The following is a 144,179-nucleotide window of genomic DNA, read 5'->3' as shown; positions in this document are numbered from 1 at the left end:
TCATCCTCTCCTTCGGACGATAAAATTAGATTATATCAGATGGCATTTCAAACAACTTTCTTGGCTGGGGAGACTAAACGTAGTCAAAATAAACGCTCTTCTCAAATTGTTTTACCTCCTCCAATCCCTGCCAGTTCATATCCCGGTCTACTGGTTTAGATCCGTTCAATTATTGATACAACAATTAATTTGGTTCTGTAAGAGACCTAACATTAACTGATCAATTCTGCTATGTCCCGTACGATGTGGTGGATTTCAACTCCAAGATATTATAACTTATTACTATGCTATTCTACTCCAGAGCGTTTTGGATTGGACCAGGAGCCGGGAAACTAAGCAATGGGTGGAGTTGGAGAGGGTATCTATTCATCAATATCTCACCCAACTATTTCTCCTACACTTTCATTTTGGAAGGTGGCACGGCGTAGGTCCTTTGTTTCTTCAGAATTTGGCCCTTTGACCTCATTCTTATTCTTGACTTCTCTCCTGGACTAACTCTGTCCCAATTTTCCGGATGGGTGAGAGAGGGGCTCTTCAGGGTCAGCCAGGTGGTGACATCTGGAGGGGTGAAGCAACTTTCTGATATCAGACTTAAATGGAAATCCCACAGAGTGATTTTTGGAAATACCTACAGGTGAGACATTATCTGAATTGAGGTGGTAGACTTTCCCGAGCGACTAGAGAACTAACACCCTTTGAAAGAATGTGTGTTGGACCCAATGACCCTAGACATACATTATCTTCTCTATATAAACTTTTACAAAATACTGCTCACTATCTCTCTCCTCCTTTGCTCAAGCATGGGAAAGAGACTTGGGGTTATCCCTATCAAGGGGAGACTATTTTTCTTAAAGCATATAGCAGCTCAGTGTGTATACAAGTATGGGAAACTCAGTATAAAATCCTGATGAGGTGGTATAGACACACCTCGCTTTACATGTTATGAACCCCACAGTCTCTAATATTTGTTGGAAATGTCACACTGCAGTTGGAACTTTATTACATGGGACTGCCCACTCATTCAAACATACTGGAATGAGGTTATAGAGCTTTCCCAAGATATTCTCAATCCCTATTCCCCTAACTCGAGCCTTTTGGTTATTAAACTATTCTCCCACTACTTTATCACACTATAATACATCTTTACTACGCTACTTAAGTAATGATGCACATGCAGTAATACCCACGTTATGGAGATCTCCTCACTCTCCTTCCCGAAAAGCATGGTTTGCTGGGATCGACTATTATGTCTATGGAAAATATACTCTTGACTTCGGTTGATAAAGTATCTGAGTTTACAGCAACCTGGTTTCTATGGCTTGAATACAAAGCCTCAGCAGTCTACAAAGGTTACATTTCCCTGGTTAATGACTCTAAATGACATAGCTTATTTCAGACAACTTCAACCTTTCTCATTATATTCTGCTTCCCCGGATCAGTGTTTCTCTTCTTTTTCTTTTCCTCTCTTTTTCCTGTCTCTTCCTTATCATACGCTCCCTGATAATATAGATATTATTGTGATTATATTCTTTTCTTGATGGGATTACGATTCACTTTGAAGGTGGAGGTTTACTTGTTGACGTGAAAATGTTTCTTTTGATTTTGCAAGCTTCTCGTATACCAAACAATACTGTTTCTCGGCTCGCTGCGTCGAGACCTCATCTTTGCTGACTGTTTCTGTAATTTGACTATTGTATTGGGAACCCTCCGTCCTTTTACTTCTTTCAATAAAAACAGATTAAACAAAAAAAATGCTCTAATCCACTGCCGTCTTATTGAAAACTTCTATATTTCAACTAATATTAGCAGATGTTTGTACTTATATTAGTTAAGAGTTTAGTAGCAGAGAGATAGGCATTAGCAGTGGTTTGGTTTGGTTTGGTTTGGTTTGGTGAGGAGTTTGGATTTGATGAGTCTAATTTGGGTTTTGATCATTTTGTGTGTGTCATTAACTGTTTAGTCTTGTTCTTTATCTGCTTATTAAATGTTTATTGTCTATTTATTTCTAGTCCATATTGTCTTATTTGTGTGTAAGTTGTATCAGCTTTGTTTTTCCTTTTTAAGACTTCTGAATCTTGTCTGCTTTTTTGTGTTGAGTGTGAGGATGGAGAGTAGATGAGAGGGAATAGGGACAGTGAGGAGGAGCAGGAGGATGCAGTACTCCAACAAGTTGTGGAAGAGAGTGAGAAGGCAGAGAGTCGGCCTGAACAAGGAATGCTAAAAGTGGATGCAATAGCCACTTTAAAGCCATGCTCTGGTGTCAGCCATTGATCATTGTCTGGGAAAACTTCACTGCTCAGGAAGTGGTCTACGTTACAGTTAATGCTGTAGGAGATGTTCCCAGATATGTTGAAAATTGGCAAAAAAGAAATATTTATTTTCAGAAATAAATAACACTGTCTCCACACAGCCCTTCTCCACCTGCAAATCACACTGCCTAAACAAAGCCCCTCTCCCCCATCAGACCACACTGCCTAAACAAAGCCCCTCTCCCTCATCAGACCACACTGCCTAAACAAAGTCCCTCTCCCCCATCAGACCACACTGCCTAAACAAAGCCCCTCTCCCCCATCAGACCACACTGCCTAAACAAAGCCCGTCTCCCCCATCAGACCACACTGCCTCCACACAGTCCTTCTACCCACTTCAGATCACACTGCCTCCACTGCCTCCTCACAGCCAATCTATCCCCATCAGATCACACTGCCTTCATACAGCAATTCTCCCCCATCAGATCACACTTACTCTACACAGCATCTCTCTTTCGTCAGACCACACTGCCTCCACAGAGCTCTCTCTCCATCAGATTACACTGACTCCACACAGCCTCCCCCCACCCAACTCAGATGACACTGTCTCCAACCAGCCCCCTCCCTCCCTCAGACCACACTGTCTCCATACAGCCCCTCCTCCCTCCCTTAGACCATACTGCCTACACACAGCCCCTCTCCCCACTTCAGATCACACTGTCTCCACACAGCCCCTCTCTCCCCATCAGCTCATACTGCCTCCATACAGCCCCTCTCCCCACTTCAGATCACACTGCCCCACTCAGACTCTCTCCCTCAGATCACACTGTTTCAAACAGCCTCCCTTCCTCCCTCAGACCACACAGCCTCCTCCCATACCCAACTCGGATCACACTGCCTCTACACAGCCCCTCTATCCCCATCAGAACACATTGCCTCCACACAGCCTCTCTATCCCCATCAGAACACATTGCCTCCACACAGCCTCTCTATCCCCATCAGATCACACTGCCTCCACACAGCCTCTCTATCCCCATCAGATCACAATGCCTCCACACAGCATCTCTCCTTCATCAGATCACACTGACTTCCTGTTGCATACCTTTGTGTCATCTGCAAAAAGGCATACTTTCCCTTTAATACCATTTGCAATGTCACCAATAAAGATATTAAAAAGCACTGATCCAAGTACAGATCTCTGGTGTACTCCACTGGTAACATTTCCCTCCTGTGAATGCACTCCATTTAACACAACTCTGTGTTTTCTATCCTGCAACCAAGATCTTATCCATTCAACAATCCTAGTATCCAATCCCAAGCTTCCAAGTTTATTTAGCAGTCTGCGATGTGGAACAGTGTCAAAAGCCTTACTAAAGTCTAGATAAGCTATATCCACGGCTCCACCTTTATCACTTTAGTCAAAAAAGTCAAAAAAGTCAAAAGATTTGTTTGACATGATCTCCCCCCAGTGAATCCATGCTGTTTGGGATCCTGTAAATTACTGGATTTGAGATAATCTACAACTCTTCCCTACTACTGATGTAAGACTCACTGGTCTGTAGTTGTTTGCCTCTTCCTTGCTTCCACTTTTGTGCAGTGGGACTATGTTTGCTCTTTTCCAGTCCTCTGGAATTACTCCTGTAGCTAATGACTGGTTGAATAATTCTGTCAATGGTGCTACCAGCACCTCTTTAAGTTCTTTTAGTATCCTTTGATGTATCCCATCTGGCCCCATAGATTTATCCACTTTCAGCTTTGAGAGTTCTGTTAGGACCTTCTCCTCTGTAAATGTACTTGTTTCATTTTCCTGAATATCCCTGCAACTTAACTGTGGCCCCTTCCCCTCTCTTTCAGTAGTGAATACTGAGCAAAAATAATTATTAAGATAATCTGCTATTACATTGTCTCCCTCAACAAGACTCCCAGTCTCTGTCTTTAGTTTTATAATTCCTTTTGTTTTTCTCCTTTCGCTTATATACCTAAAAAAGTTTTGCCTCCTCTACCCACTGACTGGGCCATTTCTCCTCAGCTTGTGCCTTTGCACACCTGATTACCTTCTTAGTCTCCTTCTGTCTAACAAGATATATATCTTTGTCTGAATTAGGCCCTTAGTCGGAGAGGACTGCCCATAGACACAGCTGCGGAGCTTCTGCGTCTACCTCTGAACCAGACACATTATGTTTATTTGAGAGGTAATAACCACACAAAACAAAATAACTATAGTCTTGGTATTTAAAGAGTGGAGTGAACTGAAAAATGTCCATACTTCCAATTTCTATACATTAACAAAGTGAATAATAACTAACACATGAAATGACCATACTTCTGGTGACAAATGACTACAAACATGCTGTTAGTATCCCAGATAGCATGCATGTGAGTCCTTGATGATATGATGTCATTACTATTTTGCTGTTGGTGATGAACAACAGACTTGATAACCAGGTCAGCTTTTCTTCTTAATCTGTCTTCTGCAATTTACACTAGGTCCATCAAGAAGGCATGCATCAGCCATTATGTTTTATTACTAAGATTCTGTATTCTCTGATGCATATTGGAATTCTGTTGAAAAAGGAAACAAAATGTATATTACTTACTATTCCGCCTAGAACTAGATGATCCCTGGCCCAAAACTGAAGACCTGATGCCATTTCTACAAATGAATGACAAAGATATTTTCGTCTTATTATTTTTAAAAGCAAGTAAATAATTATGGCCCATAAACAATTGTAAACATATTTGTCATCCTTAATTATGTAGTGGTAAAGTATTAGTCTGTTGAATGTGCCTCTTTGTTATGTATTGGGTGGATATATACTATAAACTACATGTAATTTCAGTAATCTTGCCATAAAGAGGCACATATTTTATTGTGCACACTTTTCTGCCAATTGTCTAGTTTGCAAACTGCAGGCTGTTACATATGGCAACATGTATGTTTCACATTACAAATATTGTGATGATGACTTGTATCCAGTAGAGAGTGATTATTGCGGTTTTCTGTCAGTTTTCTCTCTATTTGCAGGCTATTACGTTCCCCCTGGGTTTATTACAAACAACCCACACTTCTGATCATATGTATGTCTTTTTGAAAGGGCAATGCTTTTACTAGCAAGACACAGCTAGAAAAAACATTGCCCTTTTAAATATTGTTCCTACACGATCTGAAGCGTCAGTCACATCTTAAATAAACCCCTGTGTGTTTTATCTGTAAAAAGCAAGATTTAATTACATTAAACATCAATAAAATTGTATGTATCAATGGTCAATACTAGGGACTTTATCAGATTGCAGCATAAACCAGCATAGTATAATGGGTATATTTACTAAAATTTGATTTTGGAATCATCTTTATGAATCTTTAAAATCGATTCTTTTGGATTGTCTGAAATCCTAAAAAATCCCTCATTTACAAAAATTTGATTTTGCATTCGATTTTCAAATGGAATTCGATGTTGATTCATGTTTGGCAGGGATTTAGAGTTGAATTTTTGAAATTCCTTCCAAAATCAAACCTCAAATCCCCAGCAAAATCGAATGAAAAATCCAACAGAACTTCCTCCATTGCTTCCTATTGGTCCAAATGTACCATATGCACATTAATCAAAGGGGAAGCTCTGTTAACATTGTTTTATGCATGAAAACCTAACTTTTTTGGATTTTTTTATTATAATTACAGCTGAAATAGTTGGACATAATTTTAGCACATTCATTGAATAAGTATGATGTCTATAAGTATAAATATGTGCACCCTTCAACTCATGAAGCTGCTGATGGGGCTCTAATTGATCCACCAGGGTTATCTCAGTTAGCTGGTGATTTGCATTGTGCAGGTAGGTGCACAACATACCATAACCTTGGACATTTATTTATTTTATTATTTATTAACAGTTTCTTATATAGCGTAGCATATTCCGTTGTGCTTTACAATTGAAAACAACAATGATAAGACAAACTGGGTAATAACAGACATACAGAGATAGGAAGGCCCTGTTTGCAAGCTTACAATCTATACGGAATGAAGAAGGATACATAAGGATAGGCACTATCTATAGCATGGCGGTGTAATTAGTGTAATTAGATATGACATCCATTATTACTACTTCCACATTGCCTTCCACATACTTTTGGGTACTTAAAAAGTAATCACTATCAATTTCCTACCATTATAATAGTGTTTAGAAGCCAAAATTTAAAGTCTAATATCATTCTAAACATTTGGGGAATTAAGATTCGATTTTGAGTTCTACAAATCGATTTGCAAATTTAATTTTAGTAAATGAGGGGATTTTATATTGGGGTATGGGAAAACATCAATGTTTTTCAGAAATTCGATTTCTATTGGAATGTGAGTTGCATTTGGCTTTACAATTGATTTGACATTCAATTTGGTCTTTAGTAAATCTCTTCAATCCAAATCGAATGGAAATCAAATGCCAAATCCCTTGAAACTCCAAAATCGAATTTTAGTAAATATACCCCCTGGTGAAATATTTACTAAAATTTTATATTTGAGATCACTTTTATGAATCTACAAAATCAACTGAAATCGCTCCTATTTGATTTTCTAAATCCCTGAAAAAAAATCCCTCATTTACTAAAAATCAATTTTGCATTAAATTTTTAAATCGAATTTGATTTTGATTGATGTTTAGAAGGGATTTTTTGTTGAGAATTTGAAATACCTTCCAAAATCAAACCTCAAATCCTCATTAAAATTCCCAGCAAAATCGAATGCAAAATTGAACAGAACTTCCTCATTGCCTCCTATTGGTCCAAATGTATCACATGCACACTAATTAAAAGGGAAGCTCTCTTTTTACACTGTTTTACACATGAAAACCTAGCTGATTATTAAAATGTTGTGTTTTTTTTAAATACTTACATTTGAAATAGTTGGCAATAAACTTATGTCTAATCTGTCTTCCTGCCTGCCTTCCACTTTCTGTGTTCACATAGTCAGTTATTGGTAACAAAACCTCTGCCTGCTCCCTGTATATTGCATAATTTGGGCGAGGGGTTTATTTAATGTGTGATTATGTAATAGACGGCAGCAGACCACACTATCGGACACTTTTTCCAAATTATATAATATTATGCCTCCAGAATTATCTATTTTTAATGGACCAAATGTGCATTCTGTCATGGATTGGATGGCTATATGTATAGGTAACTTACCCAACAACCATCCCTCTGGCATTTGACTAACCTCAAGTTTTGCAGGTAGGGATGATTAGCTGAGTATGTAGGCATTATGTCACGACCCAGGATAGCCAGTTAAAACACTCATGAATTTAAATTTCATTATAACATCTGACAAAAGTGTCAGATACTGTGCTACGCTGCTATCGATCACACATTCATGGACTAGGTAGGATGGCCATTGATATAAAGATGTGCAGTATTCAACTCATAAAACTGCTGATGCTGCTCTGATTATTGTTCCTGGGGTCTCTCAGTCAGGTGGTAATATGCATACTGCAGGTAGGTGTACAACATACCATAACCTTGGACAGCTATTATTCCTAGATTCACACTGCTTTACATGCATTTGGGTACTTAAAAAGTCATCACAATCAATTTCCTAGCAATAGAATTGTGTTTAGAAGCTCAAATTGAATGTCTATTAATCAGGGGCCCCCTACACACTGCCCAACACCCCCCCCCCCCCCGTCCACACACACACTCGCATGCACATATCTTCGTCACCAGCATGGGTGGGCACTGTGGCATACATGAAGTAGGGTTTCTGAGCAGCATAACACTATTTAAGAACATCACCAGCATAACTTTTTGAAGATTTTATTGATAGGGGCCACCAGAAGTTAGATGCCCTGGGGCCATTACAAACCTTGATACCACCCTGCTTGTGGGAGAATTAAGCTGGGTACACACTGAGTGATAGTCAGCTCCGATCCACCGAATTAGACAGCATATCGCTCAGAATGGAGCATAGCGGTCACTAGCTCACTAGCATATCGCTAGTGTCCTTGTTTATGCTAAGGAAGGACAGAACACAGGGGGTAATTCAGACCTGATCGCTAGGCTGCGTTTTCTCACAGCCTTCGATCAGATCCGACCTGCGCATGCACCGCAGGCGTGACGTACTGCAGCAATGGGGATCGGTGCATAGTGACGGGATGGTGCGAAAAAAATTATCGCACCAGCGATCGGAAGGTGACTGACAGGAAAAGGGCGTTTGTGGGTGGCAACTGACCGTTTTCAGGAAATGTCTGGAAAAATGCAGGCATGTCCAAGCGTTGGAAGGGAGGGTGTCTGACGTCAATTTTGGTCCCGGATAGGCTGATGTGATCGCAGCGGCTAAGTAAGTCCTGGGCTGCGCAGAAACTGCACAAAATCAGTTTGTGCAGCTCTGCTACACATGCGTTCACACACTTGCACAGCTAAAATACCCTCCCACTGTAGGCAGCGACTATCTGATCGAAGGGCTCCAAAAATCGATGCCCAGCGATCAGGTCTGAATTAGGCCCATAGTCGTTCCGCCCTCCAGTAACATCACTGCAGTGTGCATGGGCAATCTGGGCTGACAGGCATTCGTTCCGATGTTGGAACAAATGCCCGTCGTCCCAGTGTGTACCCAGCTTTACTTGCTAGGCAATTACAAAACCTGTTTATGTTGTACTGCTTCTACTTTTTTGTTTACTAAACTTAAAATGTTTTCTGGTTAACTTAAAGTATTTTTTTTATTTGGTCCATTTTTCCCATACTTTCTTTGCTCAATACTAAGGGGCTGAAAGTAATGTTGAACCTTGCAAGGGGTGCAGATACATTTATGCTTTTGCATGTAGCCCACAAGTGTTGCACAGGTTTATTTTTTACACAGCATTTTTCTGATTTAATTTGGACATGCCCAGCCAAGGCTGGCAAGATATGGAAAGCAGGGTTATGCATTACAGGACACCGGGCTGGAGAGGCGCTGCATCTTCCCTTCCCCACTCCCCTGCACTGGCCACATGCTTTATGATCAAAGCAGCATTGCCAAACTGCACTAAAACCTGTAGAAAGCAAACCGGAAAAGGAGAGGGGTAGAGACTTAGTAGGGGCAGGGCTACATGGCACTGTGTGTGCAGCATGGGAGAGAGGAGTGGAGGAGGCAGAAACAGCTGCATACAGTGTGCTGCCAAGTGACTGTGTAAGCTTAGAGGGAGGGAGGACATGTTTATACTGTGTGTGACCATATGTGGGGCAGTATGTATATATCTGTATAAGTGTACAACAGTATGTATATATGTGTTTAAGTTTGTGACATATATATAAATATATACAAACAGAAAACTCAGCACTCACCATAGCAAGCTCACTTATCCTCAACATATCAATAAATAAATGATGTGGGTTTAGTTAGTGAATTGGCCAATGCACAGAGGCCTGCAAACCAAACACCAAGGTACCCCACCTTCTTGCAGGTCCTACACTATCACAGAGTCTTAAAACCTGGCAACTGTTTCACACATCATAATCTAACTGCAAATACTGTATACCTATTTGGTTTAATGTGCACCTGCCAAATACCTTATGGCTTTTAAAGGTACACTAGTCACCTGACACTGGCTAATAAATTACAAAGGAACAGCTGACACAGGTTCAGGATAATTGAGTCTACGTAGGGGTGCATGAGAAAGCTTGTAGCCACAGTTAAAACAGTTGCCAGGTTTTAAGACTCTGTGATAGTGTAGGACCTGCATGAAGATGGGGTACCTTGGCGATCGGTTTGCAGGCTTCTTGCATGGGCCAATTCACTAACTAAACCCCAATCATTTATTTATTTATTGATGTGTTGAGGATAAGTGAGCTTGCTATGGTGAGTGCTGAGTTTTCTGTTTGTATGTATTTAAGTAATGTTGTCATGGGCTATATGCACCCCACCCTATGAGTGGTAAGTGCAGTCATGTACTCCGCTTCTGGGGTGGCGAGTGCTGTGGTTTTGTATTTGTGTGTGTATATGTATATGTACATATATGCATATATATGTAGTATGTATATGTGTGTGTACAGTGATGGGGGGGCACCAAGGCCAGGGCTGTAACTACATGTGTGCTGAGTGTATGCTGCCCACAATGCATATGCACTGTAGGCGCAACTGGCACACTCTCTCCACTCTCTCCCCCCATTTCCCCGCTGCCGCCTACCGCACCTAGCACAAAGCGGCCATGGCAGCCAGCACCCATGCTCGCTTTGAATCTGTCTGCCACTGCCCATACACCTGCCCGCAACTGGCCTGTCCCTTTCTATCAGCTCGGCTGTCTGGCTGCTGTGTGCTGCAGCCAGACACAATGCTAGGTTTGTATAATATATACACATATATATATCTATATATATAGAGAAGGAGGGGGAGGTACAACGCCACTTGTGAAGTATGATCTCAGTAAAATAATCTAAAATAAGATTAAAATTACTTAAACATTACCATAATAAAACACACATAACCTCATTAGAGGTGTCTGCCGGGCCCTAAGTATGCAGTGCCGGTATCGCACTGCTGGGCGTATGGGAAACTGGAGAGATAGGGTTCGGGGCTCAGTGACTTGAAGAAGTCTGATGAGACGAAACGCGTTGGGTTTCCTGCACTAATCCCTTGCTGTTTTTGAGTTAAGTTAATCTCCTTATCCTTGTAATACTTGGTCCTGACTTTTATGTTTTTATGTTTTTATGCACTTTGCAAAAAACTTGTTTTACTCTCATATATATTAAAAACCTTTTTTTTTATAAATTTTATACATGTATATATTTTTTGGCTTTTAAATTTACCATTTTTTTTAGCAACACTGAGCGCCGAACCTTATCTCTCCAGTTTCCCATATCTATATATATATCTATAATACAGTGTTTCTCCACATACAGTGGAGAAAGATAGCACTCTCCAGACTTATAGAATACAATACAGCAGTGACATCATCAGCAGCGCACAATAGGAACCAGTAGTCTGTAACCTGCCTCCCAGGTCCCCTTGCTGACTTGTATTCAGTAATCTAATTGTTATGAAGGTATAAAAGGGGCCCTGGGAGGCAGGTTACAGACTACAGGTTACAGACTACTGGTTCCTATTGTGCGCTGCTGATGATGTCACTGCTGTATTGTATTCTGTATTGACTGGCAACGACCTTGAGAAAGGTCCCATTATGGGACCGAAACGTTGGTGAGCCCTTTCCAATTTTTTTGACATGAATTTATATGGAACCAAAAAACTTTTTTGAATAAATTACTATGGTGCTCATATTGATTACGCAAGTCTGGAGAGTGCTATCTTTCTCCACTGTATGTGGAGAAACACTGTATTGTACTATGAGTCTGGCTCCTTGATTGGGTCAGGCTTTGATTTGGCACCCCAGCCACTACCTATGTTGGGTGAGAGTGTGGGACTACCCCTGTATATATAAATATCTATATATATATATATATATATATATATATACAGTATATTATTAATAACGTGGAATTGACAAGAGAGTAAAATCCCGCGAGAGTCTCTGATGACTGCAACAGCAGCTCGGCAGGCGGAGATGGCCGGCGACCGAGTACTGGGTAAATCGGAGACAAAGCTGAATCATGCTGTGCTCCAATTTCAGTGCCAGCGGCAGGCGCAATGCAGGGGGAGCTGCGGTGGGCTCAAAGCAGGGCTGGCGGTGGGCACAATGCAGTGGGAGCGGCGGCATGGGCAATGCAGTGGGAGAATGTGGGGGCCTCTAATGTGTGGAGGCCCCAGGATAACCGCCACTGTCACCCCTAGTTGGATCCGGCCATGAGTGGGGGCAAATGCTGGAAAAACAGGTGGGGGCAGAGGCTAGAAAGGCAGTGGGTCAGAGACTGGAAAGACAGGGGATGGCAGAGGCTGGAAAGGCAGGGGGAGGGGCAGAGGCTGGAAAGACAGTGGAGACAGAGGCTGGAAAGACAGAGGTGGCAGAGGCTGGAGAGATGGGGGGGAAACGTAGTGTGGGCAGAGGCTGGAGAGATGGGGGACTGAGGCTGGAAAGACAGTGGGGCAAAGGCTGGAAAGACAGGGGGCGGCAGAGGATGGACAGACATGGGGGAGGGACAGAAGCTGGAAAGACTTGGGAGTCAGGAGACTGTAAAGACAAGGGGTCAGGAGGCTGGAAAAAATACGATTTTAATACCTGCCGGTAAATCCTTTTCTCCTAGTCCGTAGAGGATGCTGGGGTCCACTTCAGTACCATGGGGTATAGACGGTTCCGCAGGAGCCATGGACACTTTAATACTTTTCAAGGGTGTGAACTGGCTCCTCCCTCTATGCCCCTCCTCCAGACCTCAGTATAGGAACTGTGCCCAGGGAGACGGACATTTCGAGGAAAGGATTTACTTTTAAACTAAAGGTGAGATTCATACCAGCTCACACCTCAACCATGCCGCACAACATGGCATTCAACTTAACACATGCCAATGGGCATGAACAATTGCAGCAACATGCTGAAAATAATCGTAACACAACACTTGTGTAACTATAACAAAGTAACTACTGCAGGTAAAGTACACACTGGTTCGGGTGCCCAGCATCCTCTACGACTAGGAGAAAAGGTTTTACCAGTAGGTATTAAAATCCTATTTTCTCATACGTCCTAGAGGATGCTGGGGTCCACTTCAGTACCATGGGGTTATAGCAAAGCTCTAGAACGGGCGGGAGAGTGCGAATGACCCTGCAGCACCGATTGACCAAACTTGAGGTCCTCATCGGCCAAGGTGTCAAACTTGTAAAACTTTGCAAACGTGTTTGCCCCTGACCAAGTAGCTGCTCGCTAAAGTTGTAATGCCGAGACCCCCCGGGCAGCCGCCCAGGATGAGCCCACCTTTCTAGTAGAATGGGCATTTACCGACTTCAGTATCGACAATCCTGCCGTGGAATGAGCGTGCTGAATCGTCCCTCTGATCCAGCGCGCAATAGTCTGCTTAGAAGCAGGATACCCAATCTTGTTGGGAGCATACAGGACAAACAGAGCCTCTGTTTTCCTTATCCGAGCTCTTCTTGCGACATACATTTTCAAAGCTCTGACCACATCAAGAGACTTTGACTCAGTGAAAGTGTCAGTAGCCACTGGCACCACAATAGGTTGGCTCATATGGAAAGATGAAACCACCTTTGGAAGAAATTGTTGGCGAGTTCTCAAATCTGCCCTATCTTCATGGAAGATCAGGTAAGGGCTCTTGTGAGACAAGGCCCCCAACTCAGGCACCCGCCTAGTGGATGCCAAGGCCAAAAGCATCACCACTTTCCAAGTGGGAAACGTCAATTCTATCTCCTGCAGAGGTTCAAACCAATCTGATTGAAAGAACTACAACACCACATTAAGGTCCCATGGTGCCACTGGAGGCACAATTGGAGGCTGGATGTGCAGAACCCCTTTCACGAACGTCTGAACTTCTGGAAGGGAGGCCAATTGTTTTTGAAAGAAAACTGACAAGGCCAAAATCTGAACCTTGATTAAACCCAATCTTAGGCCCGCATCCACACCAGCCTGTAGAAAATGGAGAAAACGTCCTAACTGAAACTCCTCCATAGGAGCCTTGGATTCACACCAAGACACATATTTTCTCCAAATACGGTGGTAATGTTTAGACGTTACTCCTTTCCTGGCCTGAATAAGAGTGGGGATGACTTCTATGGGAATACCCTTTCGGGCTAGGATCCGGCGCTCAACAGCCATGCCGTCAAACGTAGCCACGGTAAGTCTTGATACACACACGGCCCCTGCTGCAGTAGGTCCTCGCAAGGAGGAAGAGGCCGAGGATCTTCTATAAGTAACTCCTGAAGTTCTGGATACCAAGCCTTCCTTGGCCAGTTTGGGGCAATGAGGATTGCTCGAACCCTTGTTCTTCTTATTATTTTGAGAACTTTTGGTATCAGTGAAAGTGGAGGGAAGACATATACTGACCGAAATACCCACTGGGTCACCAGTGCATCCACTTCTATTGCTTGAGGGTCTCTCGACCTGGAACAATATCTATGAAGCTTCTTGTTGAGACGAGATGCCATCATGTCTACTTGAGGAACTCCCCAAAGACCTGTCACCTCTGCGAAGACTTCTTGGTGGAGGCCCCATTCTCCTGGATGGAGATCGTGTCTGCTGAGGAAGTCTGCTTCCCAGTTGTCCACTCCTGGAATGAAAATTGCGGACAGAGATCTTGCATGTCTTTCTGCCCAGCGGAGGAACTTTGTCACCTCTGCCCTTGCTGCTCTGCTTTTCATTCCGCCCTGACAGTTTATGTACGCGACTGCTGTTACATTGTCCGACTGGATCTGTACGGGTTGATCTTGAAGAAGATGTACCGCTTGTAGAAGGCCATTGTAAATGGCTCTCAACTCCAGAACGTTTATGTGAAGACAAGTTTCTTGACTTGACCATCTTCTTTGGAAGCTCTCCCCCTGTGTGACTGCTCCCCAGCCTCGGAGACTTGCATCCGTGGTCACCAGGATCCAGTCTTGAATCCCGAACCTGCGTCCCTCTAGGAGGTGAGAACTGTGTAGCCACCACAGGAGCTAAATTCTGGCTTTGGATGACAGGATTATCCTCTGATGCATGTGTAGATGGGATCCGGACCACTTGTCCAATAGGTCCCCCTGGAATACTCTGGCATGGAATCGGCCAAACTGTATGGCCTCGTAGGCCGCTACCATCTTTCCCAACAACCGAATGCATTGATGAATCGAAACTCTTGTTGGTTTCAGAAGTTGTTTGACCATTCTCTGGATTTCCAGAGCCTTTTCTACTGGAAGAAATAACCTCTGTATTTCTGTGTCCAGTATCATCCTGAGAAAGGACAATCTTGTCGTCGGTTCCAATTGTGACTTTGGAAAATTTATGATCCAACCGTGACGTTGGAGTATTGTCAGGGAGAGTGCAATGTTCTGCATCAACTTTTCCCTGGACCTCGCTTTTATCAGGAGATCGTCCAGATAAGGAATTATATTGACTCCTTGCAGTCGAAGGAGGACCATCGTCTCCGCCATTACTTTGGTGAATACCCTCGGCGCCGTGGAGAGTCCGAACGGCAATGTCTGAAACTGGTAATGACAATCCTGTACTGCGAATCTCAGATAAGCTTGATGCGGAGGATAAATGGGAACATGTAAGTAGGCATCTTTTATGTCCACTGACACCATGAATTCCCCCTCCTCCAGACTGGAAATCACTGCCCTCAGAGATTCCATCTTAAACTTGAACTTTTGCAGGTAAAGATTCAGATTTTTCAGGTTTAGAAATGGTCTGACCGAGCCGTCCGGCTTCAGAACTACAAATAGGCTTGAATAAAAACCTTTCTCTTTGTTGAGACAAGGGAACCAGGACAATGACTTGATCCCGACACAATCACTGTATTGCTGCTGCTACCACTTCCCTATCCGGGCCAGAAGCTGGTAAGGTCGATTCGAAAATACGGCCTGGGGAAATGTCATGAAACTCCAGTTTATACCCGTGGGACTCTCTTTGTACGGCCCACGTGTCTAGGCCAGATTGAACCGAGAACTGACTGAAGAGTTTCAGACATGCCCCCACCTGAGCGGACTTCCCAGAGCCCCAGCATCATGCTGAAGATTTGGCATAAGCAGAGGTTGATTTCTGCTCCTGTGAGACACTGTGGACTTTATTTCCTTTTCCCCTACCTTTACCCACAAAGAAAGGGGGTCTTTACCTTTTTTTTTTTTTTTTTTTGATGGGTCGAAAAGACTGCATCTGAGAGTGATGTGTCTTTTACGCCGGCGCAGGAGCATTAGGCATCGACTCTACCTGCGTTAGCCGCAGAACAAAAGCATCCCGCCCATCTCCAAATAAGGCCTCACCTTTATACGGGAGAGCCTCCATATTCCTTTTGGAGTCTGCGCCAGCATTCCATTGGCTAATCCACAACTCCCTCCATGCTGAGATTGCCATAGTAGCGTTTCTTGATCCCAAGAGACCAATATCTTTCATGGTTCCTAGCATGTACGCAGCAGCGTCTATGATATGACCTAACGTTAGGAGTATCTCGTCTCCATCTATTGTGTCAATGTCTAATGACAAGTTTTCTGACCACTTTTCAATAGCATTACTCACCCACGCACAGACAATGGTAGGGCTAAGTAGTGTCCCATTGGCCACATCAATAGATCACCTCACGAACTTGCAGTCTGCCGGCTCCTTAAGTGAAGCCATTCCAGGCGCAGGGAGAAACACCTTTTTCCTTTTATGACAGGGCCCTTGGAAAAAGGTAAGCTGCCTGAATTCCTTTTGGGAATCTGAAATTTCTTTTCAGGTTAAATCAGACTCCCTCCAAGACTGTTCAACTCATGAGGTGGAGGGAAAATGACATTACTTCTTTACTAAAGTAAACCCTCTCCAGTGGTAAAAGAGGGGGCTTAGTAACTTCTAACACCTCCTTTATAGCTAAAATATGTTTTGAATGCTTTTCGTTAACTATTCCCCTGGAATCACTAGTGTCGACACAGGAATCAGAGTCCGTGTCGGTATCAGTTTGTACTACTTGGTCAAATTTGTATGTGACCCAGAGGGGTCCCTGTGGATGAAAGGCAGAACTATTAAAAATCGCATCTTCAACAGATTATTTTCAGTTTCTGCATGAGATTCAGGCCAACCTCTTACTGATATGATTCACACTATCACGTAACCTTTCACCCAGTCAGGCTCTTGGTGTCATATTACAACTCTGTGTCCCTAATATGGCTCCCACAGAGGGATAGCTCCTTGCCTCAAATATGTCACACACGTGCACAATCACATCGCAGACACTCTGGGCTTACAGGGGACAGACCCACAGTAAAATCTGTCAGAGGGACACAGAAATGAATTGCCAGTCCACAACTCAGCGCTTAAATAAAAAATCCCTGTCGTGTACTTTGTACACAGAGACTTTCCACTCTCTCTCTCTCTCTCTCTCTCTCTCTATATATATATATATATATATATATACATATATTGCCAAAATATCACAATATACACTCCCCCCCCTCTTTGTACTCTGATATTAAACAGAGACTGAGAGGAGGATCAACGTTTCTTCCCCTGCTTTTTGCTGGAAGAAAATGGAGCTGAGCAGTGTGCTGGCTGACTGAGCAGGAAGCCCCGCCCCCTCAATGGCGCATTTCTCCTCAGCATTTATGAGGTAATTTTTTATACTGGCGGGGGTAGGAATGTGCCTCAGCAACTTATGCCCCTTATTATGCCAGTTTCAATAGGTTTCATGCTGCCCAGGGCGCCCCCCCACGCCCTGCACGCTGCAGTGCCTGTGTATGTGTGGGCAACATGGTGCACTGCGCTCCCGCCAGGCACGCGGTACCTTTAGCCGTCACTTTGATTGAAGATCCTTTCTTCTAACACTCATCTGTCTTCTGACTTCTGGCTCTGCAAGGGGGGTGACGGCGTGCTGTGGGAGTGAGCACATAGCCGCAGCTAGCGTTCAGTTCCCTTCAGGAGCTAATGGTGTCCTGTCAGCCAGAAGCAGAGCCATGAAACTATTTAGGAAGTTGGTTCCTACTTCTGCCCCCTAAGTCCCATGAAGCAGGGAGACTGTTGCCAGCAGTTCTCCCTGAAAATAAAAAACCTAACATAAGTCTTTTCAGAAAAACTCAGTGGAGCTCCCCTGGAGTGCATCCAGCCTGCCTGGGCACATTTTATAAACTGAGGTCTGGAGGAGGGGCATAGAGGGAGGAGCCAGTTCACACCCTTGAAAAGTCTTAAAGTGCCCATGGCTCCTGCGGAACCGTCTCTACCCCATGGTACTGAAGTGGACCCCAGCATCCTCTAGGACGTATGAGAAACAGGGGGCAGGCTTGAAAGAGTGGGAGCAGGTGGATGGAGAGACTTGGGGGGCAGGAGGCTGGAAAGACGGAGGGGCAGGAGGCTGGAGTGACACGAGACAGTAAGCTCAAGTGACATGGAGCAGGAGGTGACACCGGGAGCAAGAGGCTTGGATGGCACAGCGAGCTGCTAGTGAAATGGAGCTGGAGTCGACATGGGACAGGAGGTGACATAGGGAGTACTGTATGTATATATGTCTAAATGTGTGGATGTATAAATGTGTATATGTTTATCACTATGTGTGTGACAGTGTGGCTGTGACAGTTTGTATATATGTGTATAAGTGTCTGACCATGTGTGTGGCAGTATGTATATATATATATATATATATATTTGTTTGTTTAAGTGTGTGTATGTATATTTGTGTATAAATGTGTGACACTATGTCTATATGTGTGTGACAGTATGTATATATGTGTACAGTGGCGGATTCAGGGGGAGGCACCAGGGCAACCTGTTTTCATAGTGCAGTGCAAGTATGGCGGTACTGTTCGGTACAGTGTACCATTTAGAATTTGGCAGCTGGCAGGCCGTACCATCCACCTACCTGGCACCCACCAGCTTCTGTTATTTTCCCAGACAGTGAGGACTGTGGGTAAATAGGTGAGAAAGGGATGCAGTTAAGTTCCCGACAGTCGGGATCCCGGTGGTCAAAATACCGTTGAAATACTGACACCGCAATCCCAACAGCAATCAAAATGCCAGCAGTCAAAATCCCGACCGCCGCCTCGTATTCCCACTAGGATGGTGGTTCACGACACCACCCGAGGGGGAGTATAATAGTGTGGCGAGCATAGCTCGCCACCGAGACCAAAGCATGGTGAGCGGGATTTTGGCTTTCGGGATTACAGCATCAGTATTTCGACAGCCGGGACCCTGACTGTTGGGAAATCGCACTGAATCCGCGAGACAGACAGTGGGTGGCAGAGCAATATAAATATATAGATAGAGTGCGCTGTCAACGGCAGCCCGTACAGGGAAGGTCAGTTCCCTCAATGGTAGATACAAGCAAGGAAAAGAAAAGTACTGGCGCCGGCTGTAATTCAAAACACAATATATAAAAATATAAAATATATCTTTTAATAAACATTCATCTACAAGAGAATAATTATCCCTCAAGGGTGAAACAACAATGATAAAATATATTAAATGAATTCTGTAGGATACCACAAGAGTTAACCCTTTTGAGTAAAATGTCCACAGTTCCTGGCTAGGACACTATTCCACATTTGCCCACAAGTTTAGTTGGTGTAAGAGCATTTTACCAGACTTGCTTCCGGATATAAGTCCCCTAGGAGTCCCATGCAGATAGGGTCCAGATGGCAGATGGGGATAGGTCCGGGTCTGTGAAGAACTTGTGCCGGAATTTAATCCAGTGGATGCCAATGAGTCCAAATAAGGCCAGGAGGTGGATATGGGTGCTGGTGCTTGTGGTCCTACAGAGAAGAGCACAACGCGTTTCGCTGGTCTAATGGGTGCCAGCTTCCTCAGGAGCATAAGTCCAGTGTCCAATTTATGGACTATATATACCCTTAGTAATTAGGGATTAGTTAGAAACATCTGCTAGCCCTGCTAACACTTAATAAAATCTATTTCACAAATTTAATATTTCGTTACAACAGAAGGCAATCAATAGTATAGAGTATATTATACAGATCTTTATTTATGAAAACGAGTGTTGTAAATATCATAAAAACATAGAAATGAGATATAGAGTTTGTGTCATGTGATCGCGACCGATCACATGGTCTGTAATAGCCAGTAGAACCAGTGCTGCTGATTTCATGTGATCCCGCCCGGGACCGCATGACCAGCGCCGATCACGTGATCATGCCGGCGCGTCATGCGGTTCACAAACCCGGAAGGGGTCACTCCGCTCCGTGGAGCGCAAGCATAGGAGTCAGGAAGTGGGAGCTGCGTTCCAGGATCTATGGGACGCAGCACTCGTTACTAGTTGGGGATGATAGATAGTTATTTAGCGCAATAGAAATGGAAACATATATTTTCGTGTATAGAATGGGAGAATAAACCCCAAAGTCATTATCTTAAATGTAGTCAATATTAAAACAACACACATATATGGATAGATAATCCAGCCATATTGATACAGAGGTACTGGGAAAACCACAATCAATGAATGAAGCATCTGTGACTTCTAGTCGGTCAAGCCATATTCAGCATATATTATTATCAACCATGCTGATAAAAAGATGGTACATACATTAAGTTTGAAGCACATATTATATTTCATTGCATATCCAGCTATTCGTTACATATGCTCCAAAGAGCCACACATATGCAGCATAATTATCTAGAAGTTATAAATAGTTGGAATAAGGATAGATAAATCATTATTATATTATATTATATTAGAATTATTATATTATTCTCCAAATATCTATTATTTTATTTCTATCCTACTTAGATATATGCATCAAATTTAGGGAGATAGGAGCTGATTCTTGAGTTCCTATATTCTTTAAAGAGGGACAACCAGAGAAGAGGAAAACCAATGGGGGAAAAGAAGGGAGTAGGAGAACAAAGGTGAGGGTGAGAGCTATATATCGCACAGAGCCCCAGATCCATATTATCGTATTGTGTTTAATTCAATTGTCTCATTTAACCCATCTGGGTGCAAGGAACCGAATTTCAATATCCAGTATACTTCTCTACAGCAAAGCTTATTAAACCTGTCCCCCCCCCCCCCCCCCTTGTTGTGGGGGCGACATGTTCCAGGCAGATTAGAGACAAACTTTTCGGATCTCCCATATGTACCTGCGAAAAGTGTCTTGATACACTATGTTTTTCATATCTCCTAATAATATTCCTGCGGTGCTCCATAAATCTTACATGTATGGGTCTTGTGGTTCTCCCCACATAATTAAGACCGCACCCGCAGGTTAGGAGATAGACTACATAATTGGTATCACAGTTCATAAATGTTTTCAGTTTGTATTGTTCATTATTCCCAGGTATTGGGCATATATGTGCACGTAGTGCATCGGGTTTTCCCACAGTTGAAGCACCCATTGGGTTTAGTTGACAACCACTTACAGTCGGGATCCCGGTGGTCAAAATACCGTTGAAATACTGACACCGCAATCCCAACAGCAATCAAAATGCCAGCAGTCAAAATCCCGACCGCCGCCTCGTATTCCCACTAGGGTGGTGGTCCATGACACCACCCGAGGGGGAGTATAATAGTGTGGCGAGCATAGCTCGCCACCGAGACCAAAACATGGTGAGTGGGATTTTGGCTTTCGGGATTACATCATCAGTATTTCGACAGCCGGGACCCTGACTGTTGGGAAATCGCACTGAATCCGCGAGACAGACAGTGGGTGGCAAAGGCTAGAAGATGGGGGAGGGGGGGTCCCAGGCTGGAAAGATATTAGTGGCAGAGGCTTGAAAGACAAGGGGTCAGGAGGATGTAAAAATAGGGGGTGGGGTGCAGATACTGACACCGGGGTCCCCGGAAGCAGAATGCTGGCGCGGGGGGGGGGTTAGTTTGCAAACGTAGCAAGCCCCTTGCGAACTCGCTGCACTTACCACGCTGTGGGCTCGGTGGCCACGGGTTCTATTCCCAGTCTATGGGTTTCATGGACACCCATGAGTGGTAATAGTCCCTGCTGGTCAGCATGCCGACCATCAGGATACTGAGCAGGCGGGATGTAGGGGGAGGTAAGGTGACCAGCGGTCTCCTGACCGCCGGTCACATAACTACATCCCGTATATGTGTGTATAAATTTGTGACATTATGTGTATATGTGTACCGTGGCGGATTGGGGGAGGGGGGGGGCACCAAGGCACATGCACCCCTTCCGTCCCCATCTGTAATTTAGGAAAAACTTATTTTTTTCGTAGTGCGGTGCAAGTATGGTAAGCTTAGAATTTGTCAGCCGGTATGCCATACCACCCACCTTTCCACCCACCTACTTAGCACCCGCCAGCTGCCTTCATTTTCCTGGAACTGCACCACCGAGCAAGACCATGGTGCTCGGTGGAGTGACCTTCAGAACAGCTGGGAGCACGACGCTGACCTCGTGACATCTCTCTTCCTGTCATGAAGAGGAGCCATCAGCCACACACGAAGAGGACCATGCAAGCCGTAACGCAGAAGACTGGTAAGAAAGGGGGGCAGAGGCTGGAAAGATGCGTGGAGGAGGCAGAGGCTGGAAAGACAGTATGAGCAGAGGTTGAAAAGAGGTTGAAAAGATGGTAGGGAAAGGGGCTGAAAGACAGTGGGGACAGAGGCTAGAAAGACAGTGGGTGCAGTGGTTTAAAAAAATGTGAATCTGTCAAACCTGGTCAAAACAAATATAGAAAGAGTTATTTTAATAATTATTCTGAAAATTTGAAACAGGGACTCCTCAATAACCCGTAATAGGTTTGATGTTTTAAGAACCCTTTCAGGATCACCCTGTAGGTTAAACCATGTTTCCGAGTCAATTATCTATTCAGTCTTGTGTTTATAAAGAAAATAAATCTTGTGCCAGAGGTTAGATAATCCTATGGGTATCAAGAAGAGGATTAGGCAAAAAAGAAACAAAAGTCTATGTAAGTTAAAAGTCTGTAAAAACTGTATTTAGACGGAGTTATCTTTAATAATATTACATCGCTATTATCCCATGTTATATGAATTTAATATTATAGGTATGTTGGTTTTCATAAGCACCATATTTGGGTGGCCCATACATTTTCAAGGTAGTACCATAACTAAAAACACCATGGGCGAGATTGAAATGTATTTGTGTCCGGCAGCCAGTAGATGCATGGAATGGAGGTATTCAAATCCGTTTGGGCATGATCGGCTGCCAGTGTCTACATTTCAGCTCGCACCCAATGGGGGTGGCGAGCTGAAATGTGTGAAAAGTGATCTGTTTGAGCGCCCAAACGGCACTGTTCCCGATCGCGACTGTTAGTATAGTTGGGTTTAGCCGCTATACACGGATAAACCCGGCACTAATGGGCGCGATCAGTGCGATAGAGGCATCAATTGTATATTCCCCCCCCCCCCCCCCCCGGTATCTCTCGTCACTTTCGACGGGAGATCGGTGAGCGATAACAATTGAATCCCCCACATATATTTGGAGTCTGTTGTGGTTAGAAAGAATGGGGTTTGAATTGGGAAATATATAATAAATAAGAGTGCCGTGTTTAATATTTACGGTTTAATATACAGGGTGGAAACAATGATACATGTCAAGGTTACATCCACTGGTGGTTACTGGATAAATGTCCTCTATTGGGCACATATTTTGTTGTTCAGTTAATATTTAAATTTAGATGGTCAGTGGTTTGGACAAATGATTACATTTGATCAGAAAATAAGAAATAAACTATCTTTCCCTGATTATTTAGATTTTTTTTTTAACGTGTCAGATGTCTTTTTAGTAGTCTAATCATTATAATAAAGGTTTACAATTAAAGCCATCGTTGAAACAATGTAGTGGAGAATTGAACAACCCAAAGTTGCCTTGCAATGAAAAGCATCCCCTTTAGGGGGTAATTCAGACCTGATCATAGCAGCAATTTTTTTAGCAAATCTAACTCTCTCTGCACATGGTATATCTGCCCCCCCTCCCCCCCCCTGCTGTGCACATGGTTTTGTCCAACTGCTAACAAATTTGCTGCTGCGATCAGGTCTGAATTACTACCTTGGAATGCCACTTCTAAGGAATTGTTGGGCCACCAGGTAAATAATATTATGCTTTTTCCATGTATACATTTTTGATCCATTATTTATGAGTAGATTTTTTTTTTTGCGTGTGTTTGAATTACAACTTAAATCTCTGGAGAGAGGTAAGTCTCTCTGGCAAAATTGTTTGAAGGAAGGAGATCTTTGTTCATACTGTATATGCATTCAGATAAATCTATATATATCACAAACATCCAGATTACATTTGGATGCACTACACCAGTGATTTTCAACCTTTTTTCACTCGCGGCACACTGAACAATATTTTAAAATTCCCAAGGCACACCATCAGTTCCCCACAGAAAAAAACACACATTGGCCCTCACAGTAAAAAAAAATCCACACATACATTGGCCTACACAGTTGCTCCCCACATAAATCATGTTGCTCCCTACATAAATCCTATAGCTCCCCACATAAATCAATCACATTGCTCCCCACATAAATCATGTTGCTCGCACATAAATCAATCACATTTCTCCCCACATAAATCCTATTGCTCCCCACATTAATTATTCACATTGTTCCCCCCATAAATCCATATAAATCCTTATTCTCCCCACATAAATCCTATTGTTCCCCACAGGAGAAATAAAATAACAAATATTAGCCCCTACCGGTTAGCTGTCCTCCTCCCTGTCCCTCAGTGGCGGGGGTTGTTCATAGTGGAGTGCTGCGAATACTGAGCAGTGGGCGGTCGGGCAGGTGTGGATGTGGGTGGGCAAGGAAAGCTGTGTATGCAGGAGGGAACTGGAAGATGTGTATGTAGGCGAGTGGGCTGGCTGGGTGGTAGACATGGCGTCCGGGACCTATGATATCACACCGCCGCGTCTTCAAGGCATAGGTCACGGCCGGAGCATGACTGATCCTCTAAGAAGAGCCCGGGCCAACAGTTTATTCTGAAGAGCAAGAAACTGCTCTGGTTCCGTGGCACACCTTGCAACTGGTCGCGGCACACTAGTGTGCCACGGCACACTGGTTGAAAAAGCCTGCACTACACTGAGCATTTTAACTTCTACAGTACGAGGAGTATATTTACTAAAGTGAAGGTTTTTAGAAGTGGAGATGTTGCCCGTAGCAACCATTCATATTCTACTTTTATTTAGCACCTTCTACAAGATACTAGCTAGATCTGATTGGTTACTAGGTTGCTATGTTATGGGCAACATCTCCACTTCTATACTCCTAAGAAATGTCATGTTCCAACTTCCATTGGGCCTATGGGGGTCATTCCGAGTTGTTCGCTCGCTAGCAGTTTTTAGCAGCCGTGCAAACGCTATGAAGCCTCCCACTGGGAGTGTATTTTAGCTTAGCAGAAGTGCAAACGAAAGGATCGCAGAGCGGCTACAAAATAATTTTGTGCAGTTTCAGAGTAGCTTCAGACCTACTCAGCGCTTGCGATCACTTCAGACTATTCAGTTCCTATTTTGACGTCACGAACACGCCCTGCATTCACTCAGCCACGCCTGCATTTTTCCTGGCACGCCTGCGTTTTTACAAACACTCCCTGAAAACGGTCAGTTGACACCCAGAAACGCCCTCTTCCTGTCAATCACTCTGTGGCCAGCAGTGCGACTGAAGAGCTTCGCTAGACCTTGTGTGAAACTACATCGTTCGTTGTAATAGTACGACGCGCGTACGCATTGCGCCTCCTACGCATGCGCAGAACTGCCGTTTTTTTTGCCTCATTGCTGCACAGCGAATGAAAGCAGCTAGTGATCAACTCGGAATGACCACCCTATGTTAACAAAATTCCTATTTAAAATGAAATTAATAATTGTGACCCAAAATAGTTCCCGTGGCACCTAAGATGAGTTTGGCCGGAAAATGTGAATAATAATAATTATGTAAATGCAAACCTTTTTTTAATTGAGTGTAAGTTCTCATTTTTAAGTTATTTAAGAAAAACAATGCACATGTATTAATGTAATATTTAACTTTGCTTTTTTGTCCCATTAAATACTACATTGGTTATAACTGGTAACATTATTGTGCAGTGTGTATTAGAAATCTGAGGAGGCGGTGTCACAAAAGTAACATGAATAGATGGAAGAATGAATGGCTGTGGGAGGATAAATATACAGCTACATTACAGGTCTCTTAGATCATTTTTCTAAAAACATAGAAGAAATCTATTGTGTCAATACATTGTCAATCATTCTGATCTATTGTTAATGTTGCGAATCGTAACATATTAATCATTAGAGGCTCATTACAAAGCTAATTTTATAAAGCATTTTATATGTGACTAAAGCAATTATATGAAATAAACCTGTTAAATGGTTGTCTTTTAAAACTGGCTTACCATGTGTGGATTGTTGGATTGTCACATTACCATAAATTCAGAAAGCACCCGTCATTTATATCTGGCTGTGATAGAGAAGAGCACACGGTAATGTAGTATGTTTTTTCACAAGAAACTGTTTTTTACTTGTCAGAGTACATTTTCTACATGTAAGATGTAATGACTGTTATGTCATAGCAAATGTATCCAGGTCTAAAAATATACATCATACTGTACATGTTGGTGATTTGCTAATGTATACAACCATGTGAATCGTTTAGCTAAAGATTAACATGAATTACTAAATTAGGCAGTTTCTTCCAAAAAGGTGGCTGTGGGGTAAACTAAAACAGTTTCAAATTGAGGGAGATGAAGTGAGTGGAAGATTTCTCAGAAGAATCTGGGGCAGCACTGGCAAAAAGAACCCCCCCCCCCCTTTGTATTTAAGGAAAATGATATAGCATTTGTCCCATAAAGTGATGTGCTGAAGTAGCTACCTTAACTTTGAAAGCTTGGAGGAACGGCAAGGAGGGAGCAACACTTCATATTTCCCTGTAACCTTGATAGGAGAAATGCTGAATAGTCGTCAAAATGCAGAACAGATGATTTATGAAAGCTGTTTTCTTGTTGAATGATAGATTTTATTTTGTTAGTTTTACATTGTTTAAAGTTACCTTTAAGAAAATAAATAAGACTATTTGGTAAAGGAAAAATAACTAATAAATATCTTTATTTTTATTTTTTTTCAATTATGCTCATGTTTAAGCTTGAAAAAGTAATTTGGTCAATTTACAGTACCTACAGATGTTTAAATTTACCCATTGACTCAGATCTATTTACCCCTAATCTGGGTCAAGTTGAACCACAAGACCATTTTTCTTGAGAAGTCATATTTTCACAGCTCTTTCTCATAGATGCATTCTTATTACTTCAACTGACAGGAGACATCCTGAAATAAAGGTAGATGTTTTTGTTTTACTTCTGTCTCTCTTTTCCTTGCTTAAGGGAAACCAAAGATAAAAAAAATGTCTCCTCTTACCACTCTCTCCCCTACACTGTATTTGAACATTTTAACCTCCATCCAAGCCCAGCCTTCTTTTGTTTCCTCTTTATGAGGTTCTCTTCATTAGGGTGTCCATCCCCTTATTCTTTTTGAAGGTCAACCACCATTGCTGTGACAATCGGCTCCCACCGCATGTTACTTCTCAATAGTTCCAGTCACCTTAGTCTGGAATAACTCATTGCAGGAGGATGTGACAATTACGTTAAAAGGAACACAGAGACAGACACTAGCGGACTAAGGGCAGAAAGTGGTAGAATGCTCTCCCTCTGCTACCACTATGGTAGCATTGCTATGAGTTACAAGTCCCACCTTGTAGCATGCTTTAGTAAACACCTTTGCTGCCTTACAGTAAATTGCATCCCTATCAGTGGCGGATTTACCTCTATGCGCCAAAGTGGCCGCTTAGGGCCTGGCGGGTCACAGTGGGGCCCGGGCCGGCCCACCAACAGGATTGTTTAATGGAGGCCCCTTCAGACTGTCAGTGCATTGTTTGTAGTGTGACAGCTGCAGGGTGCTTGCTCTGCCTTCCCTTCCAGCACACGCCACTATGCTGCTCTCCACTGTCTTGTGTGACTTCCTGGCTGTGTGCTTACATCACATGTACAGAGGGAGAATAATTGAGCACTGCAGAAGACAGGTGATGAAAGGAGGTGCGCTGCCATTCGATACCAGACAGTAAGTTGCGTGGTTATGCTGTCAGTTATTGATTTGATTTATGCTTCCACCACTGTCCTCTGGGCCCTCCTAAATTCACCTGTGGAGAGGAAGGGGGGATGGGGGTGTTTTCTGCAACACTCATCTGCCACAGTCTAAGGATGGGGGGGGGGGGGGGGGGGACAGTAAGCCTTGGTGGAAAAGGGGGAGGGTAGATTGCTGCAAGCATATCATGACAGCTGTGACTTTGTGAATGCATGTCATGAGGTTTGTCAGTGTGTTTGTGTCAGTGAGTATGTGTGTCAGTGAAATGTGTCTCTCAGTAAGTGGTATATGTATCAGTAAGTATGTTTGTGCCAGTAAGAGGTGTCTGTCAGTAATCATGGCAATATGTATCTAAGAGTAGTGGACAAGTGGAATAGCCTCCCATCAGAGGTGGTAGAGGCTAAGACAGTAGAGCAGTTTAAACATGCACGGGATAGACATAAGGATATCCTTACAAAGAAATGAGGATCAAATAAGGTTTGAAATAAAAATATGGTAAAAAAAAGGGGCAGACTAGATGGGCCAACTGCTGTCAAATTTTGTGTTTATAAGTGATGCCAGTAAGGGGTGTCTATTTCAATAAATGTGTGTAAGCAGTATCTGTGTCAGTAATACCCCATTCACATCTCCAATGCCGGATCCCACCTGGTAATTGAAAACGGGACCTTCCCGGGTGGGGTCTGGCATTCGAGACTATCTTCTGGCTTCCCGACCCAGCAATTTGCTGGGTCGGTTGCCATAGCAGTGGGTGGCAAAGCCGGCAGCAGGGGCGGAGGTGGCGCTGGGAGATGAGCTCATCTCCGCGCCTCCTCTCCCTATGCTGTGAATGGGTACTGGGTTGCATCAACCCGGCAACCCATTCACACTGCGCCTGACCCGATATTCAACCCGGGAATAACCCTTATTACCTGGGTTGAATTACCGGGTCAGGCAACCCAGGAATTCGGACATGGCCCTTTCACACTTCACACTGACCCATGTCGACCCAGCAATATACCGGGTCGATACCGGGTTATTTGTGTGATGTGAAAGGAGTATAAGAGGTGTCTGCCATTAAGTGTGTGTTTGTGTCAGTAAGAGGTGTCTATGTAGGTGTGTCTGTCAGTAAGCTGTGTCTGTGTAAATACGTGTGTGCAGTAAGTGGAATCTGAGTCAGTAAGGAGTGTCTGTGTCCATAAGTGGTATCGGAGCAAAAAGTGTCCATGTCAATAAGTGTGGTTGTGTCAGTAAGGGGTGTCTGTCAGTAAGTATCTACAGTATGTGACAATAAGTGGTGTCTGTGTCAGTTGTATCTGTCAGTAAGTGGTGTCTGTGTTAATAAGGTGTGTCAGTAAGTGATGTCCGTCAGAAGGGTGTCTGCGTCAGTGTGTTGTGTCAGTAAGTGGTATCTGTCAATAAGGGGTGTCCGTATCAGTAAGAGGTGTCTGTGTCAGTAAGAGGTGTCTGGGTAGGTATGTCTGTGTCAGCAAGGAATGCCTGTCAGTAAGTGTTTTTGTGTCAGTAAGAGGCATCTGTGTAGATAAGTGTGTGTGTCAGTAAGCTGTGTTTGTGTCAATAAGTGTGTCAGTGTTTGTGTCTGTAAGGTGTGTCAGTAAGTGTGTTTGTGTCAGTAAGTGTAATCTGTTAGTAGGTGGAATCTGTCAGTAAGGGGTTTCTGTCATTATGGTGTGTCTGTGTCAGTAAGGCAGTGTGTGTGCATGAAGCTATGCGGGCAGTGTGTGTGTGTGTGTCAGAGGCGTATCTAGGGTAGGACGAGTGGGGCACGTACCCTGGGCGCCTTGGCAGGCCCAGGAGAGGGGGGCGCCGCCGCCGGCCAGGGCATCATGCCCCACTCGCCCCCGTTAACCCTAAATGTGAGGGGAGGAGAGCGCAGCGTCTCTCCCTCCGCTCACCGCCGCTGCCAGCACTAGCAGCGCTGCTGTGTCCGGTCTCCGGCGTTAGCCAATCAGAGCTTGCGGACCGGCTCCTGATTGGCTGCCGGTCCGCGAGCTCTGATTGGCTAGCGAACCGGCGCCAGACAGCCGCCGGAGACCTGGAGCGGTGAGGGGACGGAGAGGCGCTGCGCTCTCCTCCCCTCACATATCAACAACAAGGCGGCCGGTAAGTGACGGGGGAAGGGGGGGTCATCGTCGGCGGCACAGTGGGGCATGTATCTGGCACCAAATGGGGCATGTAACTGGCACTGAGTGGGGTCTGGCACTGTGGGGCATGTATCTGACACTGTGGGGCATGTATCTGGCACTGTGGGGCATGTATACGGCACTGTGGGGCATGTATACGGCACTGTGGGGCAATGTAACTGGCACTGTGGGGCATGTATCCGGCACTGTGGGGCAATGTAACTGGCACTGTGGGGCAATGTTACTGGCACTGTGGGGCAATGTTACTGGCACTGAGTGGGGCATGTATCTGGCACTGTGGGGCAATGTATCTGGCACTGTGGGGCAATTTATCTGGCACTGTGGGGCAATGTATCTGGCACTGTGGGGCATTGTATGTGGCACTGTGGGGCAATGTAACTGGCACCGTGGGCCATTTTCAGTGGCCACACCTCTTCTGGAGCGTGACCACACCCCTTCTGGAGTGTGGCCACGCCCTTTTTGGGGGGGGGGGGCACCATTTTCCATCCTGCGCTGGGCTCCGAAAACCCTAGCTACGCCTTGTGTGTGTGTGTGTGTGTGTGTGTGTGTGTGTGTGTGTGAAATTGCAGTTGAGGGAGGGTGGCCCCAAACTGATATCTTGCTTAGGGCTCCATGAAACATAAGGGCCTTGTTCAGAGTGGGATGCAGCAGCTGCATTTGAATGCATGGCTGCGTGTGCGTGTGGGTCTGAATTGCGATTGCAACGCAGAGCGACGCCACACATGCTGGGGGGCCTTGACTGTGCTGGGCAGCCCCCAGCATGTGAGTAGAATAATCACAGTTTTGCTAATTTCACAAAAACTGTGTTCAACTCTGAATAACCCCCTAAATCCCGTTCTGATCCCTATGAAAAGTAGTACCAATATTGATAGGAGTTTGCTCATCCTTATTTATTATTTTTTGCTAATAAACATATTTAGCCTATCACTCATTCGTGATAGTTTATTCAGCATTCCAAAATATCCAAGGTTGTGATATACATTACGCATGTAGCACACACAGTACAAATACTTAGGAAGACCATATTTTAAGAAACAAGATTATTTTTATTTACACTGATCATAAAACATCTTGACACTCATATGGTTTCATTTTGTCCCATAGCAACATTATTCAGGTAACTGACAAAACGGAACACTATTATGTGAGCTCCTCTTGTAGTCTAATAAAGCTTGTCCTGCAGAGGGAGGACTGAAGACATAAAATACAACAAAGCTCACTGTATAAGATCCCATAGAGGGAGATGTCATGTACAATAGAAACTGTTGAACCATTGTTTTGTTAGATGTATGGAGAGTTTCCCATCACTTTGTCGTTGGCAGTTTGCGTATTGCTATTACTGACTATGGAAACACTTTAAAATTCTTAATACGTATATAAGTATTCACTTTACAGTACCTATATGGGGGCTCACACTTAAATGGTAACTCCCCCTAAAATACAAGACAGCAATTGGGCCTGGAGAAAATCTAAACAGGAGGGGTATTTCCTTCTGGGTGCATTTCTTGGAAAACTGGGAATGAGATTATCTGATTTATAGAGTTTGTCTGTACAGGGCAGATTATACAGTAGTTACATTGTGCAAGCTGTAGATACCTATTTCTTAAAAGCAATAAAACATTTTTAATCATATTAGACTTTTATCCATTTAACATCATACATGTATAACTATTCTTGGTTTTAAATTGGTTAATAAAGTGCAAAATGACAGTTAAAAGAAGATACAGAATTATGTACATAATGTATACATTTACATATGTTCAGGTTATCTCTAATAAAGTGCTGCTCACAAGAGTCCACATTTCACCCCAGCATCCTCAGAGTGGTCACAATTGTGCACATTCCAGCGGATGTAGGAGCACTGCAACAGGGAACTCTCATTGCCATGGCATTTAACATTGTCAATGAAGATAATGCCAGTTCCCTGCCCATACCAAGCCTCTCCCCAGGCACTTAAAGCTGCTCCACAGCCTAAAGAGCGACACACCACTTTTGCAGCCTTCACATCCCATGCATCATCGCACACGGTTCCCCACTGCAACAGGAGATATATTTCCAGACGACCTTCACATCGATGACTGCCATTCACTAAGCGGATTGACCCTGGTAAAAGAAAATTGAAGTTGCCATTTTCTGATTTTATTTGCTTTTATTACAATAGCTAACTTAATTATGCAATAGAATGTCAATCTGTCTTACAGATATTCTAGATCTTGTCTGTTTTAAATATCAAGAGATGTACACAGAATTCTCTTTACTAGAATATCTTTCCCTCTTCACTGCACAGTAGCTACCCCTGGTTTACCAATGGACTCTCAGGCCTGCTGACTTTTTCAAAATTTATAGCAGGGGCCGGCTGGCAACTTTTAGCCTGGGGGCCAAATACCAGTAAGTTGCCCTGGCATGTGGCTCCGGCTTTCTGCACGAGCATTGCAACCTAAAAATGGACATTAACCAGCACCTCTCTACTTATGGCTGAAGAGGCGTGATGGAACAGACACAGGGTTGGTTGGAAGTGTAAATAAACCTGTTTGCACACACATCTTTTGCAACAAGAGTAGGCTGATGCACAATGATGACAATTAGAAATAAAGAAAATATAAATATAGATGTAGTTAAGTACACGGAGCTGTGGGTGTTAACAGTAAGACTGCATATCTACTAGTAGGGTGCTGTTAGTGCTACATCTGACTATACTTCCTAGGAACAGTACCAGCTGCTGAAGGACATTGGCACCAGTATAGGAACACTCTGCAGGTACTTTACACCTGAGAAACATTTTCCCCACAAAGTAGTAACACTGTATTGTGGCACTGGCCATCTATATAGGGGAAGTACATTTGGACTATACCATACAAGCTACTGATCCCGGGACTGCATTACAATTCAGTACAGTACAGTAGCAGGAGTCAAATAAAGGTGTGTAAGGAACGTGCTTTAGGTGTGCAGTGGAGAGGTCATATGTGGCAGTGCCTATAATTAATCCCTATAATAATTAATTAATTGTATAGAATCTGGCAGTATATGAGAGCAGCTACTATAATAGTATATTTACTTATTTATGGCACAAGAATATTTGACAGTGGTACTTTGAAAAATATGCTAAAGCCACTTATGCATGTGTCCATTTTTTGTCAAATATAATACAGGTTCAGTATCCCTTATCCAAAATCACACGTTTTTGGTTCCCATACTGAGACAATAATCCAAATATATATATATATATATATATGCACACTGCTCAAAAAAGTAAGTGGAACACTTGAACACAATGTAACTCCAAGTCAATCACACTTCTGTGAAATCAAACTGTCCACTTAGGAAGCAACACTGATTGACAATCAATTTAACATGCTGTTGTGCAAATGGCATAGATAACAGGTGGAAATTATAGGCAATTAGCAAGACACCCCCAATAAAGGAGTTGTTCTGCAGGTGGTGACCACAGACCACTTCTCAGCTTCTATGCTTTCTGGCTGATGTTTTGGTCACTTTTTAAAGCTGGCGGTGCTTTCACTCTAGTGGTAGAATGAGACGGAGTCTACAACCCACACAAGTGGCTCAGGTAGTGCAGCTCATCCAGGATGGCACATCAATGTGAGCTGTGGCAAGAAGGTTTGCTGTGTCTGTCAGCGTAGTGTCCAGAGCATGGAGGCGCTACCAGGAGACAGGCCAGTACATCAGGAGACGTGGAGGAGGCCGTAGGAGGGCAACAACCCAGCAGCAGGACCGCTACCTCCACCTTTGTGCAAGGAGGAACAGGAGGAGCACTGCCAGAGCCCTGCAAAATGACCTCCAGCAAGCCACAAATGTGCATGTGTCTACTCAAACGAACAGAAACAGACTCCATGAGGGTGGTATGAGGGCCCGACGTCCACAGGTGGGGGTTGTGCTTACAGCCCAACACCGTGCAGGACGTTTGGCATTTGCCAGAGAACACCAAGATTGGAAAATTCGCCACTGGTGCCCTGTGCTCTTCACAGATGAAAGCAGGTTCTCACTGAGCACATGTGACAGACGTGACAGAGTCTGGAGACGCCAAGGAGAACGTTCTGTTGCCTGCAACATCCTCCAGCATGACCGGTTTGGCAGTGGGTCAGTAATGGTGTGGGGTGGCATTTCTTTGGGGGGGCGCACAGCCCTCCATGTTCTCGCCAGAGGTAAACTGACTGCCATTAGGTACCGAGATGAGATCCTCAGACCCCTTGTGAGACCATATGCTGGTGCGGTTGGCCCTGGGTTCCTCCTAATGCAAGACAATGCTAGATCTCATGTGGCTGGAGTGTGTCAGCAGTTCCTGCAAGACGAAGGCATTGATGCTATGGACTAGCCCGCCCGTTCCCCAGACCTGAATCCAATTGAGCACATCTGGGACATCATGTCTCGCTCCATCCACCAACGCCACATTGCACCACAGACTGTCCAGGAGTTGGTGGATGCTTTAGTCCAGGTCTGGGAGGAGATCCCTCAAGAGACCATCCGCCACCTCATCAGGAGCATGCCCAGGCGTTGTAGGGAGGTCATACAGGCACGTGGAGGCCACACACACTACTGAGCCTCATTTTGACTTGTTTTAAGGACATTACATCAAAGTTGGTTCAGGCTGTAGTGTGTTTTTCCACTTTAATTTTGAGTGTGACTCCAAATCCAGACCTCCATGGGTTAATGAATTTGATTTCCATTGATAATTTTTGTGTGATTTTGTTGTCAGCACATTCAACTATATAAAGAACAAAGTATTTAATAAGAATATTTAATTCATTCAGATATAGGATGTGTTATTTTAGTGCTCCCTTTATTTTTTTGAGCAGTGTGTGTGTGTGTATATATATATATATATATATATATATACAGGTTGAGTCTCCCTTATCCAAAATGCTTGGGACCAGAGGTATTTTGGATATCGGATTTTTCCGTATTTTGGAATAATTGCATACCATAATGAGATATCATGGCGATGGGACCTAAATATAAGCGCAGAATGCATTTATGTTACATATACACCTTATACACACAGCCTGAAGGTAATTTTAGCCAATATTTTTTATAACTTTGTGCATTAAACAAAGTGTGTCTACATTCACACAATTCATTTATGTTTCATATACACCTTATACACACAGCCTGAAGGTCATTTAATACAATATTTTTAATAACTTTGTGTATTAAACAAAGTTTGTGTACATTGAGCCATCAAAAAACAAAGGTTTCACTATCTCACTCTCCCTCAAAAAAGTCCGTATTTTGGAATATTCCGTATTTCGGAATATTTGGATATGGGATACTCAACCTGTATATATATATATATATATATATATATATATATATATATAGTCACTGTGGTTCCTAGGGAGGATATAGCACGCTCCCAAATGCTGAAAATACCAGGCGGCACTCTGGAGACTGATGCAACAAATGGTGAAAGTTTTAGTGAGAAATCACATAAATAAATGGCATAGCTTTGCCGACGTTTCAGCGCCGCGCAGGGCGCTTTTTTCAAGGCTGTACATGCTATTGTGGGCCCATAAAATTGTGCAGCCCTTGGGCAAATGCCCATTGAAAAGATGGCTCTGCCCCTAAGCCAGGAAATCCGTCTTCACCTTCAAACAAAATCATATCCCATACTGCAGCCAGACCTATTAACCCCCCTTCTCCATCAATTAAAAATATATCCCAACTGCAATGCCCTCTACCAAGTAAAAAGGAGATTTTTGGTAGACTTACCTTGGTTACATTTTTCTGAGAGGTACACTGGGCTCCACAGGGAATACATTGGGGGTGTAGAGATGGATCTTGATCCAGAGACACCAACAGGCTAAAGCTTTAGACTGTCCCAGGACGCATTGCGGGGCCTTCTCTATATAACCCCGCTCCAGGCACTGGAACTCAGTTTTGTTAACCAGTCCAATGCAGAAGTAGGTAAGAGAGAAGGTAGATGTTAGTCACATAGAACCACGTTCTCACAAAAGGAGAAGGGACCAGTGGTTAATTCCATACAAACCCAAAGAAGCTAAGTGCGTCAGGGTGGGCACCCTGTGGAACCCAGTTTACCTCGCAGAACGAGATTTAACAATGGTAAGTCTACCAAAAATCTCCTTTTCTGCAGTGGGGTACACTGTGTTCCACAGGCAATACATCGGGAATGTCCTAAAGCAGTTCCTCAAGGAGGGGATGCACCTTAGCGGGTACGAGAATCCAGCATCCAAAGGAAGCATCCTGGGAGGTGGAAGTATCAAAGGCATAGAACCTAATGAACGTGTTCACTGAGGACCACTTAGCCGCCTTGCACAATTGTTCTGCCGACGCACCACGGCGGGCCGCCCAAGAAAGTCCAACAGAACGAGTAGAATGGGCCTTAATAGCAGCAGGAGCTGGGAGCCCAGCCCGTGCATAAGCTTGTGCAATCACCATTCTAATCCATCTGGCCAAGGTTTGCTTATTCGAAGGCCAGCCACGTTTGTAGAAATCAAATAGTACAAAAAGGGCATCTGACCTCCTAAGAGAGACAGTCCTCTCCACATATATACGGAGAGCCCTTACCACATCCAAAGACCGTTCTTTGGAGGACAAATCAGAAGAGATGAAGGCCGGAACCACAATCTCTTGGTTAAGGTGAAAAGATGACACCACCTTAGGCAAATAACCTGGGGCGAGTTCTAAGAATTGCTAGAAATATCAGAAAGGGTGGACGACAGGACAATGCGCCTAAGCCCGGTACCCTTCTAGCAGAGGCAATGTCATGACTGAGGTTTTGTGAACCCGGTGTTAGTGAAGTCTGTGCGGGCGACTGGAGGACTATGTGAATACTTTCACTGACCTGGTTTGGGGGTGTTGTGGGCTTGGGGTTTCTTCCGGTGACCAGGAAGAGGGACCGCAGCAGAGATGACCGAATCTAGGTTCTCCTCATGCAGGATTTGGTCGGCAGACAGGAAGCAGGTATGGATGCTGGAGGTCTCCTGAAAGACAGAACTTGAAAAGGTGCTGAGGAAAGAATTAAGGAGTACCGGATGCTGGAGACACCAACTACGCTTGTGAGCACTGGGTTTTTGGAGGCACTGAGGTGCTTGGAGGCACTGAGGTGCTAGGAGGCACTGAGGTGCTTGGAGGCAATGAGGTGCAGAAGTGCCTGGAGGCACGGAGGTGCTTGGAGGCACGGAGGTGCTTGGAAGCACGGAGATACTTGGTGGCACGGAGGTGCTTGGAAGCACGGAGTTAATTGAAGGCACGGAGGTGCTGAGGCACGGAGATGCTGAGGCACGGAGGTGCTGAGGCACGGAGGTTCTTGGAGGCACGGAGGTGCTGAGGCACGGAGGTTCTTGGAGGCACGGAAGCCACAGGGATACGGGAGCTCTGGAGATCACAACTACAACAGCAGTAAAACTGAAACACGGCAGCTGTGGTTTACAGTGGAGACTATGGAATACAGTACTGTGCCTTTAAGATGAACCACTGCAGCTGTGCCTTTACATTGAGACTCATGGAAATAGTGAAAATCAGTGGCAACACAAAAGTAAACCAAACAGGGTAACAAGGGAACAGAGTTTCCACAGGAACTTAAGTACAAAGGTTACCTTTAGGGAGCTCAGCTTTAAGACTCACACAGAGCTGTGTGTGACACGAGGAACTGGCCCAGTTTCCAACTCAGCCTCCCGACTTATACTTCCTGGTCCTTGGTGATTGGTGAGCAGGATTAGGTGATGCAGAGAGTCTCAGGCTGGCAGAGGATTGGACAACTCTGGGTCAGGTGAACAGTCACTGTCATGTGACTACTCTAGACTAGGCTGTGATGTAGAATGAGGCCTAGCAGGCCGAGAGAACACTGAAGCCTGAACTTCTGCAAAACATAAGATGCTGGCTTTTAGGCCTAAACTTCAAATTACTGAATTCAGCCTCACACAGGAGCTCACCACAGGTGGAGCTAATTAACTATTACCTTTCAGGCAGAGAACTCAGGAAAACTCATAGTGCTGACAAGCTGTTTAACTCAGTGAGAAAAAGACACAGGATCCGGGACAGATGGCAGGGGTAAGTCACCAAATATGAAACCTACGGTCAGGATTGTGACAGTATCCCCCTCTTCAAGGGTGGACTCCGGACACCCATCTTGAATCTTAGAGGAACTTGAGAAATTCATACAGAAGAATTTAGGACCTTCGTTGATGCCTCTTCTTCTTACGGGAACATTTGGTTTTGACCAAGGACAGCGGAATCTCCTGTAAAGAAAAACCTTCCTTAGAAAACATGGGGCCTCCCATGAAAGGAGTAGCATCATGAACTGGATCAAATTCAGAGTCTGAGTCCAAGTCTAATGGAAGATATGAATCTCCCTTAGATACACAGTTTGCAGATGAAAAGGAGGTGCACTGGAGTTTTAAATTCTCTGGGCTAGGAGAGACTCCTACATGAGCAATTTTAATGGTCGGATTCTTACCGAAGGAGATTCTTAGATTATCCCTGGGAGGACAGCACAAACTTCCTTCTGCATTCCCTTTAGAGCATGATTCTTTTACCAAGTCAGATTCCAAAGGTTTAGGACTAAATTCTTTAACCACAGCATTACTAAAAGTCTGTAAGTCATGGAACACAGGATCATTACTCTCAAAAAGCATGTTGGCCCACTCCAAAGCTCTTCCTCTGAATGCCAGGAACAGATATTGAGTAACGTTGGAAGGAGTTACTGCACCTGAAGGATCAGACTCCATCAGAGAGAGAAATTGTTCAACCAGAGCGGCATATTGCAATAAATCTCCATCAAAGTAAATAGGTGGTAAACCATCAGACGAAAGCTTAGAGGCTGAGACTGGAGAAAACTTTGGCTGGACGAGTAGGACTGGATTGGATCCGAGGATACTCGAATTGGCTGGAGCCAACGGAGACTGACCAGACTGGTCCTGGAGTATCGCTGGACCGGATGGAACCGGGACGGACTGACCAGTCAGGGCCTGGAGTATTGCTGGACCGGCAGGAGCCCCCTCTTCACGGGGCTGGGCTGAGGCAGGAGCCCCCGCTTCACGGGGCTGGGCTGAGGCAAGAGCCCCCTCTTCACGGGGCTGGGCTGAGGCAAGAGCCCCCTCTTCACGGGGCTGGGCTGAGGCAAGAGCCCCCTCTTCATGGGGCTGGGCTGAGGCAAGAGCCCCCTCTTCACGGGGCTGGGCTGAGGCAAGAGCCCCCTCTTCACGGGGCTGGGCTGAGGCAAGAGCCCCCTCTTCACGGGGCTGGGCTGAGGCAAGAGCCCCCACTTCATGGGGCTGGGCTGCACTCTGTAGACTCTCTGGCTGGGCAGCACTCTGTAGACTCCCTGGCTGGGCAGCACTCTGTAGACTCCCTGGCTGGGCAGCACTCTGTAGACTCCCTGGCTGGGCAGCACTCTGTAGACTCCCTGGCTGGGCAGCACTCTGTAAACTCCCTGGCTGGGCAGCACTCTGTAGACTCCCTGGCTGGGCAGCACTCTGTAGACTTCCTGGCTGGGCAGCACTCTGTAGACTCCCTGGCTGGGCAGCACTCTGTAGACTCCCTGGCTGGGCAGCGCTCAGTAGTCTCTCTGGCTGGGCAGCGCTCTGTAGTCTCTCTGGCTGGGCAGCGCTCTGTAGTCTCTCTGGCTGGGCAGCGCTCTGTAGTCTCTTTGGCTGGGCAGCGCTCTGTAGTCTCTCTGGCTGGGCAGCGCTCTGTAGTCTCTCTGGGGCTGGACCCTCTGAACCCCTCACTGGGGCTGAAGACGCGGACGCCCCTCCTTGGGCTGAAGACACGGACGCCCCTCCTTGGGCTGAAGACACGGACGCCCCTCCTTGGGCTGAAGACACGGACGCCCCTCCTTGGGCTGAAGACACGGACGCCCCTCCTTGGGCTGAAGACACGGACGCCCCTCCTTGGGCTGAAGACACGGATGCCCCACCTTGGGCTGTAGACACGGACTCCTCTGTGACTCTAAATGGCTTAAACATTCTTCTCTGGACACCTAACTTGGGATAAGGTCTTTTAATCACCGGACCCCAGTCATAAATTTGAGTCTCTTTCAGAGTAGCCATCTTGATACCCCCGTCAGCAGTAGCAGGATCGGCTACTGTGGATGACTTGTAGACATGAGCACTGTGATACTGAGATTTGTCACCATTCCCTGGCTTACGAAGAATGCAGTCTTTAACAAAGTGACTGGAATTTCCACAGTAAAGACAGAGGTGTAGCTCCCTACGCCACTGACGTTCAGCTTCAGAGAGTTTGGGCCGTGGATAGCTCTGATGAACAACTTTTCCTTGCACAGAGGAAGAGACTCTATTAACTGGATGGGACAAAACAGGATCAACAACGTTGGTAGTATTCCTGAAGAGATCAGGCATCACAGAAAGAATACTAGACAAAAGTTCTTGTAACTGTAATAACATCTGATACAAAAACTGCAGTTGGTCAGAAGTCTTAGTGCAGAAGGTCAGAGAATCTCTGGAGAAAGAATTCCGCTGCAGACACTGTGCTAATTGATGCTGAGTCGACTCCAGACCTTCCAAGCGTCCTGCAATATTGCTTAGGAGGTCCTGCGTCAGACAAACACTTTCGGCCGGGTCCATGAGGCCAGTTCCTACTTGAACCCGGTGTTAGTGAAGTCTGTGCGGGCGACTGGAGGACTATGTGAATACTTTCACTGACCTGGTTTGGGGGTGTTGTGGGCTTGGGGTTTCTTCCGGTGACCAGGAAGAGGGACCGCAGCAGAGATGACCGAATCTAGGTTCTCCTCATGCAGGATTTGGTCGGCAGACAGGAAGCAGGTATGGATGCTGGAGGTCTCCTGAAAGACAGAACTTGAAAAGGTGCTGAGGAAAGAATTAAGGAGTACCGGATGCTGGAGACACCAACTACGCTTGTGAGCACTGGGTTTTTGGAGGCACTGAGGTGCTAGGAGGTACTGAGGTGCTTGGAGGCACTGAGGTGCTAGGAGGCACTGAGGTGCAGAAGTGCCTGGAGGCACGGAGGTGCTTGGAGGCACGGAGATACTTGGAGGCACGGAGGTGCTTGGAAGCACGGAGATAATTGAAGGCACGGAGATGCTGAGGCACGGAGGTGCTGAGGCACGGAGGTGCTGAGGCACGGAGATGCTGAGGTACGGAGGTTCTTGGAGGCATGGAAGTGCTGAAGCACGGAGGTGCTGAGGCACGGAGGTTCTTGGAGGCACGGAAGCCACAGGGATACGGGAGCTCTGGAGATCACAACTACAACAGCAGTAAAACTGAAACACGGCAGCTGTGGTTTACAGTGGAGACTATGGAATACAGTACTGTGCCTTTAAGATGAACCACTGCAGCTGTGCCTTTACATTGAGACTCATGGAAATAGTGAAAATCAGTGGCAACACAAAAGTAAACCAAACAGGGTAACAAGGGAACAGAGTTTCCACAGGAACTTAAATACAAAGGTTACCTTTAGGGAGCTCAGCTTTAAGACTCACACAGAGCTGTGTGTGACACGAGGAACTGGCCCAGTTTCCAACTCAGCCTCCCGACTTATACTTCCTGGTCCTTGGTGATTGGTGAGCAGGATTAGGTGATGCAGAGAGTCTCAGGCTGGCAGAGGATTGGACAACTCTGGGTCAGGTGAACAGTCACTGTCATGTGACTACTCTAGACTAGGCTGTGATGTAGAATGAGGCCTAGCAGGCCGAGAGAACACTGAAGCCTGAACTTCTGCAAAACATAAGATGCTGGCTTTTAGGCCTAAAATTCAGCCTCACACAGGAGCTCACCACAGGTGGAGCTAATTAACTATTACCTTTCAGGCAGAGAACTCAGGAAAACTCATAGTGCTGACAAGCTGTTTAACTCAGTGAGAAAAAGACACAGGATCCGGGACAGATGGCAGGGGTAAGTCACCAAATATGAAACCTACAGTCAGGATTGTGACAGGCAATAGCTAGTAAAAACAGGGCCTTGGCTGTGAGCCATTTAAGGTCCACTGTCTCAAGAGGTTCAAATGGAGACTCTTGCAGGGCATTCAGGACAACAGACAGATCCCTTGGATCCACAGGAGGGACATAGGGAGGCTGAATCGTAAAACACCCTGAGTGAATTTATGAACGTCAGGTATAGACGCAATTTTTCTCTGAAACCACACCGACAAGGCAGATATGTGAACCTTGAGGGAGGCCAGACAAAGTCCTAAATCTAGGCCTTGTTGCAACAAAGCCAGACGTCTGGAAGTACTAAACTTTTGAGCATCGTAATTCTTAGCAGCACACCGGGTGAAGTAAGAATTATAATAAATTATAATAAATTCATGCAGAAGCTGGTTTGCGGGCCTTTAGCATAGTTTGCATAACTGCCTCTGAGAATCCTTTGGCTCTCAGGAGTGAGGCTTCAAGAGCCACGCCGTCAAAGCCAGTCTGGCCAGTCTGGGTAGACACAAGGGCCCTGAACGAGGAGGTCTGGGCGTTGAGGAAGCAGAAGAGGACGATCTATCGATAGACCCTGCAGGTCTGAAAACCAATGTCATCTGGGACACGCTGGAGCAACTAGAAGTAGCATTCCTACTTGCTTGAACTTCCATAGTACCCTGGGCAGGAGTGACACTGGAGGGAACACGTAGGGCAGCCAAAATTTCCATGGAATTGCCAGTGCATCCACAAACGCTGCTTGAGGATCCCTTGTTCTTGTTGTTGATCTGAAGACCGTAACTTTGTGATTGTTTCGAGACGCCATCAGGTCTACATCTGGTAGGCCCCACTTGTCCTCTAGGAGTTGAAAGACTTCCTGATGAAGACTCCACTCTCCGGCGTGGACATCCTGACGACTGAGGAAATCCGCTTCCCAGTAGAGGACTCCCAGAATGAACACTATTGCTATCACTATTGTGATATTGCTGGAAGATGACGTTCTGCCCAACAAAGGATTTTTGACACTTCCATCATTGCCATGCGGCTTCGAGTGCTGCTTTGATGATTTATGTAAGCCACCATGGTGGCATTGTCTGATGGTACTTGAACAGGCCTGTTCTGTATCAGAGGCAGGGTAAGAGTCAAAGCATTGAACACTGCCCGCAATTCCAGAATGTTTATCGGGAGGAGAGATTCCTCCTTGGTTCACCGACCCTGGAGAGAGTGTTGCTCCAGCACCGCACCCCAACCCCTCAGCTTGGCGTCCATAGTCAGTAGGACCCAGTTGGGAATCCAGAATGGACGGCCTCTGTTCAACTGTTGGTCCCGTAGCCAACAGCTCAGTGACAGACGAACCTCCGGAGTCACAGAGATCATTTGAGACCTGATCCGATGAGGCAGGCCATCCTACTTGGAAAGGATTAACCTCTGTAGAGGGCGGGAATGAAATTGAGTGTACTCTACCATGTCGAATGCCGACACCATAAGTCCTAGTACTTGCATCGCCAAGTGTATTGACATTCTTGGGCGAGAGAGGAAGTATCTTATCCTGTCCTGAAGTTTCAGGACTTTCTCTGGAGATAGAAACAGTCTTTGGCTATGTGTGTCCAGCAGTGCCCCCAAGTGCACCATGCTCCGAGCAGGGACCAACGAGAACTTCTACCAGTTGATGAGCCACCCTTGGGCTTGTAAGAAGTGTACCATCAGTTGCAGATGACTGAGGAGGACATTTTAGGAGTGTTCCAGGATCAGCAAGTTGTCCAGATACGGCAGGATCCTGATTCCCTGACAACGAAGATAAGACGTCATCACAGCCATAACCTTGGTGAAGATCCGAGGAGCTGTGGCCAGTCCAAATGGCAGAGCCTGGAACTGTTAGTGAAGGTTGCCAATAGCAAACCACAGATATTGCTGATGCGATGTGGCAATAGGTATATGCAGATAAGCATCTTGTATATCCAGGGAGGGATACCATATAATCGCCGGTTCCATGGCCAGTACAACTGAGCGCAGCATTTTCATACGGAACTTGGACACTCACAAATTTGTTCAGTGATTTGAGGTTGAGTATAGGCCGGAAAGACCCATTGGGTTTCGGGACTAGAAACAGGGTCGAGTAGTATCCTCTGCCTCTCTGGAACAGGGGTACCAGCACTATCACTCCTGTATCCAGGAGGGAACGCACAAGCAGGCGTAGAGCTTGCGCCTTCAACAGGTCTGAAGGGATAACCATCATTCGGAACTGGCAAGGGTGACGTCTCTTGAAAGAGACTGCGTACCCGTGAGAGACGACTTCTCGCACCCATGCGTCTAAAGTGGTCTTTAACCAGACCTGGGTGAATTGCAGAAGTCGGCCTCCCACCCTGGGATCCCCCAGGGTGAGGCCTGCCCTGTTATGCAGCAGGCTTGTCTTGGTTGGAAGCAGGCTGACGGGCAGACCGGGATTGTTTTGCTCTGGGCTTAGTGGTTTTGGAAGCACAAGCTTGTCTCGGATATGCCTGACCTTTTTTTTCCCCTTGAGGCCGAAAGAAATGAAAAGTGGTACTCTTTGCCTTCTGTGCAGAAGGATTAGTATTCTGGAGAAATGCAATCTTAGCAGCCGCTAAGTCAGTTACAATTTTAATCAGATCCTCCCCAAATAGGATGCCTCCAAGGTCTTTTTGGAGTCCAGGTCCACTTTCCATGATTTCAAATAAAGAATTCGGCGAACCAGGATGGACGTTGTCGATGCCTTGGCCGCCATTATACCTGTTTCAGAGGACGCCTCCTGAATATATTGGGAGGAGGTGGTAATATGAGACAGATATGGTCTGGCAGTGTCAGATATATCCTGATGCAGCTCTTCATCAATTGCCTGAACCCATGCTCAATTCCTTTTGCGGCCCAGGAGGCTTTTATAGTGGGTCTATGTACAGCACCTGTAAGGGAGTAAATAGACTTCAGGCATCCTTCGACGCGCTTATCTGTCGGTTCCTTCAGTGAGGTGACAGTGGTGACAGGCAGAGTAGATGACACCACAATACGGGTGACATGGGAATCCACGGGTTGTCGATTTTCCCACTTGTTACACAACTCAGCGGAGATAGGATAACGAGCTAGCATCTTTTTAGACAGGGAGAATTTCTTTCCTGGAGAAGACCAGGGTTCCTGACGTATGTCTACCAAATGGTCAGAATGTGGTAAGACTACTTTAACTACCTTCTGACGTTTACATTTATCAGGTTTCTTAGATGCAGTAGTGGGATCTACATCTTCATCGATTTGTAGAATCAGCTTAATAGCCTCCACTAGGTCAGGGACATCAAGATGCATTGGAGTTTCCTCTTCAGAAGCAACTGTTTCAGTGTTTGACGGATCATTATACTCCCCATCCTCATCAGAAGTATCATCTGAGATATTAGTGGATTGTGAGGAGGAGGCAGCCCACTTAGATGACCTCTTGACCGAAGAGGGACGTGGGGTAGGTTTTTGTCTAACCAAATATTGATTTAACTATTGTATCTGGGTAGACAGAGTATCCGCTCAGGGCGGATTTACCATAGGTACAATATGTGGCTGCAATGGCACAGGAGGTCGCATAGGGGGCTTAAGGCATCTCACTAGCGTATTAAACATATTGGAGAATGCCGCCCAAGGTGGCCCCTGATTGGCTACAGGAGCAGCGGGCTGACTGAGAGATGTATGGCACATAATACACAGACCATCCTTCACAACATCCCCCTCAGGCAAATCCTTGGCACATGCGCTGCAGGAGTGTCTACTGATTTCCCTCCCTTTGTGGTAGACATTATAGTGAATGTAACCTTAGAGCGTAATAGTACGATATAGAGAGACAAATACAATACCTGCAAATAAATCCCCTATTTATGCGGCAGAAAATGCAAAACACAAGCAGAGAAAAAATGCGGTATGAGGTGACTGAAATACACAGTACAATACACGTAACTGTAAATATTGTGCAGCACTATAAAATAGACCCTGACACACCTAGTCCCCTATGGTACCGCATACAGTGATAGCTATAGCTTGTGATACACTGAAAGTGAAACCACACAGCAGATGCAGGCACACACAGTCGCAGTAACAATGCAGATAATTATTTTAGTCAGACAGAGACGGGATGTATATATCAGAATACTCGTACAATATATTCTGGTAGAGGTACACTTGTTATTAACTAACGCTATCTTAAAATGACATGTAGAATACTTAAGTGTCTTTAAATCAAGCGGATTTACAGAGGAGACCTTGCCCTGCAGTCCCGGAGACCAGTCGCAGCTACTGATAAGATGGCGCCTAAAGTCTCAGTCAGGGAGTGAGAGAGAGTGTGAGGCAGCTCTAGGGTGGGAACACCAGCAGTAGATGGTGCCCGGAGCTATGGGAGGGACTACAGGTCAAGCGCCTTATCCCCTATGCTGGTCCTCACCACTGGGTATGGCGCCTTATTAAACCTGGATAATATATTATCCGACCTGTGCTCCCCTGCCCTGGTGGATATAGTGGGGTCCCTGCATGGCCACAGTGTCCACGCCAGCGTTGCGGTCCGTCTTCTGAGTCCGGAATGCGGTTTAATGGCGGGTCCCGCCTGGGGGACCTTCTTACCTCCTCCCTTAGAAGTAGCCACGCGATGCAGGAAAGCATCTGCGGTGGTGTGTCTAGAAACCGGAGCGCCTCTGCCGCAAGTACCCGGGAATAGAGCCAGCGGGAGTATGTGACGCCGCTGGAGTGGTAATGAGCCGCAGCACAGTATGTCACACTGACATATGAAGTGCTGCAGCCCTGGAAGCCTTCTAAATAGCTTTTTCAGGGCCTCGTAGCACAGCACCCCCTGTTAAATGACCTGCTTATGCAGGCACCAACTCTAAAAACTGAGCTCCAGTGCCTGGAGGTGGGGTTATATAGAGGAGGCCCTGCAATGCATCCTGGGACAGTCTAAAGCTTTAGCCTGTTGCTGCCTCTGGATCAAGATCCATCTCTACATCCCCAATGTATTCCCTGTGGAACACAGTGTACCCTGCTGCAGAAAGATGCTTTTCAAATGAGACCAAAACACATTCACTCACCCTCCCACCAACCAACCAGCATTTAGATCCTACAAATGTGACAAGTGTCAGGAGTTCAGACATGACTGGTGCTGAAGCTGGGAGGTACTGGCAGAGGGAATGTTGTGGCCTCTAACAAGTGGCGGCCCAAAATACTTTAAAGTGTACTGGCTCGGGAGAGCAAATGTCACCCTGATCCTTAGCCCAGCCCAACTCTGCTTCATAGCACCCTTCAGTAGGGCACTGTGGTCAAGGTACTAGGTCCTACTTTTCCAGTGCCACTACCTTATGTAGATCCGTGGGTAGCCTTGAGGCACCCTTGGGCAATAGTAATTTGTGCTTTTCCCAGACTTATAGGGAGAGTAAGCAAGCATGCTTTGCAAGCTGTAGCTGGACAACATCTCCCATAATAAATACCAAGCCATGTGACTCAGGTTCAGTTCACTAAAGATAAAAGATATTTGTAATACAAACCATCTTTTGGAGGTGTTGCAGATTGAGTTGTCACTTCAAAGCTGCTTCCTTTGGAAAACAATTCTGCGTCTCTCACACCTAATAATTGCAATAAGTTTACAAAATATTAAAAGACGAATAAATGAATTCAGTAAAGCGAGATTTTAGTATAATGGTTATAAAAAAAAGTCATAATAGATTCCGAAATAAATTTTTTTGCAAATACTTTAATATGTTACACAAGGGCAAACTAGATTCTGCAACTCCTAACCTGGGTTTCTTCATCTGGTTAGGACCTTGTCAGCCATATACAAGGTGCACTAATATGAAGCTGAAGTCAAACCTAGTTAACTTAACCATATCCATCACCCCTCACCAGCTTGTACCATATGCTCCATTTTCTCCTGTGATATCTGGAAATGTCTCATGTAATGTTTATGTCACAGTGACATTAGAACGTTCTTACTGTGAAGGGACACTAGCCTCCACTGTAGCAATGACTGACAGCAGGGGGGGGGCATGGGTATGACACATGGCACTTCTTGTCTCTGAAATAATTGGTAGAATGGGTTTCCATCATATTCCTGACCCACTCCGGACCTGTGTAAAGGAGGCTAATTAGTTTGTGGGGGCCGCAAGGATAATGGTAGTCATTCCGAGTTGATCGCTCGCTAGCAGTTTTTAGCAGCCGTGCAAACGCTATGCCGCCGCCCACTGGGAGTGTATTTTAGCTTAGCAGAAGTGCGAATGAAGGGATCACAGAGCGGCTGCAAAAAATTTTGTGCAGTTTCAAAGTAGCTTCAAACCTACTCAGTGCTTGCGATCACTTCAGACCATTCAGTTCCCAATTTGACGTCAGAAACACGCCCTGCGTTCGCCCAGCCACGCCTGCATTTTTCCTGGCACGCCTGCGTTTTTCCGAACACTCCCTGAAAGCAGCCAATTGACACCCAGAAACGCCCTCTTCCTGTCAATCACTCTGCGGCTGCCTGTGCGACTGAAAAGCATCGCTAGACCCTGTGTAAAACTACATTGTTCGTTGTAATAGTACGCCACACGTGCGCATTGCGCCGCATACGCATGCGCAGAAGTTCCATTTTTTTCCTCATCGCTGCACAGCGAACGAATGCAGCTAGCGAACAACTCGGAATGACCACCAATGTCCCATTTGTGCCACCAATAATTCAGCTCTGAATATTAGCTACGTTATTTAGTGAATAGCAGAGGGAGGTGAATTGTTTTCATTAAGTGTGTAAAAATGTATTTAACATGAGCAAATTATGATTAAAAATAATAAAACACTATACACTTGCCATATAAAAAAGAGAGCTTGTCTCAGGTAAGTAAGAAAATGTGATATTTCATACATATTACAAACACACCTTGACAGATAACACCAGCATCCTCGTGATGTCCACAATTGTGCTGACCCCAGCCTAGGTTGAAGCAGTCGATTAGGTCTTTTTCTGTACCAGCACAATCTACATTGTCAAGGAGGATAGGGCCACTGCCATAGCCAAAATAACTAAGTGTTGTAGCTACAATGGCAGGACCACAGCCCATCTGCTTGCAAACCACCTGCGCATTGCTGTAATCCCAGTCGTCATCGCACACAGTTCCCCAAGTGTTTTGGTACAGAACTTCCACTCTGCCCTGGCAGCTGCTGTTTCCATTTACCAGTCTAATGCTGCCACCTGGTGAGCAGAGAATATAATGTAAGCAGTTATGCATTTCTCAAACGGTGTGTTTACAGTTTATGCTTAAATAGGTTTATAAGAAACATGTTTCTCATGTGTAACACTTGATAGAACACGGTACTAAACGTTAGCGCAATTACAATCTGAAAATAATGAATATGGTACAATTAAAAATTTCTGGAGGCAGAATATGGATTCGCCCCTTTATCTCTGTATGCTCGGCGGCCAAGCAGAGTGCTGGGAGGCAGAGCTGCTCGGCCAGCCCCAGTCTATGTGTGCCGTGCGACCGGACTGGCCCTCCAGGCCATCAGTCCTTCTGGAATGGACAGTACTGCCCTGATCTCCAGTTAATATATACCTGACAGAGTTCAGTGTAAAGCTAATTGTTAAGGAAGAAGTGTGTGCTATGGGTTTGCTCAGTCTATAAATGTCAAACTCCTATATTTGGATACTATGGGGGGTATTCAATTGTTTGAAAAGTCAGTTGGGTGTCTGTTTTTTCCTATCTAATAGACAGAAAAACACAGACACCCAATCGACTTTTTAAACATTTGAATTCCCCCTAAATGTGTTCAAGTATTCAGAATACAGTGAAACTATTTGGGATGGTATCGGATCCCGGCGTTTGGGATGCCAGCAGTCAATACCGACAGTGGCATCCCGACGCTCAGGATCCAGACACCTACTTGGTAATTTTTGTAACCCCAACCCCCCAACCCCCCTAACCCTTCTTTCCTGCAGCCTAACGTTAACCCACCCCCCATAGCCTAAACTTAACCTACGCCTCCCCCAACGACCCGCAGCCTACCAGCCTTGAGTCACGGCAGACTCCCATGGGTGGGGGAGGAGGCAGTGTCCCATGGGTGGGGGAGGAGGAGGTTGTGGGTGCTTTTGATCACTCGCTACTCCGCTCTGCAAAGCAGCGAGTGATCCCTGAATAGGTATCTATTCAGTGCAGGGAGGGGAGCCGGGGGCTGCCCAGTTGCTTGGGGAGTGCTGGGCAAACCCCCAAAATGCTGAAAACAGGGTCATGCTGTGAGGCCATGCCCACGCTCATTCGAGGTCACAACCCTTTTCATGTCACATGTGCCTCCAGCACACGGCAGTTCAGATCTATCAGAGCCGAAAATTGGAAGATATGAATTCTCTAATAGTGAATTTATGGACTAATTCAGAGTTCTACGTTAATACAACAGCAAATTTTCTATGCTACACAACTGCTAATGTTAGCAAATGAAGCTGCCGAACCAAGAAATTTAAATAGACGCCCACCGGAGTCAATGCAACTAATTTACAATTTGCATAAACATTTGCAGCCTATATGCAAAAACGTTAAACACTGACTGCTCGGCTAGGTCTATGGCTACCCAGACTAGATGCAGCAGTAGTCACGCAGACGCCATGTATGCAGGAACTCGCAGCTGACATCACGTACACACCCCGTAACGGACATGACACGCCTGCATTTTTACAACCACTCCCCGCTAACCCTATGTTACCACCACCAAACGGTCACTTCCAGTCAATCACTTTGCGACTGAATCCTCATTGCAGATACATTCACAAAGATACCTTTGCGCATGTGCAGTGTGATTGCAGCACATGCGCAGTCTGCCGATAACCATGCGCAGTCTGCCGATAATCGCTCAATTGCAAAAACATCGGCATAGCGTACAACTCTAAATTAGGCCCTAAATCGCCACTGTATAATCAGCGTATATATTTTCATTTGTTAAGAGAGTAACTATTAGGTCAGGTGTTCATCATACTGCTCTCATGTCAGCTCGTCACTGAAAAAGCACCTACAGTACACAAAGATTTTCTTCCAAACATCTACATATCTCTTTTGTTTTGTACACTTAAGGTGGTTACACACTTAGCGATAAAGTAAACGGCGTCGCTCATTTTGACCCTTCCTGAGCATCGTCAATTACTATATCGCCCAGTGTGTATGCCGCTGCTGCCGACCGGTGCGCCGCTGCGAGGGTCAGTAACGTCCCTCAGTGTCAGCCATGCATGCAGCTCAATTTGGACTCATTGTCCAAACCTGCATGCTCCACCTGGCTGCGGCATGATGTCACTGTGCGATATCATTAGTGTGTATGCCTGCTGTCGGGCGGCCCAGTCCGGGAGGGAAAAAACTAGGCAACGTTGCTCACTGAGCACATAGCCTAGTATGTACCCACCTTTACGCTTCTTTCAGATATAATTGAAATATTTATTATTATGCAAATATAACAGATGTACTGGTAAACACAAAAAAAAAAACTTACTTTTTCTTCCTAGTTGAAAAAATGCAGTGGTGATCAAATCAGTTTCAGGAGAATGCAGGCCCCCACCCCATGTAACTATAAAGAGGGGGAAATAACAAGTTACAGCCTGTACACAATCCTACTGGCATAGAGAGGAAATGAATTTATTTCATACCTGTTGCTGTGTCAGTGAGTGACTCTGCAGAATTGTGAGCTGAAGGAGTGGTGTTTGGAGTCGTAGTTGAGATACCAAGCCCTGGATAATAATACATTAGTACATCAACACGTAATATCCTTTGACAATTCATTAAAGATGCATAATAACAAAAGCACTTAGTTGAATAGAACTGAGGAGGAAGAAAAGTGTGTTACTGAAGATCTAATTGCCTTTTGGCACCCATACGAGCCATTATCACTGTAATACTCCTTTCACACTGCCAATGACGGATCCCACCCGGGAATTGGAAACGGGTCCTTCCCGGGTGGGATCCGGCATTGGACGCTGCTGCTGGCTTTCCCGACCTAGAGATATGCCAGGCGGGTTGCCATAGCAGCGGGGGCAGAGGCGGCGCTGGGAGATGAGATCATATCTGCGCCGTCTCTTCCTGTTGTAGTGGATGCAACCCAAGAGCCCGTTTAATGCTGCCATTGACCCGGTATTCATCCCCGGAATAACACTGTAACAAAGAAAGTGGTCTCAACCGCGCTCACAAAGAATAGTGGCTGCCAATAATATCACAATGGAGCTTTCACCAAAAAAACCCCAAGTGCATATATGGTTTATAGTTTATACATATATATTTAACAGTAGCGCCGTGTGGTATCGCGGAATAACACTGCTTTATTCCCAAGTGAAACTGCCGGGTCAGGTGACCCAGGATTTCAGCTATGGCGCTTTTACACCGCACGCTGACTGCAATATGCCGCGTCGATACCGGGTTATTTGTGCGGTGTGAAAGGGATATTAGTTATTTACTAGAATCACAAAGCAATAATAGATATGGGTTATAAATATTTAACATATACAGTAACATCATATTTTATATACCCTGCTAAATATTAGCAGGGTAGAATTTCTGAACAATGAACAGTCAAAGGGAAGATATATCAAATCTCTGACAGAGATTAAGTGGAAAGCGATAAAGTACCAACCAATCAGTAGCTGTCATTTTACAGTCTTTGCTACAAAAATTAGTTAGAAACTGATGGGTTGGTACTCTAAAAGCTGTTAAACCTCCCCCTTAATGACTTACCAGCTCTCTGGTGAAGTGCACCATGCCTGCATCCAGGGGATGGACTAGGGCTGTTTCCCCGGCATACATGGCCAAGGCTCACGGGGGAGTAGTCTCAAGGCACGGCCCGTCTCTCTATGTTGGGCGGATGAGCACAGGGAAGCGGAGCTGGTTGGCCATCCCATCTTTTTGTGTGGCTGGACTGGCCCATCAGGCCATCGGCCTTTCTGGCTTTTGCCGTAAGTGCCAGATGGCCAGTCCGGGCCTACCTATATCTATATTACTTTTCTTTGTTATTACATTCAGTACCATTTACTAAAATGTATATAATGTAGGGCAACAAAAGGAAGATGTTATTGTTAACAACAGGTGATTATTGTAATTTCAATTAATCACGTATCTTAAATGATCATTAGCCATCAAACAGTGTTGCAATTTACCAGCACAAATGATCCCAGCATCTTCATGGTGGCCACAGTTGTGAATTCCCCAACCAAGGCTGTAGCAAGCTGACAGGTGAGGCTCTGACCCATCACAGTTTACATTATCCAGTAATATTAGGCCAGTTCCATAACCAAAATAAGCATTGCTCTTGTAGTCCGAGGCTTGACCACAGCTAAGTTGCCTGCATACAACACTTGCATCCTTTATTCCCCAGTCATCATCGCACACTGTACCCCAGTTTCCCTTGTAGAAGATTTCGACTCTTCCTTGGCAGGAGTCAGCTCCATTGACCAACCTGATGCTGCCATCACCTGAAATTATGAAATGAACAGTTATTGCCCAACTAAATTACTCAGTTTGCAACAACTGCACAGCACAGGCAAGTTAATACAATTAGCAGAAAGCAGCTATTATCAAGCTCTTATAAAACCTACAATACACTCCAGGGCAAACAAAGGATTGCTAAGAAGATTACAAATGTATAACATTGCGGAGTATGTACATTGATTTGAATAGGTAGAGTTACATCCTTTTTTCTCAAATGCATCATTACTAGTAATGTGCACCGGAAATTTTTCGGGTTTTGTGTTTTGGTTTTGGATTCGGTTCCGCGGCCGTGTTTTGGATTCGGACGCGTTTTGGCAAAACCTCCCTGAAAATTTTTTGTCGGATTCGGGTGTGTTTTGGATTCGGGTGTTTTTTTCCAAAAAACCCTCAAAAACAGCTTAAATCATAGAATTTGGGGGTCATTTTGATCCTATAGTATTATTAACCTCAATAACCAGAATTTACACTCATTTTCAGTCTATTCTGAACACCTCACAATATTATTTTTAGTCCTAAAATTTGCACCGAGGTCGCTGGATGGCTAAGCTTAGCGACCCAAGTGGCCGACAAACACCTGGCCCATCTAGGTGTGACACTGCAGTGTCAGGCAGGATGGCACTTCAAAAAAATAGTCCCCAAACAGCACATGATGCAAAGAAAAAAAAGAGGTGCACCAAGGTCGCTGGATGGCTAAGCTAAGCGACACAAGTGGCCGACACAAACACCTGGCCCATCTAGGAGTGGCACTGCAGTGTCAGGCAGGATGACACTTCAAAAAAATAGTCCCCAAACAGCACATGATGCAAAGAAAAATAGAGGAGCAATGAGGTAGCTGTGTGACTAAGCTAAGTGACCCAAGTGGCCGACACAAACACCTGGCCCATCTAGGAGTGGCACTGCAGTGTCAGACAGGATGGCAGATTTAAAAAATAGTCCCCAAACAGCACATGATGCAAAGAAAAAAAGTGGTGCACCAAGGTCGCTGGATGGCTTAGCTAAGCATCACAAGTGGCCGACACAAACACCTGGCCCATCTAGGAGTGGCACTGCAGTGTCAGGCAGGATGGCACTTCAAAATAATAGTCCCCAAACAGCACATGATGCAAAGAAAAATGAAAGAAAAAAGAGGTGCAAGATGGAATTGTCCTTGGGCCCTCCCACCCACCCTTATGTTGTATATACAGGACATGCACACTTTAACGAACCCATCATTTCAGCGACAGGATCTGCCACACGACTGTGACTGAAATGACTGGTTGGTTTGGGCCCCCACCAAAAAAGAAGCAATCAATCTCTCCTTGCACAAACTGGCTCTACAGAGGCAAGATGTCCACCTCCTCCTCCTCATAGTCCGATTCCTCACCCCTTTCACTGTGTACATCCCCCTCCTCACAGATTATTAATTCGTCCCCACTGGAATCCACCATCTCAGGTCCCTGTGTACTTTCTGGAGGCAATTGCTGCTGGTGAATGTCTCCATGGAGGAATTCATTATAATTCATTTTGATGAACAGATGAACATCATCTTCTCCACATTTTCTGGAAGTAACCTCGTACGCCGATTGCTGACAAGGTGAGCGGCTGCACTAAACACTCTTTCGGAGTACACACTGGAAGTGGGGCAACTTAGGTAAAATAAAGCCAGTTTCTGCAAGGGCCTCCAAATTGCCTCTTTTTCCTGCCAGTATACGTACGGACTGTCTGTCGTGCCTACTTGGATGCGGTCACTCATATAATCCTCCACCATTCTTTCAATGGTGACAGAATCATATGCAGTGACAGTAGACGACACGTCAGTAATCGTTGGCAGGTCCTTCAGTCCGGACCAGATGTCAGCACTCGCTCCAGACTGCCCTGCATCACCGCCAGCGGGTGGGCTCGGAATTCTTAGCCTTTTCCTCGCGAATTAAGGGCTCCATCCACAAGTCCCACATGCCTAGCGGAATCGCTCTGTTTTAGCTCCTCCTTCAATGTCTCCAGCTTCTTCTGCAAAAGCCTGACGAGGGGAATGACCTGACTCAGGCTGGCAGTGTCTGAACTGACTTCACGTGTGGCAAGTTCAAAGGGTTGCAGAACCTTGCACCACGTTGAAATCATTCTCCACTGCGCTTGAGTCAGGTGCATTCCCCCTCCTTTGCCTATATCGTAGGCAGATGTATAGGCTTGAATGGCCTTTTGCTGCTCCTCCATCCTCTGAAGCATATAGAGGGTTGAATTCCACCTCGTTACCACCTCTTGCTTCAGATGATGGCAGGCAGGTTCAGGACTGTTTGCTGGTGCTCCAGTCTTCGGCACGCGGTGGCTGAATGCCGAAAGTGGCCCGCAATTCTTCGGGCCACCGACAGCATCTCTTGCACGCCCCTGTCGTTTTTTAAATAATTCTGCATCACCAAATTCAATGTATGTGCAAAACATGGGACGTGCTGGAATTTGCCCAGATGTAATGCACGCACAATATTGGTGGCGTTGTCCGATGTCACAAATCCCCAGGAGAGTCCAATTGGGGTAAGCCATTCTGCGATGATGTTCCTCAGTTTCCGTAAGAGGTTGTCAGCTGTGTGCCTCTTATGGAAAGCGGTGATACAAAGCGTAGCCTGCCTAGGAACGAGTTGGCGTTTGCGAGATGCTGCTACTGGTGCCGCCGCTGCTGTTCTTGCTGCGGGAGGCAATACATCTACCCAGTGGGCTGTCACAGTCATATAGTCCTGAGTCTGCCCTGCTCCATTTGTCCACATGTCCATGGTTAAGTGGACATTGGGTACAACTGCATTTTTTAGGACACTGGTTACTCTTTTTCTGACGTCTGTGTACATTTTCGGTATCGCCTGCCTAGAGAAATGGAACCTAGATGGTATTTGGTACCGGGGACACAGTACCTCAATCAAGTCTGTAGTTGCCTGTGAATTACCGGTGGATACCGGAAACACGTTTCTCACCACCCAGGCTGCCAAGGCCTGAGTTATCCGCTTTGCAGCAGGATGACTGCTGTGATATTTCATCTTCCTCGCAAAGGACTGTTGGACAGTCAATTGCTTACTGGAAGTAGTACAAGTGGTCTTCCGACTTCCCCTCTGGGATGACGATCGACTCCCAGCAGCAACAATAGCAGCGCCAGCAGCAGTAGGCGTTACACTCAAGGATGCATCGGAGGAATCCCAGGCAGGAGAGGACTCGTCAGACTTGACAGTGACATGGCTTGACAGTGACATGGCCTGCAGGACTATTGGCTTTCCTGTCTAAGGAGGAAATTGACACTGAGGGAGTTGGTGGTGTGGTTTGCAGGAGCTTGGTTACAAGAGGAAGGGATTTAGTGGTCAGTGCACTGCTTCCGCTGTCATCCAAAGTTTTTGAACTTGTCACTGACTTCTGATGAATGTGGTCCAGGTGACGTATAAGGGAGGATGTTCCTAGGTGGTTAACGTCCTTACCCCTACTTATTACAGCTTGACAAAGGCAACACACGGCTTGACACCAGTTGTCTGCATTTCTGTTGAAATAATTCCACACCGAAGAGCTGATTTTTTTTGTATTTTTACCAGGCATGTCAATGGCCATATTCGTCCCACGGACAACAGGTGTCTCCCCGGGTGCCTGACTTAAACAAACCACCTCACCATCAGAATCCTCCTTGTCAATTTCCTCCCCAGCGCCAGGAACACCCATATCCTCATCCTGGTGTACTTCAACAGTGACATCTTCAATTTGACTATCAGGAACTGGACTGCGGGTGCTCCTTCCAGCACTTGCAGGGGGCGTGCAAATGGTGGAAGGCGCAACCTCTTCCCGTCCAGTGTTGGGAAGGTCAGGCATCGCAACCGACACAATTGGACTCTCCTTGGGGATTTGTGATTTAGAAGAACGCACAGTTCTTTGCTGTGCTTTTGCCATCTTAACTCTTTTAAGTTTTCTAGCAGGAGGATGAGTGCTTCCATCCTCAGGTGAAGCTGAACCACTAGCCTTGAACATAGGCCAGGGCCTCAGCCGTTCCTTGCCACTCCGTGTCGTAAATGGCACATTGGCAAGTTTATGCTTCTCCTCAGACGATTTTGATTTAGATTTTTGGGTCATTTTACTGAGCTTTATTTTTTTGGATTTTACATGCTCTCTACTATGACATTGGGCATCGACCTTGGCAGACGACGTTGATGGCATTTCATCGTCTCGGCCATGACTAGTGGCAGCAGCTTCAGCACGAGGTGGAAGTGGATCTTGATCTTTCCCTATTTTACCCTCCACATTTTTGTTCTCCATTTTTTAATGTGTGGAATTATATGCCAGTATCAATAGCAATGGCCTACTACTATATATACTGCGCACAACTGAAATGCACCACAGGTATGGATGGATAGTATACTTGACGACACAGAGGTAGGTAGAGCAGTGGCCTACTGTACCGTACTGCTATATATTATATACTGGTGGTCAGCAAACTGCAAAACTGAAATGCACCACAGGTATGGATGGATAGTATACTTGACGACACAGAGGTAGGTAGAGCAGTGGCCTACTGTACCGTACTGCTATATATTATATACTGGTGGTCAGCAAACTGTGCAAAACTGAAATGCACCACAGGTGTGGATGGATAGTATACTTGACGACACAGAGGTAGGTAGAGCAGTGGCCTTCTGTACCGTACTCCTATATATTATATACCGGTGGTCAGCAAAATTATGCACTGTACTCCTACTATATACTACAATGCAGCACAGATATGAAGCGTTTTTCAGGCAAAGTACGTATAATACTGGTGGTCACTGGTCAGCAAAACTCTGCACTGTACTCCTCCTATATAATACTGGTGGTCCCCAGTCCCCACAATAAAGCAGTGTGAGCACAGATATATGCAGCACACTGAGCACAGATATGGAGCGTTTTTCAGGCAGAGAACGTATAATACTGGTGGTCACTGGTCAGCAAAACTCTGCACTGTACTCCTCCTATATAATACTGGTGGTCCCCAGTCCCCACAATAAAGCAGTGTGAGCACAGATATATGCAACACACTGAGCACAGATATGGAGCGTTTTTCAGGCAGAGAACGTATAATACTAGTGGTCACTGGTCAGCAAAACTCTGCACTGTACTCCTCCTATATAGAGATGAGCGCCTGAAATTTTTCGGGTTTTGTGTTTTGGTTTTGGGTTCGGTTCCGCGGCCGTGTTTTGGGTTCGAACGCGTTTTGGCTAGAGATGAGCGGGTTCGGTTTCTCTGAATCCGAACCCGCCAGAACTTCATGTTTTTTTTCACGGGTCCGAGCGACTCGGATCTTCCCGCCTTGCTCGGTTAACCCGAGCGCGCCCGAACGTCATCATGACGCTGTCGGATTCTCGCGAGGCTCGGATTCTATCGCGAGACTCGGATTCTATATAAGGAGCCGCGCGTCGCCGCCATTTTCACACGTGCATTGAGATTGATAGGGAGAGGACGTGGCTGGCGTCCTCTCCGTTTAGAATTAGAATAGATTAGAGAGACACTTGATTTACTAATTTTGGGGAGCATTAGGAGTACTCAGTAGTGTACAGTGCAGAGTTTTGCTGATAGTGACCAGTGACCACCACTTTTATTTATAATCCGTTCTCTGCCTGAAAAAAGCGATACACAGCACACAGTGACTCAGTCACATACCATATCTGTGTGCACTGCTCAGGCTCAGGCCAGTGTGCTGCATCATCTATTATCTATATATAATATTATATATATCTGTCTGACTGCTCAGCTCACACAGCTTATAATTGTGGGGGAGACTGGGGAGCACTACTGCAGTGCCAGTTATAGGTTATAGCAGGAGCCAGGAGTACATAATATAATCCGTTCTCTGCCTGAAAAAAGCGATACACAGCACACAGTGACTCAGTCACATACCATATCTGTGTGCACTGCTCAGGCTCAGGCCAGTGTGCTGCATCATCTATTATCTATATATAATATTATATATATCTGTCTGACTGCTCAGCTCACACAGCTTATAATTGTGGGGGAGACTGGGGAGCACTACTGCAGTGCCAGTTATAGGTTATAGCAGGAGCCAGGAGTACATAATATATTATATAGTGAGTGACCACCAGACACACAGTGCAGTTTATTTAATATATCCGTTCTCTGCCTGAAAAAAGCGATACACACAGTGACTCAGTCAGTCACATACCATATCTGTGTGCACTGCTCAGGCTCAGGCCAGTGTGCTGCATCATCTATATATATTATATATCTGTCTGACTGCTCAGCTCACACAGCTTATAATTGTGGGGGAGACTGGGGAGCACTACTGCAGTGCCAGTTATAGGTTATAGCAGGAGCCAGGAGTACATAATATTATATTAAAATTAAACAGTGCACACTTTTGCTGCAGGAGTGCCACTGCCAGTGTGACTAGTGACCAGTGACCTGACCACCAGTATATAATATTAGTAGTATACTATCTCTTTATCAACCAGTCTATATTAGCAGCAGACACAGTACAGTGCGGTAGTTCACGGCTGTGGCTACCTCTGTGTCGGCACTCGGCAGCCCGTCCATAATTGTATATACCAGTGACCTAACCGTGGTTTTTTTTTCTTTCTTTATACATACATACTAGTTACGAGTATACTATCTCTTTATCAACCAGTCTATATATTAGCAGCAGACACAGTACAGTGCGGTAGTTCACGGCTGTGGCTACCTCTGTGTCGGCACTCGGCAGCCCGTCCATAATTGTATATACCACCTAACCGTGGTTTTTTTTTCTTTCTTTATACATACATACTAGTTACGAGTATACTATCTCTTTATCAACCAGTCTATATATTAGCAGCAGACACAGTACAGTGCGGTAGTTCACGGCTGTGGCTACCTCTGTGTCGGCACTCGGCAGCCCGTCCATAATTGTATATACCAGTGACCTAACCGTGGTTTTTTTTCTTTCTTTATACATACATACTAGTTACGAGTATACTATCTCTTTATCAACCAGTCTATATATTAGCAGCAGACACAGTACAGTGCGGTAGTTCACGGCTGTGGCTACCTCTGTGTCGGCACTCGGCAGCCCGTCCATAATTGTATATACCACCTAACCGTGGTTTTTTTTTCTTTCTTTATACATACATACTAGTTACGAGTATACTATCTCTTTATCAACCAGTCTATATATTAGCAGCAGACACAGTACAGTGCGGTAGTTCACGGCTGTGGCTACCTCTGTGTCGGCACTCGGCAGCCCGTCCATAATTGTATATACCACCTAACCGTGGTTTTTTTTTCTTTCTTTATACATACATACTAGTTACGAGTATACTATCTCTTTATCAACCAGTCTATATATTAGCAGCAGACACAGTACAGTGCGGTAGTTCACGGCTGTGGCTACCTCTGTGTCGGCACTCGGCAGCCCGTCCATAATTGTATATACCACCTAACCGTGGTTTTTTTTTCTTTCTTTATACATACATACTAGTTACGAGTATACTATCTCTTTATCAACCAGTCTATATATTAGCAGCAGACACAGTACAGTGCGGTAGTTCACGGCTGTGGCTACCTCTGTGTCGGCACTCGGCAGCCCGTCCATAATTGTATATACCAGTGACCTAACCGTGGTTTTTTTTCTTTCTTTATACATACATACTAGTTACGAGTATACTATCTCTTTATCAACCAGTCTATATATTAGCAGCAGACACAGTACAGTGCGGTAGTTCACGGCTGTGGCTACCTCTGTGTCGGCACTCGGCAGCCCGTCCATAATTGTATATACCACCTAACCGTGGTTTTTTTTTCTTTCTTTATACATACATACTAGTTACGAGTATACTATCTCTTTATCAACCAGTCTATATATTAGCAGCAGACACAGTACAGTGCGGTAGTTCACGGCTGTGGCTACCTCTGTGTCGGCACTCGGCAGCCCGTCCATAATTGTATATACCACCTAACCGTGGTTTTTTTTTCTTTCTTTATACATACATACTAGTTACGAGTATACTATCTCTTTATCAACCAGTCTATATATTAGCAGCAGACACAGTACAGTGCGGTAGTTCACGGCTGTGGCTACCTCTGTGTCGGCACTCGGCAGCCCGTCCATAATTGTATATACCACCTAACCGTGGTTTTTTTTTCTTTCTTTATACATACATACTAGTTACGAGTATACTATCTCTTTATCAACCAGTCTATATTAGCAGCAGACACAGTACAGTGCGGTAGTTCACGGCTGTGGCTACCTCTGTGTCGGCACTCGGCAGCCCGTCCATAATTGTATACTAGTATCCAATCCATCCATCTCCATTGTTTACCTGAGGTGCCTTTTAGTTGTGCCTATTAAAATATGGAGAACAAAAATGTTGAGGTTCCAAAATTAGGGAAAGATCAAGATCCACTTCCACCTCGTGCTGAAGCTGCTGCCACTAGTCATGGCCGAGACGATGAAATGCCAGCAACGTCGTCTGCCAAGGCCGATGCCCAATGGCATAGTACAGAGCATGTCAAAACCAAAACACCAAATATCAGTAAAAAAAGGACTCCAAAACCTAAAATAAAATTGTCGGAGGAGAAGCGTAAACTTGCCAATATGCCATTTACCACACGGAGTGGCAAGGAACGGCTGAGGCCCTGGCCTATGTTCATGGCTAGTGGTTCAGCTTCACATGAGGATGGAAGCACTCAGCCTCTCGCTAGAAAACTGAAAAGACTCAAGCTGGCAAAAGGCAAAGCACCGCAAAGAACTGTGCGTTCTTTGAAATCCCAAATCCACAAGGAGAGTCCAATTGTGTCGGTTGCGATGCCTGACCTTCCCAACACTGGACGTGAAGAGCATGCGCCTTCCACCATTTGCACGCCCCCTGCAAGTGCTGGAAGGAGCACCCGCAGTCCAGTTCCTGATAGTCAGATTGAAGATGTCAGTGTTGAAGTACACCAGGATGAGGAGGATATGGGTGTTGCTGGCGCTGGGGAGGAAATTGACCAGGAGGATTCTGATGGTGAGGTGGTTTGTTTAAGTCAGGCACCCGGGGAGACACCTGTTGTCCGTGGGAGGAATATGGCCGTTGACATGCCAGGTGAAAATACCAAAAAAATCAGCTCTTCGGTGTGGAGGTATTTCACCAGAAATGCGGACAACAGGTGTCAAGCCGTGTGTTCCCTTTGTCAAGCTGTAATAAGTAGGGGTAAGGACGTTAACCACCTCGGAACATCCTCCCTTATACGTCACCTGCAGCGCATTCATAATAAGTCAGTGACAAGTTCAAAAACTTTGGGTGACAGCGGAAGCAGTCCACTGACCAGTAAATCCCTTCCTCTTGTAACCAAGCTCACGCAAACCACCCCACCAACTCCCTCAGTGTCAATTTCCTCCTTCCCCAGGAATGCCAATAGTCCTGCAGGCCATGTCACTGGCAATTCTGACGAGTCCTCTCCTGCCTGGGATTCCTCCGATGCATCCTTGCGTGTAACGCCTACTGCTGCTGGCGCTGCTGTTGTTGCCGCTGGGAGTCGATGGTCATCCCAGAGGGGAAGTCGTAAGCCCACTTGTACTACTTCCAGTAAGCAATTGACTGTTCAACAGTCCTTTGCGAGGAAGATGAAATATCACAGCAGTCATCCTACTGCAAAGCGGATAACTGAGGCCTTGGCATCCTGGGTGGTGAGAAACGTGGTTCCGGTATCCATCATTACTGCAGAGCCAACTAGAGACTTGTTGGAGGTACTGTGTCCCCGGTACCAAATACCATCTAGGTTCCATTTCTCTAGGCAGGCGATACCAAAAATGTACACAGACCTCAGAAAAAGAGTCACCAGTGTCCTAAAAAATGCAGCTGTACCCAATGTCCACTTAACCACGGACATGTGGACAAGTGGAGCAGGGCAGGGTCAGGACTATATGACTGTGACAGCCCACTGGGTAGATGTATGGACTCCCGCCGCAAGAACAGCAGCGGCGGCACCAGTAGCAGCATCTCGCAAACGCCAACTCTTTCCTAGGCAGGCTACGCTTTGTATCACCGCTTTCCAGAATACGCACACAGCTGAAAACCTCTTACGGCAACTGAGGAAGATCATCGCGGAATGGCTTACCCCAATTGGACTCTCCTGTGGATTTGTGGCATCGGACAACGCCAGCAATATTGTGTGTGCATTAAATCTGGGCCAATTCCAGCACGTCCCATGTTTTGCACATACCTTGAATTTGGTGGTGCAGAATTTTTTAAAAAACGACAGGGGCGTGCAAGAGATGCTGTCGGTGGCCAGAAGAATTGCGGGACACTTTCGGCGTACAGGCACCACGTACAGAAAACTGGAGCACCACCAAAAACTACTGAACCTGCCCTGCCATCATCTGAAGCAAGAAGTGGTAACGAGGTGGAATTCAACCCTCTATATGCTTCAGAGGTTGGAGGAGCAGCAAAAGGCCATTCAAGCCTATACAATTGAGCACGATATAGTAGGTGGAATGCACCTGTCTCAAGTGCAGTGGAGAATGATTTCAACGTTGTGCAAGGTTCTGATGCCCTTTGAACTTGCCACACGTGAAGTCAGTTCAGACACTGCCAGCCTGAGTCAGGTCATTCCCCTCATCAGGCTTTTGCAGAAGAAAAAATATTGGAAAATAGGTGTTGCGCTGATTCACCGGTGGAGAAACTGCTATTAATACAATTCCTTTTCAGAAATATTTTAGTAGTAAAGCTGCTGCTGCTGCCCACATTAAGGGATGTTTTGCAACCCCCGTGATTATGATAGAAACAAAAAACAGACAGAGTGGGAGCGCTGCTAGGATTACTACAAATTTAGACTTACTTTAATCATATAATTGATACTCATTTAGCGGTATAGATAATCAATAAACTTTTAATTGATGACATAAAAAACAAAAATAAGAAAAAAGAAAAAGAGGAAAAAATAAAATAAAGATAAAGAAAAAAATAATAAATACCAATAAATAAAACAATTAATAACACCAATATTAAAACTGATACTGAGATGGAATACCAGAGAAAAATATATACCAATGATAATTTAATCTAATTGGCTTGAAACATTTGTAAAACCTGTGCAAGCTAAATTAATATCGCACAATGTCCTCGCTTGGTAGTAAGATCCCTTGGAATAGTTCAGATGGTTAATAGTTGCTGGCCAGAAGGAAACATAGTTTCATTTTTCATGAAGATTTTAAAGATTGATATAATGTCATCCACATATGCCACAATGTGACAGTACGGATCCAGCTGAATGAAATAGCCTTTGAAAAGGATTCCTTAATACACAGTCTCTTATGTTAGAGTTACCTGGGTCCCACGGCACTGGTGCTGTACCTCTGTGATCCTCCTACTGGACCTGCCAGCGTGTTACAACAATGGAGGAGGGTGATTTTTCCGGTGTGATCCGTGGTCCCGTTCTCTTCGCTGACGTCAGAACTGTGTACAGGTAATTCGGGTATTGTGCTCAGCGGCACTCCGGGGCTCCTTGGTTACGCGTTTCTCCGCCTTTAGACTCGGCGGCTTCCTCAGACCTGAGGAAGCCGCCGAGTCTAAAGGCGGAGAAACGCGTAACCAAGGAGCCCCGGAGTGCCGCTGAGCACAATACCCGAATTACCTGTACACAGTTCTGACATCAGCGAAGAGAACGGGACCACGGATCACACCGGAAAAATCACCCTCCTCCATTGTTGTAACACGCTGGCAGGTCCAGTAGGAGGATCACAGAGGTACAGCACCAGTGCCGTGGGACCCAGGTAACTCTAACATAAGAGACTGTGTATTAAGGAATCCTTTTCAAAGGCTATTTCATTCAGCTGGATCCGTACTGTCACATTGTGGTATATGTGGATGACATTATATCAATCTTTAAAATCTTCATGAAAAATGAAACTATGTTTCCTTCTGGCCAGCAACTATTAACCATCTGAACTATTCCAAGGGATCTTACTACCAAGCGAGGACATTGTGCGATATTAATTTAGCTTGCACAGGTTTTACAAATGTTTCAAGCCAATTAGATTAAATTATCATTGGTATATATTTTTCTCTGGTATTCCATCTCAGTATCAGTTTTAATATTGGTGTTATTAATTGTTTTATTTATTGGTATTTATTATTTTTTTCTTTATCTTTATTTTATTTTTTCCTCTTTTTCTTTTTTCTTATTTTTGTTTTTTATGTCATCAATTAAAAGTTTATTGATTATCTATACCGCTAAATGAGTATCAATTATATGATTAAAGTAAGTCTACTTTTGCAGAAGAAGCTGGAGGCATTGAAGGAGGAGCTAACACGGAGCGATTCCGCTAGGCATGTGGGACTTGTGGATGCAGCCCTTAATTCGCTTAACAAGGATTCACGGGTGGTCAATCTGTTGAAATCAGAGCACTACATTTTGGCCACCGTGCTCGATCCTAGATTTAAAGCCTACCTTGGATCTCTCTTTCCGGCAGACACAGGTCTGCTGGGGTTGAAAGACCTGCTGGTGACAAAATTGTCAAGTCAAGCGGAACGCGACCTGTCAACATCTCCTCCTTCACATTCTCCCGCAACTGGGGGTGCGAGGAAAAGGCTCAGAATTCCGAGCCCACCCGCTGGCGGTGATGCAGGGCAGTCTGGAGCGACTGCTGATGCTGACATCTGGTCCGGACTGAAGGACCTGACAACGATTACGGACATGTCGTCTACTGTCACTGCATATGATTCTCTCAACATTGATAGAATGGTGGAGGATTATATGAGTGACCGCATCCAAGTAGGCACGTCACACAGTCCGTACTTATACTGGCAGGAAAAAGAGGCAATTTGGAGGCCCTTGCACAAACTGGCTTTATTCTACCTAAGTTGCCCTCCCACAAGTGTGTACTCCGAAAGAGTGTTTAGTGCCGCCGCTCACCTTGTCAGCAATCGGCGTACGAGGTTACATCCAGAAAATGTGGAGAAGATGATGTTCATTAAAATGAATTATAATCAATTCCTCCGCGGAGACATTGACCAGCAGCAATTGCCTCCACAAAGTACACAGGGAGCTGAGATGGTGGATTCCAGTGGGGACGAATTGATAATCTGTGAGGAGGGGGATGTACACGGTGATATATCGGAGGGTGAAGATGAGGTGGACATCTTGCCTCTGTAGAGCCAGTTTGTGCAAGGAGAGATTAATTGCTTCTTTTTTGGGGGGGGTCCAAACCAACCCGTCATATCAGTCACAGTCGTGTGGCAGACCCTGTCACTGAAATGATGGGTTGGTTAAAGTGTGCATGTCCTGTTTTGTTTATACAACATAAGGGTGGGTGGGAGGGCCCAAGGACAATTCCATCTTGCACCTCTTTTTTCTTTTCTTTTTCTTTGCATCATGTGCTGATTGGGGAGGTTTTTTTGGAAGGGACATCCTGCGTGACACTGCAGTGCCACTCCTAGATGGGCCCGGTGTTTGTGTCGGCCACTAGGGTCGCTAATCTTACTCACACAGTCAGCTACCTCATTGCGCCTCTTTTTTTCTTTGCGTCATGTGCTGTTTGGGGAGGGTTTTTTGGAAGGGACATCCTGCGTGACACTGCAGTGCCACTCCTAGATGGGCCCGGTGTTTGTGTCGGCCACTAGGGTCGCTAATCTTACTCACACAGTCAGCTACCTCATTGCGCCTCTTTTTTTCTTTGCGTCATGTGCTGTTTGGGGAGGGTTTTTTGGAAGGGACATCCTGCGTGACACTGCAGTGCCACTCCTAGATGGGCCCGGTGTTTGTGTCGGCCACTAGGGTCGCTAATCTTACTCACACAGTCAGCTACCTCATTGCGCCTCTTTTTTTCTTTGCGTCATGTGCTGTTTGGGGAGGGTTTTTTGGAAGGGACATCCTGCGTGACACTGCAGTGCCACTCCTAGATGTGCCCGGTGTTTGTGTCGGCCACTAGGGTCGCTAATCTTACTCACACAGCTACCTCATTGCGCCTCTTTTTTTCTTTGCGTCATGTGCTGTTTGGGGAGGGTTTTTTGGAAGGGACATCCTGCGTGACACTGCAGTGCCACTCCTAGATGGGCCCGGTGTTTGTGTCGGCCACTAGGGTCGCTAATCTTACTCACACAGTCAGCTACCTCATTGCGCCTCTTTTTTTCTTTGCGTCATGTGCTGTTTGGGGAGGGTTTTTTGGAAGGGACATCCTGCGTGACACTGCAGTGCCACTCCTAGATGGGCCCGGTGTTTGTGTCGGCCACTAGGGTCGCTAATCTTACTCACACAGTCAGCTACCTCATTGCGCCTCTTTTTTTCTTTGCGTCATGTGCTGTTTGGGGAGGGTTTTTTGGAAGGGACATCCTGCGTGACACTGCAGTGCCACTCCTAGATGTGCCCGGTGTTTGTGTCGGCCACTAGGGTCGCTAATCTTACTCACACAGCTACCTCATTGCGCCTCTTTTTTTCTTTGCGTCATGTGCTGTTTGGGGAGGGTTTTTTGGAAGGGCCATCCTGCGTGACACTGCAGTGCCACTCCTAGATGGGCCCGGTGTTTGTGTCGGCCACTAGGGTCGCTAATCTTACTCACACAGCTACCTCATTGCGCCTCTTTTTTTCTTTGCGTCATGTGCTGTTTGGGGAGGGTTTTTTGGAAGGGACATCCTGCGTGACACTGCAGTGCCACTCCTAGATGGGCCCGGTGTTTGTGTCGGCCACTAGGGTCGCTAATCTTACTCACACAGTCAGCTACCTCATTGCGCCTCTTTTTTTCTTTGCGTCATGTGCTGTTTGGGGAGGGTTTTTTGGAAGGGCCATCCTGCGTGACAGTGCAGTGCCACTCCTAGATGGGCCCGGTGTTTGTGTCGGCCACTAGGGTCGCTAATCTTACTCACACAGCTACCTCATTGCGCCTCTTTTTTTCTTTGCGTCATGTGCTGTTTGGGGAGGGTTTTTTGGAAGGGCCATCCTGCGTGACACTGCAGTGCCACTCCTAGATGGGCCCGGTGTTTGTGTCGGCCACTAGGGTCGCTAATCTTACTCACACAGCTACCTCATTGCGCCTCTTTTTTTCTTTGCGTCATGTGCTGTTTGGGGAGGGTTTTTTGGAAGGGACATCCTGCGTGACACTGCAGTGCCACTCCTAGATGGGCCCGGTGTTTGTGTCGGCCACTAGGGTCGCTTATCTTACTCACACAGCGACCTCGGTGCAAATTTTAGGACTAAAAATAATATTGTGAGGTGTGAGGTATTCAGAATAGACTGAAAATGAGTGTAAATTATGGTTTTTGAGGTTAATAATACTTTGGGATCAAAATGACCCCCAAATTCTATGATTTAAGCTGTTTTTTAGTGTTTTTGGAAAAAAACACCCGAATCCAAAACACACCCGAATCCGACAAAAAAAATTCGGTGAGGTTTTGCCAAAACGCGTTCGAACCCAAAACACGGCCGCGGAACCGAACCCAAAACCAAAACACAAAACCCGAAAAATTTCAGGCGCTCATCTCTAGTTTTGGCAAAACCTCACCGACTTTTTTTTGTCGGATTCGGGTGTGTTTTGGATTCGGGTGTTTTTTTCAAAAAACACTAAAAAACAGCTTAAATCATAGAATTTGGGGGTCATTTTGATCCCAAAGTATTATTAACCTCAAAAACCATAATTTACACTCATTTTCAGTCTATTCTGAATACCTCACACCTCACAATATTATTTTTAGTCCTAAAATTTGCACCGAGGTCGCTGTGTGAGTAAGATAAGCGACCCTAGTGGCCGACACAAACACCGGGCCCATCTAGGAGTGGCACTGCAGTGTCACGCAGGATGTCCCTTCCAAAAAACCCTCCCCAAACAGCACATGACGCAAAGAAAAAAAGAGGCGCAATGAGGTAGCTGTGTGAGTAAGATTAGCGACCCTAGTGGCCGACACAAACACCGGGCCCATCTAGGAGTGGCACTGCAGTGTCACGCAGGATGTCCCTTCCAAAAAACCCTCCCCAAACAGCACATGACGCAAAGAAAAAAAGAGGCGCAATGAGGTAGCTGACTGTGTGAGTAAGATTAGCGACCCTAGTGGCCGACACAAACACCGGGCCCATCTAGGAGTGGCACTGCAGTGTCACGCAGGATGTCCCTTCCAAAAAACCCTCCCCAAACAGCACATGACGCAAAGAAAAAAAGAGGCGCAATGAGGTAGCTGACTGTGTGAGTAAGATTAGCGACCCTAGTGGCCGACACAAACACCGGGCCCATCTAGGAGTGGCACTGCAGTGTCACGCAGGATGTCCCTTCCAAAAAACCCTCCCCAATCAGCACATGATGCAAAGAAAAAGAAAAGAAAAAAGAGGTGCAAGATGGAATTGTCCTTGGGCCCTCCCACCCACCCTTATGTTGTATAAACAAAACAGGACATGCACACTTTAACCAACCCATCATTTCAGTGACAGGGTCTGCCACACGACTGTGACTGATATGACGGGTTGGTTTGGACCCCCCCCAAAAAAGAAGCAATTAATCTCTCCTTGCACAAACTGGCTCTACAGAGGCAAGATGTCCACCTCATCTTCACCCTCCGATATATCACCGTGTACATCCCCCTCCTCACAGATTATCAATTCGTCCCCACTGGAATCCACCATCTCAGCTCCCTGTGTACTTTGTGGAGGCAATTGCTGCTGGTCAATGTCTCCGCGGAGGAATTGATTATAATTCATTTTAATGAACATCATCTTCTCCACATTTTCTGGATGTAACCTCGTACGCCGATTGCTGACAAGGTGAGCGGCGGCACTAAACACTCTTTCGGAGTACACACTTGTGGGAGGGCAACTTAGGTAGAATAAAGCCAGTTTGTGCAAGGGCCTCCAAATTGCCTCTTTTTCCTGCCAGTATAAGTACGGACTGTGTGACGTGCCTACTTGGATGCGGTCACTCATATAATCCTCCACCATTCTATCAATGTTGAGAGAATCATATGCAGTGACAGTAGACGACATGTCCGTAATCGTTGTCAGGTCCTTCAGTCCGGACCAGATGTCAGCATCAGCAGTCGCTCCAGACTGCCCTGCATCACCGCCAGCGGGTGGGCTCGGAATTCTGAGCCTTTTCCTCGCACCCCCAGTTGCGGGAGAATGTGAAGGAGGAGATGTTGACAGGTCGCGTTCCGCTTGACTTGACAATTTTGTCACCAGCAGGTCTTTCAACCCCAGCAGACCTGTGTCTGCCGGAAAGAGAGATCCAAGGTAGGCTTTAAATCTAGGATCGAGCACGGTGGCCAAAATGTAGTGCTCTGATTTCAACAGATTGACCACCCGTGAATCCTTGTTAAGCGAATTAAGGGCTGCATCCACAAGTCCCACATGCCTAGCGGAATCGCTCCGTGTTAGCTCCTCCTTCAATGCCTCCAGCTTCTTCTGCAAAAGCCTGATGAGGGGAATGACCTGACTCAGGCTGGCAGTGTCTGAACTGACTTCACGTGTGGCAAGTTCAAAGGGCATCAGAACCTTGCACAACGTTGAAATCATTCTCCACTGCACTTGAGACAGGTGCATTCCACCTACTATATCGTGCTCAATTGTATAGGCTTGAATGGCCTTTTGCTGCTCCTCCAACCTCTGAAGCATATAGAGGGTTGAATTCCACCTCGTTACCACTTCTTGCTTCAGATGATGGCAGGGCAGGTTCAGTAGTTTTTGGTGGTGCTCCAGTTTTCTGTACGTGGTGCCTGTACGCCGAAAGTGTCCCGCAATTCTTCTGGCCACCGACAGCATCTCTTGCACGCCCCTGTCGTTTTTTAAAAAATTCTGCACCACCAAATTCAAGGTATGTGCAAAACATGGGACGTGCTGGAATTGGCCCAGATTTAATGCACACACAATATTGCTGGCGTTGTCCGATGCCACAAATCCACACGAGAGTCCAATTGGGGTAAGCCATTCCGCGATGATCTTCCTCAGTTGCCGTAAGAGGTTTTCAGCTGTGTGCGTATTCTGGAAAGCGGTGATACAAAGCGTAGCCTGCCTAGGAAAGAGTTGGCGTTTGCGAGATGCTGCTACTGGTGCCGCCGCTGCTGTTCTTGCGGCGGGAGTCCATACATCTACCCAGTGGGCTGTCACAGTCATATAGTCCTGACCCTGCCCTGCTCCACTTGTCCACATGTCCGTGGTTAAGTGGACATTGGGTACAGCTGCATTTTTTAGGACACTGGTGACTCTTTTTCTGAGGTCTGTGTACATTTTCGGTATCGCCTGCCTAGAGAAATGGAACCTAGATGGTATTTGGTACCGGGGACACAGTACCTCCAACAAGTCTCTAGTTGGCTCTGCAGTAATGATGGATACCGGAACCACGTTTCTCACCACCAAGGATGCCAAGGCCTCAGTTATCCGCTTTGCAGTAGGATGACTGCTGTGATATTTCATCTTCCTCGCAAAGGACTGTTGAACAGTCAATTGCTTACTGGAAGTAGTACAAGTGGGCTTACGACTTCCCCTCTGGGATGACCATCGACTCCCAGCGGCAACAACAGCAGCGCCAGCAGCAGTAGGCGTTACACGCAAGGATGCATCGGAGGAATCCCAGGCAGGAGAGGACTCGTCAGAATTGCCAGTGACATGGCCTGCAGGACTATTGGCATTCCTGGGGAAGGAGGAAATTGACACTGAGGGAGTTGGTGGGGTGGTTTGCGTGAGCTTGGTTACAAGAGGAAGGGATTTACTGGTCAGTGGACTGCTTCCGCTGTCACCCAAAGTTTTTGAACTTGTCACTGACTTATTATGAATGCGCTGCAGGTGACGTATAAGGGAGGATGTTCCGAGGTGGTTAACGTCCTTACCCCTACTTATTACAGCTTGACAAAGGGAACACACGGCTTGACACCTGTTGTCCGCATTTCTGGTGAAATACCTCCACACCGAAGAGCTGATTTTTTTGGTATTTTCACCTGGCATGTCAACGGCCATATTCCTCCCACGGACAACAGGTGTCTCCCCGGGTGCCTGACTTAAACAAACCACCTCACCATCAGAATCCTCCTGGTCAATTTCCTCCCCAGCGCCAGCAACACCCATATCCTCCTCATCCTGGTGTACTTCAACACTGACATCTTCAATCTGACTATCAGGAACTGGACTGCGGGTGCTCCTTCCAGCACTTGCAGGGGGCGTGCAAATGGTGGAAGGCGCATGCTCTTCACGTCCAGTGTTGGGAAGGTCAGGCATCGCAACCGACACAATTGGACTCTCCTTGTGGATTTGGGATTTCGAAGAATGCACAGTTCTTTGCTGTGCTGCTTTTGCCAGCTTGAGTCTTTTCATTTTTCTAGCGAGAGGCTGAGTGCTTCCATCCTCATGTGAAGCTGAACCACTAGCCATGAACATAGGCCAGGGCCTCAGCCGTTCCTTGCCACTCCGTGTGGTAAATGGCATATTGGCAAGTTTACGCTTCTCCTCCGACAATTTTATTTTAGGTTTTGGAGTCCTTTTTTTACTGATATTTGGTGTTTTGGATTTGACATGCTCTGTACTATGACATTGGGCATCGGCCTTGGCAGACGACGTTGCTGGCATTTCATCGTCTCGGCCATGACTAGTGGCAGCAGCTTCAGCACGAGGTGGAAGTGGATCTTGATCTTTCCCTAATTTTGGAACCTCAACATTTTTGTTCTCCATATTTTAATAGGCACAACTAAAAGGCACCTCAGGTAAACAATGGAGATGGATGGATTGGATACTAGTATACAATTATGGACGGGCTGCCGAGTGCCGACACAGAGGTAGCCACAGCCGTGAACTACCGCACTGTACTGTGTCTGCTGCTAATATATAGACTGGTTGATAAAGAGATAGTATACTCGTAACTAGTATGTATGTATAAAGAAAGTAAAAAAACCACGGTTAGGTGGTATATACAATTATGGACGGGCTGCCGAGTGCCGACACAGAGGTAGCCACAGCCGTGAACTACCGCACTGTACTGTGTCTGCTGCTAATATAGACTGGTTGATAAAGAGATAGTATACTCGTAACTAGTATGTATGTATAAAGAAAGAAAAAAAAACCACGGTTAGGTGGTATATACAATTATGGACGGGCTGCCGAGTGCCGACACAGAGGTAGCCACAGCCGTGAACTACCGCACTGTACTGTGTCTGCTGCTAATATATAGACTGGTTGATAAAGAGATAGTATACTCGTAACTAGTATGTATGTATAAAGAAAGAAAAAAAAACCACGGTTAGGTGGTATATACAATTATGGACGGGCTGCCGAGTGCCGACACAGAGGTAGCCACAGCCGTGAACTACCGCACTGTACTGTGTCTGCTGCTAATATATAGACTGGTTGATAAAGAGATAGTATACTCGTAACTAGTATGTATGTATAAAGAAAGAAAAAAAAAACACGGTTAGGTGGTATATACAATTATGGACGGGCTGCCGAGTGCCGACACAGAGGTAGCCACAGCCGTGAACTACCGCACTGTACTGTGTCTGCTGCTAATATAGACTGGTTGATAAAGAGATAGTATACTCGTAACTAGTATGTATGTATAAAGAAAGAAAAAAAAACCACGGTTAGGTGGTATATACAATTATGGACGGGCTGCCGAGTGCCGACACAGAGGTAGCCACAGCCGTGAACTACCGCACTGTACTGTGTCTGCTGCTAATATATAGACTGGTTGATAAAGAGATAGTATACTCGTAACTAGTATGTATGTATAAAGAAAGAAAAAAAAACCACGGTTAGGTGGTATATACAATTATGGACGGGCTGCCGAGTGCCGACACAGAGGTAGCCACAGCCGTGAACTACCGCACTGTACTGTGTCTGCTGCTAATATATAGACTGGTTGATAAAGAGATAGTATACTCGTAACTAGTATGTATGTATAAAGAAAGAAAAAAAAACCACGGTTAGGTGGTATATACAATTATGGACGGGCTGCCGAGTGCCGACACAGAGGTAGCCACAGCCGTGAACTACCGCACTGTACTGTGTCTGCTGCTAATATAGACTGGTTGATAAAGAGATAGTATACTACTAATATTATATACTGGTGGTCAGGTCACTGGTCACTAGTCACACTGGCAGTGGCACTCCTGCAGCAAAAGTGTGCACTGTTTAATTTTAATATAATATTATGTACTCCTGGCTCCTGCTATAACCTATAACTGGCACTGCAGTAGTGCTCCCCAGTCTCCCCCACAATTATAAGCTGTGTGAGCTGAGCAGTCAGACAGATATATAATATATATAGATGATGCAGCACACTGGCCTGAGCCTGAGCAGTGCACACAGATATGGTATGTGACTGACTGAGTCACTGTGTGTATCGCTTTTTTCAGGCAGAGAACGGATATATTAAATAAACTGCACTGTGTGTCTGGTGGTCACTCACTATATAATATATTATGTACTCCTGGCTCCTGCTATAACCTATAACTGGCACTGCAGTAGTGCTCCCCAGTCTCCCCCACAATTATAAGCTGTGTGAGCTGAGCAGTCAGACAGATATATATAATATTATATATAGATAATAGATGATGCAGCACACTGGCCTGAGCCTGAGCAGTGCACACAGATATGGTATGTGACTGAGTCACTGTGTGCTGTGTATCGCTTTTTTCAGGCAGAGAACGGATTATATTATGTACTCCTGGCTCCTGCTATAACCTATAACTGGCACTGCAGTAGTGCTCCCCAGTCTCCCCCACAATTATAAGCTGTGTGAGCTGAGCAGTCAGACAGATATATATAATATTATATATAGATAATAGATGATGCAGCACACTGGCCTGAGCCTGAGCAGTGCACACAGATATGGTATGTGACTGAGTCACTGTGTGCTGTGTATCGCTTTTTTCAGGCAGAGAACGGATTATAAATAAAAGTGGTGGTCACTGGTCACTATCAGCAAAACTCTGCACTGTACACTACTGAGTACTCCTAATGCTCCCCAAAATTAGTAAATCAAGTGTCTCTCTAATCTATTCTAATTCTAAACGGAGAGGACGCCAGCCACGTCCTCTCCCTATCAATCTCAATGCACGTGTGAAAATGGCGGCGACGCGCGGCTCCTTATATAGAATCCGAGTCTCGCGATAGAATCCGAGCCTCGCGAGAATCCGACAGCGTCATGATGACGTTCGGGCGCGCTCGGGTTAACCGAGCAAGGCGGGAAGATCCGAGTCGCTCGGACCCGTGAAAAAAAACATGAAGTTCTGGCGGGTTCGGATTCAGAGAAACCGAACCCGCTCATCTCTACTCCTATATAATACTGGTGGTCCCCAGTCCCCACAATAAAGCAGTGTGAGCACAGATATATGCAGCACACTGAGCACAGATATGGAGCGTTTTTCAGGCAGAGAACGTATAATACTGGTGGTCACTGGTCAGCAAAACTCTGCACTGTACTCCTCCTATATAATACTGGTGGTCCCCAGTCCCCACAATAAAGCAGTGTGAGCACAGATATATGCAGCACACTGAGCACAGATATGGAGCGTTTTTCAGGCAGAGAACGTATAATACTGGTGGTCACTGGTCAGCAAAACTCTGCACTGTACTCCTCCTATATAATACTGGTGGTCCCCAGTCCCCACAATAAAGCAGTGTGAGCACAGATATATGCAGCACACTGAGCACAGATATGGAGCGTTTTTCAGGCAGAGAACGTATAATACTGGTGGTCACTGGTCAGCAAAACTCTGCACTGTACTCCTATATAATACTGGTGGTCCCCAGTCACCACAATAAAGCAGTGTGAGCACAGATATATGCAGCACACTGAGCACAGATATGGGGCGTTTTTCAGGCAGAGAACGTATAATACTGGTGGTCACTGGCCAGCAAAACTCTGCACTGTACTCCTCCTATGTAATACTGGTGGTCCCCAGTCCCCACAGTAAAGCAGTGTAAGCACAGATATATGTAGCACACTGAGCACAGATATGGAGTGTTTTTCAGGCAGAGAACGTATAATACTGGTGGTCACTGGTCAGCAAAACTCTGCACTGTACTCCTCCTATATAATACTGGTGGTCCCCAGTCCCCACAGTAAAGCAGTGTGAGCACAGATATATGCAGCACACTTAGCACAGATATGTAGTGTTTTTCAGGCAGACAACGTATAATACTGGTGGTCACTGGTCAGCAAAACTCTGCACTGTACTCCTCCTATATAATACTGCTGGTTCCCAGTCCCCACAGTAAAGCAGTGTGAGCACAGATATATGCAGCACACTGAGCACAGATATGGAGCGTTTTTCAGGCAGAGAACGTATAATACTGGTGGTCACTGGTCAGCAAAACTCTGCACTGTACTCCTCCTATATAATACTGGTGGTCCCCAGTCCCCACAATAAAGCAGTGTGAGCACAGATATATGCAGCACACTGAGCACAGATATGGGGCATTTTTCAGGCAGAGTACGTATAATACTGGTGGTCACTGGTCAGCAAAACTATGCACTGTACTCCTCCTATATAATACTGGTGGTCCCCAGTCCCCACAATAAAGCAGTGTGAGCACAGATATATGCAGCACACTGAGCACAGATATGGAGCGTTTTTCAGGCAGAGAACGTATAATACTGGTGGTCACTGGTCAGCAAAACTCTGCACTGTACTCCTCCTATATAATACTGCTGGTCCCCAGTCCCCACAATAAAGCAGTGAGCACAGATATTTGCAGCCACCTGAATAAAACTGAGAGGACGCCAGCCACGTCCTCTCACTATCATTTCCAATGCACGAGTGAAAAATGGCGGCGACGCGCGGCTCCTTATATAGAATACGAATCTCGCAAGAATCCGACCGCGGGATGATGACGTTCAGGCGCGCTCGGGTAAACCGAGCAAGGCGGGAAGGTTCGAATCTGCCTCGGACCCGTGTAAAAAGGGTGAAGTTCGGGGGGGTTCGGATTCCGAGGATCCGAACCCGCTCATCACTAATCATTACACACCTGACATATGTACAGTGGTGCCGAGAGATGGGGGGAAAGGGTACAAATTACCCGGGCCCAGGTCTGATGGAGGAGCCCAGTGAGGGGCCAGTAGTGGCCCAGGCCCCCTCCCCCTTACCTAGCAGCAGCAGCTGCAGCTCTTCTCCTCAGCTCAGCACACACTGCTGTGTACTGGGCTGCAGTGTGGCCATGGAGGTGCTTAAAATACAATTTTTTTCAGTATTTTTTTCTGAGTACATGACCACACCTCTTGTGATTAGGTTACACCCCTTGAAAAGTACCTGGGCCCATCCTGGCTTTCGACTGCCCTGCATATGTAGAGCATAGACATGTCTACAGCATGCAAATAAAATGACACCATAAAAAAGAATGTAAAAACCAAATGCATATTACAAGGGTATATAATTATAGTTTACAAATTACAATTAATTTACAAGGTTTGTGGAGTGCATCTGCCTCCTGCTGGTCATAAACATTACTGCATTTTTGTTATTCTTCATGAGTTTTATTTCAGATTTGAAAATCTGTGCTGGGGAGAGGGGAGGTGTTGGGTGAGCGTGACCAAAGACGGGATCCTGGCGGTGGAATGCCAGCGGGGGTGAGCGCAACAAGCCCCTTGCGGGTTTACTGCTCTCGCCACGCTGGGGGCTCGGTGGTGATCTGCGCTTGCCACAGGTTCTTTTTCCACTCTATGGGTGTCATGGACACCCACGAGTGGGAATAGTCCTCGTTGGTTGGCATGCCGATCGTCGGGATTGTGAGGGGGCAGGATGAAGGGAAAGTATTGTGACCAGCAGTCTCCTGACCACCGGTCACATAACTACATCTAGAGGGGAGGGGCATTATTATTATTTTTTATTTATATGGCTGCAAGGTATACGCAGCTTTGTACAGGGGTTAAAAATACAATGGAACATTAAAACATAGGATAGCTAAAACAAAACGTTACTACTAAATGCCAGATAGGGGAATAAAGGGGAGGGTAGGTCAACTCATTATGACTGGCGAAAGCAAGTAGTGAAAATTTGCTTGGGGGGAGTACAAATAAATAGGCAATAAATGAGCATTCAAGTGGGTTTACACACACAGAAAAACAGTGGCTAGTGGCTGAAAGGAGACAGGGAACAGAGGCACATTGGTGACAGGGATAATGCTAGTAGTAGAGAATAGAAGCAAGAGGGCTCTGCCCATGACGGCTTAAAGATTACGGGAAGGGACATAATCAAGAGGGTGGCCTGGAAAAAAAGTAGGTGGGAGCTCAGAGAAGAAGAGTAATGAGGAGGGCTGATAGGATTTTGTGAAGAGGTAAGTCTTAAGCTGGGTCCACACTAGGTGATATTTTAAACAATATCGCTCATTTTGACCCTTCTGATCGATATCGTTTGTAATATTGTCCAGTGTGTGCGCACTATTTTTTAATGATGCACGGTCCCGCTGGTCGCTAGTGAGGTGTTCTGTCGTCTGTACATGCACGTCAATTTTGGCTATGACGTTACCGATAAGGTACATATCGTCCAGTGGGTATGCTACAAAAGATTAACGACCCCCATGAAATTCCTACCCCGTAGATGAAAAACCCTAGAATCGGATAACTGTATATTGCTGGTCGTTTGTAAAAATTACTCAGTGTGTACGCTCAATATCGTTTGTCCGGTACTCCGGGAAGTTCAAGGGAAAACGTTCAACGATATTGCTCATGGAGCATATTGTCTAGTGTGTACCCAGCATCAGTTGCCCAGTTGAAGGTGTGGATACTATAAGAAACTCTGATAAAAGAAAGGAAAAGTTCCAAAGCCTGGGGCAGCACAGGAGAAATATTGGATGTGTGTAAGAAGAGGTGACCAGAGTTGCAGTGAGAGAGTGTCCACTGTCTAGTAGAGGAAAAGAGTGTGTGGGAAGCAGTGTGAACAGAAACGAGGTTTGACAGGTAGGGGGAAGTGGCATGAATATGGCAGAGACCACTCAGATGATCTTTGCCCAAAGCCCTGAAATGTTGTTAAATGGTCTGTGAACAGTCTGAAACACAAAATGCACAAACACACAATACAATTACACTCTGCAAACGTTTGGGTGGTTTAACTTACGTAGACCATTTTGCAAGGATGTTGAGGATGTTTTTGTGGACATACCCTTGTTACTTGGTGTAGGTAATATTTCTGGATAAATAAATAAATAACATGCAGTAACAGAATATTAGTTATTAAACATTCTGAGTTTTGCTAATGTAGATAGAGCAAGTTACAAACATTCCCATAAAAGTATTGTATCATTTTACATTGTATATTAATATCTATCACCACATATTAGGTAATGAAGTCACTGGCGCACATTTGTGTAGTGGATGCAGTTGAGCTTTTTAGTAAAAGACGTACAACGTAACCTTATCATTCTATCCAATGACAGACCGGAAGCAAACCTTTTTACCATTACAGGTGACAGCAACATCCTCATAGTGGTAGCAGTTATGAATTCCCCATCCGAGGCTCCTGCACTGGCTCAGTGCTGTTTCTCTTCCTTTGCAGTCCACATTATCTAATAGAATTGGTCCAGTTCCATGGCCAAATGAGAGCCGGTGAGGTACAGTAACGGCGTTGCCACAACCCAGCTGTCGGCAAACCACGTTGGCATCTACAATGTCCCAATCATCATCGCATACTGTCCCCCAAGTGCCATTGTACAGAACTTCGACTCGGCCTTGGCAGCGGCTCTCCCCATTCACTAAGCGAATATCTGCATGGAAGAGCATGGCAGTGTTAAAGAAAATGTATATTATTTGCCACTCAGTTATATTCCACTAAGTGATTTAGTAAATGCTAACGTCTTTATCACATATCTAGCCATGTACCGGAATATAGGGAGCATTGGTTCTGCTTTTATTGAATTTTCTGTTTTTAAAGTCATTACTGTACCTGTACATATTTCTGTATGAGTCACAGCTTGCTTCAACTTATTTCAAGAGTGCAGATATCTGCCACCTCTGAGATGGTGCATGGATAGAATTAAATTATACCCATACTAGGCTGTCCTAACATTGGTCGCACCATAGAAACTTCCACCAGCCCGATGGCAGATAACGTTTCTCCCTCTGAGTATGTCTGTGTGAGCGCTGTGCTTCTTTAGCCCTCTCCCCCCCCCCCCCCCTCCTCGCCGCATTATTTTCCAGGAACGCCCACACTCTTTGCGTCTCCCTGTGGGAACAATCAGGGCACATATGCAGCAGGGACGTGCAGTCAGGGGAGGCAGGGAAAGCAGTGACTCCCCTGTCATAATGTTTAAAATAATACAAAGAAGATATTTATAACACAGATTCTGTGTCATAGATATCTTCTTTGTTTTATTGTACTCATTTCCCCCATGATGATGCTTGCATAGCAGGGTGGGAGGTAGCGGGAGAGGTGCCTCCTGCTGCCAACTGTAAACTTCAGGAAGCGGGGGCGGGCAGGGGGCGGGGCTAAGCTACGGGCTGTAAAAGCCCATTGAAATAGTATACAGTAGCGGCACCAGTACAGGTGCCTCAATGACAGGGTCATGCATTCACTCACATGAAAGCACGCCCCTGTCAGTCCGGGAGATCTGATTGGCCCAGCAGATCCAGTTCTGGATCCACTGGGTAGCGGACATATGCGACGGCGGTTGCTGGAGGAGGGACCCGTCAGAGATAGCGTGGATGGCGGCAGGCCTGGGTCCGAGAGGATCCAGTGCCTGCTAGCCATTCTGCAGAGTTCGTCAGCGAATACCAGTTTCAAAAATGGCGCCACAGCGTAATTTTTTAATTACAAGATGGCTGCCATGAGCCAATCAGTCCGTCGGCGGAGAGGGAGCAAGGAAGAGCTCCCGAAGATAGAAGACGCCGGAAGCACTGGGGAAGCGGCGGCAGCCATGAAAAATATCTGAAACGCCGCCGCCCCCAGGTGAAGATGCAGTGCAATAAATTATTAAAACAAAAGATGTGGTGTTTTTATTTTAATATTTTCTTTACAGGTGGACTACAGGTGCCAGCATGCCCTTAATGTCCGGGCATGCTAGCATTTGTGGTTCTCCAAGTGCCAGCATGCTTGAGCAGGCTTGCTGGGACCTTTAAGCCGCCTGTAAAGAACAATATTGCCTACCATGAACCATGCACCAACCGCCACCAGGGGTGCGGGGCACAGCACTGGATTATCAGCCCAGTGCTGGTTGTTGCTTTGGAGGGGGGAGCCGAATTTAAATGTTTGGGTGTCTCCACTTGCCGAGGAATTCCAGCCCTGAGCTGACCAGTTTGGGGGTTGTTAATGTGATGGTAAGGGGGACCCCACACTGAGTGGCATTATACCCCTGACTGATTGTACCTGGTGCTGGTTATCATCAAATAGGGGGAGCCCAATGCTTATTTTTTTATTGATATATATGGGGGAGGGGGGGGGTGGCTGTTGATCAGCCAGTGCCTCCCCAGCAATTCTACTCACCGCACGTCACTGATATGCAGGTAGACTCGGATGCATGCGCAGTACTTAAAACATCAGTACTTAAAACAATCAGGCCCCATGTTAGATAGGATATGTAGCTTTGATGTGGAAATATTACTAGAATTATTCCTTTATGTTAATTTATTTCTCTCACTAACAAAACACACAGAAGTGGCCACATAATGGCCCTCACTCAGATCGGAGTTGCGGCTCATGCAGCAAAGTACTGATGTTCTGTACTTTGCACATATGCTGGACCCGTACTGCGCATGTGCAGCATGGGTCTGCATTGGCGGACGCACTACAGCAGCAGACATTCAGTGACTGACAGTCTGATGCCATTTGGAGGTGGGGAAAGCCTCTGTTTCTTAAAAGTGAGGCATGTTGCAGTGTTACAGAGGAGGGAGGAGGGAGGAGGGAAGAGGCCAGGATCTCCGTCAGAGGATGGAGATTTCCTGGACTCTGTGTAGCACATGTGGCTGTCAGTTTGTGCGACCCCATGGATCACGCAGCAGTCCGATAATGTTGGAGATGATCCATTACTATATCATTGGACACAGCTCGGATCAGTAATGCAGCAAGAGGCGTGACACCTCCTGCTACATATCAGAGCTTTTGCTGCTGCTTCATGTAAGCAGCAACTATAGCAACTCCAACCACATCTGAAAGAGGGTCATCATTTCAGTGTTCCAACATAAACTGAGCTGATCAGAATACTCTGATGACCAAAGCAGCTGCTAACTACAGGATGTGAAAGTGAAAACATCCTGCAACTGCTGTGTGTATTTGGCCACAGCTAATTTGGCCACAGCTGTTAATTATTAAATTCAGGTGTTTCAATCAGATCCGTTGCCACAGGTGTATAAAATGAAGCACCTAGCCATGCAGTCTCCATTTCCAAACATTTGTAACAGAAAATGGGTCATTCTGAAGAGGTCAGTGACTTCAAGCATGGATCTGTGATAGGATGCCACCTTTGCAATAAGACAGCTCATGAAATTTCAACCCTGCTGGATAATCCACGGTCAACTGTGATATTATTAGAAAGTGAAAGCATTTTGGAACAACAGCAACTCAGCCACGAAGCAGAAGACCACATAAAATCACAGAATGGGGTCATCGGCTGCTAATGCGCATGGTGCTTAAAAGTTGACAATGATCTGCTGATTCCATAGCTGAAGAGTTCCAAACATCCACTGGCATTAATGTAAGCACAAAAACTGTGAAGCGGGAGCCTAGTGGAAAGGTTTTCCATGGCTGAGCAGCTGACTGCAAGCCTCACATCACCAAGTCCACTGCCAAGCGTCGGATGGAGTGGTGTAAAGCACAAACCGATACTGGACTGTGGAGTAGTGGAAATGTGTTTTGTGGAGTGATGAATCACGCTTCTCTGTTTGGCAGTCAGATGGGCGAGTCTGGGCGTGGCGGATGCCGGGAGAAAGTTACCTGCCTGACTGCATTATGCTAACTGTGAAGTTTGGTGGAGAAGGGATAATGGCATGGGACTGTTTTTCAGGGTTTGGCCTAGGCCCCTTATTTCCAGTGAATGGCAATCTCAATACTTCAGTATACCAAGACATTTTGGACAATGCTACGCTTCCAACTTTGTGGCAACAGTTTGGGGAAGGCCCTTTTCTATTCCATCATGAATGTGACCCAGTGCACAAAGCAAAAACTATAAAGACATGGTTTGATGAGTTCGGTGTGGAAGAACTTGACTGGTCAGCACAGAGCCCTGACCTCAACCCCATCGAGCACCTTTGGGATGAACTGGAACGAAGATTGCGAGCCAGGCCTTCTCGTCAAATGTCAGTGCCTGACCTCATAAATGCTTTACAGAATGAATGGGCACACATTCCCACAGAAACACTACAAAATCTTGTGGAAAGGCTTCCAAGAAGAGTGGAACCTGGTATAGCTGCAAAAGGTGGACCAACTCCATATTAAAGTATATGTATTTGAATACAACGTCATTACAGTCCCTGTTGGTGTAATGTTCAGGTGTCCGAATACTTTTGTCCATAGAGTGTATATGTACTCTTTAAACAATGTGAAATAAGCTGTAAATCATATACATATACAGTATGTACGGGTATACTGTATATAATGACTTTAAAAACAGAAAACTGAAATAAAAGCATCACCAATATTCCCTAACATTGCGAGTTATAATAAACAAAAATGAAAGTCTGTATACTATATGCAAGAAAAATGTAATGCTATAAATTAACTAGACTAGAGGATGGGCCATATATGGAAGTCTGTACTTGGTGGTGACATAGTCACTTGTGGGGGGAATGTCGATATGCTTTAGAGATTTAGGGGTACATTTACTAAGCAGTGAAAAGAACGGAGAAGTGAGCCAGTGGAGACATTTCCATATCAACCAATCACCAGCTCTGTATAATTTTATAGTATGCAAATTAAATGATAGATGTTACTTCAGTGCTGATTGGTTGCCATGGGCAACTTCTCCACTGGCTCACTTCTCCGCTTTATCACTGCTTAGTAAATGTACCCCTTAATTGTACAAGGTGATACCTTGATAAAGACTACAGAGTCATGAAACGCGTCAGTGGCGGCTATCTGTGCTCTAGAAGTACCTCACTAGACAAATGAACAAGTTCCACATCCAATAATTGAATGAGAGATGCATATCTGAGTAATATCATTCCTGTTCATGATTGTTTATTCTAGCAGTCGGGTAAGAGATATGCCTTACCCCAGAGAGGATACTGTTCAAAAGAAAAGAAGAGGGCATGGCCAATGAACGTATTAAGGGCTATGGATGTTAGAAGTTGTTTCAGTTGCATATATGTATGTGTATGAGTAACTCAATTAACCTTGCTGTTTACAGAACTTGACTATTGTTTAATTATAAATATTTTTTAAGCACTGTGTCTGTTGTCTTGACATTCCTTGTCTGCTGCCAGCCCTGACCAATCGCTTGCCTGGTAAATACACTTTTTATTACTATGCTATCTATGCCAATGCCTCTGCAAGTTTGTTGTTTACTCCTGCTTTAAGCTTCACATTCTAGCACTAGCTAGGTAGATACTATTCTGGGCTGGAAGATATGGGAGCATCCAGTAACGTGTGAATGTGACTAGCTCTATGGGAAAGGCTGCTTGCTATAGGCTAAGTGACTAGCCCCACTTCCCAATAAAGTTATCCAGCCCCATGTTATACAGTACTTGAGCTCTTTCTGTCACCCCTACCTGTCAGCCAATTACAAGCAGATTCCTCAAACAGCCCCACATAAATGGCAGAGTAAGTACTGACCCATCTAGTCAAATGAAAATAACCAACCCTTTACCGCCATTCAGTAAACACTTCTTATCTTCTGTAGTGCACGTAGAGATAGGGGGCAGCAGGGAGAGGCTGCTGCTTCTCTATGTCAGTGACAGATGGCACTGTACTGTGACATTACAGAGCACTGCCACACTCCCAGCCTGTCAGTATGAAAGTAGATGGATGTGTGAAGCAAGAAATGGAAAGATTTGTAGGCGATTTGGACCCAATGACACTCTTTCGGTGTCGGCTGTCGGGATTTCGGTGTCTGTATCCTGAACACCGGGATCCTGACAGTTGGCAATTTAACTGCATCCCTGCTTTAGGATGTCTGAATCTTAGAAGAACCGAAAGGCGAATGTATGCAGAGACTATTGAAGGGTATCACTCATGGACTAATGGTTAACACAACTGAAAGGACTTTACATGTGGAATGATTGTTGGTGCTCACAGCAGTGGTGCAAGCATTAACAGATGCACCGGTGCTTTGTTCAAAGGTGGCTGCTGTTAAAGTGGACCAACAAAAAACTGGGTCTGAATTCAAGGCCTATGGAAGTGCAGGGCCTGAGGTTGTATGATCGAGTGGGATGGAACATGGGCAGACTTGTTCAGTCCCACAGATGGGCAACACAATTATGGATAATCTGAATCAGAGATCAATTAAATTGGTCTGACAATGAACAGTATGCCACACATTACATTGTATTTACTACAGAAGCAGTAGGCCTGTCCGTATGTCATTAATATCTGCAGCTAACAGGGTGAAACACCTCCAGTTTGCTTAAGAACCCAGGCATTGGGCAGTAAATGATTGGAAATGGGTCATGTGGCCTTATGATTCAATTACACCATGCAAATGGTATAGTGAGGATATGGAGACACCAGCACAAAGGCATGGATCCTTCTGGAGCTGCTACCATCAAACCTTCAGAACCTGTATTTGGGTTAATATTCCCCACTAAACATAACGACAGTTAGTAGAACACACGCCTAGAAGTATCGAAGCAGTATTAAGGGTAGCCCAACAAAGAATGAACCCTGTGTCATAATAATTTGGCCACTCAGTGTATAACACAAATATGGTAAGTCATTAAACATATAAAGCGGATACAGGAACGGTTAGTGTAAATCTAGTATAATAGTCAATGGGGTAAATTTACTAAAGTGGGAGTTTTCAAGAACTGGTGATGTTGCCCATAGCAACCAATCAGATTATATCTATTATCTTCTAGAAGCAGATAGATAAATATTAAGGAGAATCTGATTGGTTGCTAAGAGCAACATCACCAGTTCTAAAAAAAAACTCCCACATTAGTAAATTTGCCACAATGTATGTGAATTGTGTCTTTCTTCAGATGCCATTAATGTCAAAGTCTGTGATGTAATATTCTGTGAAAGAGATACATAAAGCTTCCAAACAATGGGAATATGTCCGATAGCTCACTTGTGTGTTTATTCATCCTTTGTATAGGAAGTTATGCCACTCTGAACAGCATCTTGCAGTGACCGTGTGGATGGAGAAAAGGTCTTACTTGGAAGTTGGTGGAAATTGCTAGGGATGTGTTGATCCCTCAGTGACTAACAGTATCTCACCACTTGTGAAAATATCATGCATTTGGAGGATTAAAAAGTGTGTATCTTACCTGCTTGTAGATTTCAGTGTGTTTCCTCTGCAGTCTGGCACAGCTGAAGTCATGTGACTCATCAAAGCAGAGCAGGTTTAAGGTACTTCCTTATGAAGTCAGGGTGGTATTGTTGCTCGCCTGTCAGTCTGGGAGGACTCTAAGGTATAAAAGGCTGTCTGGACCATTTATCTTATGACCGACTGGCTGGCTGGTGACTATGGAGTAGATCTCTGTTAGCTAGTGACAGGGCCATGAACATTTACTGTGTAATGGTTACTGGTCTGCGGTCATCCTGACTAAATAAAACCGCAGTCCAGAGTCAGTGTGTGCTTCCACTACAAAACTTCTTTTTCATACACTGTAGATGTGCTGAATCCAATAAAGATACTTCCTCACATAGAAACAGCACAATTAAGGTGCATCCAGCAGATATTTAACACAAGCCTGTGTGGGTGGTCCTACAGCTGTAAGTTTGTGTGGGTGCACTGTAAATCTGTAGTTATATTAGGCAATCTTGGGAAAACAAAGTATGTGCTCTCTGGCATATTCCCAAAGAAGTTCATGCTATTTGGTAAAATCAGAGGCTTTCATTGATGGATTAGTCTCTACAATACATCTCAACAATCAGGGACGTGCAGTCAGGGGAGGCAGTGCCTCCCCTGTCTTCAATGATTAATATAATATAAAGAAAATACTTATGACACATATTTGTCTGTGTCATAAGTAATTTCTTTATATTAAGCTATACATTTCAGAGCTTAAAAGTGCTTTGGGAGGCACTGATAGCAGTGCCTCCCATTTACAATAGGAACAGGCTAAAGCGGGGGGCGGGGCAAAGCACAGGGCTGTAAAAGCCCATTAAAACCAGAGGGGAAAGCGGCACTTCTGCAAGTGCCTCGTTGACAGGGGAAACCCGCCCCTGGCAGCGAGGCAAATGTGATTGGACAGCGGATCCAGTGCTGGATCCGCTAGTCCAATCACCCATATGCTGCGGGGAGCTGCTCTGTCTGTCAGAAAAAAAGAGACACTCTTCTACTATATGATACAGTAGGCGCCTCTTTCTGCACTGCACATACCGTGGTGTGTATCGTAACAGCTGCGCTGGCCACCCGCTTGTAATGATTACGGAAGTTCCCCCACACTCACACTGCCGTGCGTGCGCATATTCGCACTTTGCGTAAAAAAGCTTCTACGGCTGTGCGCTTTGGCGCGTGGTATGCGCATTTGCGGTAGAGTTTGTGAGCGTCTAGCGAGCGACTCGATCGCAACATATTTAACCCATATAGTGTGTTTTGTAGATAATATTCCCTTAAACAATGTCAGCAAGTATGTTTAGTTTAAATGGTTCGTGGACAGAGAAATTCCTCTTTGCATGATAGGAAGGGTCAGATAAAGGTTGAATGGTGGTGTCTAGTATCCAGCTGTAGAGTATTTTAATAGTAACATTTCAGTGTTGGTTAGGAAGAGATTGCTCGCTCCTGCGTATAGTTATGTACAAAAGTAGTTCATAGACATTTACTGTATTTGCTGTTCATTATCCATGCGGCGGGAATCCTGAGCATACCTCCCACCTGAGCAGTTGGAGAGAGACACAGCCCACCTGTTCGAACCCACCTATGACCTTTTGTTATAATGCAGAGACACATTCCTGTGTCCAATGAACAATGAGATTATAGGGACCATTGTATTGTTACTGTATGCTGTGTATATAAGGACCACCATTGCTGGGCCAGTCACTCACTCTCTCTGCAAGGTTTTCACATTGAAGGCTGAGGGCTGGATCCAGGACGCGCTTGCGAATCATTCCCACGTGTGTAAGTTTCTCTGTAGCCATTTTGTTATCCTCTGTGTTTGCCATTTGTTCTCATTGTGTACTCATTCTGTTTGCTTGTGTTTGCGATCGTTCGCTATTGTTCATATTATTCCTTGTTATTCTGTTTAGATTTTGATGTTAGTTTTGTAGTGTATAAGCTGTATTGTTTTCCCATTTTTACTCTAAAGAATCATCCACGAAGGTGTTAGAGCCGGAGTGGTTTTTAAATCCAAACCAGGTCTTGTGTTTTCACTAGTTACTGCAAAGGGTTTTCCTAGCGTCTCAATCGCTCAAACAGCTTACATATTATCAAGGTTAATAAGCGTTACATCATGGTAGCATTACAGTGCCAAGGTTTAGAGTATAAGCATACCCTTACTGTGTGTTGTTAATAAGGTTTTCTGTGTAACATTCTGTGAGCGTCTGCGCCGCTCGTGTCTCACTCTCACGGCGCAGCGTCCGCCTGCGCCAATAGCGTAGCATTACGGTACTCGGGACGCCTATAGCGTGCTCGATACCAAGCGTGAGTCCGTGAGCGTACGTGTCGCTCGTGCGTTGCGCCCACGGCCTAGCGTCTGCTACGCTAAGTGTGTATCCTTACAGTACTCAGTGCGCCAATAGCGTACTTAGTCCATAATAAGTATATAGCTTACGTTTAAAGGTAATAATTGACTTTATCAATTGGGGGCATCGTCCGGGCCTCCTCATATCCACAGCCTAGCGGAACCAGGCAGACTTTATCCATCAGCAAAGGGCGGGAAGGTAGTATCCCCTTGTTAGCCGTTCGGTGGTCGGGGATACGGTAGTGCTGATTAGATAAGCGTCTGCTCCGCTTGGTTTGTAGGGATGCTGGTGGGATCCGGATCCGAAAGGTAAGAACGTTAAGCTATTGTCTTTAAACCTGTTTTAATTTCTGTATTGGTGCAAATTGCGCACGCAACACACGCACACACCGGTATTTTCATTTGTGTACTTTAACATATCTACCTTTCTGTTCGCCATTAGCATTGATCACGTGCTGAGAAAATTTGTTGCTATTTTAGTTAAAAGTAAAGAGTAATACTTAAGGGAGTAATTGTAAAAAACACGCACGCAGCCTGGCCCAGTTATAAAGGTTGTACAGGAGATACTGTGTGGTGCTTGGTAAACGATTATAGTTGAATATCGTTTGCATTTATAGAAGCGTGTTGTTTTGTGTTATTGCGGACGTATCCGGCCTGTGTACACGTGTCTCTGACCGAGTGCGAGACAGTGTACGCAACGCAAAGGCCTACACACGTGGCGTATATTACGCAACGTGCGTACGGATACGCCCGCTAAATACAAATCATACGATAGCATTGTTTTAGTTTAGGCGATACGGTAGCCACGCGATAATAGCACAAATTGTTCAGTTTCCAATATTTAGTTTAAATACCTTACTTTACTGTAGTACCTCTGGGGAGAGCTATCAGTTTACGGGAAATGATTTTTTTTCTGATCAGAAAACTATAGAATGATAGTGTGGGCTAAAAGAAAAAAAGGTATGATTGTATTGAATTCCGCTTGCTGGTCTTGATGGTCTTGGTGGTCTTGGTGAAGCTTGGTGATCTTGATGAAGCTTGGTGATCTTGATGAAGCTTGGTGAAGCACGGTCTAGGTAAAAACGTGCGAGCACGGTTTTGGTGAACACGTGCGACGAAGTGTGGTAAAAGTTTTCGTGGTATTACGCTCCGGCTGTTGTGGAGCGCAGTAGGAAGACTCCAATGATCCTACCATTTATGGACAACAAGTGTCTAGAAGTGGTACGATTGGACCGCACAGTTGTAGGTGTAAACCCATGACGCAACGCGATATGAGGTCGCATATTCATGCGTAAATTGCCCACATACGTGTTGTAGGGAGCACATGCAAGCGTGATTTGTGTAAAAAATAAAGGTAGGGAATTTTCGCTGGTAGGGCCTGCAACGACTATGCGTGTCTGCTAAAAGAGGCGGATCCGTGATACTCGGAGCAGAAGAAGCTGGTGGAAGAGCTTGCAGAACTTCCACCGTAGACTTCTGTGTTTGGTGCATTTTAGGAAGTTTTTCTGTGTTAAAAAGGTCCACAATGGAAGCCAAGTGCACAACACAGGGATGTTTAGCAGTCAGGGTTCAGACTGAAGAGGCTTGCAGACCCCGGGGGTCTGCTCGGTTAGTAATGTGGGGGAAGTATGGCCCCACACTGAGACCTTTTGTGATGAATGGACACGAATGACTGTGGGGGATAAAGCACCATTTCCTGGGATAGGTAGTTTTGACTCAGAGGTATTGCATAATCTAAGAAGAAGGATATGTCTGATAAAATCCGGGAAGCAACGGATTAGACATTATGATTATTTACAGTTATGGCAACAGGAAGGTGAGATACAAAGAGGATTAGCTCAAGCAGCTGGTTCCAACCTGATCAGAAGACTGATGGCAACTGGAGAAACAATGGCTACAGAGAATGGCATACTGGGATATGATGATAATAGTGCACTTAATAAATTTATTAATGGTGATAATAGTAAACGTAATGGATGTGTTGATAACGATAGGAGTAAAACTGATAAATGTACAAATTGTATGTTAGAGTCAACACAAGATGATGTAGTTGAACTTAATCGTGTCAGGGTGATTGCAGTCCCAAATGGACAGACTGACGCTCTGGGAGTCACTCCCGTCAGGAACATTGCAATGCATTGCCCCTGGTCCCGGACAGAATTAAGGACAATTATGTCTGAATTTCCTGATCCCAGTAAAGATCTAGCCGCATGCCAAAGGTTTATTAAAGAACTAGGAAACACCGCCGAACCCCATAATAAAGATTGGCGGACATTGCTGAGGGTATGTCTACCCTCCAATATTGACCCTGCGAAATTCATCACTGATTGTAAGTTAGACGCAGAAGTACCTCTCACTGAGGAATACAATCAGGAGAATGTTAAACAGATCAACCTGCAATTAGGAGTATATTTCCCAACTGTTGTCAAGTGGAACAAAATTTTCTCCATTAGACAAAAAGAAGGTGAAACTGCTTCTGATTATTTCCATCGAGCATTAGAGGAAATGGCTAGATACACTGGGATCGCGGACATTGAGGAAAGTGTACATCATAGAGAAGTAGCGGTGTCCGTATTAATGGAAGGTTTAAAAGAAGTGTTGAGAACAAGGGTACAGACCACTCAACCTAATTGGAGAGGTATCTCGGTGGCTGCATTAAGGGAGTCCGCTATCGAGCATGACCGTAATATCCAAAGAACCAGGGAAGCACAGGGAGAGCAGTTGATGGTGATGAGCATCCAAGCACTAGAAGAGGCATCAAATCGACCAAAACCCCAGGCCCCTGGCACATGGAGGAAGCCAAGGGTTTGTTATCTGTGTAAAAGGGAAGGGCATTATGCCAGCAACTGTAACAGCACACATAAAGTCAGACCTCCTAGACAAGAACACGAGCAAAGTTATGACACACGTAATTGTAATCAGGGATCATATAGGAAAAATTTTGGGCCGAACCTGTAATTTGCAGCCAGTGAAGTTGATTATTAGCCTTGATAGTAAGCCTGAGGTTACAGTCGATGTAATTGGTACGTCATTCCTTGTAGACACAAGGGCGGCCAGGTAAACTCTGTGATTATCTTTAAATGTTTCCTTTTCATCTCTGATGTTCACCAGCAGAACTACAGCTCAAACATCACATGTCTACTTGGTCTTTTCAGAGGTCTACCCAACCCCAGTATATCTTACCAGCATCGTTGTGTCTGGCCAAACACAAAGGGTGGAGAGTGGAAATACTGGTGGGGGAGACTGTGCAGAGATACCGATGGACATGTTGGTGTGACAGCCTGATGGTGAACGGAAATCTGACAATGTTTCTTTTCTATTGTTCTCTCTCTTTGTTCTTTCATGTTTTACGGATGGTATGTCATACAACAGTTAGACAAATGGTAATGCAAGATTTATGCTCCTTACAGAAAGATCGCTGATTCGGAAAGAATATTGTATCACCGGAGTGTTCGTTTTAGGAAGACTGAGAGACAGCACTGTTGAGACGACATCTGAGCAAGAAGAACAACAAGACTATAGGACAATTATCGTAACAATTTTCTTTCCCTTCAATTATTTTCGGTACCCCCATTACAACTCTTTCTTTCTCCTCCTGTAAGATGGACTTGCCCCAAGAGACTGCATTCCGTGTTTTCCTGTTGACCCTGTTGTTGACCAGAGCAGTCTGTTTCGGTGAGAGTATCAGAGAGGTCGAGAAAGGATCTGGAATGGGTTCTGATGACCAGGATGGATTCGTAGAATTCCAAGAGCAACACAATCACCGAGTAAAGGCGAGTATCAGAAAACGATCTGGTAGCCATGACACTAAGAGACATTGTGAAGGATTGTTAGCTGAAGAGAATTGTATCTGTAGGAATTGTGAAAACATAGTTGAGGATGGGTGCATCCAGAGATGTCAGTCCAGCATTAATATCAATATGGACCGTCATCCATTGAGTGACTATCACTCATTAGTGGGTAAGGTTTTAAACCAAACGGAATGCTGGGTGTGCTCACAAGTACCTCAAGGTCAGAGAAAGTCAGGACTAGTGCCATACTCTTTAATGATAGATGAGGTACTTGAATTAAGGGGTGGGAGACCGGTGGACAAGAAATTTAATATTTCTAGGCCTCCTAGTTTGAAGCTCCACCAATATCATGTGGATAGGTCCTTAATATGTTTTAACATTTCCAATCCCCGAAAGCCAGGAAATTGGGAGGTGACATGGAACAACCAAACCATGACATTCCCACACAGAGCCGATAGAATGCCCTTAGACTCAGAGCTTATACGCCAAATAGCCAACAGTGGAAGATATTTTCAGTATAGGTACACTCAGGGGCGGATCCAGAAGAAAATGATAGGGGGGGCACCATGAAAGGGGCAAGTACATTTGCGTGCGGCTTCGGTGCATGTGAGGTGGCGCTTCTTATACAATGCCCACAGTTGTAGCGCTCATTATGCAATGTTCTCTGTACTGGTAGTGCCCCTTATATAAACCCCATAGTAGTGGTGCCCTTTATGCAATGCTCGTATTGCCCCCATTAGTAATGTTGCCTGTAGTAATGCCCCCAATCATTTAGCACCCTAGTAGTTATGCCCCCAGTGGTAATGCCCCTCCAGTTATGATCCCAGTAGTTTACCCCTGCCCCCTTTAGTTTAGCCTCCCAGTGGTAATGCCCCCAGTAGTTTGCCTGCTTGTAGTTTAGCCACCAGTAGTAATGCACCCCTGTAGTTTGCCCCATTGTAGTTTAGCCCCTGTAGTTATGCCCCCCTTGTCGTTTAGCCCCCAGTAGTAATGCCCCCAGTAGTTTGGCCCCTGTAGTTATCCCCCAGTAGTTTGGCCCCTGTAGTTATGCCCCCAGTAGTCTGGCCCCCCCTGTAGTTAAGCCGCCAGTAGTAATGCCCCTGTAGTTACGCCACCAGTAGTAATGCCCTCCTGTAGTATGCCCCCAGTAGTTAGCCCCTTTGTAGTTGACCCCCAGTAATGATGTCCCCCAGTAGTTTGCCCCCAGTAGATGCCCCCCAGTAATAATGTCCTCCAGTAGTTTGCCCCCAGTAGTAATGCCCCCAATAGATGACCCCCCCAGTAGTAATGCCCCCAGTAGATACCCCCCAGTAATAATGCCCCCAGTAGATGGCCCCCTGTAATAATGCCCCCCAGTAGATGGCCCCCAGTAGCTGCCCCCAGTAGTAATGCCCCCAATAGATGACCCCCCAGTAGTAATGCCCACAGTAGATGCCCCCCAGTAATAATGCCCCCATTTAGTTATGCCCCCCCAGTAGTAATGCCCCTTGTTGATGCCCCCAGTAGTAATGTCCCCCGTAGTTTGCCCCCAGTAGATGCCCCCGCTGCATTAAGGAAGAGAAAAGAGAACATACTTACCAAGCCCCGTTCCCGCTTCCAGACCGCTGCAGTCCTCCTCCTGGCGTCCTCTCCTCAGCACTATGAGAGAGACGTCATGACTGACGTCTCTCCCATAGCGCACGCCGCACAGTGACAGCGCCGGAAGCCGGAGCTCAGTACTGAGCTCCTGCCTCCGGCTGCTGCTGTGCAGGGAGACGGGCGCCCGCTGGTAACTCAATCTCAGCGGGCGCCCGTCATCTCCCGGTGCGGCGCCGACGCCGGGGGGGACACCGCGGATGGAGGCCACAAATGACAGGGGGTGCACGGGGCCGAGTGCCCCCCCCCCTGGATCCGCCACTGGGTACACTCCAGGAAGTAGGCCCATGCGAGTTGGAGAAGTATCACCAGGATACTGTGCACATATCATACAACCTGATACGTGTACTAGACAGATGAGAGAGTTAGGGATAGGATTTTTCACCTGGAAGGTTTGTAATATGGTGATGTCATTTTCTGTCCCATATGTCCTCCCCGATGATGCATATTTCATATGTGGGAGGAAGACGTATGAGTGGCTTGCCCCAAACTCAGAGGGATTGTGTTACATTGGAAGAGTGTTGCCGGAAGTAATGACCATTACCCATGATAAAATGAAAGACGTTCACCGCAATGCTCAAGCTCCTTACACTCACACCCATTACGAACACATTGTAAAGAGACACCTTATAGATAGGACAGAGCATGCAGCCTCTGATTTGATCCACGAATCCACCGGGATTCAACTCCTACTCGCGTTAGATATCACCCGTACCGCCAGAGGAGTTATACATTTTAGGTATATTACCGCGCTAGCGAACAACCTGATAGACAATATCACCGAGATGTATGATGACACCTTCAGGTATACTGGGAGAGAATTGCAAGCTTACAAAACGGAACTGATCCAGCACAGGATGGTTCTCAATTACATCACAGCGGTGACAGGAGGGTATTGTGTCACCCTAGCAACTCAGTATGGTGTGAAGTGTTGTACGTATATCACAAACAGCACTGAGGACCCAACCGAGGTCATAGATCAAAAGATGGACGATATCTTGCAATTGAAGTGGGAGTTCCAAAGGAGGCACAACCTTACCCTTACTGCTGTGGGTAATGAACTGACCGGCTGGGTTTCATGGTTGAACCCACGTAATTGGTTCTCAGGTTTAGGAAAATGGGCTCAAAATGTTATCGTTACTGTAGGGAAATTCCTCTTATGTATCCTAGGAGTTGTCATAATGATTGGTCTGATATTCAGATGTGTTCGGATTTTAATGAATTGCAAGCGCAGTACCAAATTGATGAGTTTGAGGAGCGAGGGCATTGTAACAACAACTAGTTTAATTTATGACCCATCAATCGAGACAATGTTGTGATAAGACGTGATTCCACGGTCCGTTTCTTTCACCCGTTTCTCCTTTGTTTTTCTCCAAGGTAAAAAGACATCCACTTGGAAGAAGATTTTGATGACCCATTATACAGACCATTGATGAACTGTTTCACCAACAATTGATGAACCCTTAGAGACTTTAATTTTTATGGACACTTGAAGAGCTTTGCTTGCCACTTACAGCAAAGATACTGCGAATCCGGACAAGACATCGACAAGACTTCAACAAGACGCCCAAAGACGACCACATACATAATCATACGAATGCATTTATAACGCATGTTTCTTATCTTCATCTCTACTATCTTCAGGTAGTGACACACATAGTCGACAGGTAATATAGGCACATATATTAGCACTCACATATTCTCCCCCTTCATGTATCATCAACTAATGTGCACCCCATTTGTTGGAACTAAAAGCCGAAAAGAGCTCGGTAGAGTTTGTTAGCCCACTTACAGACCCTTAATACGGGATAAGAAGGATTCAATGTATACTTCGCAATACCTCGAAGCTTATTTTAGAACATGTACGGCACGATGATACATGACCCCTCAGGCATGGATTTCATACATACATGCTTTTACTATCTCACTAGGTCATACATTTTCCCACCTTCTCCCCTCCTCCCTACTCCCAATCATAAATAGGTATTTCATGGTAATATATATTTTTCTGCTTAATTGTTTAGATAGTGGCAGTTATTGTTGACTGCCAAAGGGTGGACTGTCAAAGTCGAAAAATATCATGATTCACATGCCTTGTACTAAACCCATGCACATGCCCGCTGCGCGTGCACACGCTCTGCCGTGCGTGCGCATATTCGCACTTTGCGTAAAAGAGCTTCTACGGCCGTGCGCTTTGGCGCGTGTTAAGCGCATTTACGGTAGAGTTTGTGAGCGTCTAGCGAGCGACTCGATCGCAACATATTTAACCCATATAGTGTGTTTTGTAGATAATATTCCCTTAAACAATGTCAGCAAGTATGTTTAGTTTAAATGGTTCGTGGACAGAGAAATTCCTCTTTGCATGATAGGAAGGGTCAGATAAAGGTTGAACGGTGGTGTCTAGTATCCAGCTGTAGAGTATTTTAATAGTAACATTTCAGTGTTGGTTAGGAAGAGATTGCTCGCTCCTGCGTATAGTTATGTACAAAAGTAGTTCATAGACATTTACTGTATTTGCTGTTCATTATCCATGCGGCGGGAATCCTGAGGATACCTCCCACCTGAGCAGTTGGAGAGAGCCACAGCCCACCTGTTCGAACCCACCTATGACCTTTTGTTATAATGCAGAGACACATTCCTGTGTCCAATGAACAATGAGATTATAGGGACCATTGTATTGTTACTGTATGCTGTGTATATAAGGACCACCATTGCTGGGCCAGTCACTCACTCTCTCTGCAAGGTTTTCACATTGAAGGCTGAGGGCTGGATCCAGGACGCGCTTGCGAATCATTCCCACGTGTGTAAGTTTCTCTGTAGCCATTTTGTTATCCTCTGTGTTTGCCATTTGTTCTCATTGTGTACTCATTCTGTTTGCTTGTGTTTGCGATCGTTCGCTATTGTTCATATTATTCCTTGTTATTCTGTTTAGATTTTGATGTTAGTTTTGTAGTGTATAAGCTGTATTGTTTTCCCCTTTTTACTCTAAAGAATCATCCACGAAGGTGTTAGAGCGGAGTGGTTTTTAAATCCAAACCAGGTCTTGTGTTTTCACTAGTTACTGCAAAGGGTTTTCCTAGCGTCTCAATCGCTCAAACAGTTCACATATTATCCAGGCTAATAAGCGTTACATCATGGTAGCATTACAGTGCCAAGGTTTAGAGTATAAGCATACCCTTACTGTGTGTTGTTAATAAGGTTTTCTGTGTAACATTCTGTGAGCGTCTGCGCCGCTTGTGTCTCACTCTCACGGTGCAGCGTCTGCTGCGCCAATAGCGTAGCATTACGGTACTCGGGACGCCTATAGCGTGCTCGATACCAAGCGTGAGTCCGTGAGCGTACATTTCGCTCGTGCGTCGCGCCCACGGCCTAGCGTCTGCTACGCTAAGTGCGTATCCTTACGGTACTCAGTGCGCCAATAGCGTACTTAGTCCATAATAAGTATATAGCTTACGTTTAAAGGTAATAATTGACTTTATCACCGCAGACCCCAGACCCCCCAGCACTAGGCTGATGCGCTGTGTCTCACCCCAGCCGGCTCACTGGACATGCACGAGATCTCGCTATTATCACGAGATCTCACATGCAGCCCAGAGCTGGCAACCACCACAGCCAGGGACAGAGCTGTCCCTGCTGTGGTGATGGGACAACAACACCTGCAGCTGTCAAATTCGATTGCTGCAGGTATCGGAACGGTCAGTGCCACTGACCATTTATACGTTGCCCTGCATATTGGCGTGCTATCTTGTAGATAGCAGTGCTGATAATGAGTGCCACTGTCATTTACCACACTTTCCCACAGTCCAGTTTGATCCCAGGGGGCATTGCTTGTACAGATCACACACTAGGGACACTATAAGAGCTACTTCTGTATGGTGTAACGTGAATAAGGGGTACTTATGTGTGGTGTAACGCGAACTGGGCAGGCACCAAATTACTGCCTTGCCCAGGGTGATGGTAATATACTAGTTTCGGCCCTGCTGTGGAGATGTCACTACAGCAGCGGCAGCCCCAGAGCCAGCGGGAACCGGCATTACTGATGTGGAGCTGTCACTACAGCAGCGGCAGCCCCAGAGCCAGCGGGACCCGGCGTTACTGATGTGGACCTGTCACTACAGCAGCGGCAGCCCCAGAGCCAGCGGGACCCGGCGTTACTGATGTGGACCTGTCACTACAGCAGCGGCAGCCCCAGAGCCAGCGGGACCCGGCGTTACTGATGTGGACCTGTCACTACAGCAGCGGCAGCCCCAGAGCCAGCGGGACCCGGCGTTACTGATGTGGACCTGTCACTACAGCAGCGGCAGCCCCAGAGCCAGCGGGACCCGGTGTTACTGATGTGGACCTGTCACTACAGCAGCGGCAGCCCCAGAGCCAGCGGGACCCGGCGTTACTGATGTGGACCTGTCACTACAGCAGCGGCAGCCCAGGAGCCAGGGGGACCCGGCGTTACTGATGTGGACCTGTCACTACAGCAGCGGCAGCCCAGGAGCCAGCGGGACCTGGCGTTACTGATGTGGACCTGTCACTACAGCAGCGGCAGCTGTAGTGACAGCCCCGGAGCCAGCGGGACCCGGAGTTACTGAAGTGGAGATGTCACTACAGCAGTGGCAGCCCCGGAGCCAATGGGAAACCCGGAGATGGAGAGCGTGCAGTGGCGACCTCTCCCTCCTCCTCATCTGCCCTCCTATGCAGCAGCATCACTGCCGGTGATTCACCGGCACCTACACTCTCCCTTGACCTGGGGCCCAGGACCACCCAGGTCAGAAAGGTGGGGTGGGGGCAGTTGGACTGGGTGGGAAGTGACTGAGCAGCTCACCCCCAGAACACTTGGGCTGCAAGGACAGGGAGGTGCAATATATATATGTATATATATATATATATATATATATCTCAGTGCCTCCCCAGCCAATGACCTCACCGCACGCCACTGTCAACAATGTACTACTCACTTGGTGGGGGCACATGCACTGTGATCTCTCAAGATGCCCCACTGTCACTTGGTTTACAGTGCAGAACCCAACCAACAAACATAGGCTCATGCTAAATTCAGGCTGCTTGAACTACAATCATTCAGTTTCTTTGCAAGGAAATCTTTAATGAATGAAGCACTTGCACAGTGGTGTGAAACTGTTAGATATTGAGGATATTGGGCCTAATTCAGACCTGACCGCAGCAGCAAAATTGTTCTCTGATGGAAAAAACCATGCGCAGTGCAGGTGGGGCAGATATAATAGGTGCAGAGAGAGTTAGATTTGGGTGGGGTGTGTTCAAACTGAAATCTAAATATACAAACTCCACACAGTTAGGGTCATGGTGGAAACTGAACCCATGACCTCATTGCTGTGGGGCTGTAATCAGTAGCGGATCTTGCCACGGGCAAGCAGGACTTTTGCCCGGGGCGCCGCCTTCCGGAGGGCGCTGGCGCCATCCGGAGGGCGCCGCACCGTGGCAAGATCCGCCACTGCTGCCCGCTGTGTCCCCCGTCCGCCTCCGCTGCCCGCTGCCGTCCCCGTCCGCCTCCTGTGAAGGGAACTAGACGCTATGCGTCTAGTTTCCCTTCGTGGAGAGTAACTTTGCTGAGCGGTGCGCGATGACGTCATCGCGCACCGCACAGCAAAGGTCCTCTCCACGAAGGGAACTAGACGCATAGCGTCTAGTTTCCCTTCGTGGAGAGGACCTTTTGCTGTGCGGTGCGCGATGACGTCATCGCGCACCGCTCAGCATTCAAGCGGTGCTAGCAATGTACAGGGGGCGTAACTGACCACGCCCCCTGTATTAGGACACGCCCCTTTTCCTGCCCGGGCCGCAGAGCGCCCTTGAACCGGCCCTGGCTGTAATGCTAACCATTACACCAGCCTGTAACATGGCAGTTAGGAGCTGATTGGCTGGTACTTTATTTCAGTTCACTTTATCTTTCTCAGAGCTCAGTATAGTAAAGAGACCGCTAAGTTACACAAATGTGGACAGCAGCACATTGCCTCAGTAAGAAGCACTATTGCCCACTGCTATCAGAGTGACTATTACTTGAGGACACAGTAGTTGTCACAATTGAGGGAGAGTTAGATTTGGGTGAGGTGTGTTCAAACTGAAATCTAAATTGCAGTGTAAAAATAAAGCAGCCAGTATTTACCCTGCACAGAAAAAATATAACCCACCCAAATCTAACTCTCTCTGCAAATGTTATATCTGCCCCACCTGCAGTGCACATGGTTATGCCCATTAGAGAACAATTTTGCTGCTGCAATCAGGTGTGAATTAGGCCCACTGAGTGATTAATTCATCACACAATTCTTATAGGCCCTACACATGGGGCGATTATTCTCAAAGATATGAACGATCTTGTTCATAAATGAACGAGATATCGTTCATATCTTTCAGTGTGGAGGCCCAATCGATGAACGATGCATGGCCCCACGCTCGTTCATCTCTGGTGCCCCGTCGGCTGTGCATGCAGGCCAATATGGACGATCTCGTCCATATTTGCCTATGGAGCCGTGTGACGGGGGGGTGAAGAAACCTCACTCCCCCGTCACTGCCCCCCGCCGCCGGGTCGGCCGTATCCACCATCGGGCAGCTCGGCGGCGGATCGTTATATGTGTAGGGCCCATTAGTTTAGCTAGTGGGAGAATCTTACTTTGCAAAAGAATATCTATGATCCTCGTGGAAGTAATTCTCATTGGGTGGAGTACTCCATTCTACTAAATATCCTGATTTTGACAACAGCTAAGTGGATTGAGAGACTTGGCCTACATTGTGATTGTACCAGTGGTAAATTTTATCCAAGAGATAAGCAAGCCTGAGATTGAAGAGAAGGGGTCCGAGTTTCAGGGAGTGCTTTGAAGAGTCTAGAAGCATAGTTTGACCAATAGTTTTAAATATAAAATGGTCAATATATATTGCAGAGAATGCAGAGATATCAGACCCTCCAACATGACCCGCCCCACTAGGTACAAAATGCTCTGTTCCTGGACTTCCCTCTTAATTTATGATTTCAATCACCTGTGTTGAACTAGTTAAATGATAAGAAAGCTGTTTCTTCACAGGTGATGGCAATAATAAATTAAGAGAGAAGTCCAGAAACAGAGCATTTTGTACCTAGTGGGGCGGGTCATGTTGGAGGGTATGAGATATATGATTCACAACACTATGGTGCCCATTCTTCTAGCATTTGGGGTTTGAATTGCACCAGTAGACATCTGTCATCCCGACTGCAGTATGTAAAATGACACTATATACAGTATACAGTAGATGGAAGAACTTATCCCAAAATAATGCTGGAAAGTCATAATTACTCATTTAGGCGGCCCAAACACTGGATAAAATGACTAGAGCCAGCTAACCACAGGTTTCAGTTGTAGCAGCCATTTCCCTTATAGCTCATTATACTCACGGTGCTCAGCTGCACCCAGGACCTGAACAAGCAGTAGTAGAATATTATTCTGTGCAGGACCCAGTGGCACAAATAGAGCATCAAAGTGTACATATGCACGTCACATACAGTAGGCTGGCCATAAGCAGACTAAATGTAAGAAAATGTAGATGATATCTAGGAAGCGGTTCGGGACTGACAACAAACTTCCAGGCGAGAGTAGTATTTTCCTGTGTGGTGTAATTGGGAAACGCAAGTCACATGACATTTTAATACAATTTTGCCGAAGCTCAGTATTCCCAATTGAGTGGCTATTAAACAAAACAACTAGAATTATCCAATTTTACTGTGCTTATTCCTAGGGTAGACATATTGGATAGCAAAATAATCTTACCTGCCTCCTCTCTTCTCATGACAGATACAATTTCTATAAACAAAAATAAATAAAGTAATTAAATTATTTCAGTTCATACAAATGCGATTCAGGTACACTTCTGAAATTATTAGCAATTCTATTTAGAGATGAGCGGGTTCGAGTTTCACTTGGTTCTCATAACGGCATATTATTGGCTATCCAAAACAAGAGACATCCATGAGCCAATAAGATGCTGTTTTGAGAACTAAGTAAATCCGAGTAAAACCGAACCCGCTCATCTCTAATTCTATTCAATCAAGTGGAATACATGTATACTGTAGGAAGAATCGGTTATTAATTATCTACAACTTTAACTATACATACATATGTATGGGATCCGGTCTGTAGGTCAACAATCATTAGGTTGACCACTGTTGGTCGACGTACATTAGGTTGACATGGTCAGTAGGTCGACATGGAAAAAGATCGACATGGGTTTTCAAATTTTTTTTTACTTTTTCATACTTTACGATCCACGTGGACTGCGATTGGGAATAGTAACCTGTGCTGAGCGCAAGTACCTTGCCCGAAACATGGCGAGTGAAGCGAGACGACCCTAATTGGGGTTCCCAATCACTTTACGAAGAAAACGATACCAACAAAATGGAAAAAACTCATGTCGATCTTTTTCCATGTCGACCTAATGACTATGTTGACCTATTTCAGGTGTCGATACAATGATACACACCCATATGTATTTACTGCGCAGCTCAGAACTTACTCCTACAGTGCGATCAGAACAGGCTGATCGGGGCCAGAGCTGACATCAGACACCCTCCCTGAATATGCTTGGACAAGCCTGCGTTTTTCCGGACACTCTCAATAGATGGTCAGTTGCCACCCACAAATGGCTTCCTCCTGTCAATCACCTTGTGAATGCCCATGAGATCTGACTTTTCGCACTATCCTGTTGCTGACCGGCGATGCCATTTGTTGTTGTCAGACGCACGTGCGCATTGCGGTGCCTATGCATGTGCAGTTACCTCCTGATCTCCCGCTGTGAGAAAATGCACAGCAGCGATCAGGTCTGGATCACCCCCACTGTATGTAATAATGTGAATTGTGGTTCATGTGTTTCATAATGTGTACTGTACTGGCAGCCCTACAATGGGACATAATGTGATCTAGGGCACTACTATGGTTTGTAAAATAAACTATGGCTCTACTATGGGGCTTAACATTAACTACTATGGGCCCTCATTCCGAGTTGTTCGCTCGGTAGAAATCTTCGCATCGCAGCGATTTTCCGCTTAATGCGCATGCGCAATGTCCGCACTGCGACTGCGCCAAGTAAATTTGCTAGGCACTTAGTAATTTTACTCACGGCTTTTTCATCGGTCTGGCGATCGTAATGTGATTGACAGGAAATGGGTGTTACTGGGCGGAAACAGGCCGTTTTATGGGCGTGTGGGAAAAAACGCTACCGTTTCCGGAAAAAACGCAGGAGTGGCCGGAGAAACGGAGGAGTGTCTGGGCGAACGCTGGGTGTGTTTGTGACGTCAAACCAGGAACGACAAGCACTGAACTGATCGCAGATGCCGAGTAAGTCTGAAGCTACTCAGAAACTGCTACGAGGTGTGTAATCGCAATATTGCGATTACTTCGTTCGCAATTTTAAGATGCTAAGATTCACTCCCAGTAGGCGGCGGCTTAGCGTGAGCAACTCTGCTAAAATCGCCTTGCGAGCGAACAACTCGGAATGACCTCCATGGTTCAGAAAATGAGGCAGGGCCCTATTTTGGTTCATAAAATGAATAACTGTTGTGGAGAGATGTCTCTATAGAAGCATTAAGACGGGATCCTTCGAAATGTTGCTATGGGGCCCACAAAGTTCTTGCTATGCCCCTGTAGAGGGATATTTATTACAGTTTGGAGAGAGATAAAATAATAAAAGATAAAGTATCAGTCAATCAGCTTCTGCCTTACATTTTACAGGCTGTGTTTGAAAAATGGTAGGAGCTGATTAGTTGGTACTTTATCTCTCACAATTATATATTTCACCAAGAGTGTGAGAATCAGAAAGTGAGAGATTTTGTGAGAGTTTTACAGCTTTTTTAAAGTGGCAATCATTTATATGGCAATCCCAGGTTGATTTCGCAAAGTAAAGTATTGCTACAGCAATACTCTCAGAAAATCTCTCACTTTCTGATTCTCACACTCTATTACATCCACCCTCCCCCCCCCATCCTTTGATATATACCCCCTGTCCCCCTCATAAAACTATAACATAGTGAAGAGGGAAATAGTATAACTATATAGAAAGCAATATCACAAAATACCTCCACATACCTCCCAACTTTTACCCTACCTGAAGAGGGACACACCCGAAAAGGGGCGTGACCTATGTGAAAGGGGCGTGGCTTAGCGGGAAGACCCGCGATCGTGAGCCACGCCCCCGTTTTCGGCACTGAGGGGGCATGCCCAGCGCTCTGTGAGCCGCTGGCATCTGGCATGCCTCCTCTCCCTCTGTCTGCACTGAATAGACGCTAAGCAGGGCAGCGAGAGACGGAGCCTCCCAACTGCCCCCCCCCCCCCCCACCGCGGGACACTGCGGCCCGCAGGTGGGACAGCGGGACAGTCCCCAAAAAACGGGACTGTCCCGCGAAAATTGGGACAGTTGGGAGGTATGCCTCCATCACTGCTAAAATTACCAGTGAAAAGCAAAACACAGTACCAGGAGTTTCATTTTCCGGAGAATGGAGAAAACACCTGCTATGCTGTCAGAAGAAAGCTACGGAAAGGAACTTCTACACTACAGAGATTGATGCTGACATTGTGTTACCCTTCTTCTTCTATAATAAAACATTGGGCCTAATTCAGATCTGATCGCAGCAGCAAATTTGTTAGCTAATGGACAAAACCATGGGCCTAATTCAGATCTGATCGCTGGGCTGCATTTTTTGCTGCTGTGCGATCAGACAGTTGCCGCCTACAGGGGGAGGGTTAATTCGCTGTGCAAGTGTGCGATTGCATGTGTCGCAGAGCTGCACAAACTAATTTTGTGCAGTTTCTGCGCAGCCTAGAACTTACTCTTACCATGTGATTGATTCCTGCTGATCGAGGCCGACACGTCAGATACCCTCCCTGAAAACGCTTGAGCCCTCCTGTGTTTTTCCGGACACTCCCTTAAAACGGTGAGTTGCCACCCACAAACGGCCTCTTCCTGTCAATCTCCTTACAAACGCCTGTGCGAATGGATCCTTCGCACCATCCCGTCGCTGACCGGCGCAGCCCATTGTAGCTATGCAATGTGCGGGCACAGTGCGGTGCACACGCATGCGCAGTTTAGATCTGATTGCCGGCTGTGTGAAAATGCACAGCAGTGATCAAATCTGAATTACTCCCTATGTGCACTGCAGGGGGGGGGCAGATATATCATGTGCAGAGACAGTTAGATTTGGGTTGTGATGACGCAATTGTTAAGCCCCACCCCATCAGCTGGTTGTTCATTCACATCACGCCCCCTCCCCGGCCACTTTACAAGGCCATGCCCCCGCATCTCACGTTGCTGTGCCGACCTGGCTGCCTCCTCCCGCAGGGGGCAGCCAGAAAGTCAGCAACTGTGTCTCTTCTTCTCTAACACTGACTCTCTCCCTGACACTGTCTCTCTCTATCTCTGACACTGTCTATCTCTCTCCCTAACACTCTCTCTCTCTCTCCCTCCCTCCCTGATACACTCTATCTCTCATTTTCTCTCCACATGTTTCTCTCCCTGACACACTCACTTTCTTTTGCTCCCCTTCTCTCTCCTTCCCGGACACTCTGGCTCGCTACCCTCCCTCTCTCTTCCTCCTCCCCATTTCTCTCTCTGACACCATCTCTCTCTCCCTGATGCCCTCTCTCTCCCATCCGTTTCTCTCATTCTCCCTGACACCTTCTCTCTTGCTCGTATCTTTTTCTCATCCCCTCTTTTTCCATGAAACTCTCTCTCTCCCTAATTTCCCTCTCTTTCTTGCTCCTCTCTCTCTCCCCCCCCCCCAACACCCCGTGTGTATCTCTCACTCTCTCTCTCTCTCTCCTGCTACCATAAGGTTCATTGTAGTGACAATGGTGGTAGGAGGGACCTTTGAAGATTTTTGCTACGGGGCCCTCAAAGTTCTAGTTACGCCCCTGCCTGAAACACTGGGCCTGATTCAGTTAGACGCAAATCGTGTCATGACTGCGATCTTGTATACAGCGGATCTGGGAAAATATGCTTATGCATCAGCCACGGGGATTTGTACAGAGATGCTCTTCCCTACAATCCGCTTACGTAAAAAAAGACGCACCATTGGGAACATCGGTCACAACATCAAACTTCTGAACAACCATCGGAACTAAGACTGCAAATGAAATCGCAGTCGCTGGCTGTGATAAGCCCAGAAAATGCTCACAACACAGCCACATTATCTCCCATAAACCCACACTGACCGTCAATCACTTTGCGAATAAATCCTCACTGCAACCGCTGTTGCTAATCAATCACTGTGTGCGCGCAGTGTGACTGTGGGGGAAATTCAGATCTGATCGCTAGGCAGCGATCTTTGCAGCGCTGTGTTCAGATAGTTGGGGCCTACAGGGGGAGTGTATTTTCGCTGTGCAAGCGTGCAAACAGATTTTGTATGTGGATTAGCTGCTGTGGAAAAAATAAGAATTTACTTACCGATAATTCTATTTCTCGGAGTCCGTAGTGGATGCTGGGGTTCCTGAAAGGACCATGGGGAATAGCGGCTCCGCAGGAGACAGGGCACAAAAAGCAAAGCTTTAGGATCAGGTGGTGTGCACTGGCTCCTCCCCCTATGACCCTCCTCCAAGCCTCAGTTAGGTACTGTGCCCGGACGAGCGTACACAATAAGGAAGGATTTATGAATCCCGGGTAAGACTCATACCAGCCACACCAATCACACTGTACAACCTGTGATCTGAACCCAGTTAACAGTATGATAACAGCGGAGCCTCTGAAAGGATGGCTCACAACAATAATAACCCGATTTTTGTAACTATGTACAAGTAATGCAGATAATCCGCACTTGGGATGGGCGCCCAGCATCCACTACGGACTCCGAGAAATAGAATTATCGGTAAGTAAATTCTTATTTTCTCTATCGTCCTAGTGGATGCTGGGGTTCCTGAAAGGACCATGGGGATTATACCAAAGCTCCCAAACGGGCGGGAGAGTGCGGATGACTCTGCAGCACCGAATGAGAGAACTCCAGGTCCTCCTTAGCCAGGGTATCAAATTTGTAGGATTTTACAAACGTGTTTGCCCCTGACTAAATAGCCGCTCGGCAAAGTTGTAAAGCCGAGACCCCTCGGGCAGCCGCCCAAGATGAGCCCACCTTCCTTGTGGAATGGGCATTTACATATTTTGGCTGTGGCAGGCCTGCCACAGAATGTGCAAGCTGAATTGTATTACACATCCAACTAGCAAAAGTCTGCTTAAAAGCAAGAGCACCCAGTTTGTTGGGTGCATACAGGATAACAGCAAGTCAGTTTTCCTGACTCCAGCCGTCCTGGAACCTATATTTTCAGGGCCCTGACCACATCTAGGAACTTGGAGTCCTCCAAGTCCCTAGTAGGCGCAAGACACCACAATAAGCTGGTTCAGGTGAAACACTGACACCACCTTAGGGAGAGAACTGGGGACGAGTCCGCAGCTCTGACCTGTCCGAATGGACAAACAGATATGGGCTTTTTTGAGAAAAAAACCACCAATTTGACACTCGCCTGGTCCAGGCCAGGTCCAAGAGCATGTTCACCTTCCATGTGAGATGCTTCAAATCCACAGATTTGACTGGTTTTAAACCAATGTGTTTTGAGGAATCCCAGAACTACGTTGAGATCCCACAGTGCCACTGGAGGCACAAAAGGGGGTTGTATATGCAATACTCCCTTGACAAACTTCTGGACTTCAGGAACTGAAGCCAATTCTTTCTGGAAGAAAAATCGACAGGGCCGAAATTTGAACCTTAATGGACCCCAATTTGAGGCCCATAGACACTCCTGTTTGCAAGAAATGCAGGAATCGACCGAGTTGAAATTTCTTCGTGGGGCCTTCCTGGCCTCACACCACGCAACATATTTTCGCCACATGTGGTGATAATGTTGTGCGGTCACCTCCTTTCTGGCTTTGACCAGGGTAGGAATGACCTCTTCCTGAATGCCTTTTCCCTTAGGATCCGGCGTTCCACCGCCATGCCGTCAAACGCAGCTGCGGTAAGTCTTGAAACAGACATGGTACTTGCTGAAACAAGTCCCTTCTTAGCGGCAGAGGCCATAAGTCCTCTGTGAGCATCTCTTGAAGTTCCGGGTACCAAGTCCTTCTTGGCCAATCCGGAGCCATGAGTATAGTTCTTACTCCTCTACGTCTTATAATTCTCAGTACCTTAGGTATGAAAAGCAGAGGATGGAACACATACACCGACTGGTACACCCACGGTGTTACCAGAACGTCCACAGCTATTGCCTGAGGGTCTCTTAACCTGGCGCAATACCTGTCCCGTTTTTTTGTTCAGACGGGACGCCATCATGTCCACCTTTGGTAATTCCCAACGGTTTACAATTATGTGGAAAACTTCCCCATGAAGTTCCCACTCTGCCGGGTGGAGGTCGTGCCTACTGAGGAAGTCTGCTTCCCAGTTTCCATTCCCGGAATGAAACACTGCTGACAGTGCTATCACATGATTTTCCGCCCAGCGAAAAGTCCTTGCAGTTTTTGCCACTGCCCTCCTGCTTCTTGTGCCGCCCTGTCTATTTACGTGGGCGACTGCCGTGATGTTTTATCCCACTGGATCAATACCGGCTGACCTTGAAGCAGAGGTCTTGCTAAGCTTAGAGCATTATAAATTTACCCTTAGCTATATTTATGTGGAGAAAAATCTCCAGACTTGATCACACTCCCTGGAAATTTTTTCCTTGTGTGACTGCTCCCCAGCCTCTCGGGCTGGCCTCCGTGGTCACCAACATCCAAAACTGAATGCCGAATCTGCGGCCCTCTAGAAGATGAGCACTCTGTAACCACCACAGGAGAGACACCCTTGTCCTTGGATATAGGGTTATCCGCTGATGCATCTGAAGATGCGATCCGGACCATTTGTCCAGCAGATCCCACTGAAAAGTTCTTGCATGAAATCTGCCGACTGGAATTGCTTCGAAGGAAGTCACCATTTTTTTTACCATGGCCCTTGTGCAATGATGCACTGATTTTAGGAGGTTCCTGACTAGCTCGGATAACTCCCTGGCTTTCTCTTCCGGGAGAAACACCTTTTTCTGGACTGTGTCCAGAATCATCCCTAAGCACAGGAGACTTGTTGTCGGGATCAGCTGCGATTTTGGAATATTTAGAATCCACCCCTGCTGTTGTAACAGTATCCGAGATAGTGCTACTCCGACCTCCAACTGTTCCCTGGACTTTGCCCTTATCAGGAGATCGTCCAAGTAAGGGATAATTAAGACGCCTTTTCTTCGAAGAAGAACCATCATTTCGGCCATTACCTTGGTAAAGACCCGGGGTGCCGTAGACAATCCAAACGGCAGCGTCTGAAACTGATAGTGACAGTTCTGTACCACGAACCTGAGGTACCCTTAGTGATAAGGGCAAATTTGGGACATGGAGGTAAGCATCCCTGATGTCTCGGGACACCAGATAGTCCCCTACTTCCCGGTTCGTTATCACTGCTCTGAGTGACTCCATCTTGATTTGAACCTTTGTAAGTGTTCAAATTTTTTTAGATTTAGAATAGGTCTCACCTAGCCTTCTGGCTTCAGTACCACAATATAGTGTGGAATAATACCCCTTTTCTTGTTGTAGGAGGGGTAATTTAATTATCACCTGCTGGGAATACAGCTCGTGAATTTTTTCCCATACTGCCTCCTTGTCGGAGGGAGACCTTGGTAAAGCAGACTTCAGGAGCCTGCGCAGGGGAAACGTCTCGACATTCCAAACTGTACCCCTGGGATACTACTTGTAGGATCCAGGGGTCCTGTACGGTCTCAGCGTCATGCTGAGAGCTTGTCAGAAGCGGTGGAACGCTTCTGTTCCTGGGAATGGGCTGCCTGCTGCAGTCTTCTTCCCTTTCCTCTATCCCTGGGCAGATATGACTCTTATAGGGACGAAAGGACTGAAGCTGAAAAGACGGTGTCATTTTCTGCAGAGATGTGACTTAGGGTAAAAACGGTGGATTTTCCAGCAGTTGCCGTGGCCACCAGGTCCGATGGACCGACCCCAAATAACTCCTCTTCCTTTATACGGCAATACACCTTTGTGCCGTTTGGAATCTGCATCACCTGACCACTGTCGTGTCCATAAACATCTTCTGGCAGATATGGACATCGCACTTACTCTTGATGCCAGAGTGCAAATATCCCTCTGTGCATCTCGCATATATAGAAATACATCCTTTAAATGCTCTATATTTTTAGTCAGGGAATCCGACCAAGCCACCCCAGCTCTGCCCATCCAGGCTGAGGCGATCGCTGGTCGCAGTATAACACCAGTATGTGTGTATATACTTTTTATGATATTTTTCCAGCCTCCTGTCAGCTGGCTCCTTGAGGACGGCCCTATCTATAGACGGTACCGCCACTTGTTCTGATAAGCGTGTGAGCGCCTTATCCACCCTAAGGGGTGTTTCCCCAAGCGCCCTAACTTCTGGCGGGAAAGGGTATACCGCCCATATTTTCTATCGGGGGGAACCCACGCATCATCACACACTTCATTTAATTTATCTGATTCAGGAAAAACTACGGTAGTTTTTTCACATCCCACATAATACCCTCTTTTGTGGTACTTGTAGTATCAGAAATATGTAACCCTCCTTCATTGCCCTTAACGTGTGGCCCTAATAAGGAATACGTTTGTTTATTCACCGTCGACACTGGATTCAGTGTCCCTGTCTGTGTCTGTGTCGACCGACTAAAGTAAACGGGCGTTTTAAAACCCCTGACGGTGTTTTTGAGACGTCTGGACCGGTACTAATTGTTTGTCGGCCGTCTCATGTCGTCAACCGACCTTGGCGCGTGTTGACATTATCACGTAATTCCCTAAATAAGCCATCCATTCCGGTGTCGACTCCCTAGAGAGTGACATCACCATTACAGGCAATTGCTCCGCCTCCTCACCAACATCGTCCTCATACATGTCGACACACACGTACCGACACACAGCACACACACAGGGAATGCTCTGATAGAGGACAGGACCCACTAGCCCTTTGGAGAGACAGAGGGAGAGTTTGCCAGCACACACCAAAAACGCTATAATTATATAGGGACAACCTTATATAAGTGTTTTCCCTTATAGCATCTTTTTTATATATTTCTAACGCCAAATTAGTGCCCCCCCTCTCTGTTTTAACCCTGTTTCTGTAGTGCAGTGCAGGGGAGAGCCTGGGAGCCTTCCCTCCAGCCTTTCTGTGAGGGAAAATGGCGCTGTGTGCTGAGGAGATAGGCCCCGCCCCTTTTTCGGCGGCCTCGTCTCCCGCTCTTAACGGATTCTGGCAGGGGTTAAATATCTCCATATAGCCCCCGGAGGCTATATGTGAGGTATTTTTAGCCAAAAAAGGTTTTCATTTGCCTCCCAGGGCGCCCCCCTCCCAGCGCCCTGCACCCTCAGTGACTGCCGTGTGAAGTGTGCTGAGAGGAAAATGGCGCACAGCTGCAGTGCTGTGCGCTACCTTAAGAAGACTGAGGAGTCTTCTGCCGCCGATTCTGGACCTCTTCTCGTTTCAGCATTTGCAAGGGGGCCGGCGGCGAGGCTCCGGTGACCATCCAGGCTGTACCTGTGATCGTCCCTCTGGAGCTAATGTCCAGTAGCCAAGAAGCCAATCCATCCTGCACGCAGGTGAGTTCACTTCTTCTCCCCTAAGTCCCTCGTTGCAGTGATCCTGTTGCCAGCAGGACTCACTGTAAAATAAAAAACCTAAGCTAAACTTTTCTAAGCAGCTCTTTAGGAGAGCCACCTAGATTGCACCCTTCTCGGCCGGGCACAAAAATCTAACTGAGGCTTGGAGGAGGGTCATAGGGGGAGGAGCCAGTGCACACCACCTGATCCTAAAGCTTTGCTTTTTGTGCCCTGTCTCCTGCGGAGCCGCTATTCCCCATGGTCCTTTCAGGAACCCCAGCATCCACTAGGACGATAGAGAAATTACATTTTTCTACACTTTGGGGATGACTGCAGATGCCCCTTCCACTCCACAAAAAAAACACCAGAAATTCAGTACTTCATGTGTTCTCATACCGCGATGTAGTTATGATCCTGCCGGTCTGGATCCTGGCGGTCCACATACAGACGCCGGGATTGCCGCCATAATGCAGGCAGGGAGCCCAGGACTATTCCCACGCGTGGGTGTCCACGACACCCATAGAGTGGGAATAGAACCTGTGGTGAGTGCAGCAGGCCACTGAGCTCACAGCCTGGCGAGCACAGCGAGCCTGCAAGGGGCTTCGTTGCGCTTGCCCCCCTGTCGGCATTCTGGCAGGCGGGATCACAGCGTCGGTATGCTGACAGCCGGGATCCCGACCGCAGGTCACCTGTTCCCAACCACTCACAACACATCTATACATAAGCTTATAAAAGTAACCATCAACCAGTAACCATCTAGGGACAGGCTAGATGGCCTAATTGGTTCTTTTCTGCTGTCAAATTCTATATTTCTTTTTTTCTGTGTTAAGTCTGCATGCATTTGCACCAGCTAGGGACGTAGACATCAATGATTGGTCTGAGTGATGGAGGAGGTGTGGCCATATCCTGGCAACCCAGACAAAAAAATGTATGCATGCTGATGAGTGGTGCATTCTTCCCGCTGCTAGGCCCCTTAAAAAAACGGCCCCTTAAACAAACATGGCCTGGGTAATTATTACCTGCTCCACACCTCTCTGCTCCCCTGGCACCAGCCTTTCCTTGGTGCAAGAAATCCATCTGAAGTCAGACTCTTCTCTGAATAGCCAGCAGTTTTGTCTACCCCTCCATTACACAGCCCCAGTACACCTAGCCTACGTGCACACACCCAGTTGCCGCCCAGCTATAGCTACTAAGATGCAAATTTAGATGGGGCCGAGATACATTGTTTACCATGCTGCTAGCATATATGAGGATACCAGGCCGCACTGGATTGAGAACAAGTATGATTGGTTATGCAGTACTCGGACTTGTATCTATGTGTGATTTGCGTTATGGTCAGTGTTCTATAGATATATACACAATAGGTACAGTATGTGCGTGACAGGAATTTATTTGGATGCAATAAAACATCAAAAGTTTACACAGTAACACAAAGTTATGCGCAGCGCTGTAATGCTGGAACATCTCGGCTCCCTGACCTGACTGCCACCACTCCTGGCCTCACTGTCTGCCGGCTCACATGCAGGTGAAAGAGGCTACCAGTCAACGGAGGGGGGAGAGGGAATGATGCTGAAAGACACAGAGTGAGATGCAGACTGAAAGGATGAATGGGGAGGATGATAGGCATAGTGAAGGGGGGGGGGGCAGGCTGAGAGGCACAGTGTACAAGGGGGCAAGCTGAGAGGCACAGAGTGAAGGGGATCAGGCTGAGAGGCACAGAGTGAAGGGGTAGCCGGCTGAGAGGCACAGAATGAGGAGGGGAGGGTGTGAGGCACAGAGTGAACAGGTATCAGCCTGAGAAGCACAGAGTGAAAGTGGGAGCAGGGTGAGAGGCACGGAATGAAGGGCAACTGGCTGAGAGGCACAGACTGAAGGGGGGCAGCCTGAGGGGCACAGAGTAAAGGGGGAGCAGGCTGAGAGGCACAGAGTGAAAGGGTAGCTGGCTGAGAGGCACAGAGTGAAGGGGGGCAGGCTGAGAGGCACAGAGTGAAGAGGGGAGGGTGTGAGGCACAAAGTGAACAGGGATCAGCCTGAGAGGCACAGAGTGAAGGTGGGAGCAGGGTGAGAGGCACAGAATGAAGGGGCAACTGGCTGAGAGGCACAGAATAAAGGGGGAGCAGGCTGAGAGGCACAAAGTGAAAGGGTAGCTGGCTGAGAGGCACAGAGTGAAAAGGGATCAGGTTGAGAGGCACAGTGTGAAGGTGTAGCCGGCTGAGAGGCACAGAGTGAAGGGGATCAGGCTGAGAGGCACAGAGTGAAGTGGATCAGGCTGAGAGGCACAGAGTGAAAGGGTAGCTGGCTGAGAGGCACAGAGTGAAGAGGGGAGGCTGTGAGGCACAGAGTGAAGGGACAACTGGCAAAGAGACACAGAGTGAAGGGGAATAAGGCTGAGAGGCACAGTGTGAAGGTGTAGCAAGCTAAGAGGCACAGAGTGAAGGGGATCAGGCTGAGAGGCACAGAGTGAAAGGGTAGCTGGCTAAGAGGCACATAGTGAAGGGGGCAGGCTGAGAGTCACAGAGTGAAGAGGGGAGGCTGTGAGGCACAGAGTGAAGGGGGATCAGGCTGAGAGGCACAGAGTGGAGGTGGGAGCAGGGTGTGAGGTACAGAGTGAAAGGGTAGCTGGGTGAGAGGCACAGAGTGAAGGGGCAACTGGCTGAGAGGCACAGAGTGAAGGGGAGCAGGCTGAGGCATAAAGTGAAGGGTGGGAGGATGAGAGGCACAAAGTGAAGGGTGGGAGGCTGAGAGGAACAGAATGAAGGGTCGAAGGCTGAGAGATACAGAGTTAAGGGTGGGAGGCTGAGAGGCACAGAGTGAAGGGGCAACTGGCTGAGAGGCACAAAGTGAAGGGGAGCAGGCTGAGGCATAAAGTGAAGGGTGGGAGGATGAGAGGAAAAAAGTGAAGGGTGGGAGGCTGAGAGGAACAGAATGAAGGGTGGGAGGCTGAGAGACACAGAGTTAAGGGTGGGAGGCTGAGAGACACAGAATGAAGGGGTTGCTGACTGAGAGGCACAGAGTGAAAGGGAGCAGGCTGAGAGGCACAATGTGAAGGGTGGGAGGCTGAGAAGCACAGAGAGAAGGGGAGCAGGCTAAGGCATAAAGTGAAGGGTGGGAGGATGAGAGGCACAAAGTGAAGGGTGGGAGGCTGAGAGGAACAGAATGAAGGGTGGGAGGCTGAGAGGCACAAAGAGAAGGGTGGGAGGCTGAGAGGAACAGAGTGAATGGTGGGAGGCTGAGCGACACAGAGTGAAGGGTGGGAGACTGAGAGGCACAGAGTGAAAAGGGGGAGGCTTAGAGGCACAGACTGAAGGGTGGGAGGCTGAGAGGCACAGAGTGAAGGGTGGGAGACTGACAGAATGAAGAGTGAGAGGCACAGAGTGAAAGGTGGGATGCTGAGAGGCACAGAGTGAAGGGGGAGCTGAGAGACACAAAGTGAGGTTGATGTTGTGGCTAAGAGACGCAAAGGGGGGATGATGGTGTGGCCGAGAGACGCGGGTGGGAAGATTATTATTGTGGCAGAGAGACTCGGGGGGAGATGATGGTGTAACTGAGAGACTCGCGAAGGAGATGATGGTGTGGCTGAGAGACGCAGATGGGAAATGATGGTGCGCATCAATTATTTGGTTAACAATAAAATATTTTACTGTAAAGCTGCTTAGTGACATGCTGCAAATGTTACTCTTAAGCTTGCAAGTATTTTATTCACTGCAAAGACTGACACAAAACATCCTAATGCGTAAGATGTGTTTGCATTCTTCTCTGTTTCCTACCTCCGCTAAGATCTGGGTTTTTTTTTGTTTTTTTTTTTTTTTTTATGTTAATCTGGCTTTTTCAGTGTACTGTATTTTATGTAGTTCTGGCTATATAAATATATATTTTTTTTAATGTGGAACTTCCTATTTTAATGTATTTCTGTAACAACTGAGGGCTGGTGCTGACCAGGAGTGGCCTCAGTTGTAGGGGCTGGTGTGTATGTAAACTTGGGCGGCAGTATGAGGCTTCTAGACATGCAGATAGATTTGTTCCACCAATGCCTGAAGGCGTGACCACGACAACAAGGATAAAATTAATGTATATTTATTCAGCACAGTTCAGATTGTACACGACAGTAGCAGTAGTAGAATATGAGAAATTATTAAAAACAGTACACAGTTCCACTGGATGCAGCAATAGATGAAATGTCCTTTCACCAACACCTGTATGCTGAAATAATAAGATGGAGATATGAACTGGTCAGCAGATGTTGTACAGAGGCTGAATGTACTGTAGAGTAGATCGTACACGTAGACTGCCGGGTTTGCCGGTTGGAACCGGTGATGGAGAACTGCTGAAGAAGTGCAGATGAACCAGTGTTAACAGGAGGAGCGTTGAATGACACTGGTGACGCTAGGGATCGGTGATATTGAAGAATAGATGACTGAACACCGATGGTATCTGTCAGGTCCGGGTGTTTTTGTGAATCCGTTAACCTGGAACCAACCACAGGGGTAGGTGCTGGGGTATGAAGAAAACAGGGAGGACGAAGGAAGTTCCGTTTCATATATTTATTAAAGTAACAATTCAGTAAGGAGTTAAATGACTAGTTGTTAATCATCATTATACTGAAGTATTGCAGGAATGACAGAAATAATATGCAAGAGAAAACTCAGAAATAAATAAAAGAAATGTTCATGGAAACATATGCAAAAACAAGCTGAAGAATAAATGTTGAATTGTCCAAATATAAACAGGCTTTGATGCTGAACTGCAGATTGTGTTTAACTGGTTAATGCAGACATGGAGAATTAACTGTAAGAATTTGCAATGGAGTTTTAAGAGTTAACTGAGAGACTGTGAAGAATTATCCTTGTAATGACAACATAGAAAAAGTACTGAATTGGGTTACTTGCGGGTTCCGGAGATCACTGTGAAACTGTAGTAGATGGCGAGGTGATGAATGGGTTAAATGCAGAGTTGAACAAACGAACAGCTGAGGGAATTGGAATCCTCCAGACTTTGTATGATAGGCAGACAGACAAGGTAACCTCATGCAGGACACTGGGAATCCAAGTGTTTCCAATAGGTGTGCAATTGACTGATAGCACAATGGAGAGCCGGTAGATCTTTGGCAGTGAAGGCTGCAAAACGGACCTCTGGGAACGGAGGCGATATCTGGACCACGGGAATCACACAGGAATGCACGGAGAGAGTTCAGAGCTAGAGCACAGCTTTGATACAACAAAGCACTGGCCCAGAGTGACATAATCCCAGCCTACTTAAAGGCAGCACAAGCACGGGATTGGCTTACACCTGCCCACAGGTGTTTTCACAAGTGCTCAGTATTAGCTATTTGGTCTCCAACATGGCCACCTCCTATACAGCAGACACACCGCAGTGCCTTAGGCCATTTGGTCCCCGCACTCACAGTTCCCAGACTCTGCATTACCTGTGCCATTGATCACGCCGTGTCCCCACACGGGCGCACAGCACCGCGAGCAACCGCACTGGCAACGGATGAACCCCAGAACCCGCAAAGGTGAGAGACCGGTTCGTGACAGTACCCCCTCTTCTACGGGTGGTCTCCGAACACCTTTGAACCTTGTCAGGATTTTTGGAGAAGTATTTCTGTACCAGTCTTGGAGCATGAACATCTTCAGAGAAAACCCAGGATCTCTCCTCCGAGCCGTAACCCTTCCAGTCGACCAGAAACTGTAAACGTCCATATCGGGAACGTGAGTCCACAATCTCTTTAACTTCAAATTCCTCATTCTGCAAAGAGTGAACTTTAGGAGATTTGGACTGGGTAGTACGGAACTTATTGAGAATCAAAGGCTTCAGTAAAGATGTATGAAAGGCGTTAGGAATTCTCAAAGACGGTGGCAGCTTGACTTTGTATGACACAGGGTTGAGTACCTTTACAATGGGAAATGGACCAATAAACCTGGGAGCAAATTTCTTAGAAGGAACTTTGAACTTGAGATTGCGCGTAGAAATCCAAACTTGGTCTCCCACTTTGTAATTCGGTACAGCTTTACGTTTTTTATCTGCAAAAGATTTATAACGAGCGGAAGTTTTGACCAAGGACTTACGTACACAACTCCAGATGCTAGATAGACGTTGAAGCTCTTGATCTGCCGCTGAGACCTCTAGGGCTGGCAATGGATGAAACTTTGGCACACGAGGATGAAAGCCGAAGTTAATATAAAAGGGCGTAGATTCTGAAGATGAATGGAAGAGATTATTATGAGCAAATTCTGCCAATGGAAGGTAGTCAACCCAGTCATCCTGTGAGGACGATATATATAGCCGGAGAAATGTTTCAAGGTCTTGGTTGACTCTCTCAGTTTGTCCATCTGTCTGAGGATGATATGCAGAAGAAAAGTTCAACTTGACATTTAAAGATGAACAAAGCGACCTCCAAAACTTGGCCACAAACTGTGTTCCCCGATCAGAAACAATTTCTCGAGGAAGGCCATGCAACTTGAAGATTTCAGAGATGAACAATCTGGCTAGTAAAGGGGCTGATGGTAACCCAGTTAATGGAATGAAATGTGCCATTTTCGAAAATCGATCCACTATCACCCAAATGGTATTTCGCCCTTTTGATGGAGGTAGATCGGTCACGAAATCCATTGAGATATGAGTCCATGGTTGTTTGGGTATGGATAGTGGATGTAACAAACCTGGTGGAGAACTTCTTGGACTCTTATGTTGGGCACATTTAGGACATGCTGCTATAAACTCTTGGACATCGGCTTTGAGACGTGGCCACCAATAAGACTGTTGAATAAACTTGAGAGTCTTTAGAACCCCAGGATGACCCATGAAGGAAGAGGAGTGAGCCCAGGTAAGCAGCCGTTTTAGAAGACTTGTGGCGACAAAGGTCTTGCCAGGCGGAGGAACTGGAGAGGTTCGAGTCATTAAAAAGGACCTAGGATTCACAATGGCTTGATTCGTGGTAGCATCATTTAATTCAGAAGAAGCAAAGGACCGGGAAAGGGCATCTGCCTTTTTGTTCTGAGACCCTGGACGATAGGTGAGTTTGAAATCAAATCGTGAGAAGAAAAGCGCCCATCGGGCTTGTCGTGGATTTAAACACTGAGCTGACTGCAGATACAGAAGATTCTTATGATCAGTATAAACTGTAATGCGATGTTGAGCTCCTTCTAGAAGGTATCTCCACTCCTCAAATGCCAACTTGATGGCAAGTAACTCTTGCTCACCGATTGCATAATTACGTTCTGCCGGGAGGAACTTACGGGAGAAATATCCGCAGGGATGGACCTTTTTATCTTCAAAGACTTGTGACAACACAGCTCCTACTGCTTCTGTAGATGCATCTACCTCTAGTAGAAAGGGACGATTCAGATCAGGCTGTCGAAGAATGGGGGCTGACACAAAGGCTTGCTTTAAATCAGAGAAGGCTTTGATTGCTTCTGAAGACCAGTTCGTAGGATTTGCTCCCTTACGAGTTAGGGCTGTGATGGGAGCAGCTAACGTAGAATAATTCTTAATGAATCTCCTATAGAAATTAGCAAAGCCGAGAAATCGCTGAATCCCCTTGAGAGTTGTAGGAGTGGACCAATCTCGGATAGCTTGTACCTTACCGGGATCCATACATAGCTCTGATCCAGAAATGATGTAACCAAGGAACGGTATGGAAGATACTTCAAAAGTGCACTTCTCTAACTTACAATAAAGTTGATTTTTCCTCAGACGTGTCAGTACCTCTTTAACTTGGTGACGGTGAGACTTTATATCCCTAGAGAATATTAGGATATCATCCAGGTACACTACTAGACACTTGTAGAGAAGATCACGAAAAAGTTCATTCACATAGCTTTGAAAAACTGCAGGTGCATTACAAAGACCGAAAGGCATTACAAGGTATTCGTAATGCCCATCCCGGGTATTAAAAGCAGTCTTCCACTCGTCCCCTTCTCGGATGCGGATTAAATTGTAGGCCACTCGGAGATCCAGTTTTGTAAACACAGTAGCTCCTTTTACCCGGTCAAATAATTCTGGAATTAAGGGTAATGGATACTTGTTTTTCACAGTGATCTCATTGAGTCCACGGTAATCTATGCATGGTCGTAACCCACCGTCCTTCTTCTTAACAAAAAAGAATCCGGCTCCTGCAGGTGAAGAAGATGGTCTGATAAATCCTTTGGTTAGATTTTCTTGTATATAATCAGACATAGCTTGCGTCTCTGGGATGGATAGCGGATAAATTCGTCCCCTAGGAGGTGTTTTACCCGGAACCAGGACAATTGGGCAGTCCCATTCGCGATAAGGAGGTAGAGAGTCTGCTGCTTGTTTACTGAAAACATCCGCAAAGGATTGATACACCGGAGGTAGGTCGGGAAGGCTGATTGACCGGAGAGGTACAATTGAGGCTAAACAGTTCTTGGTACAAGATTTCCCCCATGAAAGGACTTCCATGGTTTGCCAATTAAGTTGAGGGTTATGTTTCTGCAGCCAAGGTAAACCAAGTATCACATCTTGAGAGGCTTTGGGAATCACGTAGAAGGAGAGGTATTCGGAATGGAGCACACCAACTTTCATCTTGAGACATACGGTTCGATGAGTAATTATACCATCTGGAATTCGACTTCCATCCACTGCTGTAACGGCAACTGCTGCTTCCAGAGGCATGGTTTGAACTTTAGACCGCATGACAAAGGCTGAGGAGATGAAGTTCTCGGCTGCCCCAGAATCTAGGAGAGCTGAAACTTTCACTGTAGAACTTGGCACTTCTAATTGAATAGACAAGGTCGGCTCTTTCCCAGAACGTGATTCTAGAGTAACTCCTAGCTTAACCTCTCTTGAATAAGCTAGGAGCGAGAGTTTCCCGGTCGGAGTTTGCAGAATTTAACTAAGTGTTCAGAGGACCCACAGTACATGCAGAGGTTACCCTGTCGACGACGAAGTCGTTCCTCTTCTGTGAGGCGAGAGCGCCCAATCTGCATAGGTTCGTCTGTCGTTACCGGAGACTGTGATGAAGAATCTTGTCGAGGCCTAGGATGATAACGTGGACTGGATCGCTCTGCCCTGGATTTCTCTAAACATCGCTCCCTGTAGCGTAGGTCAAGTTTGTTACAGAGAGAAATCAATTCATCCAGTTTAGTTGGCACATCCCGGATAGTTAAATCGTCCTTGATTCTCTCAGAAAGTCCATTCCAAAACGCGGCGATCAGGGCCTCCTCATTCCAGTTTAACTCTGAAGACAACGTGCGAAACTGAACAATATATTGATTGACAGGACGTAAACCTTGACGTAGACGGAGAATCTCCAAAGATGCTGAGGTGGTCCTGCCGGGTTCGTCAAAGATTCTCCGGAAAGAAGATACAAACTCTTTGTAATTAGAGAGGATAGGATCACCTCTCTCCCATAATGGTGATGCCCACTCCAGAGCCTGACCGGAGAGGAGGGCAATAATATATGCGACCTTAGAACGAGCTGATGGGAAACTGGCGGACATCAGTTCGAACTGGATCTCGCATTGATTCAGGAATCCCCTGCAAAGTTTTGGAGTTCCGTCAAACTTACTCGGAGAGGGTAACTGCAAGCGGGACGTAGGCAGCATCACAGGAGAAGCTGTAGTGGTAACTGGGACAACCGGAGTTGGAATCTGGACTTGAGACGTTTTAATTGCTGTATGAAGAGTCTCTAAACGGTCTGCCATAGTTTGCATAAACTGCACTATTTGTGTCTGTATAGACTCCTGGTTTTCCAGACGGGAAAGGATATTTGACGTAGCACCGCCTCCTGCGAATTGGTCACTTGACGGATCCATGTGGCCAGTGCTTACTGTCAGGTCCGGGTGTTTTTGTGAATCCGTTAACCTGGAACCAACCACAGGGGTAGGTGCTGGGGTATGAAGAAAACAGGGAGGACGAAGGAAGTTCCGTTTCATATATTTATTAAAGTAACAATTCAGTAAGGAGTTAAATGACTAGTTGTTAATCATCATTATACTGAAGTATTGCAGGAATGACAGAAATAATATGCAAGAGAAAACTCAGAAATAAATAAAAGAAATGTTCATGGAAACATATGCAAAAACAAGCTGAAGAATAAATGTTGAATTGTCCAAATATAAACAGGCTTTGATGCTGAACTGCAGATTGTGTTTAACTGGTTAATGCAGACATGGAGAATTAACTGTAAGAATTTGCAATGGAGTTTTAAGAGTTAACTGAGAGACTGTGAAGAATTATCCTTGTAATGACAACATAGAAAAAGTACTGAATTGGGTTACTTGCGGGTTCCGGAGATCACTGTGAAACTGTAGTAGATGGCGAGGTGATGAATGGGTTAAATGCAGAGTTGAACAAACGAACAGCTGAGGGAATTGGAATCCTCCAGACTTTGTATGATAGGCAGACAGACAAGGTAACCTCATGCAGGACACTGGGAATCCAAGTGTTTCCAATAGGTGTGCAATTGACTGATAGCACAATGGAGAGCCGGTAGATCTTTGGCAGTGAAGGCTGCAAAACGGACCTCTGGGAACGGAGGCGATATCTGGACCACGGGAATCACACAGGAATGCACGGAGAGAGTTCAGAGCTAGAGCACAGCTTTGATACAACAAAGCACTGGCCCAGAGTGACATAATCCCAGCCTACTTAAAGGCAGCACAAGCACGGGATTGGCTTACACCTGCCCACAGGTGTTTTCACAAGTGCTCAGTATTAGCTATTTGGTCTCCAACATGGCCACCTCCTATACAGCAGACACACCGCAGTGCCTTAGGCCATTTGGTCCCCGCACTCACAGTTCCCAGACTCTGCATTACCTGTGCCATTGATCACGCCGTGTCCCCACACGGGCGCACAGCACCGCGAGCAACCGCACTGGCAACGGATGAACCCCAGAACCCGCAAAGGTGAGAGACCGGTTCGTGACAGTATCAAGGAAACCGATGGCGGAACATCAATAGTACTGTGAAGCTGCACACCGCTGGGAGCCAGAAGCTGGAAGCCGGTGTTTTAGAGCACTGCCAGTAGCAGAGAGCAGTGAGGACACTGTGAAGTCAGGCTGCACCGCAAGGTGGTGATTGGTGCAGGTCTCTGATGGAATGAAGACTCAGGAGCTGGAATACCTGGAACTTAATGATCAACCACAAGGAGCAGAGACAGGTTACACTGGTAATGACAACCAAAGCACTGACAACTTCCTGGTTCAGGATCAGTCCCTTTATTCCCTCAGCAGTGCAGGGATTGGATGAGCAATCAGGCAGAGTTCAGCAATGCTGTGGATTGGTGGAAATAACGACATGTGATTAGGACCAACATGGCTGCGCCCATACCGGCACTTGGAGGGAAATCTAGTTTGTAGCACCACATGGGGGTTTACAGTAATGGCGGCCGCAGGAGCCAATGGACGCCAACCCGCACATCAGACACACGGAGTCGGCGGCAGAGACCACAGCGGGTGAGAAGCGTCACGCAGACCCGCCTGTGCACTTGAATTACAATGATGGCAGCAGAGGCCGCAACTGACAGGAGATGCCATGCACAGCCATCTGAGCACTAGAAGCACAGCAATGGCGGCGGAGGCCGCGGAGGCTAGAAACACCATCAACACAATAAAAGTTCCTTATGACAGCATCTGCAGACTGGCAGAGAGGAGACATGAAGTGAGGATATCAGCAGCATGACTGAGACCCGGCCCCGGAACGCTGAGCCAGCCTCAGGAGACACCTGAAAGTTAAATAATGGTGTCCTGTAACCCGGATCGTGACAATTTCATGCGGATCTGGCTATTTCAATGTATTTTATGTGGGGGGGGGGGGGGGAAATATATATATATGGAACAGAGATTGATATTGCGCCACTTGTGATAAAAACAGATATGTTGTATAAAGAATATTGGTAAGCTAAAATGACACTCCCCTATGCTGCTACTGGGGCGTCAGCTGGATCCCTCAAATACGTACAGGGATGGTGATTCCCTGAATAAAATTTATGAAAAAAAGGGGGGGATGAGGGATATATAGCGACCACGGTGTCAGTGCAATAAGTATAAAATTGCCAATTCTATACAATAAAAGGTATTTATTAATGTACAATTAAGCATAAAAGAGACATTTAAAAAAATGGGACAACAATAAAACCACAACTGATCTAAAAGCACTTACATGAATCATATAAAACTACAATAAAAGCAAGTATTAAGGTTTTTTTTCCTTATCTTAAATGAGGTAGGTGAAGGTTCTCAACGCGTTTCGTCTGATGAGACTTCTCTTGGACACACCTTCTCATTCAATGGTTTTTATTTATTTTAATTATTTTCTACATTGTAGATTAATACTGTAGACATCAAAACTATGAAAGCACACATATGGAATTATGTTGTGTACAAAAAAGAGTTACACAGATCAAAATATGTTTTATATTTTAGATTCCTCAAAGTAGCCCCCTTTTGCTTTGATGACAGCTTAGCACACTCTTGGCATTCTCTCAATCAGCTCCATGAGGTAGTCTCGCGCCCAATTTTTTTTGGGGGTGACCTAACGAAAAGAGGCATGGCCTCACAGCAACTGCCGCGATCGCAAGCCATGCCCCCATTTTTGTCATTATGGGGGCATGGACAGCACTCAGTGAGCTGCTGGCCATGCCCCCTGTCCCTCTCTGCCAAGAATAGACGCGGTGCGCATGCTCACAGCATCTATTCACCGCTGCTCACCTCAGAGCAGCGAGTGACAGGGGGGGATCTCCCAACTGCCCCCCCACCCGTGGGACACTGCGACCCGCGGGTGGGACAGCGGGACAGACCGTGAAAACTGGGACTGTCCCGCCAAAATTGGGACAGTTGGGAGGTATGATTTACCATGCACATAAACAATATAACCCACTCAAATCTAACTCTCTCTGCACATGTTACATCTGCCCCACCTGCAGTGCAACATGGTTTTGCCCAATTGCTAACTATTTTGGTTTGCTAACAACTCTGAATAACCCCCTTAGACCCCAGGTGACTACTTCTAGCCTTGCTGTATGAATGTATGGTGCTAGATATCTTTGAATTTCAGCCAGGTGCAGGCATTCCAAAACTAGTCTAGTCTCAGTTCTTTGCCAGTTTCTTTTAGCTGTACACTATTGTGCAACCTGTGTTCCTGTGTGTTTCCTGAACCTGTTATTGTATGACTTCGGCTTGTTTCTTTATCTTCTGATCTGCTGTCTCTGGTTTCCGGTCCTGGCAGCGTGTTCAGAATCTCCTCTGAAATAATATTTCTCTTTACTCTGCTACTAGCAACTTCGTTTTGATAGTATTTTTTGAAAAGCCCATCACAAATATAGGATAAAATAAAAGATTTTTGTTCTTGGATGAAATAAAATATGAATGTTCTTGACTATGAATTTCATTTTTGGATTTAACAAATATATTTGTAAGCAATTACCGTATTTTTCGGACCATAAGACGCATTTTTTCTCCACAAAAATGTGGGGGGAAAAGTATGTGCGTCTTATGGAGCGAATAAGAGCCAATGCAGATGAAGTTTGCGGGTAGCGGCGGGTCCTGGATGCTGCTGCTGCAACGTCATCAGAGCGCGCCGCATCTCAGAGCCCAACAGCAGAGCCGGCATCATGTGACTCCCCCCGCTCCCCCACACCTCCTCTCTCCTCAGGAGTTTCCCTGCAGGCAGCGTTAGCCGAGAGCCTGGACGCGGGGAATCGGCGGGACCTGGATGCTGCTGCTGCGCCGTCATCAGCAGAGCGCGCCGCATCTCAGAGCCGGCATCATGTGACTCCCCCCGCTCCCCCACACCTCCTCCCTCCTCAGGAGTGCACCGCGGGCAGCGTTAGCTGAGAGCCTGGACGCGGGGAACCACTGGTACTGTCTACAATATGAGTGTGTGTGTGTGTGTGTGTCTATGTGTATGCTGGCTCTGATGTGTGTGTGTGTGTGTGTGTGTGTGTGTGTGTGTGTGTGTGTGTGTGTGTGTGTGTGTGTGTGTGTGTGTGTGTGTGTGTGTGTGTGTGTGTGTGTGTGTGCTGGCTCTTTTTTTCCCAGTTTTCCTACTCTAAAAACTAGGTGCGTCTTATGGTCAGGCGCGTCCTATGGTCCGGAAAATACGGTATTTAGCCAATAAATAAAATGGAGCAAAAAAATTCTGCGAGCTTCAAGATCTATCAATCTATAAATCTACGTTATTTAGAAGAATCACTGACTAATTGATTCTAGACTGTTTGTCAAAAAAAAAACATTCAGAATTCAGGGTGATCTCTGATTTCTCCCGGTTAACACTGACAAGTGTAATATAGGGCCAGGAAAGCACTGTGCTGATGATTTTACTAGTAGCAACGGCATTAATCAAATCAATTACAGGCTTTGTGCACATCTTTTTTATATTATGCTCCATGGGCTGGATGAGTTATTAGGACAAGGGACAGAAAGGAAAATTTACAAAAGCCACTTTATATGTGCTGCACTTATTGGGGGTAATTCCAAGTTGATCGCAGCAGGAAATTTTTTAGCAGTTGGGCAAAACCATATGCACTGCAGGGGGGGGGCAGATATAACATGTGCAGAGAAAGTTAGATTTGGGTGGGTTATTTTGTTTCTGTGCAGGATAAATACTGGCTGCTTTATCTTTACACATTTAGATTGCAGATTGAACTCACCACACCCAAATCTAACTCTTTCTGCACGTGTTATATCTGCCCCCCCTGCAGTGCACATGGTTTTGCCCAACTGCTAAAAAATTTCCTGCTGCGATCAACTTGGAATTACCCCCATTGTTGCGCAAATGAAGAAGTGTTATAAAGGTAACATACAGATGTCAGGGGTGCCGATAGCTGTGCCAGGCCCAGGTAATCGGAGGGGGGGTGTCAGCCCCAATCCTTTAGAAATATAGGTGTTGGCCGCATGCGCTGAAAGGGGTCACGTCACGCCAACACAAGATGCCTGGTGTGAGTGAGCAGTCAGATCCCTTATGTTGGGTGTCTTTTTTGCTGAAAATGCATCTTATACCCCTTTCAGACTATGACCCAAGGAATTTCCCTGCTCGGTCTCGGGTTTTTCATTTCTGAAAAGTCCCGGGTTTTTGCTGGAGATCCCCTTTCACACTTATCCTGAGACCTGGGAAATTCTCAGGTCGACCCCTTTCAGACATAAGCCTGGTCTGTCCTGGCAGCCAGGGCAGACCAGTCTACTCTCATGTCCCATGTCATATACACACACACACACACACACACGTCACACTCATACATGTCTTCACACACACACACACACACACACACACACACACACCTTACACATACACATCACACTCAAACACACACATACATGTAATATACACAGACATGCCAAATTCATACACACACGCCAAACACACACACACACCAGCCAAGACCTCACCACAACAGGCCGCCTCTCTGTTTTTAGGCTGCGCCGGCTGCTTCTATATCTCACTGCAACACAGACCACAGCACCCGACACACACGCCCCCTCCAGGCAGCCCCTACCCTTCCAGCAGTACACATGCCAATCAGAGGAATGTAGGTGCGACCTGGGAGTAAATTCCCGGGTCGCACCATTCAGCCCTAAGCTGGGTTGTTTATTTGAGACACAAGTCCCGGAAAAAACCCTGCTCAACGTGTTCCCTGGTCGGGGCCTTTCAGACATGCCAAAATCCTGGGTTGATGTGCCTTCATGTGCACAATCCCAGGATTTTGGACAATGTCTGAAAGGGGTATTAATTGCAACACTATGACGCATAAGGAAATTGATATATGGCACTTGTATATTGTGGATCTGTGCATCAAGAAGGTGGCAATTGTGAGGGATGCAACATTTTGCATTTTCAGATAGGAAGCTGTGTGGATCAAGTGCTATTAGCTAAATAGAGATACATTAATTCCCTCTTCCGGAACAAGATAACTAGATTAATTTATTTGTGCAAGCAGATTTATGGAGGTGAATATGATGAGAAAGGAGAAAAATCAAAACTTGCAACTACAGTGCTAGTAGGCAGGACGTTAAAGTGATGTTTTAATTACAGTATGTATACTTTCCGCCAGATCATAGCTGCAGACTGGTTTTACAGGGACAAGTCTGAAAAATGCACCGAGTAGATAAACAATAGATAAACAAGAGACATAATTAAACTTGTTTTTACCCATACATTTATATTTGTAGCAAAGCTCAACGTTACTTAGTGTGTCCCTGATGTGGGCTGACACCAAACTGTTCTCCTCTTGTTGTTAGCCTGGGCCACCAGACACTAAACTAATTAGGGAGATAAGGAAGAGTAAAGGGGGGTACACACATGGAGATGTGTACTCTCCCCACGCTCAGCGCGATGTGTGATGAGCAAGGGGGGGGGGGGGGGGGGGGCGGCACTTCACTCAGCAGTGAAGTGAGCAATCTGACTAGATTGTGTCTGCATGCAGGCCAATCTAGCACTGGCGATAGCGACGCGCGGGGCCGTGCATCGCTATCGCTATGGGCCATACACACGGAGAGATCCGTGCCTAATTTCTAAGTCTAGTCAGGTTGCTTAGAAATTAAGCACGGATCTCTTAGTGTGTACCCCCCTTAAGAGAGTTGTGCAACGGACTGTCAAGCATACTTGCCTACTCTCTTGGAATGGGTGGGAGGCTCCCGAAAATCAGGTGACCCTCCCGGCCCCCCGGAAGAGCAGGCAAGTCTCCCGATTTTTCAGGTCCCCCCACCCAGCCGCCCACTTAGTGAGCAAAGTGGGTGGTCTGGGCAGTCGATGACGCGATTCTTGTCATAGCCACGTCCCCTGCTGTATAATGCTGGTAATCGCAGCATTACAGAGCATGGGGCGTGGCTTAAACTATGTCCCGTGATAACCCCACCCCCATTCTGCTAATTCTCCGCCTCTGTCACGCCTCCTATGCACATCATAGCCCTGCCCCGCTCCCCTGCTGAGCTGGAGAGATCAGCCAGGATGTCGGCATGTATGCTTTCAAGGTCAGTGTGCAACACAGCAAGTGTGGCATGAGGTGTCGCTCTTCAAGGGTACCACACTTTGGGGGCATCCTGCCCACATTCTACTGTCTGAGGTTTTTTTTTATATAATATTATCAAGGTCAACCAGTCACCTATGATCTGCAGTACGAACCTGCCCAACCCTTGGATCCTGTCTCTTGTCCCCTTCACATCACCCCTCTGTCCTTTCCTCTCCACATTTCCCCTCCTTGTACACTGCATCAACCAGTTCTTCTAACAGCTGTGTCCTCATAAACCTAGTGTCTTTACGCCATACTGCGCAAGACTGAGACACTCTACAAACACTAGTCTAAATTCTGCATCTTATATGCATTGCAGATGCAGTGAAAAGCCACACGCAGTGTACTAGAGACGCTGGGCTGTTACATTAACCAGGCAGGAATTGGTTTTACCCAAGTACAAAGTCGCAGATGAAGCACAACACAACTTTGAAGGAGAAAAGTCATGGCCCTCGCGTCAGAGCTCTTTTTACACATATTCAGACTCAATCGCACATCAGATTGATCAGTGTCTAACAATAACTTTGCCGCTCCCAGTTGTTTTTACAGTTGTAATTAAGATGCACATTTGTAACGAGAAAGACGGTCAAGGCCAAGTTGCACGGGAACCTGGTGTGCGGAGAGGGGCTGTTTGGCACGAGTGAAGCCACAGTATATAATGACACATCTGTATTTTATAGTTCTGCCACTCCATTTTCTTGTCATACCTTGAGTTTCTAATAATTCATTATAAATAAAAAAGTTCAAGGCAATGTTTCAATATTCTGTCAGTGAGTATTTACTATATATCCCCATAGGTCCCTACCTTGCCATCACAGGGTTTTGTTGCAGTTAATTAAAACCAGCATAATGCAAAAATGTTAATTCAACTTTGGGCCTAATTCAGACCTGATCGCATGCTGCACATGCGTACGGATTGTAATGCGCAGACACGATGCCAAATTCAGGGAAAATACTGCGTCTTTTTTTATCGCTAGGCGTATGCAGATTGACAGGAAGCGGGCGTTTGGGGGTGGTAACTGCCCATTTTCTGGGAGTGTCAGAAAAAATGCAGGCGTTCCCAAGCATTTTCAGGGATGGTGTGTGACGTCAGCTCCGGCCCGATCAGCCTGTTTGTATCGCACTGTAGGAGTAAGTCCTGGGCTACGCACAGACTGGAAAAATCATTAGATAATGAGTGAGTTGCAGCTGCCTGGCGTTTGCAAAGCTTTTCGCATGGGGTGGAATTTCACTCTGGCCGGGCGGCGACTATCCGATCGCACACCTCTGCAAATTCACAGAGGAGCGATCAGGTCTGAATTAGGCCCTTTGTTTGGAGATCAGACTTATGAAGCTCAGTCTGATCTACAATTTCTCTGCTTGAAACACATCTGAGCTCAATCAAAGGCCCAGATTTATTGGAGAGTGATAAATTGCACAGTGCTAAAGTACCAACCAACCAGTTCCTAACTGCCATGTTATAGGAGCTGATTGGTTGGTACTTTATCACCGTGCAATTTATCACTCTCCAAGGCTTGAAAAATCTGGGCCAAAATCTGTTATTTCAATGCGCCCTTGTGCACCATGCGGGTGGGGGGTACTGGGCATAAAGACTTGCTGTACATCATGCCATCAAGACCTTTTGTTGCCTATTGGGTGGAAAGTATTTTGTTAGGCTGGGTACACACTGGCGCAACGTGGATTCGTTCTGACATAGGAATAAATACCCATCAGCCCAAATTGCCCCTACACATTGGGGTGACTTTAATGAAGGACGGAGCAACCATGATCCGTCCTTCATTAACATAACACAGGACACTAGCGACTTTTGGAGCGACATAGCTCCAGTGTGTACCCAGCTTTAGTCTGGGTGACCATTCCGGAGATTGGAACATTATGGGGTGTAGCAAGTATGACATATTCTAATCTGCAACTTCTTTGCATCTCTGTATTCACAATTCCTCAGAAATTATATTTCTCCATGTCTAAGTCTTTTATTTCTCCATGTGGTTAGTGATTTTATCTGCTTAATCCAAGCATTTGTATACAAAAAGGGTATAATATCTGCACAAGGCCAAAGCAATAAGTTCAAAGTCAAAGAAGTCAAATATCAAACAATGGCCCTCATTCCGAGTTGATCGCTCGCTAGCTATTTTTTGCAGAGCAGCAATCAGATAGTCACCGCCCACGGGGGAGTGTATTTTCGCTTTGCAAGTGTGCGAACGCATGTGCAACCGAGCGGGACGAAAACATTTTGTGCAGTTTCTGAGTAGCTCTGGACTTACTCAGCCCTTGCGATCACTTCAGTCTTTTTGGACCCGGAATTGACGTCAGACACCCGCCCTGCAAACGCTTGGACACGCCTGCGTTTTTCCAAATACTCCCAGAAAATGGTCAGTAGACACCCATAAACGCCTTCTTCCTGTCAATCTCCTTGCGATCGGCTGTGCAAATGGATTCTTCATTAAATCCATCGCCCAGCACCGATCCGCTTTGTACCCGTATGACGAGCCTGCGCATTGCGGTGCATACGCATGTGCAGTTTTGCCGAGTTTTGACCTGATCGCAGCGCTGCAAAAAATAGCTAGCGTGCGATCAACTAGGAATGACCCCCCCCAATATCCCACCATACATACCTAAGAAATCAGGTGAGTATTTGTTTGTATGGTGGTGCTCTTGCTGAGTAAGGATGAACAGGGAGTAAGGGCGTGACTATTCCCTTGATATAAAAATATTTTAATAATAAAATAATTGCGGGCCCATGAAGCGGCCCTGCGCGCTCAGCAAGGGGGGCGCTTTTTTAACATGGGGGGCAAGAGGGGCTCAGGGGAGGACACCTGATTTCTACTCTACTTGATCTAGAAGCGGGTCCATCCTCCCCGAACAGGGCCATCTTCCCATTGTTATTTGGGAAGATGACGCTGGCCACTAGAGAGCAACAGCACAGGTATAGTCAGGGTGGGGGGGGAGTTAGTAGACCCGGGCCCTCCCAGCCCCTCCAGCAGTCCGTGCCTGGGTAATTTGTACCCGCTCCCGCCCCCTCAGCGCCACTGGGCGTAACGTCTCCTTCTGCATTACCATATTAGTGCTAATGCTGCTGCTTCTATGTAAACAGCAGTGATAGCAACTCCAGCCTTCCCTTTGGGAATTATTATCAAACTTAGGCATTATATTTTAATAAGGCTACTATATAATGCCTATTCTTGATAATAATTTCTGAATTAGAAAAAAAACATTTGTGTATACACATATGTACAATACTGACTGTTCTAAAAATGAAGCAACAATGTCAGCGATATCAGAACACTTAGGCAAGATTTTGGCTGGTGCCCCCTAGCACCGCCGCTAGTTCCGCCTCTGACCCTGCAACCCTTTCCCAGCACCATCACCCCTCACCCACAACAGTCCTCATTTTGGTGCTCCTACCCCCTATATTTTAAATAGGAACAGTGCGCACATTCAGCACACAGCTCAAAAAGGTGTGTATTCTTGCTGGGAAGGGACATTGCCACACAATAGTACCCCCAATTTAAATTACATCACACAGTACTGCAACTTTATTCACATTTTATCATGCGATAGTGTCCCTTATTCACATTATTTCACACAGCAGTACCACTTTACCTTATTAACGTTACTCCTCACAGTAGTGCCCCTTATTCCCATTACATCACACTGAATTGCTCCTTATTCACATTACACCACACCATATTGCTCTTTATTCACATTAGACTACATAGTAGTGCCCTTTTTATACGTTATGCCACACTGTAGAGCACCGTATACACATAAAGCTATACATTAGTAATGCCTTTATACACATAATACAACACAGTCAGGATAAGGGGATCATGAAAAGGTCGGGATCCCGTTGTGCAGAGGTAGGGTAGACAGATGAGCATTTCACCTGTGGCTTGATTACTAGTCAGCTCAGTCACACATCTTTGTCTATTGTGCTACACAAATTTTGCCTACAAGATCGGGACACTTCATCCCCTACCATATCACCACACTTCTCTTAGATTTCTCTCTTTGCACTAACATTTATCAGCTGGCAGAGGATATTTCCTCTGAATACTTTCTAAATATCATAGCCGCTTCACAATTCCGTGCATTGTATGTTGGTTTGTCCATTTGTTTATGTATGATTATTATATTGCTTGTCTTGAATTTGAAACAGCATAATTAAAAGTTATGTATAAAGCATTATTATACCACTCGCCTGATGGTGTACTATAAGAGCTCCCAGTAATCCCAGCACTTGTACAGGCATTCAACCCATAATGTAGCCTGTTTTCAGTAATAAGCCTCATTATATAGTATTCTAGGGGAAGAAGCAATTGTGATATTATCACTAAGGGGCCAATGCAGATTTTCATAGGTGGCAACATCGGGGCGTGAAGACTGAAATGCGAGCTAAAGTATGCTGGGTTGTGCATACGCAGAGATAAAGCTGTGCAGGCGCACACTTATAATGATGATAGCTATGAAGCCAAGTGTATGGATAGTAGGTGCAGTTTCATAGATGCAGACAACTTGGCATATGGGCGAATATTCACATATACAGATGGAGCCGCACTCATCTAGTGTGGCTCCATTGCATGTGAGCGCTTCCGGCATGACTAGTCACACTGGGAGCACACAGAGACGCTCTCATTCTAGTGAATTGTGCGCGTGCGTGTCAAGGACAAGCGCGCACCCCAGATGCAGCGGTAGGCGCGCGCGTCCAGGCACAGATGGAGCCACGATTAACGTGATTCCGTCTGTAGGGCCTGATTTACAGTTGTACGCATAAGCCTTTGCAGCTGAGAATTTGTACGCAGTGGCTGTGTGAAAATCTGCAAATGTCTCAGCCACCGTGATCTGTACTGAGGTCCCAACGTCTCAGATCTGCCGCTTGAAGACACAACATCAGTAGCACATCAGTCGATAACTGACCTTCTGAGTATCGATATCATACCTCCCAACTGTCCCACTTGTAGGGGGAGGGGGGCACTGTCACCGCTGCTCTATGCAGATAAGTGTGTGAATAGCCATGCGATGTGCACATTATTCATAGTGTAGGGCGAGAGCCTGGGAGTAGCCCAGCATCCTGGGGAGTACTGGGCATACACCTACAGTGATGTCAGCGGTGGTTTGCCATGAGTTTACGCCCCTTCCCGATAAGGCTTTGCCCCTTATATGGACAGGGGCGCCTTCGGCATGCCCGGAGTCCCGTTTCTTAAGACAATGATGGGAGGTATGCCATATGGCCATGCAGACTGGCCGACAGAACTGAGACGCCAGTTTGACTGCATGCAGGATCGCTGTTGCAGGCAGTAGTTACATGATCCCCAAGTGGACGCATCATGTCTGCATTTTTGTAGCCACCCTGCCACAAATGGTCCCTGACTATGAAGCTACTTGCGAATAAATCCCCTCTCATAGCATAAATCCTGCTGTCATAGTAAGACCATTGTTGTAAATGGGCAGGACGACCTGCTCCACTGCGTACAACATTGACATTGGATCCGCCTCTGAATCAGTCCCTTAGTTCCAGCCACACAATGCGGGTAGAATTATGAGCAGTGAGCATTACATATAAGAATCTCCAGCTGTTATATCCAGATTCTGCATGTCTCTGGCTGCACAATGCAGCCTACAAAGGACCAATTGCTCTACTTATTACTTACTTTGCTTGTTTGCCTTATTCCCTTGCCACATATTCTCTAACCCAGAGTTTCCCAAATCCAGTCCTCACGCACCCCCAACAGCTCATGTTTTCAGGATTTCTATCTGTGGAAACAGGATAATTACTGACTCAGTACATCACTTGTACATAAATAAAGAAATCCTGAAAACATGAGCTGTTGGGGATGAATGAGGACCAGATTCGGGAAACAAAGTGCTAACCTCAATGAAAGCTCACAATGCATACTGATCTATTTTTCATGCTATTATTCTATGGGATTATTGTTCAAATGGCAATATCACTTAAGCCGCCTGCTTTACACCCCTTTATCCATATTGTCTCCTCACTATTACAATCCATGCTAACAAACACTCAGAAACTCTTTTCCTATCTTAGGGCCTAATTCAGATCTGATGGCAGCAGCAAACTTTTTCTCTAATGGCCAAAACCATGTGCAAGGGGGGGGGGGGGGGGCCAGATATAACATGTGCAGAGAGAGTTAGATTTGGGTGGGGTGTGTTCAAACTGAAATCTAAATTGCAGTGTAACAATAAAGCAGCCAGTATTTACCCTGCACAGAAACAATATAACCCACCCAAATCTAACTGCTGCTGCGATCAGGTCTGAATTAGGCTCTTAGGGGAATATGTATTACGGAGAGATAAAAGTGGAGAAGTGAGCCAGTGGAGAAGTTGCCCATGCTAACCAATCAGCATTGACGTAACATTAATAATTTTCATACTATAAAAGTATACAGAGCAGCTGATTGGTTGCCATGGGCAACTTCTCTACTGGCTCACTTTTCCACTTTTATCATTGCTTAGTACATGTCCCCCTTAATTCCTTAACTGTAATATCTTCAAACTGTTACCAAAAAAATAAAAGCTCATAAATTTTACAATGATCTTTTTTATAATCTTTCGTTTTGACAAATCCTCAAATCTCCCATGCATATTATTTAGATTCGGGACACTACAGAAATCCAGTAAAAGCTAAAGGGGGGTACACACGGAGAGATCCGTGCTTAAAATCTAAGCAATCTTGCTAGATTGCTTAGATTTTAAGCATGGATCTGCCGTGTGTATGCCCCCCAGCGATAGCGATGCGCGGCCCCGCACATCGCTATCGCCGATGCTAGATTGAGCCTGCATGCAGGCTCAATCTAGCGGGTCGCTCACTTCACCGTTGTGTGAAGTGAGCGGCCCCCCGTCGGCTTTCCCCCTCGCTCAGCACATCACGCTGTGCTGAGCGGGGTGAGATGTGTGCTGAGCGGTCTGTGTTAAGATCGCTCAGCACACATCTCTCCCGTGAGTACCCCACTTAAAACACATCACCTGTCTCCTATCACTTTCTAAATCCTTTACACGTGCCCGACTGAATGCATGCTCAGCCTGTAACAAATGAACATCTATCCATGATCTCTTCCTCTCACACAAACTTAGCCTCTGGCAAGAACAAAAACATGGCTTACACAATCAGACACTGCCTTATCAACTGTTCAACCACTTACGTTCCCATCTTTTGAAGTAAAGTACATGCTATCTGCCAGTGGCCCCCCGTCATTTTTAATTGATTTTTTAAATTGTTTTTTTACTGCGCACTCGACGCACCCACCCGGCATGAGGTGATGTCCCTCCCCTGTCAGATGCTGCTGCTCTGCTCCAGCTCCACGCCTTCCTGCATTGCCAGGCCAGTGTGTTCCTCCTCCTGATTGGCTCCCTGGAGAAATGTGACATGCATTCAGTGCAGAGGAGCCGAGCAGGAAGAGGAACTTCCCAGATTCAGACCGCCGCCACTGAGGGACAGCGCACTGCCGCTGAGGGATAGCACCCCGGCAACAGCTCACCCAGCCAGTCACACAGCGCACCGGGGTGACCAGCAGCCGCGGGCCCGCAGCGCTGAGGAACAGTGCACCAGTGCGACCAGCAGCCCACCTGTACACAGCGCAAGGGTCTGGGACAGCAGCCACCGGCGCCGCCAGCGAGGGACAGCGCACCCAGCCTGTCCCTGCTTTCTGCTGGTGAGCTGTCTTTTGCTGGGTGACTATTGTGAGGGTAGAAGGTCCAGGAAATTAGGAGCCTGCTGCTGAGGTGGGGGGTCGCAAGTGGTGAGGAGGAGTGCTGGAATGGACAGAGCAGAGGCCTGGTGCTGCTGGGGAGGGAGAAGCAAGGAGCTGTGCAGTACTGTGACTGTGTATTGGAGGAAGAAGGCAGAAGGGCCAGTAGCTGGAAGCTAAACTGCTGCTCAGAAGGGGAGACTGACTGCTGCTGGGGAGAGGTTGAATGGTGTGGGGGAGTGGGTGACAGCGGCTGCTGGGGATCGGAATTCACTTCTACAATGAGGACAGAGGAGGCCTTGAATTGAGTTGCCGCCCCGGAACGCCTTTGTGCTGTCAATCTTCATGCGATCGCCGCTGCAATCACTTTCTTTGATGTTCTTGTCGTTGCCCAGCGACGGCCGTCGCTGGGTAATGATGCGCCTGCGCATTGCGTTCGCCGTGCATGTGCAGTTCCGACCCGTTCGCACAGCTGCAAAAACCAGCAGCGTGTGAACGGGTCGGAATGACCCCCATAAGGTATAAGAAATAACCGTGGACCTGTACCCCCTCCAGCAGTTCATTTCGACCATAGACACACTCGATACTCACATTGAGCACTTGACCACACCCCCTCACACAATTGGTAACACCCACTGAAACCTGGTCACATCAACTCCATTTCTAACTCCACCCCTCCTTCATAGCCAAACCACTTATGGTGCCCTCACTGTAATTTTTTTCTGGATCCGCCCCTGCTATCTGCATTTTCTCTCTTCGAGTTGCTGTGATCTCTCATTCACCTGGATCCAGAGGCGGAACTACCGCCAGTGCAACCAGTGCGTTGCACTGGGGCCCGCCACTGTCCAGGGGCCCAAAGCATCTAATGAGTCAAACTGACTCATTACATGCCGCTGTGTGCTGCGGGCAACCGCTGCCCGCAGCACACAGCCGCCCGGACAGGAGAGGAGAGCAGCGCAGGCAGCGGACACGGGTTGGAAGGAGGAGGAGGGAGCCGCAGCAGCGCTGTGTTATAGGTTGAGGCGCTGCTGCTGCTCTCCCTCTCACTGGCGCACGCGTACTCAAAAAAAAAACCTGATTAACTTAAAAGATTTTTTTTGGATCACGGGTCACGGTCGTAGCTTGCGGCATTAGGCTCCGCCCACTCGAGGCATTTTACCCGCGATTCGCGTGCCTGTGGGGAGGGGATGTCATCATTCCAGGCAGGATCCCTAGTGCTGGAGAGAAGATTCAACGGGCTTCCTAGCCCTGCCAATAAGAGCCATAAAAGCAGGTGAATTAATCCATCAAAGCAGCAGAGTACATTGTGGTTGCTAACTTTTGTGTGTGTGTGTGTGTGTGTGTGTGTGTGTGTGTGTGTGTGTGTGTGTGTGTGTGTGTGTGTGTGTGTGTGTGTTTGTGGGGGGGGGAGGGGTAAAATAGGTCTGTGCATTATGGTATAGTTCAGTTATACACCCAGAATGCACATGTGCACAGATGTTCATTATGCTCAAATCTGCCTATTTGTCCTAGAGCTTGTCACATGGGCCCTGAAACGTTGGTTATTTCATGACACCTCAATATACGATCGATTATTTGCAGGGGGCGCATGTTGTGGCTGGGGGGGCTGTCTGCCGTAATGTGTAAAAAGGCACGCTGTCTGCCGTTATGTGTAACAAGGGCACGCTGTCTGCCGTTATGGGTAACAAGGGCACGCTGTCTGACGTAATGTGTAAAAAGGCACGCTGTCTGCCGTTATGTGTAACAAGGGCACGCTGTCTGCTGTTATGTGTAAAAGGGGGACGCTGTCTGCCGTAATGTGTAAAAAGGGGGATGCTGTCTGCCGTTATGTGTAAAAAGGGGGACACTGTCTGCCGTAATGTGTAAAAAGGCATGCTGTCTGCCGTTATGTGTAACAAGGGCACGCTGTCTGCCGTTATGTGTAAAAAGGGGACGCTGTCTGCCGTTATGTGTAAAAAGGGGGATGCTGTCTGCCGTAATGTGTAAAAAGGGGGATGCTATCTGCCGTAATGTGTAAAAAGGGGGATGCTGTCTGCCGTAATGTGTAAAAAGGGGAATCTGTCCGCCGTAAGGTGTAAAAGGGTCTCTACCTGGTGTAGTGATGCTACTGTGCGGCGTAATTTGAATAATGGAGACTATTGTGCACCGTTTTATGAATTGGTATTATTTTGTGGCCACACCCCTTCCCCATGAAGCCACGCCCCTATGTATTTTTGCACGCTCCTACGGCGCGCACTGCCCCTGTTTTGCATGCAGGGGTGGGGCTCCGATGCTGTTTATTGCACACGGTGCTAAAATGTCTAGTTACGGCACTGTTGCTAGGTATCCATTTCTCTGGCCCTGAGCAGGTCCCCCTCACCAGATCCTCTCCAGGGGTGAGGGGGTGGACTTGGATGGGATGAGAGGGGGGGGGGGGCAAAGCATTTTGTCGCACCTGGGCCCACCGCTCGCTAGTTCCGCCACTGTCTGGATCATAACAACAAGGCCTTTAACATATTTTCTGCCTGGATCTCCCAATTCTTATATTCTGACATCCCCTCCATCATTATGTGTGATTTCAACATCCCTAATGATTAACCGCATTGTTCTTGTGCCTTTAAACTGCTTTCTCTAACCAACTTCTCCTGACCTGTCGCAGGGGACCGAGGAGGATATGTACTAAGCCTTGGAGACAAAGTGGCTGGAGATAAAGTGCCAGCCAACCAAATTCTGACCCAAACTGTCCCACAGTTTGTCGCCCCAATATCTCAATTCCCATGCCCTCCAAACTTTTTGCTTAAACTTACTTCACACAGTTTCTTTCATAACACAACTTATTGGACCCTCTTCAGTTAGGCTTTCGTTCCAAACACTCCAGATGTACTGAACTTACTATGGTCAATGATTTTATCACTGTTAAAGGCCATTATGGATACATCAGGACCTCTTGCATTTGGCACTGTTGACTCCTCACATAAACACTACATTGCCTAAGCCTTTCCAAACACTGTACTATACTAGTTCTCATCCTACTTATTAAACCACTCCTTTAGTCCTCAGTTTTCTGATTCCACCTCCTCTCTGATTTTTCTATGAGCTGGTGTACCACAAGACTTGGTACTAGGCCTTCTGCTAATCTCTACCTATACCACCACCATTGGGAAATGAATATGTTTATCTGAATTTCAGAATTATCCCTATGCACTGATACCCAAATCTATATATTGTGTCCGTATACCTCATCATCTCTGTTGACCTGTATTAATTTACTTAATAATATTCTCATTAGCCAGCAGGAGGAGCTTATCTGATAACTATACTTCTGCTAACGTACACCACTTCCATTGAAAATATCTCCCAACTCAACACCACCACTCTGCCAAAGTCTGTGCCTCTCACCTGCACTCATTACATCCTCCCACTGCCACTACAGTTTCAGTCCCAGGCTTTCTGTGAATAAATGTTAACATATACGTGCAACAACATACATACTGTATATATTGTTTACTCACTTCCTGTGTTTACGCACAACTGTTTTCACATGACTTGTTCCTTCATGTGTTTTATGTTTTGTTTTATTGTGTTTAATATAATTGTTTCCTGCATTGTAAACTTGCAGTGCTTTCTAAATAACTTTGATGATGATGATGATGATGAAAGAACGAGAAATGCTTGTAAGTAATTGTGTGTATACACGTCCAATCAAAGTTTTTGGCATTCAGCATTAAACAGTATCTCCCAGTCCAGAATGTGTATTAAGCACCCGGTTTTATAGAACAGTGTATAATAACTTAAAAAACTCACCTGCTGGGCAGACTACAAGAAGAATAAATGTAGTAGGGACAAGGTAAGCAGTCAGCATCCAAAGAACTGGTCTCAATATTCGATGCTCAAACAAGGAGTAGGGACTTCCTTTCATCTCTGCTGTCATATTATAATACCAGTAATCATTCATCTCCCAAATTCTGGGAGAAGTCCCCACACCTGAAGAAAAAAAAATCCAAACATTAATCATATTATTTGTTTTTCATGTAAGGGCTTAAACAAGAGTATATGATGCGAACACTAGGAAACTAGAGCATTTGGTATTTCATTGTGGGACATTTTATGAAAAAAATAAAAAATTAAATAAAATTCCATACAACCCACCCAACAGTGTGTTATAGGCTAGTTCCAATTTTGAGACCTTGCTTTTTGGGATGGTGCATGATTCTGGTAAACCGATGTAAGAAGTGATTTGGAGGATGGTCTTGGCTTGTACAGCTAGGGTTCCATGCCGCATTTGTCCAGGAATCTTGGAAATGTTAGAGTGTCTGGTCTAAATGTTCTCTGGGGAGTACCAGGCTCGGATTTTCCACAAGGCAAAGGCTGGCTTTTATTAAATATGTTACAGAGGCTCAGTAAAGGGGTTCAGACCAGTATTATGTCATGAGGTCATGCTGACCTGCCCTGAACTCCCAGAGTCCCACTGTCTGCAGTGCATTGGAGGGCCCGCCACCAGCCCCAGCTCCGCAGCAGCTGCCACTGGTAGCACCATGGGTAGATTGGACCATAGGGAACAAGGGACATTTTCTGATGGGACGGCCAACGAGCTCTGCACACCCCACAGTGAGATAATGTAGCTGGACTTCGTCAGGTAAATAAACTGTTCTCACAACTGCCATTTGGAAAGTGTCCAGGATGGCTGTACCTTATATATAGTCGCTGACCTCTTGTCCACTTTGACTGCGATTTAACTCTCTGGCTCCCCCACAATGACCATGAAGTGCTTTTGCAACCTTCTCGCTTTGTCTCTGCTTTCCCACATTAGCCCAGAAGCTGTCAAAATTAATTAGTCATGTCATTGGGATCTCTAGAAATATACTGTAATGTGTTGGTTATCTCTGTTGGTATAATGTGATCCAAATCTATATGATATAACATGATAAATATCTTTGCTGCTATATTGCATGCGGCACCACTACTTGTGTCATTTGAAGGGACACACAGCCAATATAAAATTATATGCTCTCCTGGCAGTGTGATGCGATCGCAGTGTCGGACTGGGGCGTGAAGGGCCAACGGGGGGAATGCAGTGATAGGGCCCCATACTTAGGGGGGTAGCCAGCCTACAAAGGGGGTGTGGCAAGTCTCCACATAGGCTTGAAATACACAATATTCTAGTGCAGTGTAATGCAACATATCTACCATGTATAATACAAGTGCACAGTCTGGAATCTGATCCCTAGAGGAAGGAGTGGGCCCTCTGGCAGGGGGGCCTACCGGTGGTTTCCCTGGTACCCCTGTGGGCCAGTCCGACCCTGTGCGATGGTCACCTTTACTGGTATTATATGTAGGTTATCACAGCAGCCAGTATAATATACAGTGTGTTTGTTTTTTTTCTATTGAGGGACAGTGTTTTTTTTTTCCTGTTGGGGGCCATTGTCGTGGTTTTTTTTCTTGTCGAGGGCCAGTGTGTTTTATCTTTTTTCCTATTGAGGCCAATGTTTATTATTGTTGTCTGTAATATAAGACAGTAATGGTCATTTCCCACCTACCACAAAAAATACTGTAAATCCTATAGTGTTTTTTTTTTTTAAAGGGGATGGGGTTACCGGCATTTTGTCTAGAGCCCCATGAGGTCTAAATCTGTCTCTGGGGAGTACCACCATTGTAATGCAATTTTGGTTTCTATTGATATAGAGCCATATTTATCATTCAATATTTGTAGGAAGGTATCCGCAAATATTAAGGATCCCCCAGATGTGTCACGGAAGGATCCCTCTCTGTCAGCCACCAGTGACACATAAGCTGGCCAACGACCGTGCATGCACTGTGAATGTTGGAAGCAGTGTGATAGTGCTGCACTATCACACTGCTTCCAGCTCTTTGACATTTTTAATTTGCATGAGATAAATTATTTTCGAACAAATTCGCTCTGATAAAAGACCAAGAAGTTTTTAGTAAATTTATGTGAAAATATGCAAAATGTCAACATTGACAGAATGTTGACATTGGAATTGTTTACATTTTCATTAGGGTTAGGATAACTGTTAGGGTTACAGACAGAATTAGACCAAAAGCACATCAAGTCTGATTCAGATCCCGAGGGGTCTGTGGCACATGACTCAAAATTGCTATGTTGTATACAATGCACATGCGCTGGACCTGTATTGCGCATATGCAGTTCAGGTCCTGCGTTATTGGACGCACTACGGCTACATGCATCAGTAGATTGGTAGGTTGGGGGCAACAGCAGCTATTTACAGTGCTGAGGACAGGAGCATCAGAAGACTGAGATTTCCTAATATGTTTGTAGGAGCGGCTGGCTTGTGTGACCCCATGGGTCCCGCACCTTGCCAATGGTGTTGCAGGTGATCAAGTGGTGCATGCAGGAGGCGTCTACTTATATAAGATACTCCTGCTGTATTACCATTTCAGGGCAGCACTGTTGCTTCCAAGTGAGTCGCAGTAATGCACAATCCAACCACATCTCGATCAGACCCAGAATTGTGTCTGTTCACATTGCTGAATGCACAATTCAGCAATAAGGACCTTACATCAGTGACGACAATATGAATGTCGAAGAAAAAGAAAGTTCACATACTAGAACAAATATCTAGCTACAACCTACAGTTTAGTCTGATTGCAAAATAAAAAATAATGCAAACTTTTTTTGGCTTAATAATAATAATAATAATAATAATAATAATAAAGACTTAATAATAATAAAGATTATACTTTAACATAAGTTTTCATTAAGCCCTGCTGCTCTGCAATAACAACTTCTTTTTTCTCTTGCATTTTACACCGTGGGCCGGATGTAATGAAGTCCGAGTTGGCCGGGGGTGCGGGTTCCCTCCAATGTTAATCGCCGCCCAGCGCTGTGATCACAATCAAATTGCGATCACATCGCCGTAAAATGGCAATTAGTGGCAGCCCCCGCACACGCAGCTTGGCTGCTTATGCTGGTGCACTGTTGCCATGTTTCCTGTCGCAGGAAACGCAGGCAGCGTTATCAGGCCACCCTGAAAACGGCAATGACATGTCTGCATTTCCTTGACCACCCCCCCACCCCCCCTATCGCTGCGGCCTGTCACTCAAATCCTTCTGGGATGTGATCGCAAAGTGAAAGCTCACAAAAAGCGTCCATTTGCGATTTTATCAGTTTAACAACTGATACTGAATGAGGCCTACAGTATGTCTATTAATTTCCAGCAAATATTAAGGCAATCATTTTATTTTGTGCCTGTATTAAATTTTTCATTTATTTCATGGGTTAGTTTTCGAAGTAAACTTACTTCAAAATGTCTTCTGCTCTTCCAAAGGCATTGGTTCTGTGTTTCGTCCACAGCAGGCACATCTATAATGGTGTGGGGAAATGTGGGTTTATCCAGAAAGGATCCTAAAGTAATGAATCAAGAATCAAACTGCTCATAATTGGATATCGCCCTATAGGTGGGAAAATATTGTGCAAAATCAACAATGTACTACCAAAACTATACAATTCAGAGATGCAATTTGGAATAATAGCATAAATGTTAGAGAAAAATGGAATCTCACAGAACTATTCAACCTCTTAAAAAGTCAGCAGATTTGCCTGTATTACACATGACACATAGGGGGGATTTTCAATTGTTTGGAAAGTCGGTTGGGCAT

General features: G+C 46.0%; 1 protein-coding gene across 1 annotated transcript; it reads right to left on the bottom strand.

Moving 5' to 3' along the window:
* Nucleotides 1-31,012: 31,012 nt before the first annotated feature.
* Nucleotides 31,013-140,524, bottom strand: SSC4D (scavenger receptor cysteine rich family member with 4 domains). The gene is made up of 10 exons (XM_063957167.1): nt 140,346-140,524; nt 102,051-102,083; nt 79,549-79,854; nt 79,209-79,280; nt 52,926-53,240; nt 51,429-51,509; nt 51,275-51,349; nt 48,687-48,998; nt 47,326-47,403; nt 31,013-32,058 (listed from the first exon to the last, which is right to left on the bottom strand). Exons 1-10 carry the CDS (start codon nt 140,494-140,496, stop codon nt 31,742-31,744), a joined length of 1,740 nt encoding a protein of 579 aa, XP_063813237.1. The 5' UTR covers nt 140,497-140,524; the 3' UTR covers nt 31,013-31,741.
* Between the last annotated feature and the right edge of the window lie 3,655 nt (nt 140,525-144,179).

The sequence above is a fragment of the Pseudophryne corroboree genome, chromosome 2, assembly GCF_028390025.1.
Source record: "Pseudophryne corroboree isolate aPseCor3 chromosome 2, aPseCor3.hap2, whole genome shotgun sequence".
Classification (NCBI taxonomy): Eukaryota; Metazoa; Chordata; class Amphibia; order Anura; family Myobatrachidae; genus Pseudophryne; species Pseudophryne corroboree.
The sequence above is the reverse complement of the archived record's forward strand: the minus strand, read 5'-3'. Positions and strand labels throughout refer to the sequence as shown.

Coding starts and splice junctions, on each gene's coding strand:
- SSC4D (XM_063957167.1), bottom strand. CDS start 140,496: ATGAATGATTACTGGTATTATAATATGACAGCAGAGATGAAAGGAAGT. Junction 79,855..102,050: donor CATGAGAAGAGAGGAGGCAG/GTAAGATTATTT, acceptor TCTTCCATGCAG/ATATTCGCTTAGTGAATGGG. Junction 32,059..47,325: donor TGCAACACCTCCAAAAGATG/GTTTGTATTACA, acceptor TTCTTTTACCAG/GGTCAATCCGCTTAGTGAAT.